At 43.1% G+C, this 127312-nt stretch overlaps 1 protein-coding gene across 1 annotated transcript; it reads left to right on the top strand.

Moving 5' to 3' along the window:
- The first annotated feature begins 12015 nt into the window (after nucleotides 1–12015).
- Nucleotides 12016–113709, top strand: CMYA5 (cardiomyopathy associated 5). The gene is made up of 18 exons (XM_056522980.1): nucleotides 12016–12131; nucleotides 13622–14282; nucleotides 16425–18299; nucleotides 19022–19155; nucleotides 26687–26730; nucleotides 26893–27012; nucleotides 33422–33480; nucleotides 44858–44953; nucleotides 55962–56195; nucleotides 61264–61286; nucleotides 63843–63964; nucleotides 81134–81283; nucleotides 81827–81973; nucleotides 102534–102681; nucleotides 103238–103371; nucleotides 107677–107776; nucleotides 110361–110537; nucleotides 112063–113709. The coding sequence occupies exons 1-18, from the start codon at nucleotides 12016–12018 to the stop codon at nucleotides 112313–112315; spliced, it is 4593 nt and encodes a 1530-aa protein (XP_056378955.1). The 3' UTR covers nucleotides 112316–113709.
- Nucleotides 113710–127312: the final 13603 nt, after the last annotated feature.

The raw sequence follows: 127312 nt of genomic DNA, 5'->3' as shown, positions 1-127312 counted from the left end.
GGAGTGCTCGCAGAACATGCCAGCGCATGGACTGCTTAAAAATGCACTGTGTCATAGACTGTAATGCATTTTCGTGCAGACTCCGCAGAAAGAATACACATTTCAATTTTTATTTTTTTGCGGACACTGAAATTTTTATTCTCTGAAAAATGTTTCTGGCACGGAAATTCTGCAGTGTGAACAGAATCAATGGGACTCTGCTGCTACGGAATCTCTGATTCTTTCATCGTGTGAACATAGCCTCATGGAGTAGTCTTCACTCAATCCATCGAATTGGAAACATGTCTATGATATCCACTAGGTGTCATCTTGTCTATACAAAGATCAAATTGGCTTAGAAATAGTACGGTATTTTATAAACTCAATTTAATTCCTGACAATTCTAGGTTGAATGATGTTTAGCTTAATGTGTTAGGGTATATTAAGTTCACTTGCTTTCTCTTGTCTGCAATAAATATAGGTCCGAGAAACCTGTCCCGCCCTATGAACATTATCACATAATTGGAAGCATATGGATAAATCCAGTACCAATAGGTGATGTACAACAATTAAGCTTTCCATGTAATACTAGTCACACTTTTTAGAACAGCTTCTTTAACCACTTAGGGACCCTGCCAGGCAGGGACCGGACCGGAGTGAGTGCTGATATCAGCAGGCAGCCCGTGCAAACCACTGGGGGGTCCCGAGAACCCCATGTCGGGAATCACCGGCCAATTCAGACCGGCGATATCGGGTCTCTGGTGACCCGGAAAAAAAAAGGGGTGAATGGGGCTGTCCAATCATGTCATTGATCAGTCGGAACAACTGGCCTATCGCTGTCCTGGGCGGAGATTGGGGCCGGCGTGGGTCTCTTACCTCTCCCTGGTCCGGCAGGGGTCCCCACAGGAGCGGCAATGGCAGGATACAGCAGGAGGTGAGGCCTGTTCACCTCCTGCTGTTGCTTAGGGCATGCTGGGAGTTGTAGTTTTGCAACAGCTGAAGTTCCAACTATAACTCCCAGCATGCCATTTTGTAGTCTGTGTATGCTGGGGGTTGTAGTTATGCAACAGCTGGAGGCACAATTTTTCAATGAAAGTGTGCATCCAGCTGTTGCATAACTACAACTCCCAGCATGCACAGACTACCAAAGGGTATGCTGGGAGTGGTAGCAGTGTGCCTCCAGTTAAGTAACAAACTCTGTTGCGCAACCAATGTGCCTCCAGCTGTTGCATAACTACAACTCCCAGCATGTATGGTCTGCCGCAGCTCAAACTCCTAGCAAGAAACTCGCTGTAAACCCCGGCCCGTGTGAATGTACCCTAAAAACACTACACAAAATAAAAAGTAAAACGCTACATATACACACACCCCTACACAGTCCCCCCCCCAATAAAAAAAAAAGGTCTTGTACGGCACGGTTTCCAAAACAGAGCCTCCAGCTGTTTAAAAACAACTCCTCCCAGTATTGCGGGACAGCCACTGACTGTCAAGGCATGCTGGGAGTTTTGCAACAGCTGGAGACACCCTGTTTGGGAAACACTGCCGTAGGGTATTTTTGTGGCAGATGCAAATCCCCAAAATAGGCCTCAAATGCGCATTGCGCTCTCTGGCTTTGGAGCCCTCTCATATTTCAAGGAAACAGTTGAGGTATGTGGCACTAAATCTCCGTACTCGGGAAAAATTGCGCTACAAATTTTGGGGGGCTTTTTCTCTTTTTACCCCTAATGAAAAGGTAAAGTTTGGGCCTACACCAGCATGTTAGTGTAAACAAAAAAATGACATTTTTTACACAAACATGTTGATGTTGCCCCATACGTTTAATTTTCACAAGCTGTAAAAGGAAAAAAAGACCCCCGAAATTTGTAACGCAATTTCTCCTGAGTACGGAAATACCCCATATGTGGGTGTAAAGTGATCTGCGGGCGCTCAACGTGGCTCAGAAGTGGGAGTGTACCATGTACATTTGAGGTCTAAATTGGTGATTTGCACAGGGGTGGCAGATTTTACAGCAGGTCTGACATAAACGCAAAACATTAAATGCCCACATGTGACCCCATTTTGGAAACTACACCCCTCACGGAATGTAACAAGGGGTATAATGAGTCTTAGGTGTTTGACAAATTTTCATTAAAGTTGGATGTGAAAATGAAGAAAAAAAATTTTTCACTAAAATGCAAAAATTTGTAACCCCATCTCTCCTACGAAGGAGCGCCATTGGGATTTTGGAGAGAGAATGTGTCTGAAATTGAAGGCCATGTGTGTTTACAAAGCCCCCATAGTGCCAGAACAGTGGAACACCCCATCCCCCCCCCCCCCCAACGGACCCATTTTGGAAACTACACCCCTCACAGAATTTAATAAGCGGTGCATTGAGCATATACACCTTAAAGGTGTCTAACAGATTTTTGGAACAGTGGTCTGTGAAAATGAAAAATAACATTTTTCATTTGCACAGACCACTGTTCCAAAGATCGGTCAAACGCCAGTGTGGTGTAATTGCTCACTTCCTGTGGACTGCCGAGGCCACATACAGGAGATCGCGGGGAGGAGTCTCAGCAGTTGGACAATTTAACTTATCCCCTATGCTTCAAATAGGGGATAAGTTATATTCCACTAAAGTACTCTTTTAATCATTGTGCAATCTGGTGCATTTTTTCAAATCATTTTGTTTTTGCCCTTGTGATTTTTTACGCCATTCATCAAGTAGAATCAGTTTGTGCAAACATTTTGTATCTTTAAAAAAAAAATTGCAAATAAACGCATAAACCCTTGTAAAAAAAAAAAAAAAAAATAGGTGTGTAGACATGTTTTGGCACATTTTTCTTAAGTTCCTACCAAGGTCGCTAAAAATATAGAAGAAAAATGCCAAAAAAGTTCTTAAAAGGGGAACTCCGGTGGAAATAAGTGGAAAACAAATGTTTTTAAATCAACTGGTGCCAGAAAGTTAAAAAGATTTGTAAATTACTTCTATTTCAAATTCTTAATCCTTCCAGTACTCATCAGCTGACGTATACTTCAGAGAAAATTGTGCCGTTCTTTCCATTTTGACAACAGTGCTCTCTGCTGAAACCTCTGTACATGTCAGGAACTGTCCAGATTAAAAGCAAATCCCCATAGCAAACCTCTCCTGCTCTGGACAGTTCCTGACACGGACAGAGGTGTAAACAGAGAGCACTGTTGTCAGACTGGAAAGAACTTCACAAATTTCTTTGTAATATATATATATATATATATATATATATATATATATATATATATATATATGTAGTATACAGCAGCTAATAGGTACTGGAAGGGTTAAGATTTTTTAATAGTAGTAATTTACAAATCTGTTTAATCGGTTGCCGTGTAAGGACGAGCCGGCTCGTCTTGAGATTGCAAGCAGTGTATGACGTGGGCTCCTGACTCAGGCGGCTATTAACCCTTTAGATAGACGCTGTCAACGTTGACAGCGGCATCTAAAGGGATATTTAAACCATCCCTAGTGGTCCAGTGGGGTGGACCTCTGTCCCTGTGCTGGCTGCCGCTCTGAGAATGATAAAGGCAGGGCCAGGCTTTATCAATCAAGCGCAGAGCACACAGATCAATTTGGTTCTATGGAATTCCATTGATCTGTATGAGAAATCTACTAATTCCTCCTAAAAGTCCCGTAAAGGGACTAAAAGTTGAATAAAAAGTTTAAAGGAAATCTGTCACCAGTGTCACCTGCACTAACCTTGTCCTGTTCCGTGGTGGGGATCTTCGGTAATCTCCTCCATTAGCTCCGCTCCGGGCACTGGCTGCTGCTCCCTGCTGGGTCCCACTGTGAGAGAGCAGCGGTGACTTCAGTAAGCTCCGCCCGTGCCCCAAACCGGGTGCCCGGAGCTAACGGAGGAGATTATCGAAGATCCGCCACGGAACGGGACAAAGTGAGTACTGTTGTCATCAGTGTCACCTGCACTACCTGCCGGTACCAACAGGTTAGTACTGGTGACAGATTTCCTTTAAAAAAACACACATTAACCCCTTCCATATTAAAAGTTTGAATCAACCCCCTTTTCCCAAATTCCATATAAAAAATATATAAACATAATAAAAGTAAACATGTGGTATCGCCACGTGCGTAATTGTCCGAATTATAAAAATATAAAGTGAATTAAACCGCACCCAAATTGCATATTTTTGGTCACTTTGTATACCCTAAAAAAATTATAAAAAGCGATCAAAAAGTCCCATTAAAACAAATATGGTACCGATAAAAACTTCATATTAAAATAAAATAAAGCTTATATAAATTAGGTATCCTCGTAACCAGATGGACCTACAGAATAAAGTTATGGTGTAATTTTTACAGAAAAGTGCACTACATAGAATCGGAAGCCCTCAAAAGTTACAAAATGGTGTTTTGAAATTTGGCCCCACAAATACTTTTTTTTTCTGGTTTCACTGTAAATTTTGTGGTGAAATGATAGTTACATCAAAGTACAATTGGTGGTGCTGAAAAAAAAAACCCTCATATGGGTCTATATGTGCAAAATTGAAAGCATAGGTTAGGCTAGGTTTCTGCTTGTTTTTTTTTTTCTGGCAATATTTTGGCCTGGAAAAAACACCAGAAAGACTGCCCCATTATATTGCACTCCCAAGATGTAGTTTTTGTGGCATTTTTTTCAAAAATAGTTAGTTATAGTCTTGTCTTTTTCCCCTTGCATTTTTATCATGACAAGTCATGTGATTCTTTCATGTGACTCAAGGATTTGTATTAAAGAAAAAAAAACAACACAGTGCAGCATTTGTTGCAGTTTTTATTTTTTGGGGGGCATTTTTGAAAAAAAATAAAATAAATAATCCAAGTGGAAACTTAGCCTAATGGATGCAAAAAGTAGATTTTTTTTTGTAAAATCTATTTCTCGTAGCCTTCATTGGCAGACACAGATCATGGGTATACACTGACACTAAGGAAACAAAGAAGTCGTCTCCTACCTGGCAGGATATACCCACCCACTGACAATGACCTAATCAGTTGCGTCACAAAGCAGTAGGAGAAGCCAACAAAACTAGAAGGATGTCCGAAAGGGCCCTCAACAAAAACCATCTGAAGGTACCCTGACACCAGGCAACAAAGATCATGACAGGGCAACCGGAAAAGGATGGGAGCTGTGTCCCACAATGAAGGCTACGAGAAAGAGATATTACGCTGAGTACAAAAAATCTACTTTTCTTGGTCGCTTCAATGGGGGACAAAGACCATGGGACGTCTCAAAGCATTCCCTTTGGTGGGAAAAACAACCACCAGAGAAAGGATCGTCAGTGCGGCAACCAGACCACAACCATTGGCAAGAGATCACGTAAGAGACCCTGAAGGAACAGGAACCCAGAAAGCAAGCACTGAGAAGCTCCAAAGATCATGTGGAGCAGGCTAGGACCCGAAAGGAAGGAACCTACCTAAGGTAGAGACTGGGGTCTGCCAGCCGACGAGAGCACACCATCCAGGCATGAGAGGAAACTACCTACAGAGAGAGACCGGAAGATGCCAAACTACCACAGCTCGGGCCAAATGAAGAAGGGTGAGCGACCAGGGAACCCCAGTGCCGAGATCCACCCAATTAGAGAGCAGGAAAAAGAATGCTAAAGGCCAGGAGAGAAACATCTGGGAATGGTTAAGAGGTAGAGCTCTGCAAGGCATCAGCACCAACCTGAGTATCTAAGCCAAAAATAGAGAAGATAGGAAGTGACTGCTGGGCACACCCAGCAAGAAGGCTAGAAAATGGAAACAAGACCCGCTACTAGGCCCGAGCACAAAGACCCACTTCCGGATACCGCCAGGTACAGAGGAAGCTCCTGGAAGAGGAAAGATGAAGATACTGCTGACGATGTGAACTGAAAAGCCCGGGTCCGAAAACCACAGTTTCTAGACCAAGCCATCAGAGAACCAGTGGAAGAGAGGGCCAAGTGAACAAGTCCACATAGCCGGGAAAAGTGTGAAGAATGCAATGAGGCAGAACACGTCTGCGTAAGATGCGCGAATGAGCCAGTCTGGAACCACCAGTGTGACTGGAACGCCCTCGGACAGGAGATCCATACAGCCCCCAAAAACGCAGGATGACCCTTAGTGAAACACTGCAGGAGAGGCCCCCCCATGTCTAGAGAGGTCAAGGAGCGGCTTCAAGAAAACCACTGCCCATGGGGAACTGCAAAAAATGACCGGGACAAGGCATGCCACGGCTGCCCGGAAGATCGTCAAATTCAAGAAGGTTCTGACAAGGCAGAAGACCAAGGGAAAGAGTCCCCTCCTATGCTATGGTCATCGGAGAAGAGTGACAATATGGCGATGAAAAGGACAGTGTAAGAGGTAACGTGACCACATAGGCCACCACCCATCTAACACCTGCAGACACAAGCAAGGTGTGGATTGACAGAGCAGATTGAAGCATGGGGTCCCTTCAACAGAACCGACCAGAAGGCTCGGAGGGAACACCCTGGAAATTAAGGGACCGAGAAGAACACATAGTGGACCCAGTGGAGAAGACACTCCAGTAAGCAAGACCTGGAGGCACGGAAGGTCCTGGGCAGGGGAGGTTGCTCAATAAGAGCAACGGCCAAGCACAGAAATGGAATCGCCATCTTCCGGAATTGGAAGAACATGCTGCAACCAAGGGTAGCACCGAACATCGGAAAACCATGGCAGGCAGAAAGGACTAGGTCAGAAAGGAGGAAGGCCCCAAAGATACACCAAAGCGTAGAGACCACTCAAAATAGAACCACCAACATTACTCCAGAAAAAGAATGAATGCAAGAGCTAGGACAGCAATAGCTGCAGCTACATCAATGATCACAGTACTCCGCTCAAGGAAAGAGGAAAGCAATGATTGGGATAACAATCCCGAAACCAGGCGGAGGAGAGAGAATGACTGCAAGAGAAAAAGGAGTAACCACACAAGTCAGCCCTCCTTCAAGGAAGGGGGAGAGAGATGGCTGGAATATCAATAGTGGGCACCCAAACAAAATCACCAGTACGGCAGTTACAGAAGTAGTAATGTGATGGCTGGACCTGCCTCAGGAGGAATCATGTAAAATCCGTCAGTAGTTCGCCTTGTAAAGGGGGTATTACAATGACCCTATGTACATAGTAGGCATCCTATGAACTACACCCCCTATGCAAAGGGAAAGCGCAATCCAAACATACTCAAGAGTGTTCCTTAGCAATTGCAGGCATCCAGCAAAACACAGCACCTATGAAGGGGTCAGTTCGATGGCTATGTAGTAGCAGAAGCAGGCACTCTGCGGAAAAGGCCCCAGATGGAAGGGTGTAGGGGATGGCAGCACAGTCAAGTGCAGGAACCATGAAACAGTATCCCCCAAAGCAGAGGGAAGAGTGCTAGCTATGACGGAGACAGCAGAAGCAGGCAAAATATGGCACTTTTAGAAAAACTACATTGCTCCACCCAAGAAGGGGGGAACTTGAGGAATAGCCATAGCAGGTACCAAGGACAACAAAGAACAGACACCCCAGGAGGATGCTCTGAGCTTAGAAGATACCATGTACCTACAGGTTCACCACTTAGGTCACTGCATACAAGCAGTGGGGAACCAATACTACTGCCACGGTAGACACACAAGAGAGGTGTAACCCATGAAGGACAATGCTGTGCCATGCAGAGTAGGGGAAAACAGGTGCTACGTCTGTGGTGAGTCTATTGAATATGCAGGGCCATCTCAATGGTCACCCTGTATTAGTAAGGTGGTGCCGTAAATTCAACTGCGGAAAGGTGCAAAAATGACATGGGTGTCCGGTGGTGGAGAAAACAGGAGGAGCGCCATCAGGTGCACAGGAGCAATAGTGGAAACTACATGAAGATCAAAGATACACCAACTAAGGAAGGGGTAAAGAGGTTGCTGCATCAGAGGATGGTCCAGTACATCCGACGGGACACTCCTTCCAGACACCTCCCACCTTAGTGGGGTACCGAAGCACCCATGACGGATGCGGCAGACGGCACGCCCTCCATGGAGGTTGGAGAGGACCTAGTGCACAAGCACGATCACTCTCTCAGTTCACCTCCACTGACAGTGGGATACCGGAACCTCAGTTACAGACGTGAGGTCATGCCATGCATGGAATATGGAGAGCACCCCCTCCGTTACCTCGATCAATTAGTGGGGTACCAGAACTTCAGCCGCGGGAATGCGGCAGACACTGGGTGGGTAACCAGTGATGAATGAAAGCAGACAGAGTACTCTTAGGAAGATAGAGCCAGCCTGGCAAACCACACTTGTCTGTAGAGAGTCCATTGTACATGCAGGGTCCCCCTTGTAGTGGAGTACAGGAGGAAGCAGAGCTGCGATACAAAAACTGGCAGTACTTCCTTTCGTACAACAGGAAGATTCACCAAACTAAATCCCCCAGCCAAGCAATGTCCAATTAGTACAGAATGTGCTTAGTTGGAGACATATGGTGAGAGACTCTCTTGTCACAACCCAATGTGGGTAGACACAGTCAAATAGCTCTAAGAGCCTTGGACTTTGGACACAAGGGGTATGAAAGCGAGAAACGTGTGACAACAGGCCACACATTGGTTCATGGTGTGCTGTGCCTGAAGAAACTGCCATATTGGTCCAATGCATAGGGCGACAGAAGCAAGCTGCAAACTTGGCCACCGTTCACACAAAAAAGAGAGAAAAAAATCCAGAGTCACAGGCTAATGACAGAGAATGTCACATATCCTTCCACCTTGCATGTTCTTAGCATATCCATGCTGCTACAAAGGCAGATAACATATCTGGCCATTAGTTTATATTATAGGCCACCAACCTGCGTTATCTTCTGTATACAGTACTGAAGTCTGGTTACTGAACAGTAGCTGAGGACCATCTGTGAAACTTTTGAATTGGTGGAGGTCCGAGTTCAAGGGCCCATACAAATGCTACCTACAAGATTTAGGCCCTTTTGGTATTCTCATGATGCATGAGATTAGACAAAAGAAACGGCACCATAGTCTGTGCCTGGTATAGCCACTTAGGCCTATTCAATGGAACAGAGTAAACACCAGGGTACAAGCGGCTGATGAAACTAGCATTTTCCAGAATATAAAAGATCAGACTCTTCTATACTCCCACACAACCCACTTGAAAATTTTATTTTACTATTAGTAATTCCCAAAAATATATGTGCAGGTTTACAGGAAAATAGATTGTGCTTGTAAGAACGGGAGAAAGACAAGATCCTTGTCTAATGCATTTTAGAAAGAGGTTTTGTTAAAAAAAAAAAAAAGATAAAAATCTTGTATCAACACAATCAAGGGACATTCTTAAAGGGGAACTCCGGTGGGGAAGAAAGTGTTTTCAAATCAACTGGTGCCATAAAGTTAAACAGATTTGTAAATTACTTCTATTAAAAAATCTTAACTCTTCTAGTACTTATCAGCTGCTGTATACTACAGATATACTTCAGAGAAATTTGTGAAGTTCTTTCCAGTCTGACAACAGAGCTCTCTGCTGACACCTCTGTCCAAAGAAGGGGGCCAGGGGAGACAGGAATATAGTTACCTGCTGAATGTATACTCACCTAGAAGACTTCAGCCAACTAGTGGCCCCACTGCTGCATTCTGTCCAAACGTGAGGTGAGCAGGTTCAGATGGGGGGCCTGGACCAAAGGAACTCCGCCAGGCGCTGGCCAATGATGACCAGGGGACAACGATACAGATAGGTTAGTGTTGTGCCCCTTATCGCATGTGGCTAGACAGGGGAGGCTTAAAGGGGTACTCCGTTCCCAGACATCTTATCCCCTATCCAAAGGACCCCTGCGATTTCTCCTGCAACACCCCCGTTTCTCAGCTGCACAGAGCGAGGATCGCTCTGTGACTGATGACAGGGCGATGCAGGGGACGTATCGTGATGTCACGGCCCAACCCCTCGTGACATCATGCCCTCAATGCAAGTCTATGGGAGGGGTGTGGCGTGACATAATGATACTCTATTCCCTGCATCGCCCCTTAATCAGCCTCAGAGCGATCCTCGCTCTGTGCATCTGAGAAACAGGGGTGCTGCAGGAGAGATTGCGGGGTCCCCAGCGGCGGGACCCCTGCGATCAGACATCTCCAAAGGATAGGGGATAAGATGTCTAGGGGCAGAGTACCCCTTTAAAGAGCCATGGATGGTATCCCTGTCTCCCAAACCTAGAAGGAAATAAAAAAAGGAGAAAAAAATCTAACTATACAACTAAGAAAAATAAAAAGACCAGGTCTGGAGACCTCCTGCTGACACTAAGCTTAAACTGATTAGCTCATTGTCAGAGGGCGGGTATATCCAGCCAGGGAGGAGCACATTACTTATGTTTCCTTAGTGTCAGCCTCCTAGTGGCAGAGCGTATACCCATGGTCTGTGTCCTCCAATAAGGCGACCGAGAAATGTAGCATCTCAAAAGGGTCCAATGCCCGGCCATCTCCATCAAACGAGAAGCAATGTTCCCCTAGCACCATGGCATCTCTGACAGAGAACTGTAGAAATGGGGTGGCAATATCCACCAGGTATTAGTACTATCTGGAGATTATTGTGTATTACTTCTCTTTCGCCCTAGGAACTATAGAGATGCCATGTAATAAGTTCCTGTCCATATGTATTATAAATCCAATCGCTTGTTTGATATGGTCAGTTGTCTGGACATCTCCCAGGTTACCTAGAATACACATGAAGGATTGAGTGGTAAAGAAAGGAGGTATGAGGTCGTCCTTCCAACACTGATACAATAGCAAGTACACTGTTATTGAAGAGAAACAGTGGAGGTATATAAACCCTGTATATCAAGTAGGCACATAGTAGGAAGCACTGTATCTTCCATGGCGCCTCAAACTATCTTGATATCATCTATTTGTGGCTGGTCAGGAAAGAAGTGTTTTTCAGACTGTTCAAGTGTTTTCTCTTCCCCTGCATTATATAAGGTCTTCAATTCTTGCACCTTCAGATAATAACCTTGTCCTGGTTACAGATCACCCAGCAATAAGCACAAGTTGCTGTCATTGAGCTGCCACATTTCATCAAATAGGAAATTCATCTCAATTGTAGTTCAATAGACAATGCTAATGGGGCAAATAGAAGAATGGCATAGGGCAATGACAAGAAGTCAACACATCATAGGAGGGCTCAGTGCTATCGTGATTATGGTAGAGGATCATGGTTCTGTACTATGAAAACATTCTAAAATCCTTAAACTTTACTTTTGCATATTGTAATTTTATTGACAGAACACTGCATATCTTTACTGTTTGAAGAATACTGTAATGGATGATAGATAAGAAGACACCGTCTAGAACCCATATTATCTGCAAGTAAGCGAACCATACGAGCAATCATTTAAATAGGTAGAGATGACATAAAGCGGGTGTAACAAGTAATGAACACGTCACCATTTTTCTCACTAAGTGTTTTGCAAAAAGTGCTATTTTGCAGGTGTCATCTGGCCCGGAGGGGAAGGGTAGGTTTGTTGGGGGGCCACTCTCCTTTTGAGGAAAGGCTTGCAATAGACCACATCCTAGTCCTATTTTTTTTTTTTTTTGGGGTAACACCTTTCTACTTTTTCTTGCACTTGGGTGATAAAGCACGTTCCTCGGCTATTGACATAAAACGTGCACCAGATTTTAGTGACAACCCATGTAATCCATACAAATAAAGAACCTTGCTCTTGCAGGGTGCATAAAAACTAGATCCCCCTTTAATGCTTCCTGTAATTGTAATATTTATAGCCTGTGGTATTATTTTATACTTCAACTGTTTAATGGTTGTCTATAAAATAAGAATGGAAGTTTGTATTTGTATTATCCAACACCTCTAGCCCTAGGACCCAGCACAGAGACACGAGGGGCAGGCCAGGCAGTACTTGGTGCTGAAAGCATGTGTGTTTGAGTCTGTTTTCTGGCTGTCTATTTTAAGACTCCCCTTAGTCAGGAGAATAGAAGACACTGGCCGCTCCTGTTGGTGCAATGCACCAGTCTCTCCGGGAAGATCAGGAGGGATTTGATCTTGGGGAACACATCCGCACCCCACTAAAGAAGTGGTCAGAGAAGAATGGAAAGTCTTTGCCCTGTTGAGTCCGATAGGGCTTCTGAAGTCTCCTTCTGTTTAGAGGATGTCACTCCTGAATCTGTCCTCAACAGCGAAGAAACCGAGGATCTTACGAGGAGGTACACTGACGTAGACACCAAACAATGCACTTGGATGTGGGGGGCACTGCACCTGTTAGTAAAGCAGAACTGAACCTTATAGATAATTTAATATGCAATTGCCTGAATGCTAGTCCAGAGCTTGCTGTCTGTACACAGGGTTTTTTCTATTTAAAGATGCATCAGAAGTGACAGCTGGGGAATATGTGCCTGCCCCTCCCCTGCCATTCTGGACGCTGGTCACATAATGATCCCATGCTGTCATCTGTGATGTGCCAGTTGTGGGTAATGCCTGTGGCTAGAATTTTGGTGACATAATTTACGCTATATTGTGTCATAGTTATGGATTTGACCCTTTAGCTTCTGTACAGATCTATTATCTATCTATTTACATATTTAAAGATTTCACTAACATGATTATTCTGTAAATAAGAAAATCTGAAAACATTTAAATCAATTGTTCTGAGCAATTTCTAAAGTTTATTTATTTTTTAACGGTAATATAAATCCAAAGGAAGTTTTGTCCTGCAACATTACTATTTTCTATGTAACAAAAAGGCCATATTACAATCAGCGCTGGATGTTCTTTTTGGAACCAACTCTGGAGAAAGAATTTTTTTTCCCATAAAAAGTTTTTTTTTTTTAATATTATATATATATATATATATATTATATATTATTTATATATATATATATATATATATATATATATATATATATATATATATATATATTTGTACAGCAAAATAGCAACAAAAAATATAACTAATCCTGTATAAGAAAAACAAGCCCTTATACAACGACGTTGATGAATGCAAAAACAAAAGAGTTATGGCTGTAGGAATTCTGCGACACAAACATTACATTTTTAATAAAAAATTTTTACTGTGCAACAGTAAAAAGAAAAAACAACAACAAAAAGCTGCTCATATTTGATCTTACTCCATTTATACCAACCCACAGAATCTGAATAACGTTAGTTGTATTGCATGGTAAACGGTAGAAAGAAAGGAAAAAAAAAACTATGGCGGAATTACTGTTTATTTTGCAATCCCCTAAATCATAATTAGGGAAAGCTGTTTCATATAAAATATGTAAGACAAAATTATTCCTGGATCTCAGAGGGAAAAGATTATGTCACAAAGTGGTCAAAATAGACTTAGGTACCTGAAGTAGCAATTAGATTTTCTTAAGCCCTGACTTCTAACTAAATCTATGATCATTTTTATTGTATATATTGAAGTTATTTATTATTTTATTACCACTGTTAGAGGGTTAAAGTAACATACATTGAATTAACTGCTTTCATTGTCCATGTCACTAGACTCCAGAAATGTGTATCTGATGCATGGTATTAATACCCACCAATGAACCCTACTATTCCCCTTAGTATAGCATTTCATTCATTGACGGAATGAGATTATTTTGGGATTCTAGCACATTAATAAAACCGATAGTAAGGTTTCCACCCATCCTCACTATCCTAAACTTTCATGTTGACTTTATTCCAGTTTTAAGGAAGCTGTAAACGCAGAGGAAGTGAAACCCAAGCTCCAATGTCTCATGTCAAATCCAGCCTTCTCTATGGTCACCGTTCAATGTGAAGACAGCGGGATACACTGGGAGACAAGCTCAAGCCGGTGTTCCACACCATGGGCATCAGAAGCCAGCACCACCTCAGAGGTCTTCAGCATGGAAAGTTTATCTGCTGGAACTCCTCCTGGCAAGGTTATCTTCATCATGGATGAGGGAAAGCTACGGAGAAAGAGGGTGAGACCTTCAACATCAGCAAAGTTTGCCCGGCAGTCAGCACATCATAAAAAGAGTACTGAAAATCCCAAAGCATCTGCTGATAATATGGAGGAATCTTTAAAGCAAGCCCTGGAAAAAGCCAAACGTCATCTGTCCACCCACACAGAAGAAGCTGGTAATACAGATAGTGCTGGGAAGAATACTGAAGACTGTACAGAAGGAAACCCTAATGTACCAGAAAAGGACTTGGGTTCAGAAGCTAAACCACCAGACGAGAAAACAAAACTGTCCACAGCTGAGGCCTCCAACACCTTTCCAGACAAGGTAGCAGAAGACCCAACAGGTGCTGTTCCAGGTGAGCAAAGGCCAAAACTGTCTGTCTTCAGAAGTTCATTTTCCAATATTATCCCTTATCATGTGGTTTAGGAGAACAGATGGGATGAGCATATTGTCTCCTATAAATAACATGGTAAATGACCTGTCATAGCAGTACATCACTATCCTGTCTCATTTCATTGATCAAGTGAAGAAGTAAACTGATCAGGCCCTTCTCATCAAAGACGGCAAATTGGGTGTCAGACCAAGTTAAGCTTCATTTTTCCTATTTTCTTGCAACATCGGACTAATAGCCTGTCTATTTCATATGTGCCTGACATCTCATACAATGCCAGATTAATCACCTCTTTGGGATTAGTGTAAAATGGAGATAGAGCAAGACATAATTTGTTAATGGATGTGTATGCCAACAATCCAACCTATCACAATTTTTCTATAATATTTCACAGTTTTTATGCAGTTTGGCAACAAAAAAGAGGTAGTGTCATTTAAGATAATTATGTTGTGTAATACCGTGTTGTTTTTCCTTCTTCACATTGTGTTTCCATGTCCGTTTGCCATTAGTGCTGGAAAATCTACCAGCATGTATGGTCATCATATCTATAGACCACCAATTACCCAACGAATGCAGAAAGAGTGTCATATTGGCCGCTGTTCAGCTGGTTTACTTTGTAGATAGTTTACTTGCTGTACAACATAGCACAGTATGTGGTAAAAAAAATTTTTTTACTACAGTGCTGTAAAAGATTTTTTTCATGGAAGCCTATGTATGACTGATGCCCCTAAGTGGCATCTGTCACAGATATATGTCAGAAGTATTTATAATTGAATTCCACCAACATATACCTTTGACAGACACTGAGACCGAGACGCAGTGTAAAAATAGCATAGGCTAGGTTCACATCATGCTTTTGCATCCCTTGGAAATGTCCTGGGTTTATTTATTTATTTATTTATTTTATTTTTATGGATCTGTAATAATAAGATGGTGCCTGTCCTGTAGCCTACTGTTGTCATAGACTTGCACTATACAAAACACTGATCCATAAATGCTGGACAGAAAAATTACTCCTTTTTTCTAATCTATAAAAAAAATAAGTCCCTACTGGATATGTACACTTATGAAATATTCTATTAAAAACCTATGGATCTTTTGCCAGATCTGTTTGAAATGTATATACGTATAAAGGCTAGCTCACATCTCCATTCAGGCTTTCTGTTATTCTGAATAAGAACAGTGAAAAGGATGCCAGACCAGTTCCGTTGCATGGTCTACACTGAATGCCTCTATGGACCCCATTGGCTGTAATAGGGTGGGCAGGGTTTCCGGCATGGTGTCCAGAAATTTACTGGATAAAATAACACTGCATGCAGCAGTTTCTCCTGGTATCTGTGATGGAGGATTCTAAAGAAACCTCCAATGAATCCTTCGGCCGTCATGACATGATAGGGGTTACAGTTGGCAAACTACAAGTTGGCAAACACTTTTTTGGAATGGAAACATAGCAGTGTACAAAGTGGTGTGGGGGTACCATTAGAATGGGGCTCTTCTATCAGTGATCATTTATACTAACAATCCACTGTCAACTAAAGTAAACTTTCCATGCCCTGTCAGTACGACTGCCAGGACATGATGAGAGTTTTGGCTGTGGAGAGCCAAAGGTTTGGGAACACTGCTCTACAGTGACATTGTTTGGAACGGAAATGTAGAAGGGCATAAAGTGATATGAGGGTGCATCAGAATGGGGCCCCTCTACTATTGATCATTTATACCAACCATAAACAGATTATCTGACACTGGTAACGGGTAATGCCCGGGTGGCACACAGTTTTCCTAGTTTCCTGAAGCCCCAGCAGTGATAGGCTGTTCATACTCCCTGCACTTATCACTGCAGCAGTGCTGTCATGCAATCTCCTTGCTCCCACACTGGTGTCTTATATACACATATATGCTCACATACGTTGAGCTATATATATATATATATATATAGAGAGAGAGAGAGAGAGAGAGAGAGAGAGAGCGAGATATATGTATATATATATATATATATATATATATATATATATATACACACACACATATATAGCAGCAGGACATATAAATAACCAACATAAATTTATCAGAATTGGATGCAACTTTTATGCAATCCAAAATATGTAAGACATCTTCACATGAATATTGTCATTTATATTTATGAATTCTCTTTTCTGATCTATCTTTCAGAGCCTGACAAGATGCTCAAGCCATCAGAATCAAATGGTGACTGCGAAGGTGCAGCCATGAGCCCAAAAAAGAGTGTGCCAGAAAAGAAAACAGTGCCAGAGACAGTGAAACCACCACCACAGAGAAACACCACAAAACCAAAGGGACGTGTGCCCCAATCATTAGCAGAAAATAGAACTGAAATGATATCAAGTAAGCATGATATTGATAGCTACCCACCATTTGTCCTTGTCGAATTGAGAAGCATTTTAGATAAGATAGATATACTATGTAATCCTGAAAAAGCTGCTGCTCAGAAAGATACAAATGACGCTCCTAACACGCAATCAAACGTGTTTAGCATCGTTTCAGATGGGTCAGAAATTTTAAACATCTTGGCCCCGGAACTTATATCTTCTGTTGACCAGGAGGCAAGCCAAGAGATGGAAGATAAGCTAGAGTACTTGGAAGAAAACCCTTTACTTATCCCCAAACAGCCCTGTCCTGAGGAACTGTCATCTTCTAGTACTTATGAGGAACCTGTCCAAATGACAGTACAAGAAGAAACGTCTGAAATTATTCAGTTGGATAAAACTGTTAATGATGTTGATTACTTTGAAAAATTTACTTTAGTTGACAGCACGGTACCCAAAGAGCCTGGCTTTCAATGCATAGAACAAGAAACAGTCGAAGTTAAAGGAGAACAATACAATTCTTCCAATAAAAGTGAATCATCCTTTGATGATGACTCTTACCTACTGCAAAGTTTGGATGAATCATTCTATGGGGTATCTTTGGACCATGATGCCACCATATTTCACCAAGAGCCTCCTATAATAGAAAAATCTATCTCAGATGAAATTATGGGAAAAAAAGATAAGGAAGTGAAGACAAATGGACTAACCTTGTTTGGTGAAGAAGGAGTGTTGACTAAGTCATTTTTTTTCCCGACATCTTACCCTGTGAACCCGGAGCTCCTAGCAGAACCACCTGCCTTGGCTTTTCTTTATTCAGATCTTTATGAAGAAGCCAGAGGAGGTAAAACAAATAAAGAACATGACCAATCGGATGCAGAAAGCACCTCTTCAGTAGAGTCTTTCCATAGCAGAATTTCAGATGATGATGGTACAGGAATATATTTTGAAAAATTTAACCTTAAAGATGAGATCCCACCAGGAGATGAAAAATCAGATGACGATGATTTCTATAGCGATGAAGGCAGCGAAGAGGAACAGTATCTAAGTTACGAAGCTTTGTCGCAAGGGTCACTTGCTGATAAAGAAATATCTGTAGAAGACAAAAAATCACCATCACTACCGAATAGTGTAGATCATGTGCAAAATGTTGCTGTGAAAAAATCACTTGGTGATAAACAGAAAAAGGTGATGGAGAATCATTACCAACAAAGAGAGAAGAAATTATTGCGGGAAGATGCGGTTCTTCTGAATGACCGATCAGATTTGGTGAACGATACATACAAAGTACCATCTACAGATATTGGTCCAATATCAAGGACAACAGAATGGAAAAGGCTAGGAGATAAGGAAACTGCAGAGGACTTAGATTATTTCATTGTGTCTCCAGACGACCTCGATGAAGATGACGTCTCTTTAAAAGAGATAACATTTGAAGATCAGGAGTCTTTGGAGCATGAGAGTGACTTGTTTCTGGATGCTGTACAAATCTCACCTGAACATGAAGAATCTGGTTTCGAGATGGTGGAACATGAAACAAAATCTGAAGATGTATTAGAAACCTCTATATCCGAGGAAAGAAAGGCCCAGCTTGATACTTATTGCAACATGTGTAAAATTCCAATAGTTGCCTTTGATAAGGTCTTTGGTGACCACAAGGACCATGATGTCACTACGTTAGACGCCGCAGTGAATGAAATGACGGTCAGTGTTTTATCTATTTATATATGTATTTTAATGCCAGTGGGATTCCCTCACTCGATATGCACAATAATGTGTAATACACTGGGGGAGATAAAACTTTGGCAAAAATCTGGTGCAATTTGGCATACATGGCTTGCACTACCTTTTTAATGTGTTTAGATGCTTTTTAGACACTGATAAGGGGCATGGCTTCATTGAAGCACTGTGTGACACAAATTCTGTGGTGCACATTCTGGCGTAAAAGTAATCTAAATAAATAGTGTTAATTTGTATTAGACAATCTAGAGCCAATGTAATAAATCTGATGTTTTTGTGTTTTTTTCATATCTTTATTTATTAAAATATTTGTTTTATAGGGGGATAATGTTTGCTATATACTGTTTATATATATATATATATATATATATATATATATATATATACTATATATATATATATATATATATATATATATATATTTTTTTTTTTTATCAAAGAGCAAATATCTTTTTTGAAGCAATATTAGCATTTTATAGTATCTGGCCACAGCTGCATGATCATCTGTGTGGCTGTATTTTTATTGCTGGAATACCCCTTTAATGGCCAATGATACATATTTTTACAGCGGTAATTAAGGGACTTTATTCTAGAGTGCTATATTTTTATGGCACTTTAGAATAAAGGTAGCAAAAAGGAAAGTAACACGTAGCGACTCACCACTTCTGTAGAAACTTGTTTAATAGTGCTGGTTAGCATACAGCTGGCACATAACAACGGGAACGGGTGTGCACGGAGGGCTAGACGTGGCGGGGGGAGCTCGAGACGATGGATCCAATTTCGCGTCCAGTGACGCTTCTTCCGGTCCTAGTGAGCCCAGGTGAGTCCGTATCTTATGCATCCCGCCCCTCTCGGGGGTGGAGCTAATAGGTGCGAACAGACAATGTGAACATAGACATATAAATAAGTGTAACACCAATTACAATGTGATCACCCAGTTAAAAAATATCAATCAGACCTGTCACAGGTAAGGGGACAGATCATTCAGACCCAATGCGCCTAGAGCGTTGAGTCGGCTTATCCAATCGATTTCTTTTCTCATAAGAATATTGTTGCGATCTATCCCCTGTCCCTGTATTAATACCCTTTCGATACCTGCAAACTTTATTGTATTAAGATCATTTTTATGGACGTCTCTCATATGTAAGATGAATTTAGGGGCACCTTTTCCAGTTTTTAAACTATATAGATGTTCTCTGATTCGTTGATTCAACTGTCTTTTAGTTTTTCCTATATAGTAGAAACCGCAAGTACATATGAGGCAATAAACCACATGCGTACTGCGGCATGAAATAAACTGTTGTACGGTAATTTTAACTCCCCCTAGTGAAAATTCCCGTTGCAGAAGCTACAATTTTTACATAAAAAATTGCCATTAGGAGCCGTTTTTTGTAACCATGTTGTGGCATCTTGTTTATTTTGCTTAACGGACAATTTTTTAATGTATCCTCCTATTGTTGTATTACGTTTGTAGGTTACAATGGGGCGATTTTTTGCTATTTTTTCTAGGTCGGGATCAGCTTCGAGTATATACCAATTTTTTTTAATGGCTTGACTAATAAGACTATTCATGGGTGAGTTATGGAATGCAAAGACAAACCGCTGCATCTTATTTTTTTGCTTTTTTTCCCTCCTAATTTCTATTTTTACTCTCTACCTTTTCGTAGGCTCTCTCTATGATTTGGACCGGATAGTTACGTTCTGTTAACCTTTGTTTTAACTCTTCTGCCTGTAACTGATATCCTGTATCTTCTGAATTAATTCTCTTAAGTCGCATAAACTGGCTGTATGGGATGCTATTGTGGACGTGTTTGGGATGGGAACTATTGTAGTGTAGTAATGAGTTCTGCATGATGTCCTTCCGATACCCTGTGGTTTTTATTTGGTTGTCCTCTATCCAAATTTTAACATCCAGAAAATCTAATGATTCACCTCTGAACTGGTACATAAAATACATATTTTGTTGGTTCTGTTCGTTCATATATTTAACGAATTCATGGAAGGTTATTTCATCTCCATCCCATACTATGAAAATATCGTCCACATATCGTAGATATTTTTTAATTCTGGAAATATGTGGATTGGACGTAGAAAATACCATTTTGTTTTCTAATATGGCCAAATAGATGTTTGCGTACGTGCAAGATACCGGGGTACCCATTGCGGTACCCCGGTTCTACACGTACCAAGTGCCATCCTGCATGAAAGTATTCTGGGTCAAAACTAAATCCATGCCCTTACAAAGTCTTTGAAAAGGTCGGACTTGTCCGAACCATTCAAAAAAGTCTGGAGAGCCCATATACCTGCATTGTGTGGTATGCGGGTATATAGGCTCTCCACGTCAATGGATGCCGAACGATAGGTAGATTCCCAACTGAAATCTTGTAAGATATCCAACAGCTCATCTGTATTTTTAAGATAGGCTGGGATGCTAGATAGTAGGGGAGACAAAAGCCATTCTAAGTACGACGACAGGGCCTCGGTCGCTGACCCAATCCCCGAGACGATAGGTCGTCCCGGGGGCTGGGTCAACGACTTATGGACCTTTGGGACAATATACCATCGAGCTGGACGTGGTATTTTGGGGATAAGGCGTTCTGCCATTTTTTCTCCTATAAGTCCCTGTCTAGTAAAGTTGGTCAAGAAGCCCCTAAGTTTATTCATAATTTTTCCCGTAGGGTTCTCATTCAATTTAGTGTACACTTCTTGATCGGATAACTGTCTATCCACCTCTTTATCATGCTGATCTTTGCTCCATATTACTATGGAGCCTCCCTTGTTGGCTTTTGACACCCTTAAATGTGTCTGTTTTGCTAACCAAGTAAGTGCCTTTTTTTCTTTAGCAGTGATATTGTATTGCTTCTCTGGATAGAATAACGCCTTAACGTCTTTCATTACAGCTTTTTCAAAAAGATCGATTGATCCTCCGGGGGCAACAGGGGGGTTAAATGTGGAGGGATTACCTCCTTTAAAATATTGAGGTTCGCTTGGGTCAATAACCTCCATTTCTTGTTGCCCACAGAGGAAATCAAGGATCTCGGTTTCTTGTTGTGTAAACTCAGATATAGCACTATATTGGAAACTATTCACATTACATGGGATTTCTCCCTCTTTTGTTATTTCATGATGCGGTTTTATGCTGCTGAAAAACTTGTGAATATTTATTTTTCTCAGTGCCTTATAGAGCTCTATTTCAAAATGGTGAAACTTAAAGTCCTCAGTAAGTCCAAAATTAAGTCCTTTTGATAATGCAGATAAACAGGAATCCGGTAGGTCAGTGTCTGTTAGGTTAATAACATTTTTATACAATTTCATTTCATCCAGGAGACCGTCTTGCGTTTTTTGTTCTTGTTCCGTTGGAAAGTTACGCCTCTTGCGTTTTCCTCTCCTGGTCGGTCTCCTAAAGGGAGAGCTGATGATTTTTGTGGAGGTCTGGAGACATCATTCTTTTTAGTTTCATCAGATGAACTGCTCTCAGTCTCAGTTGTGAGATAGTCTGTCTTGCGTTTGTTTTTATTTTTATTGTTAACCCGTCTATGGCGACTATGGGACGGTTGTGATCTCATCCATGTAAATATCTTGCCTTCTTCAAAATCTCGTTAATCTCGTTAAAAAAAATTGGTATATACTCGAAGCTGATCCCGACCTAGAAAAAATAGCAAAAAATCGCCCCATTGTAACCTACAAACGTAATACAACAATAGGAGGATACATTAAAAAATTGGGCGCTAAGCAAAATAAACAAGATGCCACAACATGGTTACAAAAAACGGCTCCTAATGGCAATTTTTTATGTAAAAATTGTAGCTTCTGCAAATACAATCTAGGACAATGGGAATTTTCACTAGGGGGAGTTAAAATTACCGTACAACAGTTTATTTCATGCCGCAGTACGCATGTGGTTTATTGCCTCATGTGTACTTGCGGTTTCTACTATATAGGAAAAACTAAAAGACAGTTGAATCAACGAATCAGAGAACATCTATATAGTTTAAAAACTGGAAAAGGTGCCCCTAAATTCATCTTACATATGAGAGACGTCCATAAAAATGATCTTAATACAATAAAGTTTGCAGGTATCGAAAGGGTATTAATACAGGGACAGGGGATAGATCGCAACAATATTCTTATGAGAAAAGAAATCAATTGGATAAGCCGACTCAACGCTCTAGGCGCATTGGGTCTGAATGATCGACAAGATCTGTCCCCTTACCTGTGACAGGTCTGATTGATATTTTTTAACTGGGTGATCACATTGTAATTGGTGTTACACTTATTTATATGTCTATGTTCACATTGACTGTTCGCACCTATTAGCTCCACCCCCGAGAGGGGCGGGATGCATAAGATACGGACTCACCTGGGCTCACTAGGACCGGAAGAAGCGTCACTGGACGCGAAATAGGATCCATCATCTCGAGCTCCCCCCGCCACGTCTAGCCCTCCCTGCACACCCGTTCCCGTTGTTATGTGCCAGCTGTACGCTAACCAGCACTATTAAACAAGTTTCTACAGAAGTGGTGAGTCGCTACGTGTTACTTTCCTTTTGCTACATACGAATGTGCTTACTTTCCACACACATTGAGCACCACACTTCACCAGTCGGGAACGGATAGGTCCCATCACCTTGCCACAGTACGGAGAGCCATTAGTCAGCTGTGCCAGGTCTTTCTGCCTTTCTGTCACAGACTTTAGAATAAAGCCCTTAATGACTGCTGTGAAAATATGTCTCATTGGCCATTAAAGGGTATTCCAGCAATAAAAATGCAGCCACACAAAAAATCATGCAACTGTGGGTTAAAGGGGTACTCTAGTGGAAAATAATTTTTTAAGCTCAACTAGTGCCAGAAAGTTGAACAGATTTTTAATTTACTTCTATAAAAAATTCTTCATCCTTCGAGTACTTATCAGCTGCTGTATACTACAGAGGAAGTTCTTTTCTTTTTGAATTTCTTTTCTTGTCTGACCGCAGTCCTCTCTGCTGACACCTCTGTCCATGTCAGGAACTGTCCAGAGCAGGATAGGTTTGCTATGGGGATTTTCTCCTTCTTTGGACAGTTCCTGACATGGACAGTGGTGTTAGCAGAGAGTACTGTGGTCGGTCAGAAAGGAAATTCAAAAAGAAAATAACTTCCTCTGTAGTATACAGTAGCTGATAAGTGCTGGAAGGATTAAGATTTTTAAATAGAAGTAATTCACAAATCTGTTTAACTTTCTGGCACCAGTTAATAATAAAAAAAAAAGTTTTCCACTGGAGTACCCCTTTAAGATGTCCAGACACTATAAATTGCTAATATTGCTTCAAAAAATATACTTGCTCGTCGGCTATTAAAAGGGAATAGAAACGTAGAATGTGTCGGCAGATAAGAGCCATTTGGCCCATCTAGTCTGCCCAATATTCTGAATACTTATGAATCATCCTTGTCCCTACCTTATATGAAGGATAGCTTTATGTCTATCTCTATCTTATAGGAAGGATAGCCTTATTGTCACGATGCCGGCTGGCAGGAGGTGGATCCTCTGTGCCAGAGAGGGATTGGCGTGGACCGTGCTAGTGGACCGGTTCTAAGTCACTACTGGTATTCACCAGAGCCCGCCGCAAAGTGGGATGGTCTTGCTGCGGCGGTAGTGACCAGGTCGTATCCACTAGCAATGGCTCAACCTCTCTGACTGCTGAAGATAGGCGCGGTACAAGGGAGTAGACAGAAGCAAGGTCGGACGTAGCAGAAGGTCGGGGCAGGCAGCAAGGATCGTAGTCAGGGGCAACGGCAGGAGGTCGGAACACAGGCTAAGAACACACAAGGGAACGCTTTCACTAGGCACAAGGGCAACAAGATCCGGCGAGGGAGTGCAGGGGAAGTGAGGTATACATAGGGAGTGCACAGGTGAACACACTGATTAGACCCACTGCGCCAATCAGCGCCGCAGTGGCCCTTTAAATCGCAGAGACCCGGCGCGCGCGCCCTAGGGAGCGGGGCCGCGCGCGCCGGGACAGGACCGACGGAGAGCGAGTCAGGTACGGGAGCCGGGGTGCGCACCGCGAGCGGGCGCCACCCGCATCGCGAATCGCATCCCGGCTGGGGGAGGTATCGCAGCGCACCGGGTCAGTAGATCTGACCGGGGCGCTGCAGCAGCGAGGATGCCGCGAGCGCTCCGGGGAGGAGCGGGGACCCGGAGCGCTCGGCGTAACACTTATGCTTATCCCATGCATGCTTAAACTCCTGTATTTGCGGCTACCACTTCTGCAGGAAGGCTATTCCATGCATCCACTACTCTCTCAAGTAAAGTAATACTTCCTGATATTACTATTAAACCTTTGCCCCTCTAATTTAAAACTATGTCCTCTTGTGGTAGTTTTTCTTATTTTTCTCTTCTCCTCCTTTACCGTGTTGATTCCCTTTATGTATTTAAAAGTCTCTATCATATCCCCTCTGTCTCTTCTTTCTTCCAAGCTATACATGTTAAGGTCTTTTAACCTTTCCTGTTAAGTTTTTTCCTTCAACCCATGTACTCGTTTAGTATCTTTTCTAAACTCTCTCCAATGTATCTGTATACTTCTGGAAATACGGCCTCCAGTACTGTGCACAATACTCCAACCGAGGTCTCACCAGTGCTCTATACAGTGGCATAAGCACCATTCCTCTTGTTTACCCAAACCTTTTCCATACCCTTGGCATACCCCTCCGGGAACATAAACCCTGTTACATATCTTTGTGTCATCAGCAAAAAGACCAATACCTTACCATCTAGACCTTCTGCAATATCACTGATGAAGATATTAAACAAAATGGATCCCCGTACAGATCCCTGAGGTCCTCACTGGTAACAAGACCTTGCTCTGAATATTCTCCATTGACTACAACCCTCTGTTGTCTGTCACTCAGCCACTGTCTAATCCATTCAACAATATGGGAGGCCAAGCTCAATGACTGCAGTTTGATATGTGGGACAGTGTCAAAAGCCTTACTAAAATCTAGATAAGCGATGTCTACTGCACCTCCACCATCTATTATTTTAGTTGCCTTATTATTACCTTATAATCATTTAGCTAATCAAAAAAATCAATAAGATTATTACCTTATGATTAATCAAAAAAATCAATAAGATTAGTTTGACATGATCTCCCTAAATGGATTGGAAGATTTTCATCTTGCAATCCATGGGATTTTAGAAGTTTCCACAATCCTATCCTTTAGTAGAGTTTCCTTTAATTTCCCAACTTCTTCTGTCAGACTTATTGGCCTATAGTTGCTTGATTCTTCTCTACTACCACTCATATGATTGCCAACTTCCAATTTTCTGGGACGACTCCTGTTACCAGTGTTTGTTTAAATAAATCTGTTAACGGTTCTGCTAGTACATCCCTAAACTCTTTTAGTATCTTTGGGTGTATCCCATCAGGCCCATATGACTTATTTGTCTTAACTTTGGACATCTGACTTACAACCTCTTCCTCTGTAAAGACACATGCATCAAACAATGTATTAGTCTTTATCCCTAACTGAGGTCCTTTTCCTTCATTTTCTTCTGTAAAAACTGAACAGAAGTATTTATTGAGGCAATTGGTTAGTCCTTTATCCTCTTCTACATATCGTCCCTCCTCTGTTTTTAACTTAGTTATTCCTTGTTTTAATTTCCTTTTTTCATTTCTATATCTGAAGAATGTCTTATCTCCCTTCTTCACAGACTGAGCTAGTTTCTATTCTGCCTGCTCTTTAGAGGCTCTTATAACTTGCTTGGCCTCTTTCTGCCTCATCTTATAGATTTCCCTATCTTCATTGCTTTTATGTATATATATATATATATATATATATATATATATATATATATAAAATTACTGAATACTAGCTTTTTGATTTTCATTATTTTGGCCAATTTTTTTTTTTTTGCTTTTACTGACAAGCCTAACAGAATCATCTGTTGCCTTTAATGATGCATCTTTTAAGTAGTCCCATTTCTCCTGGACTACATTGAAACTGTTCCAGTCTGATATGGACTCATTTACCACTAATCTCATGTTAGTTTGTGAAAAGTCTGTTTTTCTAAAATCTAAATCTTTTGTTTTTGTGTGAAGTCACTGTTCTTATATTAAACCACACTGACTGGTTACTAGATTCCAAGCTATTACCTACAGTTGTGTCAGATACCAAATCCACATTTGTGAATACTAAATCCAAAATGTCCTTCTTCCGGGTTGGCTCCTCAATTACTTGTTGTACAGATAATCCCAGAAGGGAATTAAGAATATCTGTACTCCTAGCAGAACTAGCTATTTTGGTTTTCCAGTTGACATCAGGAAGATTAAAGTCTCCCTCCCATAATGATAACTTCTTCTTTTAATGTCTTTTTAGCTATTTCCTCAACTCGAGTTACCGCATGACTACCAAACTGCAATGTAACCCAAACTGACTCTAAGTTGGTCTCACTAACTTGTATTAGGTTAGATTTTTTGCTATCTTTCACATACAGGGCCACCCCTTCCCCTTTCTTGACTTCTCTGTCTTTCCTATATAAAGAGTACCCTTGATTTGATATATCCCTGTCATTACTCTTACAGTCACTAAATCTACATTCTCAGATGTCATTATTGAGCCAAGTTCATTGCTCTTATATCCTAAACTGCGAGCATTAGTAGACAAGACTCTGAGCCTGTCTTCTTTTGACCTATGTGCTACACGTAAGTTCTGGCATTGTTTTGGGGGCAAATGGACTGATGGCTTATCACTCTTTTGCCCCCCCCCCCCTATTTCTTAGTGTAAATACTGTTTACAACATTTGAGAGAAAAAGAGAAAGATGCAAATTATTCTTGTACAGTTACTTTCTATTCCAACTGGAGCTATCGTGAGACACAAAGCCAAAACCTTTCTTCTCACACCATTCACCAAGCTATAAGTTGAATTCCCTAATGCGCTTCTATCATTCTGAAGGTTTTGCACAGGAAGAACAGCAGAGAATGAAGCAGTAGATGCAATCTTCTGTATATCATTACCAATTGTGTGAAAAGCTTCCTTCACCTGTGAAACCTCATTGCAAGCCAGATCATTTGTCCCTAGATGGGACATTCCCTTCATGTTTGCTTGCTCAACAATATAAAGAATACGTCTCCTATCTCACAAAACAATTTTACCCAACTCCACACCTCTTATGAGAGTCACCTTCCAACAGCTGCTTTCCATCAGTCCTCACCTTATCCTTTTTGTCTTTGGCTAAAGTCTTAGACATAGTACCTTAGACATAGTAGATAGTGATGAGGGTTCCTTACCTTCTGTTCCTGAGCCAACCTCCATTTTTCCCTAACACTCTGAATCCCTGGAATAAAAAGGTATCCACTATCCACAGGATGTATTTGTGATCTCGGCGGAGGGCTGTGAGGCGAGGGTGAATCCAGTCTGAGAACACATACTTTAGATACCTTTAAGACACTTTTGATTCTGTGGATAAGCTTTTTTTCACTGGAATACCCCTTTAAGGCTTTTTTTTCCCATTGAAATAACTTAGTGTATTGGATTACAAAGTATGTCTACTTAAAGTCCTATGAAGGAACATGTCGTCCTGAATTTCCTGGGTTATGAGTAGGATAGGATTACACTGTAAAGGCATATTGTAGATTCATCAAATAAATATTATTTAGGGCTCGTTCACACTGTGGACATTCTGCTGGAGGATTTCCACTTTGGAATTCTGCTTGCAGTATTTCAATGGGATTCTGCTGCTCAGTGCATACTGCAGAATCGGCGCAGCAGAATTCTGTACTGCATTGCTGTCTATGAGATTGTGCATGTCCGTGTGATCCTACTGCCTGTCCTGGTCCTGCGCAGGTGCTAGTCTTAATAATACCTGTTGAGTGACAGCAAGCATGGATCTTGAAAACCATAAAAAACTAATCCACTTGCAGCCTCCTATTACTTTCAAACTTTAAAGGAAAACTTTCAGCAAGTTCACCCACACTAAACCCAATACAAGGGGTTATAGTGTGGGTGAACAGGAGTCTGTAACCTGCTCACTTACTTAGTAAAGTTTTGTTTTGGCCAAGTTTGCTTCCTCTGAAGTGGAGGACACAAACTCGGCCAAAACAAAACTTTACTTAGTGAGCTTGAAACAGACTCCTGTTCACCCACACTATAACCCAATGTATTGGGTTTAGTGTGGGTAACCTTGCTCACAGTTTTCCTTTAACCAGTTCCCATCAGCAGAGATTTTTTTTTCTGTTTTAAATTTTTCTGTTGGGTTTGTTTTTTGCAGGATGACTTTTTTTTTTTTTTTTTTTTAAAGAAACTATTCAGTCTACCATATACTATATAGAAAAACTATTATAGAATGGAAAACAACACAAATTGTTCATCATGCAGTAAAAGTGATGTTAATTGTATTCTGCGAGTCAGTGTGATTACATTGATGTCAAATGTTTTTGTTATTGCTTCACAAATTATTTTTAAGAAGTTTGCTTTGCATTTTCATATTCGTAGACCAATAACTAATTACTGTCTTTGGAACTTGTTTTTTGGGAGATTTTAGGAAGACCAGGACATTGAAGGCAGATGCCAGCCAGATAACACTGTCATTACCTGCTATGTACTGCTGTCTACCTGCTGTGTAAAAATATATAAGCAACAAGAAAGAAATATAGCAAAACAGCTTTAACCCCATGTCAACATTTGATGTAAATGTACGTCAAATATTGACATGGGGTTTAAGCTTTTTTGCTATATTTCTCTCTTGTTGCTTATATATTTTTTACGCGTTCCTTGTAAAGAAAAAAAAACTATACTGAAACATCTTGTCTTATAGCTGTTATTACCAGAAATGTATGACTAAACAGCCAACTGGGTGTTACCAGCCAGGGGCGTGTCCATACACTGTCTGACAATGCCAGGACACACCCCCTAACTGGTAACACACTTGGCCTTCTAGGGAATATATTAATGGGGAACGGCAAAACATAGACTGATATTTTAGGGAAAATGCAAACATTTACTACTACAAACAAAAAAACTGACAAAACAGGACAAACAGACAAACCAGGAGAAGTAACAGGTCCTCTGTAATACCGCTCACAATTAATTTCCCTGAGACACAAATATACTGAAGCCAACTCAGAATCCCCATACTGCAAAGCCAGGGTGCTTACTGAGCAGCTGTGCCTGTATAGATCCTGGAGTAAAATTATTAGTTTCATTTTTTTAATAATACATAGTGATGTAAATTGGTTTAAATATCTGCATTTAGCAGTGTAACTCCTAGCCCAATGAAATTAGAAGGAGCGTTTTGATAAAGCTGAGGTCACAGGCATTGTCTGTCTGCCATCATACCTGAACGCTTCTAAAGCCTTAAAACTTTAGGGGTTAAGCAGGGATCAAGAATCCACTTCTAAATTGACAGCACATAATTTCAGCTTGGACAGAGGCTTAACACTCGGCCAGAAGCATGGCTCTAAATCACTTTTTGCATTATCACAATAAGCTCCCTAACATTGCCCCCAATGCAACGCGTTTGGAAGCCATCTTGAATAGTATTGTGGTAATGTAACATTTACACAACATTTCCCTTCATTCGGTTACATTGCCCCATATGTGGACCATACTGTTACATAAACACAAAGGCAAAAAGGCAGTCCTAGGCAAGTGGGGGAACTTACATTGAAGCTTCATAACCACTTGTGGTAGAGGCTGTGATGCAATGGAATTAACTTAGGGTCTGTTGGCATTAACCCCTTGTATTCATGACGTTAGGACATGGTTTATCCTCAATACCACCTGAAGTGATACCACTGGATCCTGGGCTAGGCACAGGGGCAATAATGACTCAGATGGCAAGTTACGGACAACGGTAGCTTTACTGAGGTTAGACCTGTGGAAAAGTCTATACAGTTCAGCCAGGCCCACGAAGGTGACCAGTGACTTCAGAGACCTTAAGGGCTTGCTGGGACTTGTAGTAGAGGTGGACAATTTAGTGCAGGCCACGTTGACTAGACAGATTACTTTGACTTGACTGACTTGTGAATGACAAGACTGTGACTGTGGCTTACTTGCAGGTTTGTAGCTTGTGGCTGCAGACTGGACTTGAGGCCTCCTATAATTCTGGACACACACTTAGGCATGACTTGACTGGACCTCAGCGAAGACTAAGAGAGCGTGCAGAGGCTCCACCCAGGGCTTATATGGGGGAGGCTCAGGTGTGGTCCCATTGGTCACCCCTAGGTCACCTGGTCACTGATGCCTCCTGGGTAACAATCACATGAGAAATCACATGGTAAACAGTCTTAAAGGTATAACACTCTTACATATATAACATAGGGATTATATACAATTACAATAAACAGATGCTGGGGGGCAGGGGACACATCAGGAGGCTGCCTGACAGGGCAGCTTGGATACAGGATAACACCTTCCATACCGGGCCACCACAAACTCCCCCTCTTAAACACAGCCGTCCTTGGCACCCAGTCCTGGAGGGCGGACGACTAACAGTGGCCACTGGGGCCTAGTGAGAAAAGTTCCTGGGGCATATTGGTGTAAAGTCCTTCACAGGTCTGATTGTGGGAAACAAAACCGAGTCCATATGGTACTATAACACTCACGTTTCTGAAGACAGGAACTCCGGTGTATGTGGATCTGCTGGACCTGTGTGGCAGATGACTCGGACCGTGCCAGGGAATGGAGTCTAAGGTGCCGCTGGTCTTCACCAGAGCCCGCCACAAAGCAGGATGAACTTGCTGCTGCAGGCGACACCCAGGTCGTAACCCCCGGCAACGGCTCGACCACACAGGCGGCTGAGGAGATGCGAAGCACAGAAGGGAGGAGACAACTCGTAGTCAGGATAGCTGTAGGTCAGGGCAGGCAGCACAGTAGCGTAGTCGGGACATAGCAGAAGTTCAGTAGGCAGGCGGCAGAGAAGCAAGGTCAAGGTCACAAGAGCAGGAGATCTGGTACACGGCAAGGCAATACAGAGGAACGCTTTCTCTAGGGCACAAGGCAACAAAGATCCGGCAGAGAACTGAGGAGGGTGGAGGAATTTATCAACAAGACACAGGTGGTTACACTAATGAGCGTACTGGCCCTTTAAATCTTAAAGCTCTGGCGCGCGCGCGCCCTAAGGGACGGGGACACATGCGCCGGAGCAGAGAGGTGGAAGCAGAGGCAGGGGAAACACCCGGAGAGTGACGGACTGGGGCTCGCCCGCAGAGCGAGTCCCAGCCCCGTCGGCAGCAGAAGGTAAGGGGACCATGCGCTCACGGCCAGCGTGTGAGGCCGGAGTGCATAGCGTAACAGGCACTTGACGAAAAATGTCCAAACATGATCTTTGTGGTAAACATGTGGGATTCATTACCTTTGTAACTGCAACTTCAACACAATTACAACACTTGAACACATTTGTGAGGATTGGGCTGCCGGAGGCTATCTACCCAATGCTGGGGTCCCTCGGCACTAACCACTTCTCCCCAGAACTCGATAGGTAATTTTATACTATACAATGAAGTTACCTTTCCATACTCTCTGGCCAGTAGAGTACCCTGTACACGTGGACAAGAAGAAATGTTAGACATATATACATTTGATGATTGTGGACTGGAAGTATACGTTTTGCTACAGTCCTAATCTAGGCATTAAATATGGCTAGACTAAATTAGTTATACTTAGACTAACTATGTGGTACAACTTTATACAATATACTGTGACTTACTCTTTTTACCTAGCTGGTATTTGTCCTTGTGTCGACCTTCGGGACCTGCGCAACACCACAACTGGAGAGTCTGGAACTCTTGCATCTTCTGGAGCTCTTTGGAACTTCTGGAGCTGTGGCTGGCTCTTCCTCAGCGAACTCAGGAGCTAGTATGAGTTCAGCACTAACTAGAACCGGAGTCGCTAGCAGCTGTGCTGGAGGGGCTGGTGACAGAGTTGGTACTCGTGAGACTGGCATATAGGCTGGAGTCAATGGTGACAAGACTGGTACTGGTGTGGACACTTGTGTGGGTTAAACCAGTCCCGGGGTTGGTGAGACACAGAAGATCACAGGCTGACTTGGAAAGAACATGAGGAAATCCATAGAGGGGTGATTCCCTTGCCTGGGACATACTCCCTCGCCAGTCTAACAGCTGGAGGAGGTGGTGCTGGGAGCACTGGTAGATCTTCTTTCAGACATAACTTGATCTGGTTTCGGTGGACAACCGCTGGCTCATGCCCAGGCTTTTGTACCTCATATACATCAGAGTCCGGATAAGGTACGACCGTTACCGTGTATGGTTCTGTCTCCCAAATAGAGTCTAACTTGTGGGTCCTTGGATACTTCCGCAGCCAGACTTTCTCACCCAACTGAAGTGGTTTGGCATAGACATGACAGTTATAGTCCTCCTGTTGTCTCTGCTGGGTCTCGCCCATCTTCTTGCTGACAATTTCCTTGGCCTCTAGGATTCTTCTCTGGTGGTCAGAGACCCACTCCAGGGAGGCTTGCGGAGAGTTGTTGAACAGGACTTGGAGCCCAAATGTTCGGTCTTTAGGCAGCTGCCCATGTCGCCCCATCATCAGGTAGAAAGGGGTGTACCCCGTAGAACAGTGAACTGTGATATTATAGCTCTCGAATAGTTCAGGCAGCAGTGGGGCCACTCTTCTTATCTCGACACAGAAGCTGCTCGCAACATGTGGATAAAGACTTGATTAATGCATCCACAGAGCCCGTTCTCCTGGGGCTTGTAAGCAGTAGTCCAGAGTTTCTTGCAGGCATGGAATTGACACAGCTCTTGGAAGAGTTGTGCCTCAAAGGCCATTCCACGGTCCGTTAGGACAGACTCCGGACACTCAAGGGTTTGCACAAAATTGGAGTAGAACACCTGGGCCACTGTCTTGGCTGTGAGGTCTTTAACGAGAACGACAACCCATTTGGAGTAGTGATCCACCATGGTGACAGCATAAGTGTACGCGGACCAGGTAGGAGACAATTTGACATGGTCTAGCATGACCAACTGGTTAGGCTTTTCACTCTGGATGGATGGAGGGGTGCTCTTGCATTCTTGCGAACATTCTTGGTGACGTTACAGACTGCACATTCACTGCACCATTTCTCAATGTTGCTCTGCATTCCGATCTAATAGAATCTTTGCCTGACAGTAGCTTTGGTCTTGTGGACTCCAAAGTGTCCCGACTGATTATGGTAGGTGTTGAGGACCATCGCCACATCTCTTCGGGGAACCAGAATCTGATAAAGTTGATCACCAGAGACCAGATCCAAAGAATTTCGGTACAACAGTCCTTTGTGCACAAACAGTCACTTCCTCTGTCGCCACAGACGTTTCAGCTCGTAGTCACACTGGGCCCCGGAGTATACTGTTTGGTGCCTTTTTCGCCAGACGCTGTAACGTAGCAGGGGCATTGCACAGCCAAACGGCATACTATTAAACTGGAACAGTGTTGCCAATATCCGCTCGTTAAGTCCAGGATGGAGAAGTAAGCAGCCGACTCGAGGGACCGGCGTGACTCCTCGATACTTGGCAAAGGATAAGCGTCTTTATGTGTGACATTCTTCAGTTTCCTGTAATCAACACAGAAGCGGATGGTTCTGTCTTTCTTCTTGACCAGGACAAGTGCCGCCACCCAGGGGCTCTGACTTTCGTGAATCATGTCTGCCTCCTTCATGTCGGCCAGCATCTTCTTGAATGTGTGACACATGCAAAGCGCGACCTGACGGCGTCTTTCCTTGATAGGTGGGCTATCACCTGTAAGTATTCGGTGCTGTATCAATGAAGTATGCCCAAAGTCTATGGGGTGCTTGCTGAAAGCCTCATGGTACCTATTGGCGACATTGATGATTCCATTGACTTGGTCCCTTGGGGTAGTGTAGTCTCCAACCTGGAGTTGCACCCACCAGGGCTCTGGAGGGCTCACACCGGATCCTTCGGCCACTTGAGCTGCACGCAGCCGAGCCATCAGACATTCTGTCACATTGTTCTTTGACTCTAGGAGGTACAGCTGGGCTGCAGGAGTGTATTTGGGCAATACAGTAGCAGAATCAGATTTACTAACCGCAGCGGGACTCTCCCATTGGTGACAGTGACACGGCTTTTCGCAGCTCGAACAAGAGGATGATCTTTCAATTGCATTAGTTCCAGCAGGGCTTGATAGTCCCTATTCTTGACTCTGGGACGTGCACGACACCAGATGATGGTCTCCGTGTTGGGTTGTAAGGTCACCAACCTGATGTCTTGAACTCGTACTCTGCAGATTTCACATTGCTTGTTGACAAACTTCTGCTCCACCTGTAGAACTTTCAAGTGGCACTGCACAGCCCGCTGGCCTGAAGGGGACAGATGGGGAAGGGAGACAAGCAAGGCATCTAATATTTCAGCGAAACAATGTTTCATAATGTTCATCCCCAATATAAACTCGGCAGACCCCTTATCTGTCACATTAGTTACAATCACCCCCTGCCTGGTAACTACATGCTTTCCCAACTGAATAGTTGGCTCCCAGTATCCATGTCTGGGGACTGGTTGCCCATTACCCACAACTACTCGGAAGTTAACATCATTAGGCTCACACAATAAACTAGCATCCCAATTCTGATAGAAAACACTTTTAGGTATAGTAGACACTTGTTACCCTACATCTATCAACGTCTCCAACGGTATACCTTCTACAACAATTTTTACATAGGGACAGGAGGCGACATAAAGTGAAAGTCCTAATTTAGGTTGTTTGGGGATTGGACCTAATGACTGTTTTCTTGAGGGCCTGTCCTCTACCTCAGGGAAAATCAATTTAAATCTCAGCACTGCATTTTCCAATGTCCTGTCTTGTTACAATAAGTACAAATGGGCCTTTGAGTCCCCGAGGGTCTATTGGGTGGAGGGTTGCGGTAGTTGGGTTTGCAGGGGGTAGGAGCAGGGGCAGGTTTTCTAGGCAAGGGCAGTTCATGGTCAGAGAGAGCAGGCCGGATGGCCAGCTCTGTTATACTTCATGCTCCAGCCACTTGCCCTGGCCATGAGCGCATTGTCCCGTTCTCCTCTGCTGCCGGAGGGGCTGGGATTCGCATTGCGGGACACACCCGCATGCAAATCCCAGCCCATCACATACCTCAGTCCTCCACTGCCTCTTCCTCTGCCTCTCAGCTGCGGCACGTGTGTCCCCGCCTCTTAGGGCACGCACGCCGGAGCTCTGAAATGTAAAGGGCCAGTACGCCCATAATTATGTGTAACACCTGAAGTCTATGTAGTCTATATAGTCCCTGCACCTCCCACTCTTCCCTACTGGATCTTCAGTGCCATTTGCCTGAGATTAAGCATACCTTTTGTCTGTTACCTAGCCCGTGTTCTGACCCTTCCGCTACATTATTGACTACACACCTTTGCCGCCTGTCCCGACCTTCTGCTAAGTCCAACTTCGTCTCAGCCTCATCCAGCTGTACTTTGCCTCGCCCAGCTACCTGTCTGGTCGAGTCGTATCGGGGGTAGCGACCTGGATGTCGCCTGCCACAGCAAGCCCATCCTGCCTTGCGGCGGGCTTTTGTGAAGACCAGCAGCACCTTAGACACCGCTCCCCGATACGGCCTGTGTCATCAGCCACACAGATCAGTGGATCCACATTCTGCAACGTTATAAGCTCCTTTACAGCCTTGTTCAGTTGGTTCAATGTCCTGCCTAACAGTCTGTAAGTCTAAGGCTGCAGCGACTGGCAAAGTAGATGGCACTGGGGCAGGGACTGGTGACGGGGGTGGTATAGGTCTGGATACCGCCCATAGTGGCTCTTGAATGGGTGTAAGGGGTGCACATAGAAACATAGAATGTGTCGGCAGATAAGAACCATTTGGCCCATCTAGTCTGCCCAATAATCTGAATACTATCAATAGTCCCTGGCCCTATCTTATATGAAGGTTAGCCTTATGCTTATCCCATGCATGCACCCGGTTGTAATTCGTCTTGCGACCAGACTTGCGGGCATTAACAGGTTAATACTGATAGCTACTGGCACTGGAGACTTGATACTGACAATCGTTGGTGTTTGTAGAGTCTGCGCTGGAGCTGGTGCTTGACAATAGAAACAAGTGCAGCAGCCGGAGCATCCAATATGGCTGCGCTCAGGGAACTTCCTGTTTTGGTCCGGTCGGCAAAATCTTCCCCTGTGCAACACAGGGAAGCTCTTTGGTTCCTCCTCGCAGCACTGAAGAGGCGTCACCGCTGGGGGCGCCCGCTTGTGCACGTGGGAAACATTGGACCAAATTAACACTTTCAGGTACCACCTCTGTACAGTTTACACAGTTCACAGTAGCAGATAACAGTCTTTTCTTCACCTCTCCCTCTATTTCACAAGCGCCTAGGGTAAAATGCTTTTCACTGGTAAAGTACCGTACACTTTCTGGCACAAATTTGTTTCGCATATGCATGCGATTTTCACTGACAATACTGGACACAGTTCAGACTGGGGGAGGACTTGTCGCATAAGGCACACACCTGTATCCTGTTTGTAGGATGCCAAAAGTTGTGGTAGAGGGTGTGATGCAAAGGGCAGGGGTAGATGGCATTAACCCCTTGTATTTGTGACGCCAGGGCGTGCTTTATCCTCAATACCACCCGAAGCTTTATCCACAATACCACCCGAAGGTATACCGCTGGATCCTGGGCTAGGCACGGGGGCAATAATGACTCCGATGCCAAATTACGGACAACGGTAGCTTTACTGAGTGACAGTCTATACAGTGTAGCCAGGCCCACGGATGTGACCAAGGACTTCAGAGACCTTAAGGGCTTGCTGGGACTTGTAGTAGAGGTGGACAATTTAGTGCAGGCCACATTGACTAGACAGATGACTTTGACTTGATTGACTTGTGACTGACAAGACTGTGACTGTGGCTTACTTGCAGGTTTGTAGCTTGTGGCTGCAGACTGGACTTGAGGCCTCCTATGACTCTGGACACTGGTACCTCCTGGGTGACAATCACATGACAAATCACATGGTAAACAGTCTTAAAGGTATAACACTCTTGCATATATAACATAGGGATAATATACAATTACAATAAACAGATGCGGGGGGGGTCAGGGGACACTGCAGGAGTCTGCCTGACAGGGAAGCAAGGGTATGGGATAACACCTCCCGTACTGGGCCACCACACACCCATGTTCTAGCATGCTGGGTACCGCCAAGTTGATTGTATGCTGGAAATGACATTAATGAAAAGTGAATGTAAGGGAGAAATTGGACATGAGTTATTGAGAATGAGTAAGTGAATTGGACATTTTCTTATCTTTACTAACAGTCTCATCTCTCTTGGCCTGACTTGGTGGTGTTAAGGATTGTCCAAGGGTGAGGCTTTCAAATGTGATTGACTGTGCTGTTATATATTGCTAAGTGTAGACATAAGAAAATATACACCTGACAGGATGTTGGTATAACTCTCTCTTAGCAGGAAACTCAGCTGTTCCCCAAAAGAGTTCTGTTTAATTCAGGAAGTACATTTAGTTTTTATATTTGACAAAGATGGGGGTTTAGTTATGACGTCAGAATCAGCATGTTACATTTTGATTGGTTGTTTGATTATTGTGTCTGTATATATTAGCATATCTAGTGTCCATTAATTTCTTGGCAGAAGTTTCTCTACTGGGAAATTCCAGAGTTCTCTGTTCGTCAGATATTTTGTCTTTCTACTCCTGCGTGGAGTCATCCCAAGGCCTCTATCATAGTCACGAGCAGATAGCAAGCTGATGTATATTGGTTAAAGGGTATGTAAAATATATATATATTTCCAGCAGCAATGGCATATTAGTATTAATATATTGATCAGTCATTAGAAACATAAGGGTCATCCCTATCAATGGCCCCAATGGTACTTATCTGCCAACACAATCTATGTTTCCTACCTCTTGTTGGTGTAAAATTATTTTTTAATGCTGTCTTAAAGAAGCATTCTGGGAATGGCTTTAATTATTATTATTATTATTATTATTATTATTATTATTTTTGCTTATATAGTGCAGCATATAAAAGAATAATGTAGAGGTTCTTGTGTAAGCCTTGTGCCTACCAATTTACTTGATATGGTATGTATGAGTTTTGAGCTATGATTAATTCTTATTGCAAAGCAAATCTGAAATTGTAATGCTTCATACATTTTCCATGAATTATATGGCTCTGAAAAGAGAAGGGGAGGATTGATCAATTCACCTAACAAGACCAACTCATTAACCTGGCTAGACTTCCAGAAACTACAAGCCTAAACAGCTGAGCAAGCTATGTTCATAAGTGGGTTGGTGTCAGTTCACACTTCATGCAGTTTTCATCCTTTTTCGCACTGCGGTTTTAGAATTTTGCCATGAGGTGCAGGTTATTTGACCTATAATCAAATTCTTACAGCATTTTACCTATTTTTGCTGCAATTTTCCAAAATGGTGGTAAAAATGACAAGTTTTTCAGTGATTTGCTAAATTGTTTTAAAATAGTACCATTTTTGCCACAATGTTGGGAAATACACAGCAAAAAAAAATAAATAATTGAAAAAGAGGTGTATAACTACTATATATGCTGATCCGATAAAGATAGCAGCACTATACAGAAAAAGCTGGAGGGGAGGTGTATAACTATTATATATCCTAATCCCATAAAGATAGCAGCAGCAGTATACAGATAGAGCTGGAGGGAAGGTATATAGCGACCATACTTCCTGATCCTATAAAGATAGCAGCAGCAGTATACACATAGAGCTGGAGGGGAGGTATATAGTTACTAAATTTCCTGATTCCATATAGATAGCAACTGTAGTATATGGAAAAAGCTGGCGAGGAGTAGTGTAGAACTACTTTATATCCTGATCCCATAGAGATTGCAGCAACAGTATAGAGTTGGAGGGGAGGTGTATAACTACTATATATTCTGATCCCATAGAGATAGCAGCAGCAGTATACGGATAGAACCTTTGGGGAAGTGTATAACTAATACAGTATATCTTCTAATACCATCATAGGCGTGCGCACGGGGTGTGCCGGGTGTGCACAGGCACACCCTAATCCCCGCGGCCGTGGCCCGCTGCTGCAGGACTTTATTTTTTTTTTCTCCCTACTAAACCCCAGCCCCACCGGACATCCCCGACAGTCACATTCATACATGATGGGGATGTAGTCCTGAGCTGTGAGCCTACATAATGTAGGCTCACAGTTCAGGACTACATCCCCATCATGTATGGCAGCAGGCAGCAGGGATAGAGCGGCCGGAGCCGCAAATAAAAAAAAAAAATGCATTTTTAAACATCCGGTGTGCCCTGAAAGAATTTCAGGGCACACCGGATGTTTAAAGATGCTTTTTTTTTTAATTTGCGGAATTTGCGGCTCTATCCCCTGTCCTCCGGGCCGCTCTATCCCCTGTCCTCCGGGCCGCTCTATCCCCTGTCCTCAGGCCGCTCTATCCCCCGTCCTCCGGGCCGCTCTATCCTCCTGTCCTCCGGCCGCTCTATCCCCCCTTCCTCTGGGACACTCTTTTCCCCTTCCTCCGGGCCGCTCCTCCCCCTTCCCCGGCCGCGCACACTGCTGCGCTAACTGCAGACGCAGGGGCTGCCCCGCAGCTGCGCACGTCTGCCTCCACCTCCTGAGATGCTCCTGGCCGCAACTCCTGGCACCGAGTGTCCATTCCTCGGCATGAGGAAGAAGTGGGCGATGGTGCAAAGTGTGCGGCAGATAGGAGTGGACGTGCCCGTTCTCTGACCCCAACATGGCTGCCGCAGGTAAGAAATGTGCAAAGACCGAGGACGGGAGGGGGGTGGGATGTATGATGTGTGTAATATGTATGTATGGTGTGTGTAATATGTATGGTGTGTATTATGTGTATGTATGTATGATGTGTGTAATATGTATGTATGGTGTGTATTATGTGTATGTATGTATGATGTGTGCAATATGTATGTATGGTGTGTATTATGTATGTATTATGTATGTATTATATATGTATGATGTGTGCATGTGTATATTATGTATGTATGTATTATATATGTATAATGTTTGTATTTATGCATTATGTATGTATAATATATATATACACACATAAAGCATAAATACAAACATCATACATATATAATACATACATACATAATATACACATGCACACATCATACATATATAATACATACATAATACATATGCACACCATACATAATACATACACAAATCCATAATATATACACACATACACATCATACATAAATACATCATACATACACACATCATACATACAGTACATACATACCATATACATATGTTATGTATGTACTGTATGTTATGTATGTATGATGTATTTATGTATGATGTGTATATGTATATATTATGGATTTGTGTATGTATTATGTATGGTGTGCGTATGTATGTATGATGCATGCATGTATTATATATGTATGATGTATGAATGTGTGTGTGTATATATATATATATATATATATATATATATATGTGTGTGTGTGTGTAGGTTATGCATGTATGATGTGTGTATGTATTATATATGTATGATGTTTGTATGCATATAGTATGTATTTATGCATTATGTATGTATGTATGTGTGTATGTATATATGTATTATGAATCAGAACAAAAGAAAAAAGAAAGTTTCCTCCAGCTCTTCCAAGGATAACGGTGCTTGTAGTATTAAACCATCAAACCTTTAACCCCTTAAGGACTCAGCCCATTTTGGCCTTAAGGACTCAGACAATTTTATTTTTACATTTTCATTTTTTCCTCCTCGCCTTCTAAAAATCATAACTCTTTTATATTTTCATCCACAGACTAGTATGAGGGCTTGTTTTTTGCGCGACCAGTTGTCCTTTGTAATGACATAACTCATTATATCATAAAATGTATGGCGCAACCAAAAAACACTATTTTTTGGGGAAATTAAAACGAAAAACGCAATTTTGTTAATTTTGGAAGGTTTTGTTTTCACGCCATACAATTTATGGTAAAAATGACGTGTGTTATTTATTCTGAGGGTCAATACGATTAAAATGATACCCATTATTATATACTTTTATATTATTGTTGTGCTTAAAAAAAATCACAAACTTTTTAACCAAATTAGTACGTTTATAATCCCTTTATTTTGATGACCTCTAACTTTTTTATTTTTCCGTATAAGTGGCGGTATGGGGGCTCATTTTTTGCGCCATGATCTGTACTTTTTTTTGATACCACATTTGCATATAAAAAACTTTTAATATATTTTTTATAATTTTTTTTTAATAAAATGTATTAAAAAAGTAGGAATTTTGGACTTTTTTTTATTTTTTTTCGTTCACGCCGTTCACCGTACGGGATCATTAACATTTTATTTTAATAGTTCGGACATTTACGCACGCGGCGATACCAAATATGTCTATAAAAAATGTTTTTTACGCTTTTTGGGGGTAAAATAGGAAAAAACGGACGTTTTACTTTTTTATTGGGGGAGGGGATTTTTCACTTTTTTTTTACTTTTACTTTTACATTTTTTTACATTTTTTTTTACACTTGAATAGTCCCCATAGGGGACTATTCATAGCAATACCATGATTGCTAATACTGATCTGTTCTATGTATAGGACATAGAACAGATCAGTATTATCGGTCATCTCCTGCTCTGGTCTGCTCGATCACAGACCAGAGCAGGAGACGCCGGGAGCCGCACGGAGGAAGGAGAGGAGACCTCCGTCCGGCGTTCTGAATGATCGGATCCCCGCAGCAGCGCTGCGGGCGATCCGATCGTTCATTTAAATCGCGAACTGCCGCAGATGCCGGGATCTGTATTGATCCCGGCACCTGAGGGGTTAATGGCGGACGCCCGCGAGATCGCGGGCGTCGGCCATTGCCGGCAGGTCCCTGGCTGCGATCAGCAGCCGGGATCAGCCCCGCATGACACGGGCATCGCTCCGATGCCCGCGGTTATGCTTAGGACGTAAATGTACGTCCTGGTGCGTTAAGTACCACCTCACCAGGACGTACATTTACGTCCTGCGTCCTTAAGGGGTTAATCTGTATACATTAAAAATAGAAAAAGGTGACATCATAAAAGAGAAGTGAAACTCCAGTGCGTTTTGGGCTACATATAGCCATGATTAAGAGCTACATTTTGCTCAAAACGTGTTGGAGTTTCACTTCTCTTTAATGATTGATGTCACCTTTTTCTATTTTTAATGTATACAGATTAAAGGTTTGATGTTTTAATACTACAAGCACCTTGAAACAGGCAACTTTCTTTTTTCCTTTGTTCTGATACACGGGACACGGCCCACTCTCTGCAGTCCGTGCTCTTCTACCAGCAAAAATACTAAAAACGACTACAGCACCGACCTGGTAGCTGAAATAAAATTTTTTTTATGTATTATGTATATATTTTATATTATGTATGTATTATGTGCCCAATCCCCCGCACAGCACCCATAGCACCCCTCAAACACACAGCACCCCTCAAACACACACACACACCACCACCACACTCACGCACACACACAGCACCCCCCCACACTCACGCACACACACACACAGCACCCCTCAAACACACACACAGCACCCCTCAAACACACACACAGCACCCCTCAAACACACACACACAGCACCCCCCCCCCCCACACTCACACACAGCACCTCACACATACACACACAACACCCCCAGTGCAACATAATGGGAGTTGTAGTTTTGGTCACCATGTATTGTATCAGGGCATGCTGGGAATTGTAGTTGGTAACTGAAAATCCCAGCATTGCATTCCTTGAAGGAATGCAATGCTGGGAGGTGCAGTTACCAACTACAATTCCCAGCATGCCCTGATACAATCTATGATGACCAAAACTACAACTCCACACATCTTGCACTATATAGGAGTACAATTTAGATTATGGTGTAACATGCTGGGAGTCCTAGTTTGTGGTCAGCTGCAGACCCAAAACTCCTCCAAGCTTGCTGGGTGCCGCATCACTTTTTCAACCAATCTGGTGCAAAAAAAAATTCTATTTGGAATATTCCCCCCTCTGTGCCCCCATCTTATAGTAAAATCGTTCTTCTGTTTGCCAAGTAAAGAAAAACATGAGTTTTACCATTCAACTTACTATTTTTTTTTCAAATCCACATCAAATGCCTCCCTATAAACACCAGCAAACATACACACAAGTGGGAGGTCTAGTCAGGGCTGGTGCATGGATTTTTGACACTCTAGGCAAAACCTAATTTTGACAACCCTTTGGCTCCGCCCATTGAACCCCTTGGCAAATATAAGATCAGGGGTAGAATTAGTCCCGCAAGCCTCATGGTAAATTCTAGACTTGTCCTCCTCCCTACAATTATAACTATACTGCACCTAATGTGGGGGAACTATATTGCACCTAATGTGGGGGAACTGTACTGCACCTAATGTGGGGGAACTATATTGCACCTAATGTGGGGGATCTGTATTGCACCTAATGTGGGGAACTATATTGCACCTAATGTGGGGGAACTATATTGCACCTAATGTGGGGGAACTGTACTGCACCTAATGTGGGGGAACTGTGCTGCACCTAATGTGGAGGAACTGTGCTACTAACCTAATGTGGGGGAACTATACTACTAACCTAATGTGGGGGAACTATACTACCACCTAATGTGGGGGAACTATACTGCCAACCTAATGTGGGGGAACTGTACTACTAACCTAATGTGGGGGAACTGTACTGCCAACCTAATGTGGGGGAACTATGCTGCCAACCTAATGTGGGGGAACTATACAAAAATATAAAATTGTACTATTCTGATCCCTATAGCACTTTTATTTTTCTGTATATGGGGATGTGAGGGTCATTTTTAGCGCTGTGATTTGTAGTTTTTATCGGTACCATTTTTTTTATTTTTTTTTGCTTTTTAGATATTTTTTATGGTATTTGAAGTGACCAAAAATGTGCTAATCTGATTAGTGCACTATTACAACTTTCTGGACCCCACTTCTGATTTTGCCCAGGGCCATGCTAAGCCTAAAACCGGCCCTGGATCCAATCCTCCTACACTATGCAAGCAAGAGTGTGTGTGTGTATATGTATGTATATATGTGTATATATATATATATATATATATATATATATATATATATATATACACACATAAACACGCGTGAGCGGAGTGAGTTTGTGCTTTAGGGTGCACACCCTAATGCAGTAGGCTGCGCACGCCTATGAATACCATAGAGATAGCAGCAGAAGCCTACAGATGAAGATGGGAGGAATGGGGAGTAGTGGAGAGGGGTCTGCAAGCTATTAGGAGGGGATCTGGTAAGTGATGATGTCATCCTGTAGTTCACAGGTAGTCAGACCCAGATCTGACATCCTATGAGACATTATAAGCACAGTAACTTTGTGAGAGTCAGACTAGTCATGACCAAATTAGAGTAATAAAACACATGAATGCCGCTGTGGTTGTATTAAACAAATGGCGCTGTAGGACTAGCGATGGCGAGGGTGCATGATATGGGTAAACAAAAAACAAAAACTGATTCGGGTGGCGCACATAGAAACCTGATGAAAAAATATTGTAGTTACCATAATGTAATGCTATATTTGCAGAGTAACCTGGAGTATCAACTGGAGAAACTGCAGGAAAAATCACTGAAAACTGAAGATTTTGTTACTAGAGTAGAGGCGTTGTTTAATGATGTTGAAGTAAGTATTTCTCTTATATCATTCTCATCTTTATGAAAGTCATTGAACTTTTCATGTAGGTACTATCATATATGTTTGATTGATGGATGCAATCTTGGGTTGTCCACCTTGGCCTAGCCTAGCCAAGGTGGATGAAAATGGAGAATCACCTATAAGTAGAGAGTACCGAATATACAGCTAGTTAAAGGGGTATTCAAGGAAAAAAACTTTTTTTTTTTTTTTTACATCAACTGACTCCAGAAAGTTAAACAGATTTGTAAGTTAGAACAATGTAGAAAAAAACGCACTCACCCGATCATCGTGCACTGGTAACTTTTATTCCGTGAAACATAAAACGTAGAACACAGAGGACAGGCAGTCGGCAGGAACGCTGGGGAACACGAGGTGCAGTTACAGCTGTTTCACGGGAACACAGCCCGCTCCCGTGAGCAGCCTAGCCACCTCCAACCCTGCCACTATAATTAATTTAACAGACTTAGTCCTGAATGATGATGCTATTTCCTTATTACAAAAGGGTTTAACTTACTGTCCGACAAATGACTTTGATTTGGTGTCCTTTGAAATAGATTTGTTTAAGAGCATGCGTAAATTGAATCTCAAGAGAGTTTTCTCAAGTAAAGATACTAGTGCACCCAAAAGAGAGGGAGATACCCCAATACAGATAAGTCCCCTAGGGTTTAGTCCCCTCATCAGTCCGAGCATTTCCGAAAATGAATGCCTATTAGCTTTAACAGAATTATTGGGGGAGAATGATGGTTGTGTAGGGGAAACTCCCATAGGTGATGCAACGTCAAGAAACTCCTTAAATTATGGCTACTTTTCTGGTGGAGTCAAATCCACATATAATTCCCCTATAGCACCGGGCAGCAACTTAGACATATTCCAACAAAAAGTCATGGAGGACGTAAAGGCACTCATATACCCGTAAGATAGCCCTAATCTTACAGTTAAAGAGAAGGAAGCTCTAAAATGGCTAAAAGCACAGAAAGGGATTATTATTAAAAAATCTTACAAAGGGGGCAATATCGTGCTGATGCGGGAAAGTTATTATTTGTCCGAAGCCAACCGACAATTATCCAATAAAAACAACTATGAGGTTCTGTCCACTAACCCTATACCGAGACTCTCCTCACGTCTACAGTCCTTTTTACGGAGGGCTGTGGAGGTGGGGACAATCTCGAATTCCACCGCTATAAAATTGTTCCCTACTACACCAACATATCCTGGGTGGTATTTTCTGCCGAAGATACACAAAACATTAGAGACCCCACCCGGAAGACCTATCGTCTCCGGTGTGGGGTCTCTAATGGAACCCCTTTCAAAGTATATTGACTGGGTTTAACATCCTATTTTGAAAGAAATCCCACATATGGTCAAGGACACCAACCATTTCCTAGAAACCCTGAAAGATATACAATGGCAACCCAGCTATATGCTGGGAGCCATTGATATTGAAAGTTTGTATACAAACATTGACACAAACATAGCAATTCAGTGTGTGAGGGAATTGTTGGTGTCCTCCAATAAAAGTGAGTATTTTATCAAGTTCATTTGTGAAGCCTTAAATCTTATTCTTACTAACAATGTATTCCAATTTAACAACATGTGGTATACACAAAAGAGTGGTGTTGCCATGGGTACACCAGTAGCTTGTACCCTGGCAAACATATATGTAGCCTTTTTGGAAAAAAGATGGATTTTCTCAGAAGTTAACCCCTTCAGAAAACTCATTGGTAGCTATGTGAGATTCGTAGACGATGTCCTAATAACCTGGATGGGTACTGAAGCGGAGTTTACGAATTTCATCACATGGCTGAACACTAACAACATGTGTCTAAATTTCACAAGTAACATCAGCAAAGAAAAAATAGAGTCCTTGTAAGAGTAAGCGAAAATAAATTGTGCACAGAGGGGTACCGAAAACCTACGGCAGGTAATTCCCTCCTACATTATAGGAGTTATCACCCAAGCCATGTTAAGTTCGCTATCCCTTACAGACAATTCCTTCGCTTGCGAAGAATTAATGATACACAGAGCAGCTTAAAGAAACAAGCCAGGGAACTCACTTTGCGTTTATTAGAAAGAGGATATCCATCCTCGGTCCTGCAGATAGCGTATGAAAGAGCAAATAGACAAAATAGGAATTCCCTCCTGCAGAACTGTGGTTTACATAACTCTAAAAAAAAGCAAACAATAATCGGAGATTTTGCTTTACGTTCATGCACAGCCCGATGGCTGAGAAAATAAAGCAAAGTATCTATAAACATTGGTATTTAATCCAAAGTGATCCGATCCTATCTGAACTAGGGATCGACCGATTATCGGTATGGCCGATACTATCGGCCGATAATCACGATTTTGGGCATTATTGGTATCGGCAATTACCTTGCCGATAAGCCGATAATGCCCCGCACCGCCCCCCCCCCGACCCGCCGCACCGCACCACGACCGCACCCCCCCCCGACCCACCGCGTCGCACCCCCCACCGTAGTGCTGGGCGGTATACCGATATGGATTTTTGCCCATACCGCTATACCGGTTGGGCCCCTCCCCCACCCTCCGAGTCAATAAAAAGAATTTAACTTACCTGTAATGGGGGTGGTCCGGGCCATCCATCCTTCCTTCCTGTAGTGTCCGGCGGCATTCCGGGTGGAGGGTGAACCGGTCCGGGCTGTCCTTCTCCGGGGGTCATCTTCTCCACTCCGGGCAGGCTCCGGCCTAGTACGCTGCATAGACGCCGCTACGCCGTGACGTCAGGTGCGTCGCTGCGCACGGGCGTCACTGCGCAGCGGCGTCTATGCAGCGTACTAGGCCGGAGCCTTCCCGGAGTGGAGAAGATGACCCCCGGAGAAGAAGGACAGCCCGGACCGGTTCACCCTCCACCCGGAATGCCGCCGGACACTACTGGAAGGATGGATGGCCCGGACCACCCTGACAGGTAGGGGGAGAGAAGCGGGTGGCGGCGGCGGCCTATGGCACTGCAAAAGCCACTGCAGTGCATTGATTTAAAGCGCACGCTTTAAATCAATTATCTGCAGCGGTGTCAAGGGGGGATAAATAGCCGATAACTTATACTAAGTTACTAATATCGGTATAAGTTATCGGCTATCGGCCCCAGCCTCCACCGATTATCGGTATCGGTATTGTTACGCCGAGCGCTCCGGGTCCCCGCTCCTCCCCGGAGCGCTCGCTTCACTCCCTCCGCTGCAGCGCTCCGGTCACGTCCTCTGACCCGGGGCGCTGCGATCCTGCTGCCAGCCGGGATGCGATTCGCGATGCGGGTAGCGCCCGCTCGCGATGCGCACCCCGGCTCCCCTACCTGACTCGCTCCCCGTCTGTTCTGTCCCGGCGCGCGCGGCCCCGCTCCCTAGGGCGCGCGCGCGCCGGGTCTCTGCGATTTAAAGGGCCACTGCGCCGCTGATTGGCGCAGTGGTTCCAATTAGGGTTTTCACCTGTGCACTTCCCTATATTACCTCACTTCCCTTGCACTCCCTTGCCGGATCTTGTTGCCTTAGTGCCAGTGAAAGCGTTCCTTGTGTGTTCCTTGCCTGTGTTTCCAGACCTTCTGCCGTTGCCCCTGACTACGATCCTTGCTGCCTGCCCCGACCTTCTGCTACGTCCGACCTTGCTTCTGCCTACTCCCTTGTACCGCGCCTATCTTCAGCAGCCAGAGAGGTGAGCCGTTGCTAGTGGATACGACCTGGTCACTACCGCCGCAGCAAGACCATCCCGCTTTGCGGCGGGCTCTGGTGAAAACCAGTAGTGGCTTAGAACCGGTCCACTAGCACGGTCCACGCCAATCCCTCTCTGGCACAGAGGGTCCACTACCTGCCAGCCGGCATCGTGACAGTAGATCCGGCCATGGATCCCGCTGAAGTTCCTCTGCCAGTTGTCGCTGACCTCACCACGGTGGTCGCCCAGCAGTCACAACAGATAGCGCAACAAGGCCAACAGCTGTCTCAACTGACCGTTATGCTACAACAGTTGCTACCACAGCTTCAGCAGTCATCTCCTCCGCCAGCTCCTGCACCTCCTCCGCAGCGAGTGGCCGCTCCTGGGATACGCTTATCCTTGCCGGATAAATTTGATGGGGACTCTAAGTTTTGCCGTGGCTTTCTTTCCCAATGTTCCCTGCATCTGGAGATGATGTCGGACCTGTTTCCCACTGAAAGGTCCAAGGTGGCTTTCGTAGTCAGTCTTCTGTCCGGAAAAGCCCTGTCATGGGCCACACCGCTCTGGGACCGCAATGACCCCGTCACTGCCTCTGTACACTCCTTCTTCTCGGAAATCCGAAGTGTCTTTGAGGAACCTGCCCGAGCCTCTTCTGCTGAGACTGCCCTGTTGAACCTGGTCCAGGGTAATTCTTCCGTTGGCGAGTATGCCGTACAATTCCGTACACTTGCTTCAGAATTGTCCTGGAATAATGAGGCCCTCTGCGCGACCTTCAAAAAAGGCCTATCCAGCAACATTAAAGATGTTCTGGCCGCACGAGAAATTCCTGCTAATCTACATGAACTTATTCACCTAGCCACTCGCATTGACATGCGTTTTTCTGAAAGGCGTCAGGAACTCCGCCAAGATATGGACTCTGTTCGCACGAGGCGTTTCGTCTCCTCGGCTCCTCTCTCCTCTGGTCCCCTGCAATCTGTTCCTGTGCCTCCCGCCGTGGAGGCTATGCAGGTCGACCGGTCTCGCCTGACACCTCAAGAGAGGACACGACGCCGTATGGAGAACCTCTGCCTGTACTGTGCTAGTACCGAACACTTCCTGAGGGATTGTCCTATCCGTCCTCCCCGCCTGGAAAGACGTACGCTGACTCCGCACAAAGGTGAGACAGTCCTTGATGTCTACTCTGCTTCTCCACGTCTTACTGTGCCTGTGCGGATGTCTGCCTCTGCCTTCTCCTTCTCTACAGTGGCCTTCTTGGACTCTGGATCTGCAGGAAATTTTATTTTGGCCTCTCTCGTCAACAGGTTCAACATCCCAGTGACCAGTCTCGCCAGACCCCTCTACATCAATTGTGTAAATAATGAAAGATTGGACTGTACCATACGTTTCCGCACGGAGCCCCTTCTTATGAGCATCGGATCTCATCATGAGAGGATTGAACTTTTGGTCCTCCCCAATTGCACCTCGGAGATTCTCCTTGGACTTCCCTGGCTTCAACTTCATTCCCCAACCCTGGATTGGTCCACTGGGGAGATCAAGAGTTGGGGGTCCTCTTGTTCCAAGAACTGTCTAAAACCGGTTCCCAGTAACCCTTGCCGTAACTCTGTGGTTCCTCCAGTAACCGGTCTCCCTAAGGCCTATATGGACTTCGCGGATGTTTTCTGCAAAAAACAAGCTGAGACTCTACCTCCTCACAGGCCTTATGATTGCCCTATCGACCTCCTCCCGGGTACTACTCCACCCCGGGGCAGAATTTATCCTCTCTCTGCCCCAGAGACTCTTGCCATGTCCGAATACGTCCAGGAGAATCTAAAAAAGGGCTTTATCCGTAAATCCTCCTCTCCTGCCGGAGCCGGATTTTTCTTTGTGTCCAAAAAAGATGGCTCCCTACGTCCTTGCATTGACTACCGCGGTCTTAATAAAATCACGGTTAAGAACCGCTACCCCTTACCCCTCATCTCTGAACTCTTTGATCGCCTCCAAGGTGCCCACATCTTCACTAAATTGGACTTAAGAGGCGCCTATAACCTCATCCGCATCAGAGAGGGGGACGAGTGGAAAACGGCATTTAACACCAGAGATGGACACTTTGAGTATCTGGTCATGCCCTTTGGACTGTGCAATGCCCCTGCCGTCTTCCAAGACTTTGTCAATGAAATTTTTCGTGATCTGTTATACTCCTGTGTTGTGGTATATCTGGACGATATCCTAATTTTTTCTGCCAATCTAGAAGAACACCGCCAGCATGTCCGTATGGTTCTTCAGAGACTTCGTGACAACCAACTCTATGCCAAAATTGAGAAATGTCTGTTTGAATGCCAATCTCTTCCTTTTCTAGGATATTTGGTCTCTGGCCAGGGACTACAGATGGATCCAGACAAACTCTCTGCCGTCTTAAATTGGCCACGCCCCTCCGGACTCCGTGCTATCCAACGCTTTTTGGGGTTCGCCAATTATTACAGGCAATTTATTCCACATTTTTCTACCATTGTGGCTCCTATCGTGGCTTTAACCAAGAAAAATGCTGATCCCAAGTCCTGGCCTCCTCAAGCAGAAGACTCCTTTAAACGACTCAAGTCTGCCTTTTCTTCGGCTCCCGTGCTCTCCAGACCTGACCCTTCCAAACCCTTCCTATTGGAGGTTGATGCCTCCTCAGTAGGAGCTGGAGCTGTTCTTCTACAAAAAAATCCTTCCGGGCATGCTGTCACTTGTGGTTTTTTCTCTAGGACCTTCTCTCCAGCGGAGAGGAACTACTCCATCGGGGATCGAGAGCTTCTAGCCATTAAATTAGCACTTGAGGAATGGAGGCATCTGCTGGAGGGATCAAGATTTCCTGTTATTATCTACACCGACCACAAGAACCTCTCCTACCTCCAGTCGGCCCAACGGCTGAATCCTCGCCAGGCCCGGTGGTCTCTGTTCTTTGCCCGATTTAATTTTGAGATTCACTTTCGTCCTGCCGATAAGAACATTAGGGCCGATGCTCTCTCTCGTTCCTCGGATGCCTCAGAAGTTGATCTCCCTCCGCAACACATCATTCCACCTGACTGCCTGATCTCCACTTCTCCTGCCTCCATCAGGCAGACTCCTCCAGGAAAGACCTTTGTTTCTCCACGCCAACGCCTCGGAATCCTCAAATGGGGTCACTCCTCCCATCTCGCAGGTCATGCGGGCATCAAGAAATCTGTGCAACTCATCTCCCGCTTCTATTGGTGGCCGACTCTGGAGACGGATGTTGGGGACTTTGTGCGAGCCTGCACTATCTGTGCCCGGGATAAGACTCCTCGCCAGAAGCCCGCTGGTTTTCTTCATCCTCTGCCTGTCCCCGAACAGCCTTGGTCTCTGATTGGTATGGATTTTATTACTGATTTACCCCCTTCCCGTGGCAACACCGTTATTTGGGTGGTCGTTGATCGATTCTCCAAAATGGCACATTTCATCCCTCTTCCTGGTCTTCCTTCTGCGCCTCAGTTGGCTAAACAATTTTTTGTACACATTTTTCGTCTTCACGGGTTGCCTACGCAGATTGTCTCGGATAGAGGGGTCCAATTCGTGTCTAAATTCTGGAGGGCTCTCTGTAAACAACTCAAGATTAAATTAAATTTTTCCTCTGCATATCATCCCCAGTCCAATGGACAAGTAGAAAGAATTAACCAGATCCTGGGTGATTATTTGCGACATTTTGTTTCCTCCCGCCAGGATGACTGGGCAGATCTCCTTCCATGGGCCGAATTTTCGTATAACTTCAGGGTCTCTGAATCTTCCTCCAAATCCCCATTTTTCGTGGTGTACGGCCGTCACCCTCTTCCCCCCCTCCCTACCCCCTTGCCCTCTGGTCTGCCCGCTGTGGATGAAATTTCTCGTGACCTTTCCATTATATGGAGAGAGACCCAAAATTCTCTCTTACAGGCTTCTTCACGCATGAAGAGGTTCGCGGATAAGAAAAGAAGAGCTCCCCCCGTTTTTTCCCCTGGAGACAAGGTATGGCTCTCCGCTAAATATGTCCGCTTCCGTGTCCCTAGCTACAAGTTGGGACCACGCTATCTTGGTCCTTTCAAAATTTTGTGTCAAATTAATCCTGTCTCTTATAAACTTCTTCTTCCTCCTTCTCTTCGTATCCCTAATGCCTTTCACGTCTCTCTTCTCAAACCACTCATCCTCAACCGTTTTTCTCCCAAATCTGTTCCTCCCACTCCTGTTTCCGGCTCCTCGGACGTCTTCTCGGTCAAGGAAATTTTGGCTGCCAAAAAGGTCAGAGGGAAAAATTTTTTTTTAGTAGACTGGGAGGGTTGTGGTCCTGAAGAGAGATCCTGGGAACCTGAGGACAACATCCTTGACAAAAGTCTGCTCCTCAGGTTCTCAGGCTCCAAGAAGAGGGGGAGACCCAAGGGGGGGGGTACTGTTACGCCGAGCGCTCCGGGTCCCCGCTCCTCCCCGGAGCGCTCGCTTCACTCCCTCCGCTGCAGCGCTCCGGTCACGTCCTCTGACCCGGGGCGCTGCGATCCTGCTGCCAGCCGGGATGCGATTCGCGATGCGGGTAGCGCCCGCTCGCGATGCGCACCCCGGCTCCCCTACCTGACTCGCTCCCCGTCTGTTCTGTCCCGGCGCGCGCGGCCCCGCTCCCTAGGGCGCGCGCGCGCCGGGTCTCTGCGATTTAAAGGGCCACTGCGCCGCTGATTGGCGCAGTGGTTCCAATTAGGGTTTTCACCTGTGCACTTCCCTATATTACCTCACTTCCCTTGCACTCCCTTGCCGGATCTTGTTGCCTTAGTGCCAGTGAAAGCGTTCCTTGTGTGTTCCTTGCCTGTGTTTCCAGACCTTCTGCCGTTGCCCCTGACTACGATCCTTGCTGCCTGCCCCGACCTTCTGCTACGTCCGACCTTGCTTCTGCCTACTCCCTTGTACCGCGCCTATCTTCAGCAGCCAGAGAGGTGAGCCGTTGCTAGTGGATACGACCTGGTCACTACCGCCGCAGCAAGACCATCCCGCTTTGCGGCGGGCTCTGGTGAAAACCAGTAGTGGCTTAGAACCGGTCCACTAGCACGGTCCACGCCAATCCCTCTCTGGCACAGAGGGTCCACTACCTGCCAGCCGGCATCGTGACAGGTATCGGCCCTAAAAAACGATATCGGTCGATCCCTAATCTGAACATTTCGATAATAAACCCCTCATCTCCAACAAAAGGGTTACTAACCTAGGCGACATCTTGACTAGCAGTAAGTACTCGGGTAAAGAGAATACAGGCTGGCTAAGTGGCCCCGCAGTATGCGGTAATTTCCGCTGTGGGAGCTGTAAGTGGTGTCCCAAACTTAAAGTAGGTAAATTCTTCACAATCGGAGGTACACAAATCAAGGTGAGGGAATTTATTAATTGTAAAATGAACCACATCATCTACTTTATGTTTTGCGACTGTGGTCGCTACTACATAGGTAGCACCACTAGGTCGCTAAACATCAGATTCAGAGAACATCTTTACTCTGTCCGGTCAGGTAAAGGGTGTCCGCGGGTATTGGAACATCTAAAGATCGCCCGTAATAATGACCCGGCTGCTTTAAAGGGTACCTCTCATCAAATAAACTTTTGATATATTATAGATTAATGTATGCAGAATAACTTTACAATTGCATGTTATTAAAAAATATGCTTCTTTCTATTTAATTTTCCAATTTGAAGAAATGACCACTAGGGGTCTCCCTACCAGTCCTGGCAGCAAGCATTTCAGACTCATGCTGGAGTCCTAAACACTATGAGCTGCCAGTCTGCTTTTTTCACAAAGGAGAACACTCAGAGCTGCCAGCCTGCTTTGTTCACAGCCTGTTTGGCTGTGAACAAAGCAGGCTGGCAGCTCTGAGTGTTTAGGACTCCAGCATGAGTCAGAAATGCTTGCTGACAGGACTGATCGGGAAAAATACAATAGAAAGAAGCATATTTTTCATTAACATGCTATTGGAAAGTTATTCAACATTCATTAATCTAAAATATATCAAAAGTTTATTTGATGAGAGGTACCCTTTAAAATTCTTTGGGATAAAGAAAATAATGCCTAAGGAAGGAATTGACAGGAAAAAGCTACTGCTACGTGCAGAGGCGGAGCTTATCCTGCGTACAGACGCCCAGGGTAATCTCGGGCTTAACGACAAGCTAGATTTTAGCGTTTTTCTATAAGAAGTATTTGCTAGTCCATAGGTACTACTGATTTTGTAAAGGGTTGTTGGTTTTAAAGTTTTTCTAACATTTTCTATATTTTAAGTCACTTACCTGTGTGTTAACGCCCTTCTGCTGACGTAGTTGTAGGTGTGTATTTAACCTGCGATACGACACCAGAAGGCGGAGTCTGACGAAGCGGGCTGTGTTCCCGTGAAACAGCTGTAACTGCACCTCGTGTTCCCCGGCGTATCTGCCGACTGCCTGTCCTCTGTGTTCTACGCTTTATGTTTCACGGAATAAAAGTTACCAGTGCACGATGATCGGGTGAGTGTGGTTTTTTCTACATTGTTCTGATTCTACAAGCGATTTGTGCTTTTTCTGACATAGCACACACTGTCTAGTCTCCATTCATGCCTGGATTAGCGGATACCATACTACCTAGTATATTGCTTCCACCTGCATAGCAGTGCCGGACTTGTACTTTTTCTACTTTTGTATCAGATTTGTAAATTACTTCTATTAAAAAATCTTAATCCTTTCAATAATTATCAGCTGCTGAAGTTGAGTTGTTGTTTTCTGTCTGGCAACAGTGCTCTCTGCTGACATCTCTGCTTGTCTCGGGAACTGCACAGAGTAGGAGAGGTTTGCTATAAGGATTTGCTTCTAAACTGGGCGGTTCCCGAGACACGTGTCATCAGAAAGCACTTAGACAGAAAAGAACAACTCAGCTTCATCAGCTCATAAGTACTGAAAGGATTAAGATTTTTTAATAGAAGTCATTTACAAATCTGTTTAACTTTCTGGAGCCAGTTGATATATATAAAAAAAGTTTTTTTCCTGGATAACCCCTTTAATATTTGACCAAATAAATCTGGTTCATCTAAAAAAAAAAAAAAAAAAAAAGAATTGCCCAATAGAATAAAACAGTCTGGTATGACACTCCTAGGTCTTCCAGGACTGTATCCAATGGACTTATGGGACATGGAAAGTTGCATAGAATGTAAGACACACCAGGCTCTTTTGTTTGGAGTGGGCTTTTATTTTTTGCCTCCTTTGCTTGCACTGTACATGCAGATTATTACAAACTCTCTGAAACCCAGATTCCTTTGTATTGTTTGGTTTACATTTTATATTTTCGATGAACATTTCAATAACAACACTGCAATTCATACAATCCGTATTATCTAAATAGAAAAACTTTTCAGAAGCTGAGAAAATGTTGACAGAGGAGAATGAAAAAAATGTCCAAAAAGTGATTGACCACCACAAAAAGAAGAGGGAAGCATCTGAGGAAGTGAAGAAGATGAAGATGGATTACTTGTATGATCAGATGGTCAGTTTCCAGCAGAGTGTCGATTTAGCAAAGGAAGTTCTGGAGAAAGTCGCCAAGGAGCTCGATGAGCAGGATCCTGTCATGTTGTTGAGTGTAAGTCGTATATATCACATGTATGATTTTTGCTGCTGTGCAGTTATACACATAGTAACAAAATCCTCAAATTATAAAGGTGCTATAGCGTAAATCCCACCCCACAGATTATATAAAGCCATGTACAAGGAAATTTCAGTTATTACAGAAGAAATCTTGTTCTTATTACTTCTTTCCCTGTGCATTAATGGCAGCATTTACAATCTTGTGGCTCCGTGCTGTCAGATGGGCGTAGTCTGGCTGCAATCTCCATTCATTACCCACCTTTTAGACCAGTTAGGAAAGTGTAAACATTGGCATATCACCTTGGCCTAGACTTGATAACTTTAATTTTTTCATCAAACTATCAATGGTAGAATTTGATTCTAGAAACTTAGGGTCTATTTTACGATAGAATTAAAGCCCATAGACTCCTATGGGATTCCACACTCCCATTCACACTTCTGAATTTCCTCTTGCGGAATTCCGCAAGCGGAAATTCAGAAGTGTGAATGGGAGTGTGGAATCCCATGGAAGTCTATGGGCTCTACTTTGAGGCGGAATTCCGCATGCGGAAATTCTGCCATGTGAATAGACCCTCATTTCTAAAATTAAGAAGCAGAAGGGCTCAGCTGAGTGCCGGCCGTGCCTCTTCCTTTTTGATGAAGCCTGCTTGGCTCTCCCAGAGAGTGGTGCAAGTGGGTTACAGGCTTAGAGAAAGATTCTGCAGCACAGTTTAACAGGGGGTACTCAGTGGAAGGGGTACTCAGTACAAAAACTGGTGCCAGAAAGTTACACAGATGTGTACATTACTTCTATTTAAAAATCTTATTCCTTCCAGTACTTATCAGCTGCGGTATACTACAGAGTAATTTCTTTTCTGTCTGACCACAGTGCTCTCTGCTGACACTTCTGTCCATGTCAGGAACTTTCCAGAGCAGGAACAAATCCCCATAGCAAACCTATCCTGCTCTGGACAGTTCCTACATGGACAGAGGTGTCAGCAGAGAGCTGGAAAGAACTACACAAATTCCTCTGGAGCATACAGCAGCTGATAAGTACTGGAAGAATTAAGATATTCACAAATCTGTATTACTTTCTGGCACAAGCTAATTTAAAAACATTTTTTTCCACCGGAGTACCCCTTTAAAGCTAAGTTAAAATTCTGCACGAATTCTGCATGTATTCCGCACGATTTCCACACCAATTCCGCATATTGCTCAGAAATTCTAACCACATTGCCTTTAATAGGATTCCGCAGCCAAAGTCCGGAAAAGGATATAGGACCTGGCTTATATTTTTCCAGAGCATGGAATGCTGGATTTCCGCATCAAACATGCTGTGTGAATGACCTTGCGAAATCCCATTAAAGGGAATCGGCAACAAATTTAGATGGAATTCCGTGCGGAAAAATAATGTGGAATTTCACGCGGAATTTCTATTTGGATGTTTATGGTGGCCATTTCTCGGACTACTGGTCTGCTGACATGCATTCTGATACCTCTACAAAGAAACGCTAAACCAATATTGGTGCGGCAGGATTACTCTTTTTCGCTATGTCTCTCTGACATGTCCAAACATTTTTTAAATGATGTCTGTAACAAAAGGAGCGGTGAGTGTGCTAAATCTGCTTGTGATGTCCGAGAAACTGGCACAGAGCAGACCCCCAATGGTTGCTCTTGGTAGTGTCAAAAACCGAAGTGATTGACAGAAATCAAATAAATAAATAAATAAAAATGGTGTCGTTCTCAAGGAAAAGTGTTGTGTGGATTTTATGTGGAAACGTATGGGGAATAAGCGAATAACGTGTGTGTGAAGAAGAGAGATGAGAAAATGAATGGGTGCATGGGAGTTATGTTTGTTTGGCCTGTATGGATATTAAATTGGATGTAAAAATATGTGGTGCAGTGGATGGAAAAAGTATGGAAAAAATGAAAGTATGAGATGAATAAACGAGTGTGTAAAACGAGGTATCAGAGTGTATAAGTTAGTCTCACCCATTTTTAAGACTAACTTATACACTCTGATACCCGTTTTACACACTCATCTATTCATCTCATACTTTCATTTTTTCCATACTTTTTCATACTTTTTACATCCACTGCACCACATATTTTTACATCCAATTTAATATCCATACAGGCCAAACAACCATAACTCCCACGCACCCATTCATTTTCTCATCTCTCTTCTTCACACACACACGTTATTCACTCATTCCCCATACGTCTACACATAAAATCCACACAACACTTTTCCTTGAGAACAACACCATTTTTATTTATTTTTTAAATGATAGTTACACTTTACAGACAATTGAAAGAGAACAATTTCAGTTCTGTTGAGGATCTGTCTCCTCTACCCATGCCATCATAAGCCCAGAGATAATTATCTTTTGGCACAGCATATGCTTAAGACAGGCCACAATGTGTTCTCACGGTACAACGTGCAGTGTACCAGATGACTGAGATTTTGCATGATTTATCTACCGTATTTTTCGCTGTATAAGACGCACTTTTTCTTCCCCAAAACTGGGGGGGAAAAGTCGGTGCGTCTTATACGGCGAATACACTCCTATCGCGGCGGTCCCTGCGGCCATCAACGGCCGGGACCCGCGGCTAATACAAGACATCACCGATCGCGGTGATGCCCTGTATTAACCCTTCAGACTCGGCGATCAAAGCTGACCGCCGCGTCTGAAGGAAAAGTGACACTAACCCAGCTGTTCAGTCGGGCTGTTCGGGACCGCCGCGATTTCACCGCGGCGGTCCCGAACAGCCCGACAGAATAGCCGGGTTAGTGCTTACAGGACACCGGGGGGGGACCTTACCTGCCTCCTCGGTGTCTTCTCCGTTCAGGGATCCCCTGTATGCCGGCGCTCTCCTTCCTCGTCATCACGTCGTCGCGTACGTGCGTCGGCGTGCGTAACGACGTGATGGCGGCGACGGAGAGCGAGGATACCCGGCCGGCAGCAGAGACGTTCCGGAGCGACGGGGACACGGCGACAGCGATGGAGCGACATCCAGGGCAGCGGTGACGGGTCCGGAGCGGCGGGGACACGTGAGTATTACCTCCTATGCAGTGGTCTTCAATCTGCGGACCTCCAGATGTTGCAAAACTAAAACTCCCAGCATGCCCGGACAGCCAACGGCTGTCCGGGCATGCTGGGAGTTTTAGTTTTGCAACATGTGGAGTTCCGCAGGTTGAAGACCACTATTGGGTTCAAAATCTTCATTTTTTTAGATTTTGCACCTATAAATTGGGTGCGTCTTATACGCCGGTGCGTCCTATAGGGCGAAAAATACGGTAAGTAGTCAGTCTAATATGTTTCATACCCACTACATGACTCACTTAGTGAAACTTGGGAGCAATTTAGTTTAATCTTTGGTTAATGGGAATATGTTGGGGACTAAAACCTAAATCTAATATATAGTTCATGGATTCATTTAGTCTATCAAATTTATTCCAATTTCCATTTCCCCCGAGGAGTCTAGAATCAGACAGTCCAGAGTCTCCAACTTTTTCTGGGAAATGGAAATACTTGTAAAGCAAAACAAATTTTACAAGACTAAATAAACAATTAATTAGATTTGGGTATGGTAAATCTTACTGTAGATTCACCTAACTCTATTGCTGACATTTTACTACTTAAAGCGGTACTCCGGTGGAAAACATTTTTTTTTTAAATCGACTGGTGCCAGAAAGTTAAACAGATTTGTAAATTGCTTCTATTAAAAAAATCTTTACCCTTCCAGTACTTATAAGCAGCTATATGCTACAGAGGAAATTCTGTTCTTTTTGAATTGCTTTTTTTGTCTTGTCCACAGTGCTCTCTGCTGACACCTGATGCCCGTATCAGCAACTGTCCAGAGCAGGAGAAAATCCCCATAGCAAACATATGCTGCTCTGGACAGTTCCTAACATGGACAGAGGTGTCAGCAGAGAGCACCGTGGACAAGATAAAAAGGAAATTCAAAAATAATAGAATTTTCTCTGTAGCATACAGCTAATAAGTACTGGAAGGGTAAAGATGTTTTAATAGAAGTCATTTACAAATCTGTTTAACTTTCTGGCACCAGTTCATTTAAAAAAAAGGTTTTCCACCGGAGTACCACTTTACGTTCACACTAGCATTGAAGCTTTGTTTGGAAGTTCCGTCTCTGAGCTGAATGGTCCATTGCACAACAGACACCAGTGCTTCCCTGAGACCCATTGACTTCGTAAGGGGTCTGTCTGGTGTCCATTGTTTTGCAGGATTTGAGCGGAGAAATAAAACTGATCTGCAGAATTTTGGATTCAGCTAAGGCTGGGTTCACACCACGTTTTTCCAATATGCTAACCGTATACGGTTTTCCGCAAAAAAAGGATACGACCGTATCCGAAACCGTATGCATAGAGAATGCATTGTAAACTGTATTCCAAATGTTGTGTACGGTTGCATCCGTTTTGCCTTGGATACGGTTTTGCCGATTTTTCAACCGTAGGCAAAAACGCTTTTGCCTCAGGTAGGTTTTGCCTCAGGTAGGAAAACCGTATGCGAACCATATGCGGTTCTTTTAACATTTTTGTCTATGAGAACCGTACACAGAATTTCAAAATACGGTTGCACACGGTTTTCTAATCCGTTTTTGGAGTTGACACATGCGCAGATTGGAATTTCAATAGAACAATAGTAACTTTATTAAATTGCTGTAAAACTAATTCCAACAAAATAGCAAAACCATTGGCAAAAACTGATGCAAACGGATAGAACCGTACGGGGAAAAACCGTATAGGTTTTAATTTGCCGTCATACGGTTGCATACGGTTTTTGCCATACGTTTTTTAGCGGAAATCCGTATACGGTAACCGTATTTGAAAAACGTGGTGTGAACCCAGCCTAACAGAGCTCCAACACTAGTATGTGCTGAGGTTGACCAGGGGCGCCTGAAGCCTGATCACAATGACACTTGGATCTTACTAGAAGTCAAAGTCAAGATATGTCCTCTGATATTTTTTACATTAAATGTAATTTTTCTCCATCCATAAAGCATGAAATACCATTAGTGTATGTTTGGTTTCTAAATCTCCTATATTTTTCTCTTCCTAGGTTCACAATGATATTAATAGCAGGTACAGTCCTTTTTGCATTTTTTTTTTTGTGATAAATATCTGTTCTTCAAACTGGTGACTAAACATTTTGAGTATATTTACACCTGGAAGATTTGTATGATTTGTTTTATTTTTTTCAATAGCCTTTGTCACAATCCTTGCACGTATTGCGGAAACAACCACATGTATCCACAAGTATGGAACAGATCTTGACTGAAACTTTTATGCAAATCTGCCACATGTGAACACACTTTTGCAGGAGTTTACTTAATGGAGACAGTAAAACGTATTCTACAAAATTATTATGTTTACTGTTATACGGGTACTCCGGTGGAAAACTTTATTTTTTTCAATCAACTGTGGCCAGAAAACAGATTTGTAAATGAGTTATATTAAAAAATCTTAATCCTTCCAGTACTTATTAGCTGCTGAATACTACAGAGAAAATTATTTTCTTTTTGGAACACAGAGCTCTCTGCTGACATCATGACCACAGTGCTCTCTGCTGACATCTCTGTCCATTTTAGGAACTGTCCAGAGCAGCATATGTTTTCTATGGGGATTTTCTCCTACTCTGGACAGTTCTTAAAATGGAAAAAGGTGTCAGCAGAGAGCACTGTGGTCATGATGTCAGCAGAGAGACCTCTGTGTTCCAAAAAGAAAATAATTTCCTCTGTAATATTCAGCAGCTAATAAGTACTGGAAGGATTAAGATTTTTTAATAGAAGTCATTTACAAATCTGTTTAACTTTCTGGCACTAGTTGATTTAAAAAAAAAAAAAAAAAAAGTTTTCCACCGGAGTACCCCTTTAAATTATAGTTCATGCTCAATGGGGGAGATTTATCAAAACCTGTCCAGAGAAAAAGTTGCCCATAGCAACCAATCAGATAGCTTCTTTCATTTTTCAGAGGCCTTTTAAAAAAGGAAAGAAGCAATCTGATTGGTTGCTATGGGCAACTCAGCAACTTTTCCTCTGGACAGGTTTTGATAAATCTCCCCCAATATGTTCCTACAGAGGTGTAATAGGGTTGTCCTAGAGGTCCATGAGTCCTCTTCTAAAAACTTTTTTTTTAGAAGCATATAAACTTTTTTTCTGCTGAATTCTGTACTTAGAGGATCATATGTATAGAGGTATTCCTCTTAGAAGCATTCTCCCCCTAGAAGTGAAACTGTCAAAGGGCATAGAGATCTCTAACTAATTTTGTCTACCTCAACCCCTGACAGAAAATAGCTCCCTGCAATCCCACAATTTCCCCCATTTGCAACACTAGGCAAATAAAATGCAACCGGGCAGGTGCAAGTAACTGGAAATGTCATTGGCTACTTTGCTCTTTATTAGATTTCTTCAGCTCCTCTAGGGCGGATCCTATAAAAACAAGATTTTAGTGAATTCAAACTAAACTAGAGTAGCAGAAATTTCCAGTAACACCTATAGAACAATCACCATTGAGCAAACTCCTGTGCATGCATATTGAATAGAATTTGTATTAGTGTTTTTCATAATTATTTTTTATTTAAATGTAGATGGAAATGGTCATAGGGCAGCATAATTCCTATAGTCTGGCCGCTAAAGGTCACTTTGTAGGTGCCAGATATTCAAACATCCTGATTATTAGATGGTATATATTGTACTTTACTTGTAAAGAAAAAAAAAAAAGAACCTAAAGAAACACAGTCCAAAATATAATGCTGATATTAAAGGGGTACTCCGCTGCTCAGCGTTTGGAACAAACGGCGTTGGGAGCTCGGGACGTCATAGCCCTGCCCCCTCATGATGTCACGCTCTGCCCCCTCAATGCTCTGCCCCCTCAACGGCTGTCACGCCCCCTCCCATAGACTTGCATTGAGGGGGCAGGGTGTGACGTCATGAGGGGGCAGGGTGTGATGTCATGAGGGGGCAGGGCATGACATCATGAGGGGCGGGGCTATGATGTCACGAGCTCCCGGAGGCGGCCCCAGTGTTCGGAACAGTTTGTTGCAAACGCTGAGCAGTGGAGTACCCCTTTAAGTCATATGATTTCATTTTCCTGTCCTTTTCTTGTTCTCTCTATAGAATAACTAGGACAGTCCTACTACTGCCATTTAGGGGCCTCTATGAGTCCACATGTAATATTTTTAGCCAGAAGTGGAACTGACAAAGAGAAAAACTATGATGAAAAGATTTGCATATTTTTGTATTTTTGGACTCACTCCTGGTTTTGGCTAAAAATACTGACCAAACTAGGTGTAAAGCCAGTTTCAGGGTGCGTTCACATGCTCGTGACTAGCAGCGGGTTTTCCGCTGCGGGAAACCCACTGAAAGTTACGCTACCATTCATTTGAATGGGTCCACGGACAGTCCGCAAATCTGACACTATTGCAGTCTGTCTGTGGACCCATTTAAATCAATGGCAGTGTAACTTGCAGAAGGATTCCCGCAGCGCGAAACCCGCTGCTAGTAATAGCGTGTGAACGCACCCTCAATGTTTAGCTTCCTGAAATGTTGCATTTTAATCCATTGATAGTATGAAGGAATGGGCCATCTTGGTCTTTGTAGGTGTTTTTTGAAGCTAAGGTATCGGTGTTTGATCATACAGGTTACTTAAAGCAATGGAGAATACTGTATCACTAGACAAGATGCCCAGCGCATTCTCTCTCTTTGATCATACTGCCGCAAAGTCTTCTAAGGCCGATCAGAAGACAGTCAGAAACTTGCCAGGTAATTCTCATACACTGAATGTAAATGTTCTGTGTGTTTCCTAGAATTATATGGGGTATATATCTTACAGAAAAGTGTATGCTAACAGCTATGGAGAGAACACGTAGTGTGACAGGACTCTGGGATGACTTTACAACCATGGGCTTCTGAAAAGACAGCACATGCTAATTCTAGAAGACTGATATGTAAGATAACCTGCTGGGAGTCACAAGATATTGGCCGCTGCAGCTGAAACACATACATCTAGCACATTTTGTTCAGTGTGTTTTACGCAGCTAACATTTGTTCAGAGGGAAAAACTCATTACAACTTTGTCTGTTTTTATCATTTTTTACTTTTTTGCAACTATTACTAAAGTAAGCCCAAATGCTGAAAAATCTAAAAGCAGCAATAACATAAGATAGGTTGTGAACATAATAACTGTACGGTGCCATATTCATCACATATAGTATGCAGTTAGTGCCATACACTGCCCAGATATATAGTGTATATAGTATTCAGTTAGTGCCATACACTGCCCAGATATATAGTGTATATAGTATTCAGTTAGTGCCATACACTGCCCAGATATATAGTGTATATAGTATTCAGTTAGTGCCATACACTGCCCAGATATATAGTGTATATAGTATTCAGTTAGTGCCATACACTGCCCAGATATATAGTGTATATAGTATTCAGTTAGTGCCATACACTGCCCAGATATATAGTGTACCGTATATAGTATTCAGTTAGTGCCATACACTGCCCAGATGTATAGTGTATATAGTATTCAGTTAGTGCCATACACTGCCCAGATATATAGTGTATATAGTATTCAGTTAGTGCCATACACTGCCCAGATATATAGTGCATTTAGTATACAGTTAGTGCCATACACTGCCCAGATATATAGTGCATTTAGTATACAGTTAGTGCCATTCATGGCCAGACTACAAAGCAGAAACTCTGTATAGTAGTGATCTTCAACCTCCGGACCTCCAGATGTTGCAAAACTACAACTCCCAGCATGCCCGGACAGCCAACGGCTGTCCAGGCATGCTGGGAGTTGTAGTTTTGCAGCATCTGGAGGTCCACAGGTTGGAGACCACTGCTGTATAGGATACCCCTCAATCCTCCGGATTCTGATGTATTAACACTTTAATCCTGTGAAACTATTCCCTAAATCTTAATATTTGTGAGTAGGATAAGAAGCCCAGAGAAAAAAATAGCTTATTATGTGAAATTTGGAATTTACAAGGAGTAGACTTTAAAGCGTACCTGTCAGATCCAACAGTAAAACATATTTTTTAAATATATCACTCAGTACCTAATCCTGACAATGTACATCAAATTTTTATGTGTCTAGCACCTTTATTTATTTTTTAATTGCACTTTTAATTTAGCTGACTAGTCTGAATTCCTCTCAAAGGGAGGGGGCGTGACCTCACTGTGCAGGTCTCCGCCCCCTCCCTCAGTATGCTGTCTGCTCACATCTCCCCTAGCATTAGCAAAACTACAACTCCCAGCTTGTCCTCACTGACAGTAGCGGGACACAAGTTGCCAGTGGGAAGATTTTTCCTTCAGTTGTGAGCCCTGTGCTCACAGCTGTCAATCAAGGAAGTGTGTCCATGACATAGGTGATGACGCATGGACACAGCAGGACTAGTGTGTGTCCAAGCAGGAAGGGGGGGGGGGGGCAGTTATTTGACTGGCTTTTTCAGTATGAAATACTTAAAATGTTCCAATGGAAACCTATTGGTTTTGCATACTTTACAAAATATCAAAAGTTTTTGGATCTGACAGTGCCCATTTAAATAACAATATTTGGCAAGTGCCCATTTACGCTTACACCATGACTATTTTGTTAACAATATTTAAGTTGTACTGGCTAGTGTCAAACAAGTTGTTACGCCGAGCGCTCCGGGTCCCCGTTCCTCCCCGGAGCGCTCGCCTCATCCTCGTTGCTGCAGCGCCCCGGTCGGATCCACTGACCGGGTGCGCTGCGGTACCACCTCCAGCCGGGATGCGATTCGCGATGCGGGTGGCGCCCGCTCGCGATGCGCACCCCGGTCCCCGTACCTGACTCGCTCTCCGTCGGTCCTGTCCCGGCGCGCGCGGCCCCGCTCCCTAGGGCGCGCGCGCGCCGGGTCTCTGCGATTTAAAGGGCCACTGCGCCGCTGATTGGCGCAGTGGTTCTAATTAGTGTGTTCACCTGTGCACTCCTTATATATACCTCACTTCCCCTGCACTCCCTCGCCGGATCTTGTTGCCCTTGTGCCTAGTGAAAGCGTTCCCTTGTTTGTTCCTAGCCCGTGTTCCAGACCTCCTGCCGTTGCCCCTGACTACGATCCTTGCTGCCTGCCCCGACCTTCTGCTACGTCCGACCTTGTCTTTGTCTACTCCCTTGTACCGCGCCTATCTTCAGCAGTCAGAGAGGTTGAGCCGTTGCTAGTGGATACGACCTGGTCACTACCGCCGCAGCAAGACCATCCCGCTTTGCGGCGGGCTCTGGTGAAAACCTGTAGTGACTTAGAACCGGTCCACTAGCACGGTCCTCGCCAATCCCTCTCTGGCACAGAGGATCCACCTCCTACCAGCCGGGATCGTGACAGTAGATCCGGCCATGGATTCCGCTGAGGTGCCGCTGTCAAGTCTTGCCGACATTTTCACGATGATCACCCAACAAAATCACCAGCTGGCATACTTGTCCTCCGTGAAACAGCAACTGAAGTCACAGTTACAGCAGCTGCTGTCACTGACACAGCAGCTGCAACTGCAACAAACATCTCCTCCGCCGTCTCCTGCAACTCCTCCGCAGCGTCCGGCCATGGATTCCGCTGAGGTGCCGCTGTCAAGTCTTGCCGACATTTCCACGATGATCACCCAACAAAATCACCAGCTGGCATACTTGTCCACCGTGAAACAGCAACTGAAGTCACAGTTACAGCAGCTGCTGTCACTGTCACAGCAGCTGCAACTGCAACAACCATCTCCTCCGCCGGCTCCTGCAACTCCTCCGCAGCAACCGGCCGCTCCTAACCCCTGCTTGTCCCTGCCGGACAAATTTGATGAGGACTCTAGACTCTGCCGTGGTCTCCTTTCTGGAAAGGCCTTGTCTGGGGCCACACCACTCTGGGACCGCAATGATCCTGCCACAGCCACAGTCCAGTCCTTCTTCGCTGAGGTCCGTGGTGTCTTCGAGGAGCCTGCCCGAGCTTCTTCTGCCGAGACTGCCCTGCTGAACCTGGCCCAGGGTGTTTCTTCCGTTGGCGAGTACGCCATTCAGTTCCGTGCTCTTGCTTCCGAGTTGTCCTGGAATAGTGAGGCTCTCTGCGCGACCTTTAAAAAAGGCCTATCCAGCAACATTAAAGATGTTCTGGCCGCACGAGAGACTCCTGCTAACCTACATGAACTCATTCATCTTGCCACTCGCATTGACATGCGTTTTTCCGGATGGCGTCTGGAGCTCCGCCTGGATATGGACTTTGTTCGCACGAGGCGTTTTTTCTCCCCGGCTCCTCTCTCCTCTGGTCCTCTGCAAACCGTTCCTGTGCCTCCCGCCGTGGAGGCTATGCAAGTTGACCGGTCTCGCTTGACACCTCAAGAGAGGACACGACGCCGCATGGAGAATCTTTGCCTGTACTATGCCGGTACCGAACACTTCCTGAAGGATTGTCCTATCCGTCCTCCCCGCCTGGAAAGACGTACGCTGACTCCGCACAAAGGTGACACAGTTCTTGATGTCAACTCTGCTTCTCCACGCCTTACTGTGCCTGTGCGGATATCTTCCTCTACCTTCTCCTTCTCTACTATGGCCTTCTTGGATTCCGGATCTGCAGGAAATTTTTTTTTGGCCTCTCTTATCAACAGGTTCAACGTCCCTGTGACCAGTCTCGCCGGACCCCTCTACATCAATTGTGTTGACAATGAAAGATTGGACTGTGCCGTGCGTTACCGCACGGAACCCCTCCTAATGTGCATCGGACCTCATCACAAAAAAAAAATTGAGTTTTTTTTCCTCAGGTTCTTTGGCCCCAAGAAGAGGGGGAGACCCAAGGGGGGGGGGGGTACTGTTACGCCGAGCGCTCCGGGTCCCCGTTCCTCCCCGGAGCGCTCGCCTCATCCTCGTTGCTGCAGCGCCCCGGTCGCATCCACTGACCGGGTGCGCTGCGGTACCGCCTCCAGCCGGGATGCGATTCGCGATGCGGGTGGCGCCCGCTCGCGATGCGCACCCCGGTCCCCGTACCTGACTCGCTCTCCGTCGGTCCTGTCCCGGCGCGCGCGGCCCCGCTCCCTAGGGCGCGCGCGCGCCGGGTCTCTGCGATTTAAAGGGCCACTGCGCCGCTGATTGGCGCAGTGGTTCTAATTAGTGTGTTCACCTGTGCACTCCTTATATATACCTCACTTCCCCTGCACTCCCTCGCCGGATCTTGTTGCCCTTGTGCCTAGTGAAAGCGTTCCCTTGTTTGTTCCTAGCCCGTGTTCCAGACCTCCTGCCGTTGCCCCTGACTACGATCCTTGCTGCCTGCCCCGACCTTCTGCTACGTCCGACCTTGTCTTTGTCTACTCCCTTGTACCGCGCCTATCTTCAGCAGTCAGAGAGGTTGAGCCGTTGCTAGTGGATACGACCTGGTCACTACCGCCGCAGCAAGACCATCCCGCTTTGCGGCGGGCTCTGGTGAAAACCTGTAGTGACTTAGAACCGGTCCACTAGCACGGTCCTCGCCAATCCCTCTCTGGCACAGAGGATCCACCTCCTACCAGCCGGGATCGTGACACAAGTGTACATACTATGGGCTACAGCTGGCTAAACATTTAATACATGTCACCTGTATCTGTCATTTTAATGGGACCAGGTGAACATCTGATATGTAATGGGGCCTCCTGATTCTCTCAGTGTCAATGGGGATTAAAGCGGTACTCCTGTGGAAAACAATTTTTTCAAATAAACCATTAAGTTCAAGTTAAACAAATTTGTAAATAACTTACAGGAAGTTGAGTAGTTCTTTTTAGTCTGACCACAGTGCTCTCTGGTGACATCTCTGTCCATGTCAGGAACTTTTCAGAGCAGGAGAGGTTTGCTATGGGGATTTGCTCCTACTCTGGACAGTTCCTGACATGGACAGAGGTGTCAGCAGAGAGCACTGTGGTAAGACAGAAAAGCACAACTCAACTTCCTCTGGACTATACAGAAGCTGATAAGTACCGGAAGTATTAAGATTTTTGAATAGAAGTAATTCACAAATCTGGAGAAAAAAAAAATTTCCACTGGCGTACACCTTCAACCCCTTTCTGCCCTAGGATGTATGCATATGTCCCAGTTGCAAACAGGTTAGCACATAAACGTCCTGGCGATATCCTGCTCAGCGCGATGCGCTGCAGGAAATCGCCAGCAAGATCCAGCTGTCAATCACAGCCGGGGTCTTGCCGCAGCTGCCGAGAACAGGATCGCGCCAGTCTCGGCAGCATTAACCCCATAGATGCTGTGATCAGTCCTGTTCACCAATGGTGATCTCGCGTTGCCATGGCAGCAGGAGCCCAGCTGATGGCCTCCTGTCTGCTTAGTATGGCAGTATGTGAGGTACAGCCTTAGGCTGGATTGCACAGGCTGTTTATCAGTGTAGTACTGACAGGTATACTGTGAGGCATTACTGCAGCATAGTATAACAGGTAAAAAGTGAAAAGTAAAAAAATAAAAGTTTTTTTAAATAAATTAATAAAGTGTAAAAAAAAATAAAAATAAACTAAATGCCCCTTTCCCAATAAAACCCTATATTATTACCCCCTCCCAAAAAAATGCCCAAACCTATACATAATAGGTATTGCCGCATCCATAATGACTTGTACAATAAAACAATAATGGTATTTGTCCCGCACGCATATTTTGATCCAAAACAAGGAATAAAAAAGATCAAAAGGTAGCATGAATCGCAAAAATGGTACCAATAAAAAGTCCAGCTTGTCTCACAAAAAATAAGATCTCACGCAATGCGGTTGGACAAAAAATAAAAGTGTTATGGCTGTCAGAACATGGCAACACAAAAAAGGGGGAAATGGATTTTGTTGAGAGAAGTAAAAAGAACATAAACAGCTATATAAATTTGGTATTGCCATAATCGTACTGACCCACAGAATAAAAACAACATAAGTTTTTTACCATACAGTGAATTCAATAAAAAAAAAAAAATAATATTTACAATATTTTGGAGTTTCACAAAAAATGCTGCATGAATCAACAAGAATTTACTACTAATATAAAGTACAATATGTGGAAAAAAAAAACAGTCTCAGAATCGTGTCGCTAAGTAAAAGCATGTCAGAGGTATTACCACTTAAAGAGATACATGCCAGATTAGAAAAATAGGCTTGGTCATTAACCTGTTGGGGACCACGGATACGCCCTTGCGTCCTGGTACTTAAGGACCAAGGGCATACCTGTACGCATGTGGGAATTTCAACCCCCGCTGCTAGCTGGAAGGGGATCGGAACGGGATGCCTGCTGAAATCATTCAGCAGGCATCCCGTGCAAATGCCTGGGGGGTCCTGAAACCCCCCGCTCCACCCCCCATGTCGGCGATGGCCGCAAATCGCCGATCAATTCAGATCGGCGATTCGTGGAGATTCCGGGCTGATGGGTCTCTGATGACCCGATAGCCCAAAAATAGGGATGATCGGAGCTGTCAGAGACAGCCCTGATCATCCTAAAGGATAGGAGCGAGGTGGCAGGGGTTCCACCTCCTCCTATCCCCTGCGATTGGCCGTTCAGGACAGGGGCGGGGTTGAACGTTCATTTCCCCCACTCTGCCCGCCCCTGGATGTCAGGGCAGAGCGGGGGAAGATGGCGGCGATGTGCGGGGGCCGTTGTGGGGACCGCCGGAGCCGGTTACCTGGGTTCTGGTGGACTGGGGACCAGGGACCGGCAGCTGACAGGAGGCGCAGGCAAGTGGAGGCAGCGATCTTCACTGCTGTATCAAGGAGTTTCAAAACTGCAAATCCCAGCATGCCCAGACAGCCTTTGCCTGCCTGGGCATGCTGGGAGTTGTAGTTTAGCAAAATCTGGAGGGCCACAGTTTGGAGACCACTGTCCTTCAAGATGTTGCAAAAATACAACTCTCAGCATGCCCAGACTATCCAGGCATACTGGGAGTTGTAGTTCTGTAACATATGGCCCTTCAGACAGTCTGAACAGTCTCAGCATGCTGGGAGTTGTAATTTTGCAACATCTGGAAGCGCACTGTTTGGAGACCACTACACAGTGGTGTCCAAACTGTAGCGCTCCAGATGTCAATTCAAAGCATGCCAAGACTGTCCAGGCATGCTGGGAGTTGTAGTTCGGCAATATCTGGCCCTTCAGATGTTGCCGAACCAAAACTCCCAGCATGCCTGGGCAGTCTGGGCTTGCTTTGAGTTGAAATCTTGCAACATCTGGAAGGCTACAGTTTGGTCTCCAAACTGTTCTCCTCCAGTTGTTGCATATCTAAAACTCCTAACATGTCCTTCGGTTGTCTGGGCATGCTGGGAGTTGTAGTATTGCAACAACTGGAGGCGCACTGGTTGGGAAACATTGTCTGTTTCCTAACCCACTGCTTCCCAACCTGTGTGCCTCCTGCTGTTGCAAAACTATAACTCCCAACATGCACTGACAGACCATGCATGCTAGGAGTTGTAGTTTTGCAACAGCTGGGTTGGGAAACACTGAGTTAGGAAACAGACAGTGGTTTGGAAACACTGCGGTAGTCTGTTACCTAACTCAGTGTTTCCCAATCCCAACCAGTGTGCCTCTAGCTGTTGCATAACTACAACTCACAGCGTGCATGGTCTGTCAGCGCATGCTGGGAGTTGGAGTTTTGCCCACCCCCTCCCCCACATGAATGTACAGGGTATATTCACACAGGCAGGGGTTTACAGCAAGTTTCCCGCTCCAAGTTTGAGATGCGGGAAAAATGATGTACAGTACAGTATTTTTGGTGGAGGAGGCAAGTGTAACGCTTGCATCCGGGTACACCCCTATGAAAATCCCTAATTTAGGCCTCAAATGCGCATGGCGCTCTCTCACTTCAGAGCCCTGTCGTATTTCAAGGCAACAGTTTACAGCCACACATTCGGTATCTCCGTACTCGGGAGAAATTGCGCTACAAATTTTGGGGGGCTATTTCTCCTTTTACCCCTTATGAAAAGGTAAAGTTGGGGTCTACACCAGCATGTTAGTGTAAAATTTTTTTTTTTTTTTTTTTACTCTAACATGCTGGTGTTGCCCCATTCTTTTAATTTTCATAAAAGGTAAAAGGAAATAAAAAAATTTGCAAGACAATTTCTCCCAAGTACGAAAATACCCCATATGTGGGCATAAAATGCTCTGCGGGCGCACAACAAGGCTCAGGAGTGAGAGTGCACAATGTTCATTTGAGGCCTAAACTGCTGGTTACAGCGATTCTGACATAAACGCTAAGTAAATAAATACCCACACGTGACCCCATTTTGGAAACTACACCCCTCACAGAAAGTAACAAGGGGTATAGTGAGCCTTAACACCCCACAGGTGACTGACAGATTTTTGAAACAGTGGTCCGTGAAAATGAAGAATGTAATTTTTCATTTGCACAGCCCATTGTTACAAAGATCTGTTAAATGCCAGTATGGTGTAAATGCTCACTACACGCCTTTTTATGTTCCTTGAGGGATGTCGTTTCCCAAATAGTGTGCCATGTGGGGTGTTTTTCACTGTTCTGGCACAATGGAGGCTTCCAAAATGTGACATGCCCCCCCAAAAAAATTTCACCAAAATTTGCTTTCCAAAAGCCCAATGTCGCTCCTTCCCAATGTCCTCTAGTGCACATGCAAATCACTTTACATCCACATATGAGGTATTTCCTTACTCTAGAGAAATTGGGTTACATATTTTTGGAGGCTTTTTCTCCTTTTACCCCTTGTAAAAATAAAAAATATGGGTCTACAAGAACATGTTAGTGTAAAAAATGAAGATTTTGAATTTTCGCCTCCACTTTGCTGCTATTCCTGTGAAACACCTAAAGGGTTAACAAACTTTCTGAACGTCATTTTGAATACGTTGAGGGTGCAGTTTTCATAATGGGGTTCATTATGGGATATTTCTAACATAAAGACCCTCAAATTCACTTCAAAACTGAACTGGTCCCTGAAAAATTCAGATTTTGAAATTTACTTGTAAAATTGCTGCTGAACTTTGACGCCCTCTGATGTCTTCAAAAAGTAAAAACATATCAACTTTATGATGCGAACATAAAGTAGACATATTGTATATGTGAATCAATATATAATTTGTTTGCTATGTCTATTTTCCTTGCAAGCAGAGAGCTTCAAAGTTATAAAAATGCTAAATTTTCAAATTTTTCATGAAACTTTGGAATTTTTCACCAAGAAATGATTCAATTATCGACGAAAATTTACCACTTACATAAAGTAGAATTTGTCACGAAAAAAGTAACTCTGAAACAAATTCATAAGTACAAGCATCCCAGAGTTATTAATGCTTAAAGTGTCAGTGGTCAGAATTGCAAAAAAAATGCTCTGGTCCTTAGGGTCAAAATGGGCTCGGTCCCCAAGGGGTTAAGGTAAAAACAGATAGCATGCTCAAAGGGGAACTCCGGTAGGAATTTTTTTTTTTTAAATCAACTGGTGCAAGAAAATTTTAAAGATTTGTAAATCACTTCTATTAAAAAATCTTAATCCTTCCAGTACTTATCAACTGCTGTATACTACAGATATACTACAGAGAAATTTGTGAAGTTCTTTTCAGTCTGACCACAGTGCTCTCTGCTGACAACTCCGTCCGTGTCAAGAACTGTCCAGAGCAGGAGAGGTTTTCTATGGGGATATGATTCTAATCTGGACTTTTCCTTACACAGACAGAGGTGAAAGTTGAAAGCACTGTTATCAGACAGGAAAGAACTTCACAAATGTCTTTGTTTTATACAGCAGCTAGTAAGTACTGGAAGGATTAAGATTTTTTTTATAGAGTAATTTACAAAGCTGTTTAATTTTCAGGCACCAGTTGATTTGAAAATGTTTATTTTCTACTTCTTTCCACCGGAGTTCCCCTCTAAGGGGTTAAGATTGTGCAAGTTGGATTTCAACTGCTTGATTATTTAGTAGAGATAGGTCACTATCAGAGGAGTTTGGCAAGAGCTTACCTCCCCTCTCTCCATTCGAGATAGTAAATGGCCAAAAACACATCTTATGAATTTGACTTACTCAAATTTACATAATACAGTGAAACCTCTTTGGAAAGTCCACCAAAATTGCACAGAAAAGTGATTTTCTATAGGGGCAGTGTTCTCAAAGTATCATAATTATCTGCAAATTCAAAATGCTGCTATTTCTAAGTGCATTGGAGGGATATTGCAGGAGATAGTCAGGAGGTAGGCTGGAGGTGGATACAATCTAAAAAAGGTAAGATTTGTTTGTTTTACATTTTCTCCTCTTTACAATGGCAGACTTGGTTCAGTACATGAATTGTTGTGCATTTATTTCATGATTCACTCTTTGGAGGTTTGGACGCTTTCAGATCTGTAGACAGTTCTCCATACTGCAGCAGGAAATTGCATTTTTGAAATCTGAGATGTTTAAATTATCTTTTAAACAAACTCAGGCTAGGACTGCTGCAATGCCACTGCCACAGAGTACCCCTAAAAATGGCAGATGGGTTACTGTAGGTTCTGGAAGACTTAGGGTTGTGGATAGAAGACATGTCCCACACACTGTGGTTCTCCATAATTTATTTGCAGCACTCTCAGAATATATGGGCAACATGGATATTGGCTCAAGCACAGAGGGTGAGGAACCATCGACTCCTATGTCTAATGTATGCAAGACTGGTGCAAAGGACAAAAAAGATAAAGTGAAGTCTGAAAGGAAGCAGCTGTTGCTGGGTGATTCAGTCATAAGTGTGGAGCTTACGGAAAATGGTTTTGTGAAATGTCTCCCGGGTGCTACTGCTAATAGAGATAGAAGACATATTCTTAATATTGTTAAGCAAGCAAAGCAGGAAGGGAACATGGATGTTTTTGTCCATTTAGGGACAAATTACCTAGCTTGCAAGGAAGTTTTAGAGGTGAAGGACTCTTTTATCACACTTGGTAATGATTTTGCATCCACTGTTTCATTTTCTGAAGTTCTGCCTGTGCATAATGTTTAGAATGATAGGCAGAGGTGCATTTAGGAATTCAACTTATGGCTTAGTAAATGGTGTCAAGAGCAAGAATTTGGCTTTGTGTCTCATGATAGCTCTACTTGGAATATAAAGGAACTGTACAAAAAAAATGGTTTGCATCTTTCTCTCAAAGGAACGAATGTACTCAGTGAACAATTCCAAGAATTTGCCAAGGAGTATTTAAACTAGAAGGGGGGGGGGGGGCAAAAGAGTTAAAATCCATGAGTCCAATTGCCCCTTGAAACAATGCCAGAACATGTCAGAAGCACATAGGTTAAGAAATAACAAGCTCAGAGTCCTGTCTAAAAATGCTCTCAGTTTAGGTAATAAAACTTGGGTCAATAATGGCATCTGAGAATGTAGATTTAGTGGCTGTTACTGAGACATGGTTTAATGAAAGTAATGACTGGGACATATCCATACCAGGGTACTCTTTATACAGAAGAGACAGAGAAGGAAAGAAAGGAGGAGGAGTGGCCCTATATGAAAGATAGCATAAAATCTAACCTAATAAAAGTTAATGAGGCCAACATATTATCAGTTTGAGTTACATTGCAGTTTGGTAATCAGACAGTAAGTCGTGTAGGTGTGATATATAGACCACCTGGCCAAGTTAAAGAATTAGATGATCTATTAGCTGAAGAAATAGCTAAAATGATAATGAAAGGAGAAGTTATCATTATGGGAGACTTCAATCTTCTGGATATAAACTGGAAAACCAAAATAGCTAGTTCTGCCAGGAGTACAGATATTCTAAATTCCCTACTGGGATAATCTGTACAACAAGTGGTTGAGGAGCCAACCCGGAGGGAGGCCATTTTGGATTTGGTTTTCACAAATGGGGATTTGGTAAATGATGTTATTTTAGGCGAAAGCTTAGGATCTAGTGATCACCAGTCAGTGTGGTTTAATATAAGAACAGTGAAGGAGTCACACCACACAAAAACATAAGTTTTAGATTTTAGAAAAACAGACTTTTCAAAAATGAGATTAGTCATAAATGAGTCTCTATCAGACTGGAACGGATTACATGGAGTCCAGGAGAAATGGGACTACTTAAAAGACACATTATTGAAGACAACAGAAAACTGCATTCGACTTGTCAGTAAAAGCAGAAAAGGAAGAGACCCCTGTGGTACTCAGCAGAAGTGGCCAAAATCATAAAAAACAAAAAGCTAGCATTAAGTAATTATAAAACAACCCAAAGCAATGAAGATAGGGAAATCTACAAGACTAGGCAGAAAGAGGCCAAGCAAGTTATAAGAACTTCTGAAGCGCAGGCAGAAGAAAAACTAGCTCAGTCTGTAAAAAAAAAAGGGTATAAGACATTCTTCAGATATATAAAGGAAAAAAAGGAAATTTAAACATGGAATAACTAAATTAAAAACAAAGGAAGGAAGGAAGGTTTGTGGAAGAGAAGAAAGGGCTAGCCGACTGCCTTAATGAATACTTCTGTTCAGTTTTTAAAGAAGAAAAAGAAGGAAAAGGACCTCAATTAGGGAGGAAGACTAATGAATCGTTTCATGCATGTGTCTTTACAGAGGAAGAGGTTCTACGTTTGCTGTCTAAAGTGAAGACAAATAAGTCACAGGGGCCTGATGGGATACACCCAAAATTATTAAAAGATTATTAAAAGTGGTGAGCTAGCAAAACCATTAACAGACTTATTTAACCAATCACTGGTAGCAGAAGTCGTCCTGGAAGATTGGAAATTAGCAAATGTCGTGCCAATTAACAAGAAAAGTAGTAGGGAGGAATCAAGCAACTATAGGCCAGTAAGTCTGACATCAATAGTGGGGAAATTAATGGAAACCCTACTAAAGGATAGGATTGTGGAACATCTAAAGTCCAAGATGAAAAACAACATGGGTTTATTACTTTTTTGACTGGGTGACTAAAATAATAGATGGCGGAGGGGCAGTAGACATCACATATCTAGATTTTAGTAAGGCTTTTGACACTGTGCCACATAGAAAACTTATCAATAAACTGCATTCATTGAGCTTGGACTTCCATATTGTTGAGTGGATTAGGCCGTGGCTGAGTGACAGACAATAGAAGGTTGTAGTCAATGGAGTATATTCAGAGCAAGGTCTTGTTACCAGTGGGGTACCTCAGGGATCTGTACTGGGACCAATTTTGTTTAATATCTTCATTAGTGATATTGCCATAGTTCTCGATGGTAAGGTAAGTATTTTTGCTGATGACACAAAGATATGTAACAGGGTTGATGTTCCTGGAGGGATACGCCAAATGAAAAAGGATTTAGGAAAACTAGAAGTATGGTCAGAACTCTGGCAACTGAAATTTAATGTGGATAAGTGCAAAATAATGCACCTGTGGCGTAAAAACCCTCGTGCAGAATATAGAATATTTGACACAGTCCTGACCTCAGTATCTGAGGAAAAGGATTTAGGAGTAATTATTTCAGAAGACTTAAAGTTAGGAAGACAATGTAATAGAGCAGCAGGAAACGCTAGCAGAATGCTTGGATGTATAGGGAGAGGTATAAGCAGTATAAAGAGAGAAGTGCTCATGCCGCTGTACAGAACACTGGTGAGACCTCACTTGGAGTATTGTGCGCAGTACTGAAGGCCGTATCTCCAAAAGGATATAGATACTCTAGAGAAAGTTCAAAGAAGAGCTACTAAACTAGTACATGGATTGCAGAATGAAACTTACCAGGAAAGGTTAAAGGACCTTAACATGTATAGCTTGGAAGAAAGAAGAAACAGAGGGGATATGATAGAGACTTTTAAATACATAAAGGTTTTAAATTAGAGGGGAAAATGTTTAAAAGTAATATCAGGAAGTATTACTTTACTGAGAGAGTAATGGATGCATGGAATAGCCTTCCTGCAGAAGTGGTCGCTGCAAATACAGTGAAGGAGTTTAAACATGCATGGGATAAGCATAAGGCTATCCTTCATATAAGATAGGGCCAGGAACTATTGATAGGATTCAGAATATTGGGCAGACTAGATGGGTCAAATGGTTCTTATCTACCAACACATTCTATGTTTCTATAATGTATGGAAGAACTGAAAGTCTGTTATGGTAAAGTTGACTGGTTAATGGTATGGTCTTCTTGAAGAGGTGATCTTTTGCTGATGTTTTATTCTAAATAACATTAGCAAGATAAGGGAATACAACCCATAAATTTCTACCTGTATATCCTGCACATGGCTGACAAAATAAGTCCCCTTTTATCCCTAATATATACCATCACTGTGTGAATGGTGGGAGGCCAACCCCCTGCACATTTCTGACACACACGGTGCCAGTTGCATTAGAGTCAAGAGCTTTACATAGTATGTAAAGTGAAACCCCATTGAAGATTATGTTAAGTAATTGCATACATAGAAATTCCTCTTCTCAACTATCTTCTGCTGCACTGGAGTTCATTCATGTCAGTGGAGGGTAGGACATTGTCTGGGCTTGATCTCTTCCTTTTTTTAATTTTATTTTTTTATTAAACTGACCCCCAGTGGCTGTAAAGGTGTCAATATGCCTTATTCTAAAGTCAGTTGGACCCATTGGCCTACTGTTTAAGGTGTATGATGGCCTTCAGAATCTCCACCAGCTAATGATGTTGCTGGAGAGAAGGGTTGGGCATGCTGGGTTTTTGTCGACTGACCCTTTTGTTTTTTGAAAAGATAAGCTAGAGCCAGAGCAGTCTGGGGGCAGCTCACCCCTCCCCTCCCCATAGATAACACATGGAGTTCAACTATCTCGAATGTTCACGTGTATGGGGAAGTTGGAAAGGATAACTATCAGATGATCGAACACTCGGCCGACAGTTATGAAAATGTATGGGCACCTAAAGACTTGGGAACCAGTCAGCATAGGTCCTTTGTCTTCCCTGCCAAAATTGAATGCATCTACAGTAAGATTTGCCAAACCTACATCTAATGAATTGGACATCGATTAATTTAGTTTTGTAAAAGCCATCCCAGACTGTTTTTTTTGGAGGAATGGATTTTACAAGACTTAAAGGGGTACTCCGGTGAAAACCTTTTTTCTTTTAAATCAACTGGTGCCAGAAAGTGAAACATATTTGTAAATTACTTCTATTAAAAAATCTTAATCCTTCCAGTACTTATTAGCTGCTGAATGCTACAGAGGAAATTCCTTTCTTTTTGGAACACTGATGACATCACGAGCATAGTGCCCTCTGCTGACATCTCTGTCCATTTTAGCAACCGTGCATAGCAGATGTATGCTAAGGGCAGCATGGTGGCTTAGTGGTTAGCACTGCTGCCTTGCAGTGCTGGGGCCTTGGGTTCAAATCCCACTAAGGACAACAATAAATAATGACTTATTATTATTATAATAATGTCAGCCGAGAGCACTGTGCTCGTGATGTCATCAGAGAGAATTCCAAAAAGAAAAAAATTCCTCTGTAGTATTCAGCAGCTAATAAGTACAGGAAGGATTAAGATTTTTTAATAGAAGTAATGTAAAAATCTGTTTAACTTTCCGGAGCCAGTTGATTTAAAAGAAAAAAGGTTTTCACCGGAGTACCCCTTTAACAAATCAACAGCTGATTCATTAGATTCTGGTTTAGAGAATCTTACTGTAGATTTACCCAGCTCTATTCCCTACTCTTAGCATGACAATAAACTAAGCTTTAGAATGTGTCACCAGATTGCCTTGGGCCTATGAAGACTGTTGGGCCTTGTCATCTTCCCAATTTTGCCCTGCTTTCACATATGCAGTAAAGTGAATAACATGTTGGCATAACAGAGTAGAAAATATAGGTTTATTACCATTACTGCATTAAAAGCTGAATTTTATCACCCTGTTATAAGCGCCCATGTGTCCGCCCAGGTTGCATTTCTAGGTTCTAGCTTGTGTGCTCTCATTATTATCGGTCTCAGTATTACCTCTCATATTTTGCTGTCCATTTTACATGTTTACTCAGCAGTTACCTACGAGTGTAATAGATGTTATCTATATTGCTCACACACCCGTCCTCTGAATTGCTGATGCCTTAAGTTTTTTAGCTGAATTCCATGTATCACAGGTCCCCAGACTATTAGTTATTGGAGTATCCTTGGACTGAACACTTTTATAAATCCCCACTGTGATGGGATAAAATAAAAGTATACAGTATATGAATTTTACTGCTCTTTCTTTAAAGCTAAGACACCATCATTATAAACTTAGCCCTTTCATCATTACTAGACAGCTATAAAGCTTTATTTATCCTTATTGCTCAGATTTTGAGGCTATGGGTCCAGGTGTTGTGAGAAGCAGAATATGACTTATTTTAGAATAACAAATGTCTAAGCTGAATATGAGGTAATATGTAATAAATATAGTGGCTTTTTAGGGGATGCATTACTTCAGAATTATTTAGATAGAGTTCATATAAATACAAATTTTGATATATTTATATCTTTTATGGGTGTACATACTATAGAAGCCACATGGCTTCCATAGGGACCCTGAAGGGCGAAGGCCAAGGTCAGGTTGACTACATCCCTTGATTTATTGGGTGGTAAGAAACTAAGATTACTCTCTCCAAAGTCACTTCAGACAAGAGAATGGGGAATGTACGCAAGGATCCTTAAAAGTAGATGGGGCAAGCTGCTGTAAAAAAAGAAATCCTTACAGGGGTTATCCTAAGAAGCTATTCCCTAGCCACAGGCTAAGGGATAACTAGCTAACTGATGGAGGACAGACCACTGGGATCCCCACGGATCATGGCAATGGAGACCCCTTGTCACCTGACTAAACAAAATCACAGCATGCTTGCTTGGCCAATGCTTCATTCATTCTTTATGGGACTTCTTAATATAACAAAGATCAGCACTATTCTCAGAAGTCACATAGGGATTTAAAAGAACAGTTGCTAAGGATGCCACTGCCATATTATTTACTCAGGGAACAAGGAGTCTCGGTTTCTGTGATCAGTGGGGGTCCCACCACTGGGATAGGGGATAGCTATTTATTTTAGGGTAACCCTTTTAATATTATAGTTTTTATTAATACAGTTCCTCAGACACCGAAGTTACAGCCACAAGAGCACAACTCTGCAACCAGCACTTCTATTACTGTGTACTGGACAATGAGTGAGGAAGACATCATTGACTGTTTTCAGGTCTACTGCATGGAGGAGCCTCAAGGGAAAGCTGATGATAATGGTGAGTAAACAGAGGCTGATGGTTGTCAAGCCATACGTCCCTAAAATGTACACCTTCTTGGTTAAATATACTGTATGTGCTCAATCCAACACATCTTACATTCTGATGAACTCTGCTTGACAGCAGCACTATCGTGAACACCTACAGATAAGAAAATTGATCTTAATCTGCTTACCTTAAGGATACATGCACTCTATTAGTTGTTCTTCGCTTATACCTGAAATTGACCGGGTTAGTCTGGTTTATACACCAACAAAGTATTGATGGACTTATTGGCTTCCTATGAAATTGGCCCCAGGGAAATGAGGTGATTGACTACATTATCTATTCAGGACAGAAGAGCATATTGGTACTTTACAATTCTCCTTCCTACAGTAAAAAATGGAAAAAATATCACTACATATAGTCTGTGAATGTACTGTTTGTCTGGAATCCTGTGAAACACAATCCATTGACCTGCGCTGTTATGCTGTATTAGTAGCAGTGAGATTTATGTCTTTGTATATATTTATTTGTGTCTGTTCAATAATCTTATTACCCTAGGTCTGCTGGAGGAATACAGAGTCACAGTAAAGGAAAGTCTCTGCATATTGGAGGACCTTGAGCCAGATAAAAGTTACAGTGTCTGGGTTATGGCCGTAAATTACACCGGCTGCAGCCTGCCCAGCGACAAGTCAATATTCAGGACTGGTATGTGCAAGGCTGATTCTATTAACACTTCGACACATTGCTCAAGGGGACGGAATACCCACCTGTGAAGATAACACCCTTGATAAATTTTACCAATTTCGAAATTTATATTTTTATAGCTGTCTTATATTGTACCAGCAATGGTCAATAATGTGACTGTGAATATGCATGGGAACATTTCAATAATTTGGCTCCTAGATGGTATTTTGAATCTTAGACTGGTATTAAAGGAACATTTCATGCAAACGGATATATTGTGTTATGCTTGGTGCAAAGCTTGAGGGGGCGGTGCATGACATAGGGATTTACAAAAGGCCAAAGAGAGGATCCCTGTCATGCACTGTCCACTGCAGGCTCTGTACATAACATGTAAGAGGGGATAAATGAAACTGTGTAAACCAGAAATCTGGTGATCTCAATGACTGTTTTTATATACAGTATCTGCTCACTGTATCCATTTTGCTTGGAGCCTTCCTTTAGTCCACTGCTAAATCAAAAACTTAAAGGGGTATTCCAGGAAGAAAAAAATAATAATTTTATATTAACTGGCTCCAGAAAGTTAAACAGATTTGTAAATTACTTCTAATAAAAAAAATCTTAATCCTTCCAGTAGTTATCAGCTGCTGAAGTTGAGTTGTTCTTTTCCTTCTGAGAACAGTGCTCTCTGCTGACACATCTGCTTGTCTCAGGAACTGTCCGAAGCATTAGGGGTTTGCTATGGGGATTTGCTCCTACTCTGGACAGTTCCTGAGACAAGCAGAGGTGTAAGCAGAGAGCACTGTAACCAGACAGAAAAGAACAACTGAACTTCAGCAGCAGATAACTACTGGAAGGATTAAGATTTTGTAATAGAAGTAATTTACAAATCTGTTTAACTTTCTGTAGCCAATTGATATAAGAAAATATATATATATATTTCCTGGAATACCCCTTTACCTGTCATCTAGAAATTTCTACAAGGGTGCAGTTAGATTTCACAATCTTTCTTTTGTGATTTTGCTTGTAATAAGTATATATTCTTAGTTCTGGGTGATAAGTAAGGGTCAGAGCTTAAATGAGTAGCACATTCCTTAGAGACATGTCAAACGTGATTGGTAGGGGTCCCATTGCTAAGACCCCCAACAATTGTTAGATAGCGCTGAGAGAACCGCTTGGCTAAGCTCTTCACTTCCCAGCTTGCTGCCTTTTCTGTCTTACTGCAGGAGACCATCACTATTGTAAGTCTATGGAGCCTAGAGTAAGATGGAGGTGACTACAAGTTGGGGAGAGAATTGCACTGCGCCTCTCTCAGCTCTATCTTACAATTTGTAGGGGTCCCAGCACTGAGAACCTGATCAATTGAAACTTATGACATGTCTCTAACATATCAAAAGCTTTTTAAAGTGATAGGGACACTTTAAAGCTTCTGGACACTGATGCATTTGACCTTCTGCTTCACTTTAACCAGTTATGACTTTGTTTTCCACCATATGTGGTGATGATCACATAGTATAGTATAGTATTGGATCTTTAAACAAACCATTTGTTTACATGGTAAAACAGCTCCATTAATAACATGATACCTATACTATGCTAAATGGCTGTCATAGAGACACCTTATGATGTCCCCAATAGTTTTGGTAGGTGGCTGCCCTGGTAACTTATTCTTTTTAAATGGGAATTAGTCACAGTGATCCACTGATAAGTCAGATTTACATGTGAGAACATCACACAGGTGAAGGCTATCATCTCAGGCATGTCACCACTAACTCCCAGAACGGAAGGGCTTATAGTACTCTCAAAGTCGGTGATCAATGTGTTTTTTAATAGTAGTTTACAGACTACTAAAGCTGCCCATAATAACCATAAAGTAACATGAATGCTTTGGTTTTTGCACATCTACATTGATGTTTGTAAGATGATGGTCCCTCAATTATTGTCTCCTGAACAGATGACTCCATGAAACTTGTTCTTGACCCACTGGTGTTCCCATATTGGCATGTGCCAATTGTCCCATCAAGTCTTTGCGTAATGAACTACAATATACATTTTTATATTTACATTTCTAGTCTCCCAAGACTTAGTTGAACATACAAACAGCTTAAGGTGAATATACTGTGAGTAATTCAAGGCAGAGGGGCTCAAATAGCAAACAAGTGTGGGTGGTTATGTGACCGCAGTGCTATTCCTAGTGAGGTGCTGAGTGAGAGTATATGGCAGGCACAGTGTATTTTGGCTAATGACCTGCGAACGTAGATTATACAGGAGAATCTACATTGACTATTGTGCCATTCACTTTTAGCATGAGTATTCCATTGTTTTGGCTACTGCTAAATATTTTATGGATATTTGACAATTACATATCTTTAAATCCAACCCAAAAATAAATTTATTTGGTAAAGAGAAGACTAATGCAAACAAAAGACAATGGGTAGGAGAATCAAAAGAAGATGAACTACACAGATGACGAGAAAATATGAAATAAGAATGTTCATGAGCTGTGTGTACATGGCAAAAAATACAGTAAAAATAATGTGCATAGAAGCATTGAGGAGAGGGCATTGAGGTGAAGGCAGAGCTGGGCAGGACGCAAATCTGCACCTCCCTCAGCCCCCTACACAGCTCCCTCCACGCACCTCCCTCAGCCCCCTACATAGCTCCCTCCACAGCTCCACTCATGTCACCTCAGCCCCGCTCAGGGACGTAGATTTTCATAGCCCTGCTTGCAACTTTCACTCTACACAGGTTTTGATAAATCTCACCCACAGTACCAGAATCAAGCTTGGTTAATATATACACCAAGCCCACTATATTCAGTACCAGGACTAAGCTCATTACATATATGTTGTGCCAGAACCAAGAATATTAGTACCAGAACGAAGTTCATTACATAAATACAGTACAAGAGCCTAGCTCAATACAGAGAGAAATTGCTTGTTAGGTTGTCTCCTGCTATATGTTTATACCATGGTACAATGGTAAATGTATGCTAGGCATTGTTCTTCTCAAAAAGAATATTTCTTCCAAGTACCTCTTAATAAACCAGTCCAATACCTATATGACACAGTCAGAGGGTGAATAAATAAGATGTAAGTGACTCACAGACAGGTGACATATTTTCTGATTGGAATCGTTCCTTTTCTTAGCTCATGCCTCTATGATGACTTTTTCTGTACATGACTACTTTCTGCAGGTTGTGCAACACAGAAGCTCCTTAAGTTACCCTCTATACTAAGACCAATAACTCATAGTGAATTTATTAGCACCACACACTGTGCCACTTAGAATATATTAGTGCCATACACTGTGGCCACTGGAAATAATTTTGCCAAACAATGCATCCTTTAAATATATTGTCACACAATATGCCCCCTAAAAATAGTGCCAAAAACTGTGCCAGCCCAAAAAAATACTGCAACACACTGCCTCCTCATAGCATTGACACACATGGTACCCTGCTAGTACACCATCACGCAGTGGCTCCTTGATATAATAATGCTACATACTGTGCACTATACAATAGTGCCCCACACCGTTCTCCCTGAAAATAGTCTCCACTTACACAGTGCTACACACTATACTATAGCAAAATATCAGCTTGCCTAAATGGAATTCCTTCATGCACTGATGTTGCAGGCCAGCACCACATACTATAACACACAATACAGGAACTAGTTCCTAAAAATAAGTGTGACACTTAAAGGCCTTGTAAGAATTTGCCACACTAAAAGATAAAGTGGTCTGCAAGATGCTTCTTCATAGGGTTTCCGAGAGTGAAATGCCACTAGTTGTGCCACTCGCAGCAAAATAGAAATCCCCCTGTCCCTGTGCCATCACATAGGGATGCAGGTTATTGAAATTATGTCATTGTGCTATCTACATCACAGAAAGGTGCTAAATAGTGGCACAAGCAGCCCCTTGTACATTTAGTTGTATTCGTGTGCCAGGAGCCCAGAAACCAAGGGTAACTAGGATGGGATCATCCAGATTCTGATAAAAGGTCATTATTTTGGGTGGACTTGGAGAAAACTGGTCAAATCCCACCCCTAATCATAGAAACATAAAATGTGTCGGCAGATAAGAACCATTTGGCCCATCTAGTCTGCCCAATAATCTGAATACTATGAATAGTCCCTGGCCCTATCTTCTTTGAAGGATAGCCTTATGCTTATCCCATGCATGTTTAAACTCCTTCACTGTATTTGCAGCGACCACTTCTGCAGGAAGGCTATTCCATGCATCCACTACTCTCTCAGTAAAGTAATACTTCCTCATATTACTGCATAAACCTTTGCCCCTCTAATTTAAAACTATGTCCTCTTGTGGTAGTTTTTCTTCTTTTAAATATGCTCTCCTCCTTTACCATGTTGACTCCCTTTATGTATTTAAAAGTCTCTATCATATCCCCTCTGTCTCTTCTTTCTTCCAAGATATACATGTTAAGGTCCTTTAACCTTTCCTGGTAAGTTTTATCCTGCAATCCATGTACTAGTTTAGTAGCTCTTCTTTGAACTCTCTCTAGAGTATCTATATCCTTCTGGAGATAAGGCCTCCAGTATACAATACAATACAATACTCCAATTGAGGTCTCACCAGTGTTCTGTACAGCATGAGCACTTCTCTCTTTATACTGCTTATACCTCTCCCTATTCATCCAAGCATTCTGCTAGCATTTCCTGCTGCTCTACATTGTCTTCCTACCTTTAAGTCTTCTGAAATAACTACTCCTAAATCCCTCTCCTCAGATACTGAGCTCAGGGCTGTGTCAAATAATCTATATTCTGCCTGAGGGTTTTTACGCCCCAGATGCATTATCTTGCACTTATCCACATTAAATTTCAGTTGCCAGAGTTCTGACCATTCTTCTAGTTTGCCTAAATCCTTTTCCATTTGGCGGATCCCTCCAGAAACATCAACCCTGTTACATATCTTTGTGTCATCAACAAAAAGACATACCTTACCATCGAGACCTTGTGTAATATCGCTAATGAAGATATTAAACAATATTGGTCCCAGTACAGATCCCTGAGGTATCCCACTGGTGACAAGACCTTGCTCTGAATATTATCCATTGACTACAACCCTCTATTGTCTGTTACTCAGCCACTGCCTAATCCACTCAACAATATTGGAGTCCAACCTCAATGACTGTAGTTTATTGATAAGTCTTCTATGTAGGACAGTGTCAAAAGCCTTACTAAAATCTAGATATGCGATGTCTACTGCCCCTCCGCCATCTATTATTTTAGTCACCCAGTCAAAAAAATCAATAAGATTTGTTTGACATGATCTCCCTGAAGTAAACCCATGTTGTTTTTCATCTTGCAATCCATGGGATTTTAGATGTTCCACAATCCTATACTTTAGTAGGGTTTCCATTAATTTCCTCGCTATTGATATCAGACTTACTGGCCTATAGTTGCTTGATTCCTCCTTACTACCTTTCTTGTGAATGGGCACAACATTTGCTAATTTCCAATCTTCTGGGACGGCTCCTGTTACCATTGATTGGTTAAATAAATCTGTTAACGGTTTTGCTAGCTCACCACTAAACTCTTTTAATAATTTTGGGTGTATCCCATCAGGCCCCTGTGATTTATTTGTCTTCACTTTAGAAAGCAAACGTAGAACCTCTTCCTCTGTAAAGACACATGCATCAAACTATTCCTTAGTTTTCCTCTCTAATGGAGGTCCTTTTCCTTCTTTTTCTTCTGTAAAAACTGAACAGAAGTATTCATTAAGGTAGTCGGCTAGCCCCTTATTCTCTTCTACATACCTTCCTTCCTTTGTTTTTAATTTATTTATTCCTTATTTTGATTTCCTTTTTTCATTTATATATCTGAAGAATGTCTTATCCCCTTTTTTCACAGTCTGAGCTATTTTTTCTTCTGCCTGTGCTTTAGAAGTTCTTATAACTTGCTTGGCCTCTTTCTGCCTAGTCTTGTAGATTTCCCTATCTTCATTGCTCTGGGTTGTTTTATAATTACTAAATGCTAGTTTTTTTGTTTTGAATGATTTTGGCCACTTCTGCTGAGTACCACAGTGGTCTCTTCCTTTTTCTGCTTTTACTGACAAGTCTAATGCAATTTTCTGTTGCCTACAATAAAGCGTCTTTTAAGTAGTCCCATTTCTCCTGAACGCCATGTAATTTGTTCCAGTCTGATAGGGACTCATTTATGACTAATCTCATTTTTGAAAAGTCTGTTTTTCTAAAATCTAAAACTTTTGTTTTTGTGTGGTGTGACTCCTTCATTGTTCTTATATTAAACCACACTGATTGGTGATCACTAGATCCCAAGCTTTTGCCAACAATAACATCATGTACCAAATCCCCATTTGTGAATACCAAATCCAAAATGGCCTCCTTCCGCGTTGGCTCCTCAACCACTTGTTGTAGAGATAATCCCAGTAGGGAATTTAGAATACCTGTACTCCTGGCAGAACTTGCTATTTTGGTTTTCCAGTTTATATCCAGAAGATTGAAGTCTCCCATAATGATAACTTCTCCTTTCATTGTCATTTTAGATATTTCTTCAACTAGTAGATCATCTACTTCTTTAACTTGGCCAGGTGGTCTATATATCACACCTACACGAGTTACTGCATGATTACCAAACTGCAACGTAACCCAAACTGACTCTGTGGTTGCCTCACTAACTTGTATTAGGTTACATTTTATGCTATCTTTCACATATAGGGCCACTCCTCCTCCTTTCTTGCCTTCTCTGTCTCTTCTGTATAAAGAGTACCCTGGTATGGATATGTCCCAGTCATTCCTTTCATTAAACCATGTCTCAGTAACAGCCACTAAATCTACATTCTCAGATGCCATTATTGACCCAAGTTCATTGATTTTATTACCTAGACTGCGGGCATTTCTAGACAGGACTCTGAGCTTGTCATTTCTTAACCTCTGGGCTACTGACATGTTCTGGCATTGTTTCAGGGGGGCAATTGGACTCATGGATTTTCACTCTTTTGCCCCCCCCCCCCTTCCTAGTTTAAATACTCCTTAGCAAATTCTTGGAATTGTTCACTGAGTACATTTGTTCCTTTGAGAGAAAGATGCAAGCCATCTTTTTTGTACAGTGCCTTTCTATTCCAAGTTCTGTTATCACATGATAGATGTCAAGAAAAGGTATCACGAAAACACTTTTTTTCCAAAGATCCTATAAATTTTGGCTAATCAATATAATCTTCAATAACAATTTATCATAAATATTTTTTATTAATAATTTTCATAAAATACAAATAAACAGTGAATGCAGGAGTGCAGAGCATGGTTTTTCAAAGTCAATATATAAACAGAGACAACTGGTCATGCAGATACATGCATTCAGAAAAGTTAAACAACCAAGGAACTAGGATCTGGAACGACACTGCTCTAGGCTTGCAATACAAGATAATTGCACAGTATGGTCTTATCTTTAGTAAGACAAGTACTTAAGGAATCATGAGGCAATATCCACTATGATAGTCATGGGGTTAAGATAAAAGGAGCACATATGTGAAAGTGAGTACGAAGGTGAATGGATAATAAATTAGGGTGTGCTTTCTAGTGGTTAGCGAATGGATGTTATGCCGAGCGCTCCGGGTCCCCGCTCCTCCCCGGAGCGCTCGCTTCACTCTCGCTGCCGCAGCGCTCCGGGCAGCTCCACTGACCCGGTGCGCTGCGATACCGTCTCCAGCCGGGATGCGATTCGCGATGCGGGTGGCGCCCGCTCGCGATGCGCATCCCGGCTCCCGTACCTGACTCGCTCTCCGTCTGTCCTGTCCCGGCGCGCGCGGCCCCGCTCCCTAGGGCGCGCGCGCGCCGGGTCTCTGCGATTTAAAGGGCCACTGCGCCGCTGATTGGCGCAGTGGTTCCAATTAGTGTGTTCACCTGTGCACTCCTTATTTATACCTCACTTCCCCTTCACTCCCTCGCCGGATCTTGTTGCCATTGTGCCAGTGAAAGCGTTTCCTTGTGTGTTCCTAGCCTGTGTTCCAGACCTCCTGCCGTTGCCCCTGACTACGATCCTTGCTGCCTGCCCCGACCTTCTGCTACATCCGACCTTGCTTCTGTCTACTCCCTTGTACCGCGCCTATCTTCAGCAGCCAGAGAGGTTGAGCCGTTGCTAGTGGATACGACCTGGTCACTACCGCCGCAGCAAGACCATCCCGCTTTGCGGCGGGCTCTGGTGAAAACCAGTAGTGACTTAGAACCGGTCCACTAGCACGGTCCACGCCAATCCCTCTCTGGCACAGAGGATCCACCTCCTGCCAGCCGGCATCGTGACAGTAGATCCGGCCATGGATCCCGCTGAAGTTCCTCTGCCAGTTGTCGCCGACCTCACCACGGTGGTCGCCCAGCAGTCACAACAGATAGCGCAACAAGGCCACCAGCTGTCTCAACTAACCGTGATGCTACAGCAGCTACTACCACAGCTTCAGCAATCATCTCCTCCGCCAGCTCCTGCACCTCCTCCGCAGCGAGTGGCCGCTTCAGGCCTACGACTATCCTTGCCGGATAAATTTGATGGGGACTCTAAATTTTGCCGTGGCTTCCTTTCTCAATGTTCCCTGCACTTGGAGATGATGTCGGACCAGTTTCCCACTGAAAGGTCTAAGGTGGCTTTCGTAGTCAGCCTTCTGTCTGGAAAAGCTCTGTCGTGGGCTACACCGCTCTGGGACCGCAATGACCCCGTCACTGCCTCTGTACACTCCTTCTTCTCGGAAATTCGAAGTGTCTTTGAGGAACCTGCCCGAGCCTCTTCTGCTGAGACTGCCCTGTTGAACCTGGTCCAGGGTAATTCTTCCGTTGGCGAGTACGCCGTACAATTCCGTACTCTTGCTTCAGAATTATCCTGGAATAATGAGGCCCTCTGCGCGACCTTTAAAAAAGGCCTATCCAGCAACATTAAAGATGTTCTGGCCGCACGAGAAATCCCTGCTAACCTACATGAACTCATTCATCTAGCCACTCGCATTGACATGCGTTTTTCCGAAAGGCGTCAGGAGCTCCGCCAGGATATGGACTTTGTTCGCACAAGGCGTTTTTTCTCCCCGGCTCCTCTCTCCTCTGGTCCCCTGCAATCCGTTCCTGTGCCTCCCGCCGTGGAGGCTATGCAGGTTGACCGGTCTCGCCTGACACCTCAAGAGAGGACACGACGCCGTATGGAGAATCTCTGCCTGTACTGTGCCGGTACCGAACACTTCCTGAAGGATTGTCCTATCCGTCCTCCCCGCCTGGAAAGACGTACGCTGACCCCGCACAAAGGTGAGACAGCCCTTGATGTCAACTCTGCTTCTCCGCGTCTTACTGTGCCTGTGCGGGTATCCGCCTCTACCTTCTCCTTCTCTACTATGGCCTTCTTGGATTCCGGATCTGCAGGAAATTTTATTTTGGCCTCTCTCACCAACAGGTTCAACATCCCGCTGACCAGTCTCGCCAGACCTCTCTACATCAATTGTGTTAACAATGAAAGATTGGACTGTACCATACGTTTCCGCACGGAGCCCCTCCTAATGTGCATCGGATCTCACCATGAAAAAATTTAGTTTTTGGTCCTCCCCAATTGCACTTCCGAAATTCTCCTTGGACTACCCTGGCTTCAACACCACTCCCCTACCCTGGATTGGTCCACTGGGGAGATCAAGAGTTGGGGCCCCTCTTGTTCTAAGGACTGTCTTAAACCGGTTCCCAGTACTCCCTGCCGTGACCCTGTGGTGCCTCCTGTAACCGGTCTCCCTAAGGCCTATATGGACTTTGCGGATGTTTTTTGCAAAAAACAAGCTGAGACTTTACCTCCTCACAGGCCTTATGACTGTCCCATTGACCTCCTCCCGGGTACTACTCCACCCCGGGGCAGAATTTATCCTCTCTCTGTCCCAGAGACTCTTGCTATGTCTGAGTATATCCAGGAAAATTTAAAGAAGGGCTTTATCCGCAAATCTTCCTCTCCTGCCGGAGCCGGATTTTTCTTTGTGTCCAAAAAAGATGGCTCTCTACGTCCTTGCATTGACTACCGCGGTCTTAATAAAATCACTGTAAAAAACCGCTACCCCCTACCTCTCATCTCTGAACTCTTTGATCGCCTCCAAGGTGCCCACATCTTTACCAAACTGGACTTAAGAGGTGCCTATAATCTCATTCGCATCAGAGAGGGGGATGAATGGAAAACGGCATTTAACACCAGAGATGGACACTTTGAGTATCTGGTCATGCCCTTTGGCCTGTGCAACGCCCCTGCCGTCTTCCAAGACTTTGTTAATGAAATCTTTCGTGATCTCTTATATTCCTGTGTTGTTGTATATCTGGACGATATCCTGATTTTTTCTGCCAACCTAGAAGAACACCGCCAGCATGTCCGCATGGTTCTTCAGAGACTTCGTGACAATCAACTGTATGCCAAAATGGAGAAATGTCTGTTTGAATGTCAATCTCTTCCTTTCCTAGGATACTTGGTCTCTGGCCAGGGACTACAAATGGATCCAGACAAACTCTCTGCCGTCTTAGATTGGCCACGCCCCTCCGGACTTCGTGCTATCCAACGTTTTTTGGGGTTCGCCAATTATTACAGACAATTCATTCCACATTTTTCCACCATTGTGGCTCCTATCGTGGCTTTAACCAAAAAGAATGCCAATCCTAAGTCATGGCCTCCTCAAGCGGAAGACGCCTTTAAACAGCTCAAGTCTGCCTTTTCTTCGGCTCCCGTGCTCTCCAGACCTGACCCATCTAAACCCTTCCTATTGGAGGTTGATGCCTCCTCTGTAGGAGCTGGAGCGGTCCTTCTACAGAAAAATTCTTCCGGGCATGCTGTTACTTGTGGGTTTTTTTCTAGGACCTTCTCTCCAGCTGAGAGGAACTACTCCATCGGGGACCGAGAGCTTCTAGCCATTAAATTAGCACTTGAGGAATGGAGGCATCTGTTGGAGGGATCAAGATTTCCAGTTATTATTTACACCGATCACAAGAACCTCTCCTATCTCCAGTCTGCCCAACGGCTGAATCCTCGCCAGGCCAGGTGGTCTCTGTTCTTTGCCCGATTTAATTTTGAAATTCACTTTCGGCCTGCCGATAAGAACATTAGGGCCGATGCTCTCTCTCGTTCCTCGGATGCCTCGGAAGTAGAGCTCTCTCCGCAACACATCATCCCCCCTGACTGCCTGATCTCCACTTCTCCAGCCTCCATCAGGCAAACTCCTCCAGGGAAGACCTTCGTTTCTCCACGCCAACGCCTCGGAATCCTCAAATGGGGTCACTCCTCCCATCTCGCAGGTCATGCGGGTATCAAGAAATCCGTGCAACTCATCTCTCGTTTCTATTGGTGGCCGACTCTGGAGACGGATGTTGTGGATTTTGTACGAGCCTGCACTGTTTGTGCCCGGGATAAGACTCCTCGCCAGAAGCCCGCTGGTCTTCTTCATCCTCTGCCTGTCCCCGAACAGCCTTGGTCTCTGATTGGTATGGACTTTATTACGGACTTACCCCCATCCCGTGGCAACACTGTGGTTTGGGTGGTCGTTGATCGATTCTCCAAGATGGCACATTTCATCCCTCTTCCTGGTCTTCCTTCAGCGCCTCAGTTGGCAAAACAATTTTTTGTACACATTTTTCGTCTTCACGGGTTGCCCACGCAGATCGTCTCGGATAGAGGCGTCCAATTCGTGTCAAAATTCTGGAGGGCTCTCTGTAAACAACTCAAGATTAAATTAAACTTTTCCTCTGCATATCATCCTCAATCCAATGGGCAAGTAGAAAGAATTAACCAGGTCCTGGGTGATTATTTACGCCATTTTGTTTCCTCCCGCCAGGATGACTGGGCAGATCTTCTACCATGGGCCGAATTTTCGTATAACTTCAGAGTCTCTGAATCCTCCTCCAAATCCCCATTTTTTGTGGTGTACGGCCGTCACCCTCTTCCCCCCCTCCCTACTCCCTTGCCCTCTGGTTTGCCCGCTGTGGATGAAATATCTCGTGATCTTTCCACCATATGGAAAGAGACCCAAAATTCTCTTTTACAGGCCTCATCACGCATGAAGAAGTTTGCTGATAGAAAAAGAAGAGCTCCCCCCATTTTTTCTCCTGGAGACAAGGTATGGCTCTCCGCTAAATATGTCCGCTTCCGTGTCCCTAGCTACAAATTGGGACCACGCTATCTTGGTCCTTTCAAAATCTTGTGCCAGATTAATCCTGTCTCTTACAAACTTCTTCTTCCTCCTTCTCTTCGAATTCCTAATGCCTTTCACGTTTCTCTTCTTAAACCACTTATCATCAACCGTTTCTCTCCTAAGTTTGTTTCTCCCACTCCTGTTTCCGGCTCCTCGGACATCTTCTCCGTTAAAGAGATACTGGCCTCCAAGAAGGTCAGAGGGAAAACCTTTTTCCTGGTCGATTGGGAGGGTTGTGGTCCTGAAGAGAGATCCTGGGAACCTGAGGACAATATCCTAGACAAAAGTCTGCTCCTCAGGTTCTCAGGCTCTAAGAAGAGGGGGAGACCCAAGGGGGGGGGTACTGTTACGCCGAGCGCTCCGGGTCCCCGCTCCTCCCCGAAGCGCTCGCTTCACTCTCGCTGCCGCAGCGCTCCGGGCAGCTCCACTGACCCGGTGCGCTGCGATACCGTCTCCAGCCGGGATGCGATTCGCGATGCGGGTGGCGCCCGCTCGCGATGCGCATCCCGGCTCCCGTACCTGACTCGCTCTCCGTCTGTCCTGTCCCGGCGCGCGCGGCCCCGCTCCCTAGGGCGCGCGCGCGCCGGGTCTCTGCGATTTAAAGGGCCACTGCGCCGCTGATTGGCGCAGTGGTTCCAATTAGTGTGTTCACCTGTGCACTCCTTATTTATACCTCACTTTCCCTTCACTCCCTCGCCGGATCTTGTTGCCATTGTGCCAGTGAAAGCGTTTCCTTGTGTGTTCCTAGCCTGTGTTCCAGACCTCCTGCCGTTGCCCCTGACTACGATCCTTGCTGCCTGCCCCGACCTTCTGCTACGTCCGACCTTGCTTCTGTCTACTCCCTTGTACCGCGCCTATCTTCAGCAGCCAGAGAGGTTGAGCCGTTGCTAGTGGATACGACCTGGTCACTACCGCCGCAGCAAGACCATCCCGCTTTGCGGCGGGCTCTGGTGAAAACCAGTAGTGACTTAGAACCGGTCCACTAGCACGGTCCACGCCAATCCCTCTCTGGCACAGAGGATCCACCTCCTGCCAGCCGGCATCGTGACAATGGAGTTCTGAAACAGAACAATGAATTGGTAGGAAGTCATGGCTTAGGGCAACCATTAAAGGGTTATTCCGCTCCCCAACGTCCAGAACTCAATGTTACGAACGCTGGGTGCGGGCTTCCATGTTCCCGTCCACTCCCTCATGATGTCACGCCCTACCCCGTGATGTCATGCCCCGCCCCTTAATGCAAGTCTGTACAAGTCCCATAGACTTTCATTGAGGGAGCGGGACATCACGCCCCACCCTGTGATGTCATGTCCCGCCCCCTCAATGCAAGCTATGCAAGTCCCATAGATTTTTTTCGAGGGGGGCGGGGCGCGACATCACAGGGGGGCGGGCGTGAACACGGTAGCCCACACCCAGCATTCGGAACACTGAGTTCCGGTTGCTGGGGAGCGGATTAACCCTTTAAATATCTCTGCAATAGGCAGAGGATGACCATCTTTGCCATTATTTTATGAAAAGGGATACTCTGCCAGATCCTAAAGCTAAGACTTTCTCATAAGAATAAGTTAGGTTGATTTTATTAAGCAGGAATTCTCTAGTCGGTACAACTGCCGAGTTCCAGTTGCTTACTAGGGGCACTTTTGCTAGAATACAAATTATACAGAACAGTTCACGTGTATCAGGTAAAATGGTTCCTAACTCAAGGAGCAGCAAGACAGGCTGGGGGTACCAAGGAAAATGTTTACCAATTAAATCCATCTATAATAGTTTGCAAGAAGTCCAGAAGGGTCGTATCACTGGGCAGGACCATAATATGGGAAAAGGGTACCCTTGGCACCATAACCTCGGCAACATAAGTTAGACACCCCCGAGTATATTAAAGAAAGGCGGTCTGGCGTGTAGTACCATCTCAGTATAGTTTTAAATGCAGATTCTATGTGAGAGGAGCATTGAAAATTCTTCCGGGGAGAAAGTCTTACCAACATCCCTCTCCCAGAGTCACAGAGGGTAAGATTTCGAGAATTGAGATGTGTGTAGAAGATTGCTATAAAACAACTTTAAACCTTTTGGGGGTAAAGACATTTGATGGGGAGCTAAGCTATTTGCTGTGGGTGAGTTGGGTGTGAGATGGAAGTGCCGAATCTGTAAATATTTGTAAAAATTATGGTTCGGGGGGCTATAATCATTACGGAGTGTTTGGAAAGGAATTAACTGGGTGTTCTCATAAAGAAGGTGAGTATGTGTAAGGCCATTGGAAAGCCATGAGGCTAGATCTAGATCTGGTAAAGATGCTTGTATGAATGTGAGGGGCAAATCTGGCTCAGGGGCTGTCGTGTTTGTATTGCCAACAGACACATGGGTAACCCATGTGTTGTTAGATGCTCTCACTAGCGGGTTGGAAAATGTAGGGCTAGGCACTTTCTAGTATGGAAAATATAAAAGATCTCCAATTTTGTAGGGATGTACGGACAGACCCTCCATCTCCACCCATGGAAGATTCAGCTTGTTGCACCACCAATGCCATAACATAGAAACTAGCGTGGCTATATAATAGTGTTTAATGTCGGCAAGCCGAGACCGCCAATACGTTTATCTTTTGCGAGCAGTGCCATAGCTATTCGTGGCCATATTCCAGCCCATATAAAAGAGGAGAGAAGTTGTTGAGAATCTTTAAAGAGGGTGGAAGGGAGATAGGCAAAGTCCTAAACAAGTAGAGAGGGCAGGGTAAAAGAAACATTTTGAAGGTGGCAACTCTGCCCACACAAAAAATCTCAGAAGTTGCTAACCTGTCCGCTTTTGCAGTGAGAGTAGATAGTAATGAAATGTAGTTGTTGGTATATAGGGTTTTATGCTGGTATGATAATTGAATGCCTAAGTATTGTAAAGAAGTAGATCGCCAGTCAAAATAGTAAAATAGTTTGAAAGAGTCTATTAGAGAGGAAGAAAGGTTGACAGGTAAGGCTTGGGTTTTCGTCCCACTAAGATTTTAATAAGAAAGATTGCCAAATGATAATATAGTGTCCATGACCGCCGGCAGCGAGGTCGTAGGCTCAGTAAGAAACAAAATGACGTCATCTGCCTACAGCTAGATAACAAGGGCTGTTTGTCCTATTACAACTCCTTTAATAGTAGTGTGGAGTCTGATGGCTTGTGCCAGGGGTTCCATGAACAGTATATACAGTAGACAAGTGGCGATAGTGGGCAGCCCTGGCAGGAGCCGTTGGTAATGGGGAAAAAGTCAGAGAAGAAGCCATTAGCTAGAACCCTAGCTGACGGGCAGGAATATAAAGAAGAGAGGGCTGAGAATATCGCTCCAGTAAACCCCATCTGTGTGAGAACCGGGAAGGCATACGACCATCGAAGAGGGTCGAAGGCCTTCTTGGCATCTAATGCTAACAATAAGGCAGGGGTCCGAGAGCTTTCCAAATTGACCAGGACATTAAGCAATCGCCTGGTATTGTCATACGCCTGATGGCCAGCTACAAAGTCAGATTGGTCTGGACTCACAACTGTGGGCAAAACTAAAGCAATGTGAGAAGCAAGTACCTTAGTGTATATTTTAATGTCTTGATTTAGTAACAAAATAGGATGAAAATTTTTGGGGCAATCGGGTGTTTTGCCTGGTTTTGACAATGCCGTGATGGTAGCTTGTAGGTTTTCTGCCGGGAGAGAACCCGTTAGCATAACCATTTGGCAGACGGAGGCAAGATGAAGGGAAAGAATTGATTGGAAATGTTTATAATAAGAATTAATAAAGCCGTCAGGGCCGGGTGCCTTATCGGAGGGGAGAGAGTTGATTTTTCTGAACCTCCTCCGGAGTGATATTCTTGTTAAGAACTTTAAGTTGTTGAGGTGTTGGTGAAGGAAGATTAAGTTGAGATAAGAAAGCTGTAATGAGGAGGGAAAGATCAGGAGGGAGGGGGGGAAACAGAGGTGTGTAGATTGTAGAGCTGGGCGTAAAAGGACTGAAAACCGTTAGCTATGTCAGTGGGAGTGTAAAGATTGACGTTTGTGATGGGATGATATAAAAAAGGGTATGCAAGATATAAGCTGATGCTTCTTCAATCTATTGGCAAGAAGCTTGCCTGCTTTATTATTTTGCGAGTAATATGTAGGTCGTAGTTGGCATGGTCGGACCATTTTATGGTCTCTATGGTAGTGCTGAGGGCAAAAGTGAGAAGTGATCTGTCGATAACAAACATATCAATGCGGAAATACGTATTATGTACCCTGGAGAGACAGGTGAAGTCCCTTTCGGCATCATGATGTATTTGCCATATATCATATAGATCAGTTTCGCACAGTATAGGTAATAGAGTCTCAGATTGATAATGGGATGGAGAGGAGGAGTCTAGGACAGGATCAGAGATACACTGTAGAAATATAGTCCCCACATAACACTAAAGAACCCCAAGAAGAGCCCTGGACCACACTCAATAAACGTTTAAAAAATCTGCATTGCCCAGAATTTGGAGCATATAATGATACAATGGTCAAGGGTGTAGCATTGATGGTGCAACAGAGAATCACATACCTCCTATTATGGTCCGAAACTGTATCCTGTAGGGTGAAAGTGACTGTGTTCTTAATTGCAATTGTGACTCCTCTGGACTTCGAGCTATAATGAGAATGAAAAAAATTAGAGAAGGAATGATGTTTTAAATTAAAAGCATCTACTTAGAGCAAGTGCGTCTCCTGGAGACACAAAACATCGCATTTCAGGATTTGGGCCTCTTTCCAGAGATTCAATATTTTATGGGGAGCATTTAGCCCATTCACATTTAAGCTAGCTAAGGTAATTACTATGTTCTTATGAGACAAAAAAAAGCAAGAAATGGTAAGCCAGTTATAGACGTAAGTGGGGCAGGACGCACCTCCCAGCCAGCGTGCACCTGCCAAATGTAAGTGGACATTCCAATAAGGACCATGAACAAAGGTGCAGTTGTTCACAGAAACGCAAACATAATAAAACAAGACAATGAGCACAACAAAAAAGGAAAGGGGAGGCACATGCACGCATGTGCCAACCCGCAGGGGGTGGGGATTAGAGTCCACTCTGAAGCGGGGCAGCATGGGTACAACGCCAGAGCCCGCCTATCAGGAAAGTGTAGAAAGTACTGCATCTTCAGGTATCTAACCAGTCCATGGTGATGGAAGAAGGATGGGTGCCCTTAGGACAGTCAGGAGGAAGTTTCCCAGGCGAGGTATATGCCAAGATTTCAGAAAAATTTCTCCATCAGATAGGGATCTGATCATGTGTATGGTATTGTCTCTTTTGACAAGAAGGCGAACTGGAAAGCCCCATCTGTAAAGGATCTTTTTGGATCTCAATGCTGTGGTGATTGGCAACAGGGCACTGCACACCTGTAAGGTAGCAGCTGATAAATCAGTGTAGATACATACACAAGGGTGACAGGGAATAATGCTGACCCGTCAGTAAGGAACAAGAGCTGTAAAGCAGAATTACACTAAGAAACCTTGTCAGTTCTGCCTCTGCCGCTTCACTGGCATCTCTAGACAAGAAGGGGCACAGAGACATCAGGCTTTATCCAGGCCCCTTAGAATCTATTAACACGGCAGAATTTCCACACATCCGCACCAATTTTGCTTCCGCATTCGTTTGAGTGGTTTCTGCTCATGCAGATTTTGTGCGTAATTGGTGAGTAACCGTGCGGAAATTCAGAAGTGTGAATGGAAGTGCAGAATCCCGTAGAATTCTATTGGGCTTTAATTTGAAGAGGAATCCGCATGCGGAAATTCTGCCATGTGAATAGACCCTTAGGGTCTCACACTTACTTACTGGATTTTATTTCTGCATTTGCTTCAGCTTGGACGAAGATGATGCTGCAGCCGGACAGGATTATGTTCTGGACAGTATGGGGTGCATTTTTTATTAAAAAAAAGAAACAACATTTTCTTATGACGTATATTAGAAAGGGTAATGTTTTAATGTTTCAGAAAACCAACACATCTCCTCATTGTCATTATGCCTATTATGTCATTCACATAGTTGTTTATCTGTGGTTTCTTAATCTACTCTTTATCAGAGATTGGATTTCTGAGATGTCTTCATGATGTCCTTCATGTGTCCTCTTTTAGAACAACATCTTAGCACCCCACATTTCTGGCATAGTTCTGGATATCTCCAGTTATTAAACACTTAAAAATCACCTTTGAGACCAAGCAGCCAGACACTCAAGATTTAGCTGTTGCCCGTTTCATGTGTCGCTCTGTGACTGGAAACCAACTGTTTTGGTAGAAATATTGTGGACACAATTTATTTGCTCAGTAGTTGGCAGCTAGTAAAGATATAAGAATTTCATATAAGCCCTAAGTGCAAAGACAGATTTTCATGGATTAGGGAAGAACTTTCTCATGTTCCATGAATGGAAACTCCAAGTATTGAGAAGTTTGATAGGAAAAGCAATGTTAAAAAATAGCACAATAATTAATAATAGATATTCCAGGTGTTTTGGTGCATTTTAGGGGTGTTTTATTTACATTTTTCTTGTTTTTACATACAGTACATTAACCTAAAGTAGTTATACAGGGGTCTGAGGGGTTCAAATCTTTGCCCATTGTGGGGGATATAACAAAATAAACCGTTACTTACCTCCAGCACTCCTGCGGTGCCTCTGGTGTCCTGCTCCAGGGCCTGTATCAGGCCTGAATGCTTCCCGGGCCTGATACATCATGCTGCAGCTCAGGAAGGTGGTCACATTGAGAGTGCTGGAGGTAAGTAAAGGTTTTTTGTTTGTTTGTTTTTTTAAATACTGCAAAACATTCAGTTATAATTTATGCCAATTTCTGTAGTAAATTTGTCCAAGAGAAACACCTGCCCAAAAAAAACAATTTTAGGTTCATTTACCAATAGACTATTAGACCTTACTGATGATGTGTACAGTGATAATAACAATTCATGAGTGAAAAATGAATGAGTCCTCGGAGTTCTGGTAGACATTGCTTTACTTTTGTCTGTCTAGACACAACTTTGCATGCTCAGAGTTGTTTGCTTTTGTTGCCCTGAGACATAATCCCATCTGTGATGCTCTGCCTTGAACACAATTGTATCAAGAGAAGCATTTGTTGTGTGTGGAAACCCCCTTTAACTCTATGCCAACATCTGTTCCATGGTAAGATTTGAGGTCCCCATAACTTCCCCACAATGGTCTGTGCTTGATTCTGTGAAATGTCATTCTATTTAACTTTATTCATCTTTCTACCAGCACGTAAGAGACACATGTCCCTTGTTGTTGACCCAACACATCTGATACTGTTGTTTATCAGATACTGTAGTTGTGGTGTCAGGGCTTAGCACATCCACTTGGCTGAGTGATGAACATTCCCCGAGCATCTACACGGACATGTTGCGGAGTACAGACAAGCAGCCTTAGTATTCATCTTCAGTGGTGCCTCAATGATTTCTGCCCAATAATATTTGAATTAAAAACAGATTCCAAAATGTTTTTAGGAAACAATTCTATTAAATGTTTTTGGAATATGAAGAAACATCCAATGTTTTATAAGCTGGTTTTTAAAGGCAGTATTTGCATGGAATATGTATGCTCTTGCAGTGTTTGTTTAGGGTATGTCCACTTTTGCATTTTTTTTATTGCTCCAATAAACCAACATAGGAAAGGGAATAATATATGGGCAGATTAGATGGACCAGGTTGTTTGTGTGAGGAAACAAAAGGTTAAATACAAGCATATAATATAGCCCCAGAAACTTTTATTATTTTATATTAGATCCATTAGATTAATTTACTCTTACATTCTTGGCTGCATGGTTATTACTGGTAAAAAAAAAACATTTAAATAACATGTTTCACTTCGTAATAACTGCGAGCAAAAATTCCCCTACTGGTACATACTGGTGTGTGAATACAGCCTGATAGAGCCCTATACAACAGAGAAATTAGATAGAAAGCTCGACAGGGACACATGGTTAAATCGATGCATAATAGTCTATTATGGTCGTCACCCTGGTCAGATTTATATGGGCTTTATGGTAATTGACAAATACAGCTGCATGAATCCGTGCAAATGGAGTTTGTGCTGTAATCCACATGAAAACCATGTGAAATCTGTTGTTTTCAATAGAAATCTCTGTTGTAGATTTTTTGTCATGGATTTTTTTCTGCTGTGGATGTGAATTACACATTGGCGGAAAGAATTGATGTCACCTATTGACGCGGTGTCAGTGAGGATTCCACACACGTGGGGTAGCCTGGTCATGGATTAGCCCCATTGAATATTACTTCACCTTGTCTGAAATCAAGGTCAAATCCATAGTATCGAATGACAAAGTACATGGACTAAGTCAGAGTCTATGCCAATTTGAGCATCATGTACCGCCATATCCAAAAATATTTTATTTAAATTATTATTGCATTAATGTTATTTGTTTGGTCAATTTCCCTGTCCAGCTCCTTCCACCCCAGTGATTAAAGCCGAGGAGTGTACAGTCTGCTGGGACATGGCCGTCATCAGGTGGAGCACCGCACATCTACAATCCACGGAGTCCTTTACACTAGAATGGTGCAAACAGTGCTCTTCAGAGGGAGAAGGGCTCAGGTAAATGTGAACAGTGGGTATTATCAGCTCTGCGGTTCTAACTTTGTCGTAAGATTTGTTGCAAACATTTCTGCAGCTGAACATCACTTCCATACATCTGAATGGGGTGTCTCTGCAGCATGGCTTCCTGCAGACCTACTTAGATAAATGGGACAGCTGCAGGAATTTCTTCACCACACAGCTGCATGTGGATGTACACTTGTTCACACATCCGGAATTATGCCATGCGGATATTCCGCAGACTGCTGCGCCGGCTAGGACCGCACGGGAATGCGGCGTCTCATAGACAGCAATGCATTCCGTGTGGATTCCACAGAAAGAATGAACAGTTTCATTCTTTCTGCAGACACCAAAATTGGAATTTCCGTGCCAGAAATTTCTGGTGCAGAAATTCCACCATGTGCACAGCGCAGCCGAATACCTTACTATTGGACTCTGCTGCTGTGGAATCTCTGGCGGAATTCCAATGCAGAATTCCACACAAGTGAACATGGCCTTAAAGTGCGCTTGCATGTTTTCTGCTAGTTTCTATGACGAGTCCTACCATTCTTTACAGGTCTGTTGCTGGAATCAAAGATCAGCAGCTAAGGGTTTCACTACAACCAGGAGAGAACTATTTCTTTTATGTAAAAGCCACCAACACCTTTGGATCAAGTGAACAAAGTGAAGCTGCTCTAATATCTACTAAAGGTAAAGTAACTTTAGTAAATTACTAACTTTAGCACATTTTTTTTATCTTTGTAAAACAATTTGATATTACAATTCTTTTCATCAGTTCTGCACAGTTCTGTTATCAATAGAGAAAGCACGTCAAATAAAATATCCATGTATGAAATGGGTACAAAGCAGCGTGGCTGTGGGTCTCTGTGTATGAATGCTATAGGCTACAATACAGTGGTCCCTCAAGTTACGATATTAATTGGTTCCAGGACGACCATTGTATGTTGAAACCATTGTATGTTGAAACCACAACTCTATGGAAACCTGGTAATTGGTTTTGAAACTACCAAAATGTCATCAAAAATAGGAAAAAGTGAGGATTAAGGAAAAATAAGTAGATAACTAATATAGATAAAGCAAATCCTTACATATAAAAGTAAGAAAGAGCTGCTGGGAGCTTTATATCACTGTCTATGACATTGTTTCCCAACCAGGGTGCCTTCAGCTGTTGCAAAACTACAACTCCCAGCATGCCCGGACAGCCAACGGCTGTCCGGGAATGCTGGGAGTTGTAGCTTTGCAACAGCTGGAGGCACTAGGGTTGGGAAACAATGGTTTATGTAGAGGACAGGAGCTTCTTCAGGGTCCTATACAGTACACACAGTGTCCCAAATGGAGCCGCCCTTACTTAGGAGCAGCTAACCCTGGCACAGGTAAGGAGTAGTATAGAACTTGTAGTTCCTCCCTGTACTGTTGGGGGCCCTACCAGACAGACAGTCAGTGCTTGCACTTCAGTAAGACAGGTGATTTACCAGTAAAATGCCCATTCTGATTGGTCAGTTCCTCCAGTTGTGACACGTGTCACAGATCTGGACTGTCCGTAGCATTGTATGCTGAGTCAGAAAAAAACATTGTATGTTGAAACTATTTTATGTTGAGGCCATTGTAAGTTGAGGGATCACTGTATTGGATTGTGGCACATTTACTACATTTTCATTTAGTACCTTTTCAAAGGCAGAATTTGGAAGGAAAGCTGTTTTCAAAGACAGTTTTTCTTTAAGAGAGTTTTGATAAACCTGCCTTTGTTTCAAGAAAATCTGAAGAAAAGTGGCGCAGTTGTCCATGGCAACCAGATACATGGATGAGTTACCCATAGCAACCATATTAAAATCTATGGAAGATAGTGAAAACAGTGTGGGAGATTTATCAAAGCCTGTGTAGAGGAAACGTTGACCAGTTGCCCATGGCAACCAATCAGATCGCTTCTTTCATTTTTCAGAGGCCTTAACAAAAATAAAAGAAGTGATCTGATTGCTATGGGCAACTTATCCCCTGCACAGTTTTGATAAATCTCTCCCCCCCCCCCCCCCCCCGTATGTTTATCGCCTCACAAAGCGTTTTGTCTGTGTGAAGAGCAACCAGTCACATCACAGCTTTGCTTTTTCAAGAGCAGAATACAATGTGATGTGCCGTAATTGGTTGCTATGGACAGCAAAGACAGTTTTTCTTTTAGACAATTTCAGAAATTTCCCCAATAGTGGGCTTTTTCTTAAAAAATAAAAAAATAAAAAAAAAATCAACATTTTTGCCTTTTTTCCAAGCGTTGACCCTAAAAAAATAGTTTACGAAAAAACTTGAGATTAGTTAAAAGTAATAGTGAAGTGTAAATCATAGTAATCTTGCAGTACAGTCACTCGGACAAAAGTAGTGTTGAGCGGCATAGGCCATATTCGAATTCGCGAATATTCGCGAATATATGGACGAATATTCGTCATATATTTGCGAATATTCGCATATTCGTTATATCCGTTTTATTTTCGCATATACGAAAATTGCGCGTATGCGAAAATTAACAAATGTGAATATTAGTATACACAAAATTAGCATACGCGAAAATTCGCACGTGCGAACATTAGCATATGCAAATTTTCGCATATGCGAATTTTCACACGCCAGTCTCACACAGTAGTATTACAGCCTTCTTTACACCACACAAGCTGGAAGCAGAGAGGGGTGATCACTGTGATGTGTACTGTGAAGAAAAAAAAACAAAAAAAACGAATATTCGTAATTACGAATATATAGCGCTATATTCGCGAAATTCGCGAATTCGCGAATATGCGATATTCGCGAATAATATTCGAATTGCGAATATTCGCGAGCAACACTAGACAAAAGAAGCGACTGCATGAAGCAATGTGCACATGTGTATGTGTGGAGGAGGCATTTAGCACTGAACCGAGCAGAAAAGAAGTGACATATTACTACAGTGATCCCCAAACTGTGGCCCTCCAGATGTTGCAAAACTACAATTCCCAGCATGCCTGGACAGCCGTTGGCTGTCCAGGCATGCTGGGAGTTGTAGTTTTGCAACATCTGGAGGGCCACAGTTTGAGTACCACTGTATTACTACTTTCTCACACATTTCCCTGGCTCCTATTATGTCAATGGCAGCTGTATTTTCTATGGTGACTCTGCACTACTTTGTGACCATGCTCGTGGTGTGTTTTGCGGGTTAAGGCTGGGATTCCACTGAGTTTTTATAGGCTTAAAAACGCCAGAAAAACTGCCACTGTTTTTCCATGCATTTTGGCTTTTTTTCTGGCGTTTTTACCTTTGTGTGGAATTTGCCTTTTTTGGCCCCTATGGTGTTTTTTTTTTCTCCAAAATTTGTTGGGTACCAAAAAAAAAGAAGAAGAAAAAAGGATGCAGTAGGGATGGAAATTAATTTTTTATAACGAAAATTTTATACACTTTTTTCCCCTCTATTTTTTTACATTTTTTAGGTAGTACTATAACTCCCAGCATGGAACAGACTGTTTCATGTTGGGAGTAGTAGTACCTGTACTAATGGACAGATCGCCCTGGGTGTTACTCCTGACACCCGACGCGATCGTCCATAATATAGCAGAGATGTGGAGCGGCTCTGTACAGCTCTCACATCTCTGCTCTGTACTCCGGCCAGTGATGTGAATAGAACATCACTCATTCATATTTTCCGCCCAGAGTGGGGATTGGCCGGATGGTTGCAGCCAATCACAGCTCTGAGGGAAATATGAATGAGTGATGTTCTATTCATACCACTATAGTGCAGAGATGTGAGCGCTGAATAGAGCCACTCCACATCTCTGCTATAGATAGGACGATCACAGCGGATGTCAGAAGTGATACCCGCTGTGATCTGTCCTTAACGGCAGGTACTACTACTCCCATCATAGAACACATTCTTTTCCATGCTGGGAGCTGTAGTACCTGCATTATTAGACAGATCGCAGCAAGTGTCACTTCTGACACCCACTTTGATCCTCCTGTACAATGTATATATGTGGGCAGCCACTCTTCTATGGTCCACTGCACTGCCGTATATATACACCTATTCATATTCTCTACAGAGAGTTGTGATTGGCTGGAACCATCTGGCCAATCACAGCTCTCTGCGGGAAATATGAATAGGTGTATATATACGGTAGTGCAGGGGACCATTGAAGAGCAGCCGTCCAAAAAAATAAAAACCACCGGCAAAAAGGCCAAAGTTAAAACCAACATGGCGATTTCTGTGTAAAAAAACTAGGTTTTGTAGGGCGTTTTGGAAAACCAGCCTCTGAGCCCAAAATAGCTGAAAAATGCCAAAAGAATAAAAAAAAAAAGAAACGCCAAACTGAAAAACGGCAAGTGGATCTGGCATTTTGCAGGTTACTATTGACTTGCAGATAACATCTGAACGCGGCATTTTCTCAGCGAAATTGGCGTTTTTTATGGCGTTTTTGCTAGAAAATCCTCAGTTGAATTCCTGCCTCAGGCTAGGTTTCCACACAGGTTTTTTTATAGCGTTGTTTGGAGAACTGCCACTGCAGTTTTGAGCTAAAGGCAGAAGTGTATTCAAAAGGAATGGGAAATAAAAAGGATGGAGTCATATTTCTCCTTCCTACTGGATGCACTTCTGACTTTGGCCCAGAAACTGCAGTGGCAGTATTTCTAAAAAAAAATGCCAGAAAAAAACCTGTGTGGAAACTTAGCCTCATGGTTTTTATTTTTTTTATTTTTTTTATTTTGCTTTATAAACTACTTTTTAGTAACTTCCCTTCTATGTGAAGGAAGCCTACTGTCTTTTGGTTTTATTCGTCTTCATCCTCTTATTTATTTTATTTTTTTCCAATGGGTGGTGCTCTTTCTGAAAAAGTAATTTTTTTTCCTAATGTCATACAAAATCCTCAAGAGATAAATATAAAATAATGAACTAATTTGTAAATATGCGAGTGACCTCAATCCTATTTTCTGATTTAAAGAGAAGAAAAAACTTGTAAAAATAACCTCTTCTGTTATTTCTTTTCGCAGGTACCAGATTTCACTTACTAAGAGATACGGCGCACCCAGCTGTGGAGTTGTCATCTGATGGGACTGTGATTAGTATTTCAGAGCAGAGTGACATTGATGGGTTGGTATTCACTTACACTTTTCATACTCCTGAATAGGGAATCATTCAGTGACTTTACCTACTAACTTTATTTCCTTATGCACAGTAATATATACATTATCAGAAATGCTGTAATGTTATTTTATGATTATTACAATATTAGTAGTGATTGTGGTATCAGCAGTGTTATTGCCATCATCAGAATCTCATTATTTATAAGAGGGAGTGTCCTGGTAATAAGCAAAAAAAAAAAAAACCATCATCAATATGCCGCACCATTGGCAGCTGTAAATTTTTTCCGCAGCCCCACCCCCCAAATCCTGTAATCTCGCTGCCTCTGTTACTAAGGATCTAGATACAGGCAGGGAACAGAAAATTGCAGAAAAGTGAGACACCTAGTGGGCAAGATTAAGAAGTGTTTTTCTGAGTTAAAGGGATACTCGCGTGGAAAACTTTCTTTCTTTTTTTAAATCAACTGATTCCAGAAAGTTAAACAGATTTGTAAATTACTTCTATTAAAAAATCTTAATCCTTCCAGTATTTATTAGCTGCTGAATACTACAGAGGAAATTATTTTCTTTTTGAAACACAGAGCTCTCTGCTGACATCACGACCACAGTGCTCTCTGCTGACATATCTGTCCATTTTAAGTACTGTCCAGAGTAGGAGAAAATCCCCATAGCAAACATATGCTGCTCTGGACAGTTCCTAAAATGGACATAGGTGTCAGCAGAGAGCACTGTGCTTGTGATGTCAGCAGAGAGCTCTGTGTTCCAAAAAGAAAACCATTTCCTCTGTAGTATTCAGCAGCTAATAAGTACTGGAAGGATTAAGGTTTTTAAATAGAAGTCATTTACAAATCTGTTTAACTTTCTGGCACCAGTTGATTTAAAAAAAAAAAAAGTTTTCCACGGGAGTACCCCTTTAAGGAGCCATGTTTGGTAAATGAAGTGATTTACAAATATGTTCGGAATCATATAGGCTAATACATGAAGCAAAGTTGTTTAAAGTGACAATGACCATTTAAGGTATTTAACCCCTTAACGACGAAGGACGTAAATGTACGTCCTGGTGACATGGTACTTAACGCACCAGGACATACATTTACGTCCTAAGCATAACCGTGGGCATCGGAGCGATGCCCGGATCATGCGCGGCAGGTCCCGGCTTTTGATCGCAGCCAGGGACCCGCTGGTAATGGCGGACACCCACGATCCCGCGGATGTCCGCCATTAACCCCTCAGATGCCGTGATCAAAACAGATCACGGCATCTGCAGCATCGCGGTCACTTAAATGGATGATCGCATAGCCCGCAGCGCTGCCGCAGCGATCCGATCATCCAGCACGGCAGACGGAGGTCCCCTCACCTGCCTCCGCTGTCTTCCAGGAGTCTTCTGCTCTGACCTGCCTTCCCGCAGACCAGAGCAAAAGATGACCGATAACCCTGATCAGTGCTATGTCCTATACATAGAACAGATCAGTATTAGCAATCGAAGGATTGCTATAAATAGTCCCCTATGGGGACTATTAAAGTGTAAAAATAAGAATTAAAAAAATTTGAAAAACCCCCTCCCACAATAAAAACATAAATTGTCCCATTTTTCCTATTTCACCCCCAAAAAGTGTTAAAAAATATTTTATATACATATTTTGTATCGCTGCGTGCGTAAATATCTGAACTATTAAAATAAAATGTTAATGATACCGTACGGTGAATGGCGTGAACGTAAAAAAAAAAGTCCAAAATAGCTGCTTTTTTTATAACCTTTTATTCCCCAAAAAATTCATAAAAGAAAAAAAAAAGTTTTATATAAGCAATTATGGTATCAATAAAAGTTACAGATCACGGCGCAAAAAATGAGCCCTCATACCGCCGCTTATACGGAAAAATGAAAAAGTTATGGGTCTTCAAAATAGGGGGATTTTAAGCGTACTAATTTGGTTAAAAAGTTTGTGATTTTTTTTAAGCGCAACAGTAATAGATGTATGTTATCACAGGTATCATTTTAATCGTATTGACCCAAAGAATAAATAGCACATGTAATTTTTACCGTAAATTGTACGGCGTGAAAATGAAACCTTCCAAAATTAGCAAAATTGCGGTTTTCTTTTTAATTTCCTCACACAAATAGTTTTTATTTGGTTGCGCCATACATTTTATGGTAAAGTGAGTGATGGTATTACAACGGAAAACTGGTCGCGCAAAAAACAAGCCCTCATACTAGTCTGTGGATGAAAATATAAAAGAGTTATGATTTTTTGAAGGCGAGGAGGAAAAATCGAAAACGTAAAAATAAAATTGTCTGCGTCCTTAAGGCCCAAATGGGCTGCGTCCTTAAGGGGTTAAGGTATTTTAGGCACCCAGGCCATATGTGACTGCTATCTCAGCCCCCTGCACACACCATAGCCTGCTCCCAGAATATATCATAAAAAGGAATTAATGTCACAAATTTAAACCTGACATATATAAAATGTTCAATTATAAATACAATACATTTGCAGGGTGAAAAAATCTATAGGCAACAATAACTGACCCTTTGCTGTTTGTGCTAGACCGGGTATTATGGCTATAGAAACTACTATGTCTTTTTTCCTATCTCATAGAATTCCTTTAGTTCTTGGGGAGCTTCTGCCAGCTAAAGGATACCACTACTGGGAGATGATGGTTACAGAATGCAGTTCTTATAGCGTTGGCGCAACATTTCATCCTTCTCCAGAAGAATCTGCTACAACCGAGGACAGTACATCATGGTGTATGCAATGCTCCAGTTCCTCCACAAGGTAACCTTCTACTGCTTTGTGGCACAAGATATTGAGATACATTGCACATCTGTCACATGGCAAATATTTTATTACTAATATGTGCAGCCATATTGTAAACAGAAATGAATGGACCAAGGCAAATTGGTATTACATTTAAAAAACATATTTCTAACAGAGTTTGGAAATATTAATATCCCCCACAATAATGACTCTGATGCCAAGTTACGGATAACGGTAGCTTTACTGAGGTTAGACAGGTGGAAAAGTCTACACAGTTCAGCCAGGGTCCATGGAGGTGACCAGTGACTCAGAGAACCTAAGGTCTTGCTGGGACTTGTAGTAGATGAGGTCAATTTAATGCAATATACTTAATTATATTGTTCAAAACCCACTACCTACATAGTTACATAGTTAGTATGGTTGAAAAAAGACATACGTCCATCAAGTCCAACCAGGGAATTGTGTTAGGCTAGGTTCACATCCCGTTTTATGCAATACGGGACCGCATACTGCTGGGTGGACCACGGTTTTAGGTCCAGTGGGAAAACCACATACGGGACAAAAATGAGCCGACCGGAGTCAGCGCTTCACTCCGGTTGACTCATTGAAATACATTACATATGGGCCGCATATGACAGGGATATGGGAGCGCCCGGTTTTAGCTCCCCCCCAGCAGTATGCGGTCCCATATTGCATAAAACGGGATGTGAACCCTGCCTTATTTGGTTAATCTTGTATACATGCATTATTCCTTACACCTTATGTACTACATTCGAACACTGAAGTACGGGTGATGCTGTTTTTTAATGCTCCTTTCGTATTACTATGTATTTTAAAAGTTTCATGCTTATCATTTTTTGTAATACTTTATATAAAGGTAACTATAATTTTTGTCTGGTTGGCACTGCTATATAGGCTGTATACTGTAGGCTAGCAGATTCAATATCCTCAACCTATGGTGCCAATCTGGTAGAGAAAACAACGTTTTAATGCGTCATGTGCCACATTTTATTTAGATACCCAGGGTCTGGTGGACATTCAGTAGGTTTGGGCTCTGTAAGGGTCTGTTCAGACATGAGAAATTCCGCATAGATGCGGAATTCTATGTCAGGATTTATTTCCACAGGAATTCCGCACGAACCCACAGTGCACTGAAAAAAATGCTTTTTTTTACATTACAATAGTTAAATTTCGTGCAGAATCCACATGACCCTCCCTGACCCCCCCCCCCTTCTTTAACTCTGGAATGTTGCCTCTAGCATCCCCCACGTCGTATGCATCCTATGGTGCAAGAGGATGCTAAAGTGTCACTTAAGAGCAAAAGGAAAGGGTTGGGGAGGGTTTATAGCTGAGAGGCCAAGACACTCGAATGTCTGATGGACCATCTCAGCAACATATGGCAGATAACAGGTTAAAGCTTTGTTTTCTCAGTTATGCTCCCAAATAGATTATTCCTGGACAGAACTTCCACCACCTCCTAAAAGACACTGCTTTGAATATTATCCTGTACTGTCTATAACCATACCTATATTTCCTTTTCCAGCTATTCTTACAGATTCCTTCACAAGGAAACATGGAGTGAAGTTTATTTAACAGAGCCTCCAGTCCGGGTGGGGATTCTCCTAGACTACAAGAAGGGGAGACTCTCTTTCTACAATGTTCAGAAGGGGCAGCTGCTGTTCACCTTTAGGCACAAGTTTACAGAGGCCGCTCACCCAACATTTGCCTTGGAGGGCCCTGGAGAGATTCACCTCCATACTGGAATTGAACTTCCTCAGTTTGCTAAACAGAGCTAGCACCCAACCCCCAGAGGTGTTCCAAATGCTGAAAAGTCATAAGTCGTGTTTACTAGCCCCTGCTCAATAGCAGAATCACTGTGTGTGGGGGTGTTTGGGAGTAAGACACATAATGTTAATATTAGACATGGCACACATCAGATTTGTATGCCAATGTGGTTTCTCAGGGGGTTGTTTGTATTTTGGATTGGTTTTTTCTCAGTTTATGTAGAACGAGCTGTATGTTATCGGTAATGGTGGTAGGTTCGGGGAGAGTAGGCGGGATTTCTGGTCTCTGAATAGGGAATTGTGAGTAGTTCACTTAGCAAAGCTCTCCTGTTATCCTATGGAGAAGATTATTAACACTTAGCAAGGTTAAACTGAAATGTGCAGACATTCTGACAGAACTGAAACTTGTAACAAACTAGAATAGGGGAAAAAAGATAAGTTCTGAATATCTGACTTTTAACACTATGATGTCCTGGTAGCGCTTTATTTTATTCAAACAGAACTCTAAATCCCTGCATAGACTTGGAGGAAAGTGAATAGAATTTGTCTACCTGCTTCCACCACAAGAGGGCGCTCAGATGCTTCACTTTATGATTGAGATGAATGTATAAACCATATGTAACATTAGCTGCAGACAAAGTCTATGCAGGGAATATGGATATCTGTATCAGAATTACAAAGCTATAGGTAGTTCTAAGAAAATAAATGTGGAACTATTTAGACTGAAAAACAAAGTAGTGTTTAAGGGCTTTCATTCACTAGCTAAACCTAATGAAAACTGGAATGTCATGTTTTATGAATGGATGGTATTAAATTATAGGGGGCTAGAAATATAATCCAGAGCTTTATCAATTACGATAAAATATATAAATATTTAATGTATGTTATTTTGCAATTGAAAACCAAACCTGATATTTTTATATGTTTACAACATTTAAAAGAGAAACGTTTATTTAATAGAAATTTCTTAGCGGTAAATTTACACATTTGTTTGAGGAATCTCAAGAGGACAATATATTTTTGAATACTTTCTTAAGAATTTTATTGAACACCATGCCGAAAACCAATTGACCCTATCAAAGTCAATGGATCTGGTTGGACTCATACAGTAGATCCTCCAGTTCCATTTTTTTGTTCTTCTGCTCCAGTAAAGAAACAGATGAATGGAAAAACAACAGAGCCTCTGATGCAGGTGTGAACATACCCTTACACATCCTGTCTGGATTAATGGTAGGTAAAATATGAACATAGATGTCAATAGAGAGTTGGATCCGCAAAATATCCCAATGCCAAAATAAAAGAATTAGGACAGGAAGTGTTGTCATTGGGAACTGTAGTGGAGCATGAAAGGCAGTCAGTCTATAACAACAAAAATAGGTAATAGAAAAATATTTTTATATCAATATTGTGCATTTCTGTAAAGTTTTTGCTAGTCCTCTATGCTAAACCTTTTTTTTGTGGGTTATTTTTGTTGTTGTGTTTCTATAGCTAGTCCCTGGCACAGAAGATTGGGACTGAAGCAACAACCAAATCATGAAGCCAACTCATTTAGGCGTATTCACTCGTACGGTATCCTGTACATATTTAATGTGCAGGATTTGAGGCTGCAGATTTTATGCTGCAGAATTCATTGTAAACTTAAAGGGGTACTCTGGTGGAAAACTTTTTTTTTTTTAAATCAACTGGTGAAAAAAGTTAAACAGATTTGACTGAACAAAGCTTCAAATCTGCAGCTTCAAATATGCACAGGATACTGTACACGTGAATACACCCTTAGGGGACGTTCACACGTCTAGGATCTGCTGCATATTTTTGCAGCTGATTTTGCTACCCATTGAAGTTAAAGGAGAAGCCTCATGGTGAAAAATGTATAAGTTTTAGATTGCAGGGAGTTCGACCGCTGGGACCCCTGCAAACTCCTGTATGGAGCCCCTGCTCTCCCCGGGACCGGCGAATCACAACCCCTGCCCAAAGCAACGGCCGCCACGCATTCGGTTATCTTCGCTTTGGGCGGGAGTAGTGAGGCGCCGCTCTGAGGGAGAGACTGGGCTCCATACAGGAGATCACAGCCCCCCCCCCCCCCCCCCGATCTAAAACTTATCCCCTATCTGCAGGATAAGTTTTTCACCACAAGACTTCTCCTTTAATGGGTAGAAAAATCAGCTGCACAAAATATGCAGCAGATCCTGTACATGTGAACATACCTCATACCCTCTAAGAAAAACTCCATTTCTTAACAATAAAAAATATTGATGAAAGTGATATCAAAGAAGGTCCAGAAGTGGAGCAGCACATAACCTGATGTTAGTTTTTAGTCTCTAAAAACTGTAACATTATAAGAGATGTATCTACAACAAACATTATAAAATTATTCGAATGTGTTGTGTATTTATGAAATTTAGGACGGTAAATGCATACTGGAGAGAGATGCTGCACATTTCCTGCAGTGGATTTGCGTATGAGAAAATGCGTAATGTATAACATTAACAGAAATGTGGGTGAGATTTTACTAAATATTATCGACAAGTTGTGGGATAAAATCAGTCCGAAACAAATATGGAAATCAACCAGCGGATATTTTGTGGCCATAATGCACATTCTTTTCTGATTTTCCTCATTGAAAGAGTACTCCAGTTTACTAAAATGTATCCCCTATCCTTTGGATAGGGGATAAATGTCTGATCACAGAGGGTTCAACCAATGGGACCCCCCGCAATCTCCTGCCTGGCACCTTGGCTCTCCCCATGCATGGAGCTGTGTCGACCACAGCATGAAGCGGTATGTTTCTCTTGCTCTCCCGTAGAGATGCATGGAGGGGCTGGGGAGCCATGCAGGAGATCGTGGGGGTCCGAGTGGATGGATCACCTGCGATCTGACACTATCAAAAGCATAGGGGATACATTAGTAAACCGTAGTACTGCTATGACTTTGAAGAGTATACTTTATTTGCTGCTCAGAGTTGCAGACATTGTTGGATAGCTGTTAGTACCGTATTTTCCAGCACATAAGACAACTGGGCGTATAAGACAACCCCCAACTTTTACAGTTTAAATATAGAGTTTGGGATATACTCGCCGTATAAGACTACCCCTCTACCGTGATACGGTACCTTACCATTGTTCCCCCACACTAGGTTGTCAGCATAGTTCCCCCACACTAGGTAGGCAGCATAGTTCCCCCACATTAGGTTGGCAGTATAGTTCCCCCACATTAGGTTGTCAGCATAGATCCCCCACATTAGGTTGTCAGCATAGTTCCCCCACATTAGGTTGTCAGCATAGTTCCCCCCACATTAGGTTGTCAGCATAGTTCCACGACATTAGGTTGTTAGCATAGTTCCCCCACATTAGGTTGCCAGCATAGTTCTCCCACATTAGGTTGTCAGCATAGTTCTCCACATTAGGTTGTCAGCATAGTTCCCCCACATTAGATTAGCAGTATAGTTCCCCCACATTAGGTTGTAGTTCCCCCCACATTAGGTTGGCAGTATAGTTCCCCCACATTAGGTTGTAGTTCCCCCTCATTAGGTTGGCAGTATAGTTACCCCACATTAGGTTGTAGTTCCCCCACATTAGGTAAGCAGTATAGTTTCCCCCACTACCGTGATACGGTACCTTACCATTGTTCCCCCAAACTAGGTTGTCAGCATAGTTCCCCCACACTAGGTAGGCAGCATTGTTCCCCCACATTAGGTTGGCAGTATAGTTCCCCCACATTAGGTTGTCAGCATAGATCCCCCACATTAGGTTGTCAGCATAGTTCCCCCACATTAGGTTGTCAGTATTGTTCCCCCCCACATTAGGTTGTCAGCATAGTTCCCTGACATTAGGTTGTTAGCATAGTTCCCCCACATTAGGTTGTCAGCATAGTTCCCTCAAATTAGGTTGTCAGCATAGTTCTCCCACATTAGGTTGTCAGCATAGTTCCCCACATTAGGTTGTCAGCATAGTTCCCCCCACATTAGGTTTTCAGCATAGTTCCCCCACATTAGGTTAGCAGTAAAGTTACCCCTCATTAGGTTGTAGTTCCCCCCACATTAGGTTGGTAGTATAGTTCCCCCACATTAGGTTGTAGTTCCCCCACATTAGGTTGGCAGTATAGTTCCCCCACAATAGGTTGTAGTTCCCCCACATTAGGTTGGCAGTATAGTTCCCCCACATTAGGTTGTAGTTCCCCCACATTAGGTTGGCAGTATAGTTCCCCCTCATTAGGTTGTAGTTCCCCCACATTAGGTAGGCAGTGGACCCCACAGACATACATCCTTCAGCCATATACAGTGTATGGCTGGAGGCTGTATGTCTGTGTACTGCCCCACTTCAGTGCTCCGACCACCGCTCCTCCGGTCCGGGGTCACGATCTACTGCTATGGCCTATAGGCCATAGCAGTAGCTCCCGGGTGCGGAGAAGCGGTGGTCGTTGCACCAAACATGACGTGCTGGTAACTTACCATGCCCACGTGTCCTCGCTGATCTGCTCTGCTGTTGCTATGGGTGCACGCACGGGACATCATTGACATCCCTGCGTGCGCTACCTCCTGGCAGCCCCTGCGTTTTTAAAGTTAACGTGGGAACACAAAAAGATAACTGGGACATCCTTGTGTCCCGAAATGATCTTTCGGGACACAGGGATGTCCCGAATGTGACGGGGGAAATTAATCTCGGCCGGACGCCCGGGGTATGGATAATCCATACCCTGGGGGTCCCAGCCGACTGCAGCACCCGGCGTATAAGATGAGAACATTTTACTGGGTTAAAAAGTCGACTTATATGCCAGAAATTACGGTATATAAAAGCAAACTGTACCTTTCCTGAAGCTAATAGCAGTTGTTAAACTTGCCAAGTGTCAAGTAGGCGTTGCCGAGCTAAGTGCAGCTAGTGGTTTCCATGGCGCAGGTGCGAGATTTAGACATCGTGTTCGGCACTGTAAGCTGAGCCCTGTACGTCAAGATGAGTTGGGAGGTGAGACGGAGTGAGGTGGCATGTCAGGCTCAGCTCCACCTCCTTGACACTTGGCTGAAAAATATTATAAGTCTAGCAACCACCATCAGCTTCAGGAAAGTTACTGTTTACTTTCTTTTTTTAACACAACAGTTCTTAGCAAATGTAGATTTCATTTTTAAAAGAAAGTAAAAATCTATAACAAATCCTCAAATAAATATCATTGTTGCAGATTTTTCTGCAGAAACATTTACATTAGGGTGAAACCACATGATCAGGTGGTGTTTCAGATCCCTTGTGATATATAGTTAGTACGGTCGAAAAAAGACATATGTCCATCAAGTTCAACCAGGGAATTAAGGGGTAGGGGTGTGGCGCGATATTGGGGAAGGGATGAGATTTTATATTTCTTCATAAGCATTAATCTTATTTTGTTCCAGGAATGTATCTAATCCTGTTTTAAAGCTGTTAATTGTTCCTGCTGTGACCAGTTCCTGAGGTAGACCGTTCCATAAATTCACAGTCCTCACGGTAAAGAAGGCGTGTCGCCCCTTGAGACTAAACTTTTTTTTCTCCAGACGGAGGGAGTGCCCCCTCGTCCTTTGGGGGGGTTTAACCTGGAACAGTTTTTCTCCATATTTTTTGTATGGGCCATTAATATACTTATATACGTTTATCATATCCCCCCTTAAACGTCTCTTCTCAAGACTAAACAATTGTAACTCCTTTAATCGCTCCTCATAGCTAAGATGTTCCATGCCCCATATTAGTTTAGTCGCGCGTCTCTGCACCCTTTCCAACTCCGCAGTGTCCCTTTTATGGACAGGTGACCAAAACTGAACAGCATATTCCAGGTGAGGCCGTACCAATGCTTTATAAAGGGGGAGTATTATGTCCCTGTCCCTTGAGTCCATGCCTCTTTTGATACATGACAATATCCTGCCGGCTTTGGAAGCAGCAGCCTGACATTGCATGCTATTCTGTAGTCTGTGATCTACAAGTACACCCAGATCCTTCTCTACCAGTGACTCTGCCAGTTTAATCCCCCCTAAGACATACGATGCATGCAGGTTATTAGTACCCAGATGCATAACTTTACATTTATCCACATTGAACCTCATTTGCCAAGTGGATGCCCAGACACTTAGTCTATCCAAGTCATCTTGTAACTTATGCACATCCTCTATAGACTGTACCGTGCTACAAAGCTTGGTGTCATCTGCAAAGATAGAAACAGAGCTGTTAATACCATCCTCTATATCATTGATAAATAAATTAAACAACAGCGGTCCCAGTACTGAACCTTGGGGTACACCACTAATAACCGGGGACCAATCAGAGTACGAATCATTGACCACCACTCTCTGGGTACGATCCATGAGCCAGTGTTCAATCCAGTTACAAACTAAAATTTCCAAACCCAAAGACCTTAACTTACCTGTCAGACGTCTATGAGGGACAGTATCAAATGCTTTAGCAAAATCCAGAAACACTATATCCACAGCCATTCCTCTGTCAAGGCTTCTACTCACCTCTTCATAAAAGCAAATTAGATTGGTTTGACAACTTCTATCCTTAGTAAACCCATGCTGGCTATCACTTATAATACAATTATCCCCTATGTATTCCTGTATGTAATCCCTTATAAGTCCTTCAAACAATTTACCCACAATGCACGTTAAACTTACCGGTCTATAGTTTCCTGGGGAAGACCTAGAGCCCTTTTTGATATGTATCTGCATCACACCAGTTTTCCATAGCAAGTAATGGAAAAATGTCATTTCTGTTCTAATAGATATCCAGGCTGTTGATTCTACAGTTGGCCACATGTTCTTTGTGTGCATCTATTGCGGTCAGATCTTGACCGCATTGTCATTGTTTCTTCTGAACTGTGTGAGGTTGAGGCATTATTCAAGCAGAAACAGAAACACAGTTTCAGGGTACGTTCACAGGGGGGGGGGGGGGGGGGGGGGTTATGAGCATGTTTCCCACTGTGGGTTTGAGCTGCTGTGGGTGTTATTGGTCGATTTTTAGCAGAGGAAAATCTGCAACAGATTACATTAATCTCTATGTGGTCTGCTGTGGATTTTCCGCTGCGGGAATTTCGCTGCCGGAAATTGGCCGCAGAACACCTGTAGCGGGAAATGCGCTCATAACCTGCCCATGTGAACATACCATCGCAGTATCATTACTGCATGCAGCCAACCGCAACTGCAGCACAACCTGTTGTTTCCACTTCATGCACTCTCAAAATCTGCAAATATGCACAATCTAGAGTGGAAATGTTGCTGCGGATATGAAAAATCCATCAAATTTCTATCCTACATGTATTTACTCTTACTCTGCATTTCCGATCCACTGTCATGAAAGCATAGTAACATTTAACTGTATGGATAAATAAATTAAATTTAAAGATGTTCCTTTTTTGTTTATTATCAAGATATATTTCATATTACTGTAAACTACAATCTACAAAAGTTCCTTAGTTGGAATGCTGGAGGCTATATGAAGGTGCAGTGGGATAGACACTCTAGCAAGTCCCACAATTTTTTGCTATAGAAAGTCCCTTTAAATGAAAAGTAAATCTTAACTAATAGCTACAGCCATACAGAAGCCGACTCATGCAACATATCTTCAGCCTTGTGCAAGGGTCTTACCGCCACGTCTTCCTGAGAAAACATCTGTGGATGCTATTTGTGCCTTGTGATATCAGCTGTCACTCACAGCCAATGACCTTACAGCTGAATCCTGACGTCTGTTCAGACCTATTTAGTAGTCCTAAGAATGCAGTCAGGTGGAATTTCATGACCTAATTCTCTTTAGCTTTCTTCTTCTTGGTTCTATTTATATGGGTCATTTCTAGTTTTTTAGTTGATCCATCTATAATTTCCATATTCTGTATTTGGTATTCCAGATCAGCCCTATTCATCTACTGCTTTACATTCATAATTTCCATAATCTGTAGTTATTACTGCAATCATGGAGAAGAAAAGGTAAAGTCCTCTTAAAGGGGTACTCCGCTGCTCAGCGTTTGGAACAAACTGTTCCGAACGCTGAAGCCGGCGCTGGGAACCCGTGACATCATAGCCCCGCCACCTCATGATGTCATGCCCCACACCTCAATGCAAGTCTATGGGAGGGGGCATGACAGTGAAGTACCCCTTTAAGGACCCATGGCCCTTTTCCACCCATCGTTTTATCTATCTATTATCTATTTATCTTCTGTATCTATCTATCTAAATAAACAAACAATAGCGTAGCGCTCCAATGTAGCAAAAATAAAAAGTGAAATTGCCTCATGTCACAGCAACATTTCAGTTAATCTCTGGAACCATTTTCAAGATCCTTGATCTTATCAGGTTCAGGACACTGGCACCCTATATTTTGGACTGGTGAATTAGTGCTGCATTTTTCTTCTACCTATCTATCTATGTATCTATCTTTCTATCTATCTAATTAGAACAAATGATATGTGAAGTTAAAGGGGTATTCCAGGCAAAACCTTTTTTTTTATATATCAACTGGCTCCGGAAATTTAAACAGATTTGTAAATTACTTCTATTAAAAAATCTTAATCCTTCCAATAGTTATTAGCTTCTGAAGTTTTCTGTCTAACTGCTCAATGATGATGTCACGTCCCGGGAGCTGTGCATGATGGGAGAATATCCCCATAGGAACTGCACAACTCCCGGGACGTGAGTCATCAGAGAGCAGTTAGACAGAAAACAACAACTCAACTTCAGAAGCTAATAACTATTGGAAGGATTAAGATTTTTTTTATAGAAGTAATTTACAAATCTGTTTAACTTTCCGGAGCCAGTTGATATATAAAAGAAGGTTTTGGCCTGGAATACCCCTTTAAATCATTATCTTATGCCAATGGCCTCTGTCAAGGTGTGGGTATATTAGAAAGAAAGTGGCCTGTTCTTGAAGTTGATGTGTTGGAAGCAATAATAAAATTGTGATGGTCACATCATCTCCACAATTACTTATTTTCAGTATGTAGTGGTTAGTACCTGGTAAAAGTGGTCCAAGTAAAGTGTAGGATAGTGGACTATATGGACACATAAGCCACAACTGGTGAATCGATAGCAGGGTCATGGGCTAATTGATGTAACTGGGGGGCAAAGACCCGATTGATATGATCCCACAGAAGAGCTACTTTAGCATGAATTGCTGATCAAGTTGCTGCTGGTTATAATAGAAAGGTGTCAGAACACTCAGGGCATAACTGCTTGATGTGTAGGGGGCTGTGTTGCTGTGAACTAGTTAGAGTGCCCATACTAACCCCTGTCCACCACATAAGCTGCGCACAATGGGCACTTGATCATCAGAACTGGACCACATAGAGCTATTAAGTAGGCAGTCTGGTCCGATGAACCACATTTTTTTTTATACCATGTGGACCCTAGGTGAGTGTGCATCATTTACCTGGAAATGCACTATGGGAATGCACTGGGATGCACTATGGGAAAAAGACAAGCCGGTGGAGGCAGTATGATGCTCTGGGGAATGTTCTGCTGGGAAACCTTGGTTCCTGCCATGATATGAATGTTATTTTGACACACACTTTAGCATTGTACAGACCAGATACACCCCGCCCCCCTCCCAATTACATTGCCATCAGTTTGTCTGCCTACCTCGAGTTTCCAGCTCCAGCCGCTCTGCCCCCTTTGCTGGCCACACAGAAGCCTTTGATGAGATCAGGCAGGGACACTGCTGCTTTAAAAGCACGTCTGCTTCTAGCCCCTGTAAAGTCCCTGCCACATCTACCATTGTGTGAGCGCTGGCAAATTTTAAAACTGAAGACGCCACTGCTTCATGGTAGCAGGATTCCCTAATGGCATTGGCCCTTTTTCAGCAGGGGAGTGTCCGCACCACACTGCAAAAATTGTTCAAGAATGAGGGACATGACAAATCTTTCAAGATGGTGACTTACAGAGCATTAAGAGATCCACTGTTAACATCAGATAATCTTGGGGAGCCAATGCCTTGAAAGGCCAGAGCAGTTTTGGTGGTTTGAGGGGTGCCTGAACAATATTAGGCAGCTAGTTCAAATGTTATTGGAGCATCCCAGTGCACCTTTGTGGTTAGTTGAGTGAAGGCCTTACTTTTAGTCACACTGTTGGTAAAGTGTGAATAGTCACTTATTCTAATGCTATTATACTGGGATGATACAGTGTAAAACCAGCTTTCTGGAGCATACATACGTAAAATACTAGTTTCTTCCTAAGGTCTACAATAAAATAATGGTTCCATCAGAGGTATTTGACTGATGCTTTCATTTGTTCTTCTGCCAGTAACTTGACACTGAAATCTCCCTCATGATCCCCCTGTGAAGCAGCCAAAGAGATTAGGAGTCTGTGAAATAAGGTGGAAAGGGGAATTTTGTTTACATTATATTATTTTTTTTAGACTAATATATAAACACAGAAGTCATATCATCCCCTACAGAAGCCATATGTATATACAGAGGTCATATAAGCCGCTATAGAGACCATAGGGGGTATTCTTCAACATCAGTGTATGGTAGAGCTTTTTTTTACCCCTTTCTGCTGCGTGTATTTGTCATTTACCTGCGCAAAATTTACTAAACTTGCGCACGGGTCTCTGTGAATGATGTGCAGTAATAGAATCCAGCCCATCTCAGCTCTTGAAAAAAATATAAGGCAGACTTGTACGTGTGCTCGGAGCTGGTGTATATTTGCGCAAGAAAATGACACTTGCGTCCTTTTTTTGCGCAAAAAAAAACGCAGTTAATAAATTCATGTCTACCAGAAAAACAGCTCTACGGTACACCTGAAGGGTGACATCTTTAGAAAAAGTTCCACCAAAAAAGACGCACAAAAAGAACGCAGGAAATATCCTTGTGCAAGATTTTGCGCAAGAAAATACACCTAAAATGACTCTATATAGATTGATGAATCCCCCCCCCATATGTATACAGTCATGGCTTTAAATGTTGGCACTGGCCATACACTGGTTATATCGTCCCCTACAGAGGTCATATGCACATACAGAGACAATATCAGCCCATACAGAGGCCATATGCATTAGTACATACACTGGTCATATCGTCCCCTACAGAGGCTATATGCATATTTACATACAGAGGTCACATTAGCCCCTACAGAGGCCATATGTACATACCAAGGTCATATCAGCCCCTACAAATGCCATATGTACATACAGAGGTCATATCAACCCCTAAAGAGGCAATACCTATATATAGAGGTCGTATCATGCCCTACAGAGGCCATATGTACATACAAAGGTCTTAGCCTTCCCTTACAGAGGCCATATGTTAATACAGAGGTTGTATCAACCCCTGCAGAGGCCATAAGTACATACAGATATCATATCAGCCCCTACAGAGACCTTACATATATACAGAGGTCCTATTATTACCTGAATTAAGTACAAGGATTAAAATTGGCAGCAGATCCTTCTCATTGGTGCCCGGGCTGTAACATTACACTGTCGCTCAGCCTTTCATTGTCCAAAGCGAGACTTTGCTCTGGCTGGTGATTAGCTAGGCACAGTGGGAGGTATCGGGCACCAAAAACTGGAAGAAGACTGGGGCCAGAGGATGGTTCCAGTGGCAGTTGGGGGAGCAGCGGAAGGTAAGTCAAAGTTTATTATTTTTATTCCAGCAGTGTCCGGGCATATAGGAGAAATAAAAATTTTGGGCTGGAGTTTCCCCTTTAATTGACATTTACCAATTCATCTTAATCTTCTCACCCATCACAGATAATGTGTAGTGTTGAGCGCGAATATTCGAAATGCGAATTTTTACCGCGAATATCGTCACTTCGCAATTTTGCGAATATTTACAATATAGTGATATATATTCGTAATGACGAATATTATTATACATTTTTTTTTATGTGAATGTATATGACTATTTATGCGAAAATTGGCACTTCCAGACTGGACACTGATCCCTCCCCTCTTTTAGGTGAAAGATATAATTGTGCATGCGCACTATGCAAATTTCTATAGATGAGCGAACTTTTGAAAAATTCGATTCGGCCTATTCGCCGCATTTTTTGAAAGAATCTGTATTAAAAACAGATACTTCTGGACTACAGAGAGCCTCAATTGGGGTGTATAACACTTTGCTTTGTTCTAACATACATATGTAGTGTGCTGGGGTAGTGAAATAATACTGTTATTCTGGTAAAAAATTGTATTAATGTTCATAAAGAAGCCAAGCAAAGATGGAAAAATCTCCAAAAAGCATCAAATTACAGATTAGACATTCTTATAATATGTCAACAAAAGTTAGATTTTATTTCCATCATTTACACTTTCAAAATAAGAGAAAATAAAAAAATGGTATCTGCAAAAGTTTGGGCAACCTGCAGAATTTATAGCATGCACTGCCCCCTTTGCAAAGCTGAGACGTGCCAGTGTCATGGATTGTTCTCAATCATCATCTGGGAAGACCAGGTGAAGTCAATCTCAAAGGTTTTAAATGCCCAGACACATCTGACCTTGCCCCAACAATCAGCACCATTGGTTCTTCTAAGCAGTTGTCTAGAAATCTGAAACTGAAAATTGTTGACGCTCACAAAGCTGGAGAAGGCTATAAGAAGCTAACAAAATGTTTTCAGATGTAAATATCCTCTGTTCGGAATGTAATTAAGAAATGGCAGTCATCAGGAACAGTGGAAGTTGAAGCAAGATCTGGAAGACCAAGAAAAATATCAGAGAGAACAGCTCGCAGGATTTTGAGAAAAACAATTAAAAATCCACATTTGACTGCAATATCCCTCCAGAAAGATCTGGCAGACACTGGAGTTGTGGTACACTATTCCACTATAAAGAGATACTTGTACAAATATGGTCTTCATGGAAGAGTCATTAGAAGAAAACATCTAACGAGTAGAAAGAACATTTTGGATGCTAACTTGATGCCATCTGTGAAAAAGCTGAAGTTAAAGAGAGGATGGCTTCTACAAATGGATAATGATCCTAAACAGACCACGAAATCCACGGGGATTACATCAAGAGGCGTAAACTGAAGGTTTTGTCATGGCCTCCACAATCTCCTGACCTCAATATAATTGAAAATCTATGGAAAGACCTTAAAAGAGCAGTGCATGACAGACAGCCCAGAAATCTCAAAGAACTGGAAGACTTTTGTAAGGAAGAATGGGCAAAGAAACCTCAAACAAGAATTGAAAGACTCTTGGCTGTTTTTAAGCTGTGATACTTGCCAAAGGGGGCAGTACAAAATATTAACTCTGCAGGGTGCCCAAACTTTTGCAGACGCCATTTTTTTTGTTTTCTGTTATTTTGAAAGTGTAAATGATGGAAATAAAATCAAACTTTTGTTGACATATTATAAGAATGTCTAATCTGTAATTTGATGCCTTTTGGAGATTTTTCCATCTTTCCTTGGCTTCTTTATGCACATTAATACAAATTTTTACCTGGGGTGCCCAAACTTTTGATCCCCACTGTATATGGTCTCCTTATGCTTCAGCCACCTCCAGGCTGTGCCATTCAGCAACTATATGGTCTCTTCATGCTGCCACAAACTCCAGGCTGTGCCATTCAGCCACTATATGGTCTCCTCATGCTTCAGCCACCTCCAGGCTGTGCCATTCAGACACTATATGGTCTCCTCATGCTTCAGATACCTCCATGCTGTGCCCAAATTTTTGATCCCCACTGTATGTGAACCTCCTCCAGATGCTTGATGAAAAACTGCCACAGTAGCTTATTTTCCCACCAACAGTCCGCACTAATTGGCTGCTACTGCCGCCATCTCCAGGAACCCCTGTTCCACTTCCTCCTGGGAATGTAGGCTGTCGTGAAGCAGGTAGTCTCCCCCGGGCATGTTTGGCTCCAGAATTTCCACTTCTGCCACCATGCTAACTGCCAACCATGCTACCACTTTGCTGGCTCAGCTGCTGCCTCACGGGCAACCTGCAACTCTCTTCTCCTGATGATGATGATGATGATGATGAAGCCCCTTCTGCACCCAGCTCGCAATTGCGATCAGCTTCATCATCATCAACAAGTGTCTGCACCTCACTGATGTCCTCCTCCAGGTTCCTCAACAGTGTCTGCTTCAGGACCCTGAACCCTGGCAACACTGCCTCCCACGTCACTCTCCTCATCACTACTTGCCCGCCTAGCGGGGGAGCGGCAGATGTCTCCTCCACTTCTTGGATGGGCAGTAGCTGCTGACTGTCCTCTATTAGATCGTCCTCAATGAATAGTGGAGCTGAACCCACAGCTTATTATACTTCTTTAGTAAAGGGAACAGCATAGGACAGAGGCAATGAGAGGACAGGGACTGCTCCCGGGCCATGCCAACTGAGGGTTGTGTCTGAGCAACCCACCGACTGTTGACTGGGGGTATCAGATGACTGTGTTAACCAATCAATGACGGCAGATGGGTTGCTGGTCGAGACACGACCGCTAGCTGATACCGGGAGCTCAGGCCTCTTGCTGCGACTCCTGCTGCCACTTGCCCCTAGTCTGCTGCGTCCTCTGCCTGATGAATTTAGGCCTCTGCCACTCCTCTGTGCACGTCCTGGCACTTCTCTGCCTGACATACTTACATGTGAGGGGAGTACAATATGCTTCACTACGCTTAAAACAGTATTTCTCTAAAACAGAAGCAGGTGTGTACTTTTGACTGTCCTTTCACAGTATCTAGACCCTTGACAGATTAACAGGTACAAAATAGTACACTACTTAGATGTACGTATGTGGTATGCACTTGTGAGGGCAGAAAAATTCGGTACAGTACGCTTAAAATTTTTTATTTTAGTTAAACACCAGCCGGTGATTACTTTTGCCTGGACTTTAACAATATCTAAGCCCTTGACAGATTAACAGGTACAAAATAGTACACTACTTAGATGTACGTATATGGTATGCACTTATGAGGGCACAAAAATGTGCTACAGTACTCTTAAAAAAACGTATTTTAGTTAAACACAAGCCAGTGAGTACTTTTGCCTGGACTTTCACAGTATCTAGGCCCTTAACAGATTAACAGGTTTAAAATAGTACACTACTTAGATGTAGGTATGTGGTATGCACTTATGAG

This window comes from Hyla sarda, chromosome 1 (assembly GCF_029499605.1).
Source record: "Hyla sarda isolate aHylSar1 chromosome 1, aHylSar1.hap1, whole genome shotgun sequence".
NCBI classification, from domain to species: domain Eukaryota; kingdom Metazoa; phylum Chordata; class Amphibia; order Anura; family Hylidae; genus Hyla; species Hyla sarda.
Note: the sequence above shows the minus strand (reverse complement) of the source record. Positions and strands in the feature narration are given on the sequence as shown.

What these genes read in the sequence shown, in the direction of transcription:
- CMYA5 (XM_056522980.1), top strand. Translation starts at nt 12,016, where the DNA reads ATGGAAAGTCTTTGCCCTGTTGAGTCCGATAGGGCTTCTGAAGTCTCC. An exon ending in TCCGGTCCTAGTGAGCCCAG is followed by an intron (nt 19,156 to 26,686) that starts GTGAGTCCGTAT and finishes ATGTCTTTTTAG; the next exon opens with CTATTTCCTCAACTCGAGTT. An exon ending in CGTTGTTTAATGATGTTGAA is followed by an intron (nt 44,954 to 55,961) that starts GTAAGTATTTCT and finishes TTATCTAAATAG; the next exon opens with AAAAACTTTTCAGAAGCTGA.